This window comes from Schistocerca serialis, chromosome 3 (genome assembly GCF_023864345.2).
Source record: "Schistocerca serialis cubense isolate TAMUIC-IGC-003099 chromosome 3, iqSchSeri2.2, whole genome shotgun sequence".
NCBI classification, from domain to species: Eukaryota; Metazoa; Arthropoda; class Insecta; order Orthoptera; family Acrididae; genus Schistocerca; species Schistocerca serialis.
Window position 1 is genome coordinate 304790090 of NC_064640.1, and position 144179 is coordinate 304934268.

Sequence of the window (144179 nt, forward strand, 5' to 3'; positions counted from 1 at the left end):
TGCTCAGTGTAAATAAAACTCTTGTTACAGTCGCGAAAGACGGAATATTTCTCAATATTACATACGACACCTATGTGGTACTTAAATGAGATATTGTTATACAGTAAATTATATATGAAATTTAGGTATCTTGTCCACATTTCATTCTCAACATTGTGGCAACTAAGATCGACCGTAAGGAAAGTATACTCTATGGACTTTTACCTCTGCAAACTCTTCAAAATTTCGTGCCATGGTTTACTATATTTAATGCTGCGTAATAACTGCGTTGAACATCGAAACAAAATTAAGTCATTTATGGGGGGAAGGTATCAGTCAAGAAGATGTGTAAAAATCTAATTTTTGGGCCAAATAATTTTTGTGGAATCGAATGATAAGCGTGTCAAAGCGGTCGGAACACGATGTGTCTGCACAGGCGAGCAGTGCAGTGACAAAATCGCCCACAGCGCGGAATGCAGGGAGCACGTCTTTGTAGCAGCGAAAGGGTTAATGCGGCCGTGATGACTTTACTTCATGAACTGCGCGCTCCCCCCTAAACGTAAGCTTGCGAACTATGCTATACTATGGCGCTGCTTCTATTGGCGCGTGCGTCGTGTGCAACTGGCAACGCAGCAATCTCCCGCGTCTGGGGGGGGCATGTGCGAGTCGCCAAGATAAAAGAATTCAACTATAACAGGCGACCATAAGCTTAGAATGCATGACGATTACCATTTTTTCTTTTCTTTTTTTTTTATTGTTCATTATTGATCGTTGTGTTTGGTCGTTTCGGACGTCGCAGGACATCCTGTTCAAGTTCGGTGGTTGATCCTTCCACTCAGTTTTTTTATTACAGAGGCCAAGCGGCTCTCTGACCGAACACGCTGAGCTACCGTGCCGGCTAGCACTAGACCACGGGCTCACACAATCCGAGAACATCTCGGAAGTAGACAACACTTCGTCCTAACACTTCCGCATCTTACAGTGTTGCCAGATTGTGCAGATGGCCGGTCTGTTTTATTGGCTACGTTAAGTGAATAGACTCGAACTTAGTCTCTGTGGCGGGCGGGCGGCGGTCAGTTTTTAAGTCTAAAACTGTACGCCAATGTGTTTCAATCACATATCTGTGTGGCGCTAAAGTGTGGTTATGGATAATATGTATGCTCAGATTGCGAATCTAACATCATAAGTAAAGAGAGGGAAATGAATTAGGCGTCCTTCGTATTCCGTAACATCAGATATATTTTCGTTATTCTATCTTAAATGAACTGCGCAGAAAATCATTCACCAGAAGTAAATAACTTGTTAGCAACATCAGATGATATTAAATGATATTAACAGCTTGTCGGCGCGGGTTAGCCGTGCTTTCAATGGCGTCAAATCGCGGATCGCATGGTGCTTGCGCCGGCGGTCAGTTTTTATGTCTAAGACTGTACACTTGAGATATTTTGTTTCCCATGAAATGGTGGCAGACGATGCTGTGGCGTCTTCGAAGCGTGAGCTTCGTCAGTGCAATATATCTCAGCACAGCTGAGCGAACGTTTTCTTCCTGCTGCTAGTCTAATGGACAATGGTAATACTGTAGAATACTTTTGACAACTATGTGATCATCGATTTATGTTCGTGGGTGGTTCATAATTATGTTAGTAAAATCACTCGATACTTAAATGTCCTTTAAATGACATTTGTTTAATGATTCGTATTGAAGACGTAGGAAATGTATGTTATTTGGTCCAGGAAGCACGTGCCAACATAAATTGATGCTTACATTGACATTTATGTTGCGAATTAGTCGTCTTATCCATCACATGGATAACGAGGATGCTCCGTTTTGCTACAGTTGTTTCGTTCCTTGGTTCAAGTCTTCCCTCGAGTGAGTCGTTTCATTTTTTATTTTCAGACAATCATCACCACACGTACTGTTTATCAACAAATGTAGGAAATAATCATACAAATGTTCGACAATCGTTCGATCCCTTAAGGAACTTTCCGATGCCTTACAGTTCGGAAAATATTCATTGACATTGTTATTGAAGTCGCGAGCTCTATTTGCTAGATTCATATTGCCCACGCAATGCATCTCACGTATTTAATGCACTCTCTTCCAAAGTAGCGAACAGTCAACTGCCAGCCAAGGAGCCTCGTTAGCAGGAATACTCTCTCTTCCGTGCGCTGTAGTCGACTGACGTTATGTTCAAAAAATGGCTCTGAGCACTATGGGACTCAACTGCTGTGGTCATAAGTCCCCTAGAACTTAGAACTACTTAAACCTAACTAACCTAAGGACAGCACACAACACCCAGCCATCAAGAGGCAGAGAAAATCCCTGACCCCGCCGGGAATCGAACCTGGGAACCCGGGCGTGGGAAGCTAGAACGCTACCGCACGACCACGAGATGCGGGCTGACGTTATGTGTTTCGATGTTTGTTTCGGTGTAGCGTCATCATACTACGGCGCAGTTACCTCGCATCGGACGGACGGACGGACAGATAATAATTGTCTGAAAAGAAAAAAATTCATATTTTTCACTCGAGGGAAGACTTGAACCAAGGACCTCTCGTTCCGCAGCTGCTCACGCTAACCACGGGATCACGGTGCGCCAGAGCTCCCTCTGTCCTTGTTTTTGCGTATCTTGCGCATGGACTACTCAGTTTGTATATTTTGCTTATTTTTTTCATAGTTACACACAACTTCTTCCTGTTTTCTCGATTGATCTGTGTTCAGTTTTTCAAGGCCTATCCACTGTGCAACTTATAACTAAATCTGAGGGGGGTGCAATGGGGATGTTTCCTTGTTAGTGGTATTGTGTGTTGGTGGCGTTGCCAGTTTACATACTGTGCATGTAACACACAATAAATGTGTTGGATGCCTCCTGTGATCAGTTTACTTGAAAAACGTTTGTTGTCATCGTAATTTATGCAACTGGCTCTCCGACTTCCAACTTGACAATTTGTGGAAAAATTGTTTACCTTGCTAGTCCTAGTGTCAGACATTATCTGACAGATAACGTGGGCATGAAGCAGTAAGTAAAAGCAATTATTCGCTATTATAGCAAACTTTTGAATCCACTGGAGACTTGAATTCTCTATATTGATTCTGAGAGTTTTGTTATTTCTCTTGTTATTTACTGTCTCAATGTCATCCGTGAGAATAAAATTAAAGGCAGTTGGATTAGGTTCCTGATCTATAAACTATGATTTAATATTCTGCGCTGCCAAATAAATTTTGAAGGTTATATTCTTTACGTAAAACAGACTGTCGGTTTCAGTCCTAGGATTGACGATAAACTTCAGAAAAACAATTGCAGGATAGTGGCATATCGATTATGGCTCCTCACCATCAACAATAGTTGTTACCCATAGTTTCGTATTTGCTATTTTACCGTCGTTACCCTTTAGAGACCAACCTGATCTTTCCACAATGCCATTTTTGACTTGCTTCTTAATATGTCCTATAACTACAGATTTGTTGAAAATATTAGCTGTTAAATAAGCTATTCTACAAATCTAAAACTTCCAGTTATTCTTCATATCTTGAAACTTACTACCGTTGACTTTCACTGAAGAAAAGATACATGATAATAAAATGAAATCAAAGATTAGAATGTCAAAGCATAGTGTGATTGGTTAAAATGAAATGAACTAAAAATCATCTTCTTGTCTAAAACACGTTACTCTTCCAGAGAACTTCGGCATCTCTCAAAATTTTTTACACCTCTGATGTTTAGCCACATGTGGACAAATAGTGGGTCTCACGATGCAGCACTGTTTAGCCGTCACAAAATACAGCCTCAAAAATCAGTAAATAAAACTATTCTTCTACTGTTGCTCCGAATCGCATATACCAACCGCCCTCTGCTGCGACAACGACTCAAAGTCTATTGGGTATTTGATTTTTCTCTGCTTTTTCGGGCCTCCTTACCTCTCCTTCTAGCCCAACCTTTGTTCTCCAATTACGCCTTCATCGGCGAGCTTCTCCTCAATATTTTTCATTTGTGCTGAATTGTTTTGTACCCTTCTTGCATATACACGTGTGTCATGTATTTTTTAGAGACTGCATGAATATATAAGGTGTGTATTTCTTCTCTTGTCAAATTAAATATTACATATCTTGCTGTGAATTAATTTGTTTGCCCACATTCCACTTACTGCGTTTCCTTGAAATTATATAAAATATACGTCTGTAAATAAAGAAAAAACTTGAAACAGCTGTTGCAGCTGATTGGTGAAGGGCTGAAAAAAAAACACCTCCGCTGATGCTGCTTAGTATCGCGTATAGCTTCCTTCGGCTTCCACAACAGCTCGAAGTCTGTTGGGCACTGAGCCCACAACTCGAGCCACATAACTAGGAGATTCAAGTAACTCATTCCAAGCGTCATGAATTACATCAGAAATCTGTCGGCGAGTCGACGGTGACTGCACCTTTTCTCGTATTACTCTGACCATTTCTGCCCAAATATTCTCAATGGGATTCATGTCAGCTACTTTAGGTGGCCATTCCATTACAGTAATATTACTATGGTCGTCGAACCACCTCTTAACCACACGTGCCATATGAATAGGCGAGCGATCCTGTTGGAACATGATCTGATCATCGCCAAATCTTGCTGTCACAAAAGGCAACATCACGTTCTCCAGAATTGATATGTAATTGCGCGCATCGAATCTTCCTTCCACTTCTCACAGGAGCCCACACCCTACGGCCGATATCCATGCCCATGCCGCTACCGACTCCCTGCCACTCCTTCGGCAACTGTAATATATTTTCGATTATACCTAGCACCTTTAGGCCGGTAAACAAGTACTTTTCCGGTTGATGCCGTAGAGAAAACTTTTTCGTCCGTGAAAATCACTCGCCTCCAAAACTGGAGAGGTTTGTCGACATTTTCAGCAGCAAAAGCAAGGCGAGCTTCTCTGTGGGAAACAGTCAATGTCTCTTTCACAGCAGCGCTTCTTGCTCTCAGTCCACCTTCCCTTAGACGACGAGTGACGGTCTTACTGCTAACATTGAGACCCAAAGTCTGCTGAATTTGTCGTGCGTTGACAAATGGGTGGTTCTCACTGAAACGGCGTATCTGCTGATCCTGAGCTGCTGTTGTTTTGCGGCGACGGCCATGAGGCCTCCCATTCAGGTTATCACTCTCTTCCTTTCGTCTGATCCACCTGGCTACTGTCGACTTGGGAAGACCCATAGTTCTTGCTATATAGCCATTTGAAGATCCCTCTGTATGGAGTGCTATTATAGCGCCTTTGTCTTCCTCAGCCAGATGGGTCATTTAGCGTTGACTGAATGATTCGTCGCGGTTAATATCTGCTGCGGAAACAGCGCTAGTAGGAAACAGACTGCCTCCTCCACGTCGGCAGCCACAACGCAGTGGCCAAGTATGTGTAACACGGAAATCGATGGCATAAACGAGAGATCGCAAGCCCGTACCCGTGTCATTACATAGTGGAGCAACTTAGAATCTGTAATTTTTCTCAGAAGGGACTGGTCCACTCTTGTCATGTCTTATCCTGATAAATATTACATGAAATGAAATGTTTACGTTTTGCATATGCGGCAGGATCAAAGCAAGAAACATTTCTGAAATATATGAGGCAACCTGAAGAACACTTCGTGAATATTAGCTGTGGAAGGTGGCCTTCTAAGAAGGAAAACGTGTTTATCCTCGCTCGCCGTGTTTCCAAGTGGCGCAGTTTACTCTGAGGCATACATAATTCTCGCCGGGCGTAAGAAGCGACTCGACTAACGAGGGGAAGTCGCCAGGTGTCATAGGCTGATTGTCCGGAAACTTTGCTCAGTGAAGGAGAGGACAAAATAAGCGAACATGTGTTTCGACTTATCTGCAGACACTCGACCGCTTCCGAGAAAACGACGGTCAAGGTTATCAACGCGCTCTTGCTATAGTGTAGATACCTTCTGCAGCCGAGAACGCAATTGAAGCGGTGGCTCAGTGGCTACCGTCGTTCCTTCTTAACTTTGATTCCCGTGTTCGAGACCATATTGGGTTTTTTTATTATTATTTTTTCCTGCCTCTCTATCAGAATTATCCACGAATGTTTTATTCTAAGTTATGTTGAAATAATGTTGTCATTATTCGCCAATTAACTTTATGTGTAATTAATGAATTAAAAAAATAATAAACGAATGAGACAAGCTGATCTAAAATCATCCGGTCTGCCTCATGTATCGTTGTATCCAAATGGTTTGTAAATGTTAATCTACATTCAGATCCGATGATGGCACCCTTAGTGTGTTGAAACCGGTTATCCAGTAAACAGTATTTAAGCGATCTTGGCTTCTGAATTATTTCTACAACAGAGTGATCGCCCCACTACGCACTGTGTGTTCCCTTCTTAACTTATTTCTTTACACAGTAAATTAACTGACGAATAACGACAACAGTGTTTCAACATAAATTGGAATAAACATTCGTAGATAATTCAGAGAGTGAGGGGGGGGGGGAGGGGGGGGGGAAGGAAAAACCGGGTTTCGAACTCGCAGCGCAAAGTTCCGAAGTCGCTATGGTAGCCGCAGAGCCACCGCTGCAGTTGAATCCTTACCCGCTAAGAGGTATCTACACTATAGCAACAGCGCATTGAAAATTTTGACCGTCGTTTTCTCAGAAGCGGTAGAGTGTAAGCAGATAAGCCGAGACACGTGTTCGCTTATTTTGTCCCCTCTTTCACTGAGCGAAGTTTCAGCAAGATCGGGGTATGACACTTGGCGTGTCCCGCGTAAGTGGCGTGCGTTGGGATTCAGTAGACAGAATGCGTCCATTTTCCTCGACTTTCTTTCTTGTAGTGGCACTTTGCATTATGAGGGCTGATTTTCCTGATAACGATCTACTAATGGACTTTGCTCCTAATTTACGTTACTGTGTAGTAGACCTACTGCAACTACATAAACCGGAAATGTTTGTTTATTTGGATACTCCACTTCTTAGTTGCTACATTTCGCTATAATATTTTCCTTTGTTTCAAAACGGCAAGTTAAGATGACCACTGCAACTTGGTAACATCAGTAACAATTTAATACTTTGAAACAGTTATATGTGATGTAGGAAGAGTGTACTCGGTTGAATGAGGAATACATTAAACACGAAAGCTGCGTCCAATAACAATAATTAACTTTCGGTTACATGACAAACACAAGTCGAAGCACTGTCAGTTCATCTCAGTACCCAGTAAAACTCAAACTGGAACGATCGAAAACATACTTTTGTGGGGAAGGCAAACGAATGACTGCGTCCGACCACTGCTATAATATCCTTGACAGACGTGATTGACTGTGCACGCAAAAACGTCCAAGGAACGGTAGCACGATTTGTAATGTCACGAAATAGGGGAGAGAGGGTCCCAGATTTGATAATCGAGTTGGGGTAACATTCATGAAAACAAAAGCGTTTTTCGTTGCTGCGAGATCTTTTCACGAAATTTCAATCACCAACATCTGTTCTGAATGCCAAAACATTATTTCCTCGGGAACTTACACAGGAAGAAACCATAGTAATAATGTAATTCAAGGCTCGCAAGAAAAGATTTAAGTGGTCCTTTTTCCCGCACACTGTTAATGAGTGGGACGGTAGAGAAATAGTCCGAACCTTCTGCCAGGCACGTAAGTCTGGATTGCAAAGAAATCTTGTTGATGTAGTCATGTAGATGTAACAACGAAATTATGTTGTAATTGCGACATGCGACTTTCATTTGATTTGAACATCGAAGTTGTTTGCTGTTTATTTACTTTTTGTTCATTAGTTTCAGCCATATACGAACACCTAGGCGCGTTAAATTGATATTGAAATGAAGTGTGATGCATGGACCAATAACAATAAATTCTTACCTACTTGTTATGGTACTGCAATATCTGCCAGCGTCTTCAGAAGTGGATATCGCATACGACGTTCCTAGGGTGTTTATAAATGGATATTGCAGACGACTTCGAACAAAGTTTGAATGTAGCTTCGTAAAAGTTCCGCGATCAAACGATCTGAGTTGCTGGCGAATACAGTTTATCCTCACTAGACAGTATATATTATCATTATACATGAGGTGAATAGGGTTCCGCCGGGTGCTGTGGCCGAGCGGTTCCAGGCGCTTCAGTCTCGAACCGCACGGCTACTTCAGTCGCAGGCTGGAATCCTACCTCGGGCATAGATGTCTGTGATGTCCTTAGGCTATCTAGGTTTAAGTAGTTCTAGGTCTAGGGGCTGATGACATAAGCAGTTTGGTCGCATAGTTCTTGAAGCCATTTTTTGACCTTTCGCGTAAATTTTCTTTACATAAACGGCCGTATCATTAGATTGCGTTGACATAGAAGCTCACTTTTTTACACCACCAAGGGACCGGTTACCGCAAGAAGTGCGATACATTTCCACTTATTATGTCCACCCGTTCTGGAGGTAAACGGGTTTTCCCGGCCGCGGTGGTCTAGCGGTTCTAGGCGCTCAGTCCGGCACCGCGCGACTGCTCCGGTCGCAGGTTCGAATCCTGCCTCGGGCATGGATGTGTGTGATGCCCTTAGGTTAGTTAGCTTTAAGTAGTTCTAAGTTCTAGGGGACTAATGACCACAGATGTTAAGTCCCATAGTGCTCAGAGCCATTTGAACAATTTTTTGTAAACGGGTTTTAAAGGTTGGGTAGACCGATAGACGGTCCAAGAAAGTGAGACTTGTAGGGTTCCGTTTTTACCGGTTTAGGTGACGAAATCCTAACAACGAAAACAGCTACGACAGCTACTGAAGATGAGGGCCGCATAAATAACACCACCTAGTCTTTATTCGAAATGTTTTAGTTGTAGTCGATACATCAGCATATTAATCGTAGCTACGCTTTCGATCCAAATCATGTTTACAGGAATGCAAACAGAATCCATTTGCCTATACACATGGTAATTCACATCCCAGTATTAATGCCACCGTCTTTTAGAAGTGCGAACATTCCCATTGCTAGCTAGCTTAAGAAACACTTGGGCTAATGAACGTTTTATGGCTGTGGCGAGTCTAGTGGAGAATTCGAAACAGTGTAGAATATGTTTGGCAGCTATGTAGCCGTTTATTTCCTGAGGTGTTGCAGAATTATCCTACTAAATTTACGCTCTAATAACAGTATTTTGTTATTTCGATAAACATCCCGCATGATTGTCACATAAGCGGTGATATAAAGGAAGAAAATTCATGTTTTTGAGCCCAGAAAGCTCTATGCAACAGAATCTGCAGATCATTTTACCATTTTCATTGCGAAATTGCCGGCTTATTCATGTCTGGGGTAATAATAGAGGGCTGTTTGCCTGGGTTGTCTGCTAGCGTAGTGAAAGGAAGGTCTGGTTTGTTTTCGGTTCTAATCTCGATGGAGGCAGGTAGAATATCAGTAAAGCAATTTTAAGAAATTCTCGCGCCCCCAATACGTTTTATCGCTACCTTTATTCTGTACTGGCGCCCTGTGCATGTCAATATGACACTCTTGTAGAATTGCATACATGTTACTGCCTACTTTTTCCGCTTCTGTCAATAATGGAATTGACTTAAGTGTGGCACTGAATGATTTTTAACTGAATTTCGTTATGAATCTTCACGCATTGCTAAATTTGCACACTTTCATGGTATGTCAGCAACGGTAGTCCAGTATGACTGGTCTGAACGTTGACACAGACCATTTCGCGGCCGAATGCGGATAATATTTTGCTTATTCGTAACGATCTGGGGTTCTTTGTCTTACTAAAACAGTTATGTTATCTCGATAAGTTGAAATTAATTTTTATTGGTACAGTTCATACCAATTAGCGTTTCTTCTTTCAGTTCCGTCTTATATTTGCGTGTTGTATTTAACACACTAATCAGCATTAATATAGTCTTACAAATTATTGAAAACAGCCTAAAAAAGTTCAGATAGTTTGTCAATTTCACGCCTACTCATAGTATGTTGGTAGCACTTCGTCGCCTTTCCTGTTATGCTGTGTAGCAGACTTTAAAGCCGTGCTGACCAGCATAACGAAAAGGCGAGGGGTCTCGCTCGTTTTGTCCTCGACTGTACATTACGTTTACCGATTTCTGTCCCATTCGGATAATTCCTTCGTGGTGCTTGGTTTTTTTTTTTTTTGGTCTTAGAATGTATAAAGAACATTATATAAGTTACAGTAAAACTCTGTAATAGAGAATACTTAAATCAGGTAAATGCCCACGACCATATGAGCGACTATATACATTTGATACTATTGCAGAATGCAGTGATTACAGTTTAGTTCTTGCACTGAATGACAGTCAAATATCATTTTCATTTAACTATGAACTTTAGTACGCAGTTCTGACAAGCGACACTAGCTCGCACCTGGTGGATCTTAACTATAATGATGCTGCTGTCAGCGTGGCTATCAAAGTGGGCTATCGAAGAGTGGGGCGAGCGGCACTGCGCTCTCACGTAAGTAGGCTTCCAGCCGCGGCGGCATATCGAACCTCTTGAGGGCGTGTGTTCGTCGACGTCTCTCATTCGTGGCTGCGTCTAGCAGCGACTGAACTTAGCTTGTGGTTCCGTCTTGAGGTACGTCACTCTTCGGACGACACCACAAGAATAATATACAAGGTGTATCAAAAAGAATCGTCCGGTTTTATGTTGAGATATGTGCGTGAACAACATATTGTTGTAAAGCGCAAACTCTCCAGTTTTACATGGTTCCCCTTAGGTAGCAGCAGTGTGCTCCCATTTCAGTTCTAGTAAAAATGGTGTCGGGGCAACGGAAAGCGGTTTGTGTTCTACGTTTTGCGCAGTGCGGGTCAGTAATAACTGTTCAGCGTGAATTTCGTACTAGGTATGGTGGGGATCCTCCTACAGCACAGAGTATTAAACTATGACGCGAACAATTACGAGAAGCAGGTTGTCTGTATAAAGGCAAATCGCAGGGCCGTGCACAAGTGTCTGACACAGACGTCGAGCGCATCCGCCATGGTTTCACAAGGAGTCCGCAGGAATCCGTTCGCTGTGTAGCTCGACAGCTCAACATGCCCCCCCCCCCCCCCCCCCCCCCCGTCTGTGTGGCGTGTGTTGCGTCGACGTTTACACATGAAACCATATAGAATTCAGGTACTGCAAACTCTTCGTGAAGCTGACAAACAACAACGTGCGGAGTTCTCTAATATCGTTCTTGGCAAGACGGAGAATGACAGTTTTCTTCTAAGTTTAGTTTAGTGGCGAGGCAACATTCCATTTAAAAGGAAAGGTGAACCGTCATAATGAGAAAAATTTGAAAATTTGTGATAAGGTCTTATGGGAGCAAACTGCAGACAGTGCCTAAGCCTACACACTACTTAATCTAACTGAAACTAACTTACGCTATGGACAACACACGCACCCATGCCCGAGGGAGGACTCGAACCTCCGACGGGGGGCAGCCGCACGGACCATGACAAGGCGTCTTGAAACGCGCGACCACACGGCGCGTCAATAATGTGAAATTATGGGGTACAGAACAACCACATGAAGTTGTACAACATGAGAAGGACACTCCAAAATTTAACGTGTTTTGTGCAGTTTCACGGGAAAAGGTGTATGGTCCATGTTTCTTTGCCGAGAACACTGTTACAGGAAGCACATATCTCGATATGCTTGAGAACTTTCTTTTCCCACGGTTGGAGACAAATTCGAACGACTTCATTTACCAACAAGATGCGGTACCGCCACACAGGCATCGGGAGCTGCGGAAATTGCTTACATTAACTGGCCTCCAAGGTCACCGGACCTGACTGTATGTGATTATTTCTTGTGGGGGTTTATAAAAGACTGTTTATGTGGCTCCGTTACCAACAACAATGAATGAACAGAGACGTCGCGTAACAGCAGCTGTGGAATCTGTAACTCAAGACATGCTCGCTGCATTGACATATGCTGTGCATCTCAAGGGGGCCATATTGAAAACAAATGAAAAGGTATGGAAAAAAAACTTTTTGAGTTTCTCGTTCATCAAAAAACAAAGTTCATCGTATATGTTTATTAGTTTCAGAAATATAGACGTGCCAAATCGGATGATTCTTTTTGATACACCCTGTAAAATGGTGGCCACCCCTGGTCATATAGCACCTCCTTAAGGAGTTGAGAGTTTTAACTGCACCCATCACAATGCATATATTCGCAAATGAAATTCATCATAAATAATCCACTACAATTTGAGAAGAACAGTGATGTCCATACCTACAACACAAGAGGAAAAAATTTCTTTATTACGCATTATTATTGCAGTCACCGACTCAGGAAGGAGTTCAACATGCAGCAACCAAAAGTTTTGGTCATTTGTCCAATAACGTAGAGTGTTTGACAGGTAGCAAAGTAAGATTTAAATCTGACCTAAAATCATGTCTCCTAGACAGCTCCTTTTATTCTATGGACGATTTTTTTAAAAATCGGTAGCCTTTTAAAAAAGCTAGTCCTCGAGTGTAGTTGCATGAGTAGAACTAAAAAGTAATATGTTCATTAATGTTAATCTACTAAGGCTGATAAGCACTGGCGATACCTCCACTCGAATCAGCTGGTGCTTTAATTTATTGGCTATGTATGTCTTGTCTATTCTGCTAAATGAGTTATCTGTTACAAAGGTATATAATTTCCTGCTATCGTTAAGTACCTTCCATGAGTCCTCTATATCTAGATTGTGTAAGAGATGAGTCAGTTCTTTATTTTAATTGACATTTGAGGTTTCATCTTTAGGTGACAGTAAGCAGTTAAAATCAACGACTACTATACGATTTTCATAGTTTTTCCGTAATACATCGACAAAAACTTTTCTGCAGAAAGTCTTTCGATTGCTCTGTTCTCATTCCCTCGTGGGCCTTAAAGTACAGGGTGGTTATGATGAAACTTTCGCTACTTGATAGGGTCCTCATCGAAAAGGAGTGATCGTAGGGTAATGAAACTTCGTGGAAACATTTTAAGGACATGCAGAAGAGAAATAACGAACAAACTATTGAAAGAAACACATTTTAATTTCTACATAAGATGGTAACGGTTGTTAACTGCGTACCACTTGACGTGTCAGGCTACAAACGTTGCTCAATGTGACGACCATCTGCATCCACGACAGCTTGGAACCGCACTAGAGATACCATTTCACAATTGTTCGTAGCACCATGGAATGTTCAGCTGTCGTGACACAGCTAGTGCACTGGTTGAAGATGTCACATTGCGTCCAGCATTCTCAGCCATGGCAACAGTAATTTCTTTAACCGACCGGTGTGGCCGAGCGGTTCTAGGCGCTTCAGTCCGGAACCGCGCCGCTGCTTACAGTCGCAGGTTCGAATGCTGCCTCGGGCATGGATGTGTTTGATGTCCTTAGGTTAGTTAGGTTTCAGTAGTTCTAAGTCTAGGGGACTGATGACCTCAGATGTTAAGTCCCATAGTGCTTAGAGCCATTTGAACCATTTGAAGAATTTGTGGTGAAATTGGCCGTCGGTCTCTCCTCGGAACAACTCCCAAATCGCTAGTTATTTTGGACTTTCGAATTATGTTCTTCAACCCTGATGCGGGAACAGGACCTCTCCGTTTTCCCTTAATGCGTCGATACTCGGGAAGAGCAGCTGCACAATTGCTGTTGTTTTGATAAAACAGTTGCACAATTGCTGTTATTTTGATAAAACAGCTTCACGAAAAAAGCTATGCCCATCCTGTCCAGATCCATGTTGACTGTCGCAACTGTAATGCGCGATGATGGTTGTGTTTGAACCCTACATCGCCATACCAGCACCGGCGCCTAACGGCACGTACTGACACTAACGCTACTAACACAGAAAATTCTGCAGCGCACAGTCTGCATTGATTCCTATAGCCCTAATGTTGGATACCCACACTGGCTCAAGTAGCGATAGTTTGATTATAACCACCCTGTGTTAATGATCCCAATTTCGTCTATCACATAAGCATTTCCGCGACCATTTCCTAACATTTCTATCTTTGCTTCTTCGATCCCGTCCTTTGTCAAAATTACAATGCCAGTACTGCAATAATTGGAATAGTTTTCTATTATTTCATGTCCGTGTACCTCGTTTGGTTTTCCATGGGAGACCTTCTACAGTAAGGCAATGTCGACCGCGCTGCGGGCACAAATTCCTTCATATATGTTGTTTTGAATTCGCTTTGAATTCTACATGTGTTGAAACTGGCTAAACTGGATGTCTGGGTGTAGGATATGGCTGTGTGTTCCAACATAGAGAATTTTTTTTTTTTTTATGGGTACGTCCATCCTGGGTTTTGTATCGTGTTGATACATTTTCTTTGCTTCCATTAACATATTAAGATGCGTTGTGTTTTGATTTCGTGTTCTATCGTCGGCCCAGACGCTGGCGACTGCGCTCCCCTTCCCTATTCGAGATTTGTCCTTCTTACTTAATAACTTTCCAAAGTTTTCTAGTTTTTCTTTGACTCGTTCAGCAACTTCTCCTTCATATTCTTCGCAAAATCTTCTGCTATCCTTATTCGAGACGTCTTTTTCCAACTTCCACACTGCTGTCTCCGCTTTGATCGCTGTGTCAAAATGCCTCTAGTATGCCTGACAGATTTGTGCTCCTTCTTCTTCTTCTATTTCCATTCTTTGCACAACTAGGATCGCTTTGTTCCTTTCCGGATGCGCCATATTACTACCGTTGTTATCAGTTTTAGTTTTGTGTTCACAAGGGAAACCCTCAGGACGGCGGTCGTTCTGCGCACTGGGCATTGTGGTTTCGATGGCTTTGGCAAGGGCTACGGGAATGCTTCGGAGATGAAGATGGCTGCAGCAACTCTTTATCACTCTAACAAGCTACAGCAGTTAGACGGGCATGCCCTCGTTCTGTGGCGCGGCCCGCCATCGACCCACGTCGTTCACGTTCCACTGGCGTGGTTAGGTGTCGATCTCGCGGCCCGTGGGGGCAACAAGTGGCGTCACAAGGACTGCGGTAGCTGCTACCTCAGGAGTTCTAAGCCCTTGCGTGATCTACATCTACATCCACATCGATACTCCGCACTCCACCTTACGGCACGAGGAGGAGGGTACCCCGTAACACTACAAGCAGTTTCCTTACTTGTTGGCTATGGTTCAAATGGCTCTGAGCACTATGCGACTTAACTTCGGAGGTCATCAGTCGCCTAGAACTTAGAACTAATTAAACCTAACTAACCTAAGGACATCACACACATCCATGCCCGAGGCAGGATTCGAACCTGCGACCGTAGCGGTAGCTCGGCTCCAGACTGCAGCGCCTAGAACCGCACAGCCACTCCGGCCGGCCCTTACTTGTTCCACTCACAAATAGAACGAGGGAAAAACGACTGTCTATATGTCTCCGTATGAGCTCTAATTTCTCGTATCTTACCTTCGTAGTACCTTCGCGCAATGTATGTTGGGGACAACAGAATCGCTCTACAGTCAGCTTCAAATGCCGGTTCTCTAAATTTTCTCAATAGTGTCCCTGAGAAAGAACGTCGCTTTCCTCCCATGGATCCACATTTGAGTTCCAGAAGCGTATCCGTAACACATGCGTATTGTTCGATCCTACCAGTAACAAACGTGGCAGCCCGCCTCTGAATTGCTTTGATATCTTCCTTTAATCCGACCTGGTACGTATCCCAAACGCTCGAGCAATACTCAAGAATAGGTCGTACTAGCGTCCTACATGTGGTCTCCTTTACAGATGAACCACACTTTCCTAGAATTACCACCGAGCGAGGTGGCGCAGTGGTAGCACACTGGACGCGCATTCGGGAGGACGACGGTTCAATCCCGCGTCCGGCCATCCCGATTTAGGTTTTCCGTGATTTCTCTAAATCGCTCCAGGCAAATGCTGGGATGGTTCCTTTGAAAGGGCACGGCCAACTTCCTTTCCCATCCTCCCCTAATCCGATGAAACCGATGAGCTCGCTGTTTGGTCTCTTCCCCCAACCCAATCCAAATCCTAGAATTACCCCAATAAACCGAAGTCGACCATTGGCCTTCCCTACCACACTCCTCACATGCCCGTTCCATTTCATATCAGTTTGGAACGTTGTCCGCAGCTCGTGGTCTAGCGACAGCATTCTCGCTTGCCGCGCACGGTGTTCCGTGTTCGATTCCCGGCGGAGTCAGGGATTTTTCCTGCCTCGAGATGACTTGGTGTTGTGTCGTCTTCATCATCATCATTCATCCCCATTACGGTCGGTGGAAGGCAATGGCAAACCACCTCCGCTAGGACCTTGCCTAGTATAGCGGTGCGGGTCTCCCGCATCTTCCCCTACGCTCCTCGGAGTATGGGACCTCATAATCATCATCATCATTGTAACGTTATAGTCAGATATTTACCATAATCGATTTGACTGTGTCAACCTGGACGTTCTTAATGCTGTATCCAAGCCAAACATTACGGGTTTGTTTTTCCTACATATGTGCATTACCTTACATTTTTCTGCATTTAGAGATAGCTGCCATTCATCACAACAACTAGAAATTTTATCTAAGTAACTTTGCATCCTCCTACATCTTCTCAACTTCGACACCTTACCGCATACCACGGCATCAACAGTAAACAACTGCAGAGTGTTACCCACTATCTCGTTGGAACGTCACGCACGGAGGCCCGGGTTCGATTCCCGGCTGGGGTGGAAGATTTTCCCCTCTCAGGGACTGTGTGCTGTGCTGTCAAAATGGTTCAAATGTCTCCAAGCACTATGGGACTTAACATCTGAGGTCATCAGTCTCCTAGACTTAGAACTACTTCAACCTAACTAACCTAAGGACATCACACACATCCATGCCAGAGGCAGGATTGGAATCTGCGAGCGTAGCAGCAACACGGTTCCGGACTGAAGCGCCTAGAACCGCTCGGTCACAACGTCCGGCTGTTGTGCTGTCCTCATCATCATTTCATCCCCATTGTCGCACTCAATAGGACTTGCACTTGGCGGCCGAACTTTCTGCCTGGGAACTCCCGGCCACTGGCGCCATACGATCCTTTTTTTTTCTGTCCACCAAATCATTTATGTCTTGTTGTTGAGGTCTTCACTCCAGAGACTGGTTTGGTGCAGCTCTCCATGCCACCCTATCCTGTGCAAGCTTCTTCATCTCCAAGTACCTACTACAACCTACATCCTTCTGAATCTGCTTAGCACATTCATCTCTTTGTCTCCCTCTACGATTTTTACCCTCCACCCTGCTCTCCAGTACTAAATTGGTGATCCCTTGATGACTCAGAACAGTTCCTACCAATCAATCCCTTCTTCTAGTCAAGCTGTGCCACAAAATCCTCTTATCCCCATATCTGTTTAGTACCTCCTCACTAGTTAGGTGATCTATCCATCTAATCTTCACCATTCTTCTGTAGCATCACATTTCGAAAGCTTCTATTCTCTTCTTGTCCAAACTATTTATCGTCCATGTTTCACTTCCATACATGGCTGCAATCCATACAAATACTTTTAGAGAAGTTTTCCTGATACTTAAATCTATATTCGATGTTAACAAATTTCTCTTCTTCAGAAACGCTTCCCTTGCCATTGCCAGTCTACATTTTATAGCCCCTCTTCTTCGAACATCATCAGTTATTTTGCTCCCCAAATAGCAACACTCATCTACTACTTTAAGTGTCTCATTTCCTGATCCAATTCCCTCAGCATCACCTGATTTAATTCGACTATATTCAATTACCCTCGTTTTACTTTTATTGATGTTCATCTTATATCCTCAGATTGGCTCAAATGGCTCCAAGCACTATGGGACCTAACATCTGAGGTCATCAGTCTCCTAGACTTAGAACTACTTAAACCTGACAAACCTAAGGACATCACACACATCCATGCCAGAGGCAGGATTGGAACCTGCGACCGTAGCAGCAGCGCGGTTCCGGACTGAAGCGTCTAGAACGGCTCGGTCACAGCGGCCGGCTCTTATAGCCTCCTTTCAAGACACTGTACATTCCGTTCAGCTGCTCCTCCAGGTCCTTTGCCGTCTCGGACAGAAATACAGTGTCATCGGCAAACCTAAAATTTTTATTTCTTCTCCATGAATTTTAATTCCTACTCCAAATTTTTCTTTTTTCTTTATTTCCCAATTTCTCTTTTGTTTCCTTTAATGCTTGCTCAATATACAGATTGAATAACATCGGGGATAGGCTACAACCCTGTCTCAGTCCCTTCTCAACCACTGTTTGCCTTTCACGCCCCTCGACCCTTATAACTGGCATCTGGTTTTTTGTACAGATTGTAAATAGCCTTTCGTTCCCTGAAATTGACCCCTGCCACCTTCAGAATTTGAAAGAGAGTATTCCAGTCAACATTGTCAAAAGCTTTCTCTAAGTCTACAAATGCGAGAAACGTAGGTTTGCCTTTCCTTGATATATCTTCTAAGATAAGTGGTAGGGTCAGTATTGCCTCACGTGTTCCAACATTTCTACGGAATTCAAACTGATCTTCCCCAAGGACGGCTTCTACCAGTTTTTCCATTCGTTTGTAAAGAATTCGTGTTAGTATTTTGCAGCTGCGACTTATTACACTGATAATTCGGTAGTTTCTCACCTGTCAACACCTGATACTTTGCTATTGTAAATATTGTATTGGATTTCGCCTGTTTCATACGTCTTGCTCACCAAATGGTAGAGTTTTGTCACGGCTAGCTCTCCCAAGGCTATCAGTAGTTCTAACGCGTTGTTGTCTACTCCTGGGGCCTTGTTTTGACTTAGGTCTTTCAGTGCTCTGTCAAACTCTTCACGTAGTATCGTATCTCCCATTTCACGTTCGTCTACATCCTCTTCCATTTCTATAATATTGTCCTCAAGTACATTGCCCTTGTACAGACCCCCTATATGCACCTTCCACCTTTCTGCTTTCTCTTCTTTGCTTGGAACTGGGTTTCCATTTGAGCTCTTGATATTCATACAAGTGGTTCTCTTTTCTCCAAAGGTCTCTTTAATTTTCCTGTAGGCAGTATCTACCATACCCCTAGTGAGATATGCCTCTACATCCTTACATTTGTCCTCTAGCCGTCCCTGCTCAGCCATTTTGCACTTCCTGTTGATCTCATTTTTGAGACGTTTGTATTCCTTTTTGCCTGCTTCATTTACTGCATTTTTATATTTTCTCCTTTCTTCAGTTAAATTCAATATATCTTCTGCTACCCAAGGATTTTTACTAGCTCTCGTCTTTTTACCTATTTGATCCTCTGCTGCCTTCACTATTTCACCCCTCAAAGCTATCCACTCTTCTTCTACTGTATTTCTTTCCCCCATTCCTGTCAATCGTTCCCTAATGCTCTCCCTGAAGCTCTCTACAACTTCTGGTCCAGTCAGTTTATCCAGATCCCATCTCCTTAACATTCCCACCTTTTTGCAGGTTCTTCAGTTTCAATCTGCAGTTCATAACCAATAAATTGTGGTCAGAGTCCACATCTGCCCGTGGAAATGTCTTACAATTTAAAGCCTGGTTCCTAAATCTCTGAGTTACCGTTATATAATCTGTCTGAAACATTCCAGTGTCTCCCAGCTTCTTCCACGTATACAACCTTCTTTCATGATTCTTAAACCAAGTGTTAGCTATGATTAAGTTATGCTCTGTGCAAAATTTTACCAGGCGGCTTTCTCTTTCATTCCTTACCCTCATTCTACATTCACCTAATACTATTCCTTGTCTTCCTTTTCCTACTATCGAATTCCAGTCTTCCAAGACTATTAAATTTCGTCTCCCTTGACTATCTGAATGATTTCTTTTATCTCAACATACATTTCTTCAATATCTTCGTCATCTGCGGGGCTAGTTGGCATATAAACTTATACTACTGTGGTAGGCGTGGGCTTCGTGTCTACCTTGGCTACAGTAATGCGTTCACTATGATGTTCGCAGTAGCTTACCCGCGCTCCAATTTTTTTTATTCATTATTAAACCTACTTATGTGTTACCCCTATTGGATTTTGTATTTATAACCCTGTATTCACCTGACCAAAATTCTTGTTCCTCCTGTCACCGAACTTCACTAATTCCCACTATATCTAACTTAAACCTATCCATTTCCCGTTTTAAATTTTCTATCACACCTGCCCGATTAATGGATATGACATTCCACGCTCCGATCCGTAGAACGCCAGTTTTGTTTCTCTGATAACGACGTCATACTGAGTAGTTCCTGCCCGGATATCCGAATGGGGGACTATTTTGCCTCCGGAAAGCTGTATGGCCTCGGGAAAAATTACGGCTGTAGTTTCCCCTTGCTTTCAGCCGTCTGCAGTACCATCACAGCAAGGCCGTTTTTGTTAATGTTACAAGGCCAGTTCAATCAATCATCGAGACCGTTGCCCCTGCAAGTATTGAAAAGGCTGCTGTCCCTCTTCAGGAGCCACACGTTTCTCTGACCTCTCAACAGATACCCCTCCGTTGTGGTTGCACCTACGGTACAGCTTCTGTATCGCTGAGGCACGCAAGCCTCCCCACCAACGGCAAGGTCCAAGTTTCATGGGTGGGCTCATTTATGTACATGGAAAATAATAGCAGTCTTATCGTACATCCCTGTGGCAGACCTGACGATACTCGTTGTCTCTGACGAACACTTGCCTTAGAGGACAATATACTGTGTTCTGTTATTTAAGAAGACTTCGATCCACTCACATACCTGTGAACCAATTCCATATGCCTGTACTTTCCTTAACAGCCTGTAGTGGGGCACCCACTGGCGTGGTTAGGCGTCACGGCTCGTGGTGGCTGAAGCGGTGTCAAGAGGAATTGCGGTAACCGCTGCCCCGGTAGTGCTAAGCCCTTGCGTGTTCGGCATACCTGGGCACTGCTGTGTCATATGTGAAGGCGTTATGTTGTTTTTGCGCTGCAGGCGTACCGGTCGTGTCCTGCCCAGCTGAGGCAGTGACGGGCGCAGGTTGGCGCCCCGCCGCTCGGTGACTAGGAGGGCTTCGTTTCGATCCTTGCCCCATTCGGCGGTGGCCTGCATGCAGCAGGAAGAATGTCGGCGGTCTCGTGGCGTCAGACAACGCACAGCGGAGGCCGATTCGAAGCCCCGCTGTGCCAACGTGCCCAGCCTGTTCGGTTGGCCAGCTTTTAAACTAGACAAGACAGGTTTTGTTGCAGTTGTGGTCACGTACGCGGCCCGCCAAGCGCCGTCGAAATGTCTCGAAATAACTGTTATTGCTTCGGCACGCAGCTCGTTACGAGAAACTTGCTGCACAATGACCTAACCTTGGCACTTCAAATCGGCTGGGTTGTCAGTTGCGAGCCTTGGGAACGGTAATTGGAACACCGTGTCCGGAATATCACTGATGTAGTGGCCTTGACTCAACAATACATTGGAAGTGCGCCTTTAGTAAGAACCTCACAATTAGTTTCCCAAAGCGAAACTGTTGAAAGAGAAATCATCGATGGTGATCTGGAAGTGTGTGAAAGTTCGAGCCTCGAACTATTTGATTGAACTTCTGGAAAAAATGAACATAAACAAAACTCGAGTAATGCTAAAATCCAACCGCTCCAAAATTACGGCTCAAGAAGCGGCCGAAGAAATCATCATCTTGTAAATGACAGACGATTTGTTGAAGCTATGGAACTATTGACTGCAATGGAAACATGCAATGCGGGTACTACAAATGCAGCGCCAAACGTCGAACGTATGAAACAGAAGCAGAGTGTTCCAACATACCAGAAATAAGTGAAGATGATCCTAAAAGACATTCCGTACTGTACAAGTTGAAGGTAGCTTTGGAACAATATATTTACACGTTTAAAACATTAAATTCATCAAATCTTTTCAAAAACATCAAACTTTTGATTTATTTTTATCTTTATATATCGTCCATGCCCCGTATGAGATATACTGGAAGCTTTATTCTGGATTGCAGTCAGAGGCAGTAAGACTCCGCAAACTCCATCCGATGTGGTCATTCACTGACAAAGAAAAGTACGTGCAAGCTCACAAGTGCAAAGCAACTGTCGCGATGGAGGAGCCAATTGATAACAGTAGATCGATTCGAGATAAATGTTAAAAGATCGATTCGTGGATTTGCAATCATTTTACAGAGACTGGAACAGCAAGTTACTACACACGCACTGCAGCAGCCTCGTTGCAGTCGGAAGCTTTTGAATTCAAAGCCTCAAAAAGCTGGTGCCATTCTTTCAAGGAGAAACGCGAGTTGTGAGAGGCATGTCGCCATATAAATCAGCAACAAAGACAAGCATACGTTTGAGGAATTATTGCAAACAGCAAGAGTGTGTCAGATTCAAACCTCCACAATAATTCTGGAATTAAACCCTAAATTTGCTATAATACGGATTAAACGGCTCTAGTATGAGAGCATTGCAGTTTCGAGGTGAGAAAGTTAGATAAATAGCTGTCTTCGAATTGAATCACCAGATGCACTTTTACTCTGTCCAGTACTTTACGAAATACAGTTAGAAAAAGTTTTTGTTTGTCTTTAAAATGACGGTAGCAAATTTGATTCTCGAGTCCAACTAGACGTGAACCAATTAATGGAACGACATAAAAATATAATCGCAGTATGACAGTATAGACCGAGAATCCCTTATGAAGTATTAGCAGAATTTGGACTAGATCAAAAGACAACAAACATCGTAAAAGAAACACTCACGGAGACCAAATCCAAAGTAAAATTTATGGGAGAATTGAGCACAGAATTTGAAATAGACACAGGAGTACGACAAGGGGATGTACTGTCCCCAGTGCTCTTCAATTGTGCTCTTGAAAAAGTTGTTAGAGAATGGAAAAAAGCAGGTGCACCAGCACACAGACTGGGACCAAGACATAAGGGCATAGAATTACACTGTTTAGCATTTGCTGATGACATGGCACTGATCGCACAAGACATTACCGATGCACAGAAACAGCTAGAATTATTACAAGAACAGGCAGCTAAAATAGGATTACAAATTTCATTTGAAAAAACAAAATTTATGACTGACGTCAAAGATGCACCTTCTGATCTCAAAATTGGTAATAACTACATCTCTAGAGTAAAAGAATTTAAATATTTAGGTGAATGGATTGCAGAAAATTGTAATGAAAAGAAATCTGTCAGATCAAGAGTCCAGAAAATGGAGACGGCGCTTCAGTTAACAAAAAACATTTACAACAAAAAGAGTCTCTCGTGGAACTGCAAAATACGACACTACACAACAGTAATTAGACCCGAAGCTCTCTACGCATCTGAGACACTAAACCTTCAACACAGAACACTAAAAGAGGAATTAGAAGTGAAAGAACGTAAGATAATGAGGAAAATCCTGGGGCCAAGAACTAAAGATGGGGTACATTATCCAAAACCCAATGCAGAAACATATAAAAATATCTCCAAAATAACAGACACTATGCGCATGAGAAGAATCCAATTCATGGGGCACTTAGAAAGAATGGACTCAAACAGGTTAACGCACAAAATCCATACATTTTTAAAGAACAAAACTACAAGACCGAACTGGTACAAACAGACGGAAAAAGACCTGAGAGAATTAGGGTCTCCAAATCTACATGATAGAAATGAAATCAGAAAAATCAAAAACACAAGGGGTTTTGAGGAAGAAGAGAGAAAAACTAACCGACATACATGGTCTACGCAACGAAAGCTAGCCCATTCGTTGTTTATGAAGGAATACTGGGCGAAAAGGAAGGCCAACAAATGTTGATGACGCGTGGTCCTAAGTGATCCATCCGCGAAGAAGAAAAATAATCGCAGTAGCCACAAAATCTGGAAAGCACACGAAAGAAACCCTGTCATAAATTTTTGGACAAAGTTTTGCGTCGTTACATAAAGATGAAGGCGCTTCTGTACCTTACTGACTCATGGGATGGACAAACCGATCCCTCCTTATTCGATTGAGTGTTTGTCGATAAAATCGAAATACTGACGTTTTCACTGAAGCCGGCCGCTGTGGTCGAGCGGTTCTAGTTGCTTCAGTCCGAAACCACGCGGCTGCTACGGTCGCAGGTTCGAATCCTGGCTCGGGATTGGATGTGTGTGATGTCCTTAGGTTAGTTAGGTTTAAGTAGTTCTAAGTCTAGGGGACTGATGACCTCAGACATTAAGTCCCATAGTGCTTAGAGCCATTTGAACCATTTTTCACTCAAAGTAACTCTGCCAAAAGTGTACGCAGCTCTGTGAATCCTGCGACGAATACTTTTGCTGACAGGTTACAAATTACATTTACCGATTACAGAAGTGCCCTATTCTTATAGAACAAACAAAGGAAAATTACGAGTGGAAGAGACGCAATTAAAATACACACCATGATCCACCATCAACTGCGGGCTCCAGAAATTGAGAAAATGCTTCAATATGCGTGGTATGCTGTGAAATTATCGCCTGATCGCGAGGTATTTAGCACCGCTAACGAGTTTGTTTTTCCTAATAATATTCACGTTAAAAAATGTGACAGTGGATTATGCGCATTCGCACGTTGCTAGTGGTATTCCGAATTTTTATGATAGATATCACATTGGAGAACGCGCTGGTACTCTTGAAGTATAACAGCAAAAACCAAACTAAACCGAAAATACTAGAATTTATACGTTTTCTTCTTTTTCAGCTGCTGTTTATGATTTAAGATGACGTAAACTTTGTGACGATGAAATCTGTTTTAATAAGATTTGAAATTTTTATTTCTTTTGTCATTAATTTCATTGTATTTCAGTGTTGATGAAATATTCTTCCACAACAGAAAAAAGATAAAGGAAGCACAAACATTCGAAACTGTGCTCTTAGCTACTGCGCTACTTACTCATTTACTTCTTTCAGTCACTGCCGTCCAAAATGGTTCAAATGGCTCTGAGCACTATGGGACTTAACATCGGAGGTCATCAGTCCCCTAGAACGTAGGACTACTTAAACCTAACTAACCTAGGGACATCACACACATCCATGCCCGAGGCAGGATTCGAACCTGCGACTGAAGCGCCTAGAACCGCTCGGCCCCAGCGACCGGCTCTCTGTCGTCCAGATATTTATTAAATTACATCGTTAGTTAATACACGACAGTTACATAAAATTTATTTTGTTGAGAAAGGATTATCGCTACAGCTCACTTGGTTGCACTAAGCACTAGCGGACTGACGAAGTGGCGTCCGGCCGGAGTGGCCGTGTGGTTCTAGGCGCTACAGTCTGGAACCGAGCGACCGCTACGGTCGCAGGTTCGAATCCTGCCTCGGGCATGGATGTGTGTGATGTCCTTAGGTTAGTTAGGTTTAATTAGTTCTAAGTTCTAGGCGACTGATGACCTCAGAAGTTAAGTCGCATAGTGCTAAAAATGGTTCAAATGGCTCTGAGCACTATGGGACTTAATATCTGTGGTCATCAGTCCCCTAGAACTTAGAACTACTTAAACCTAACTAACCTAAGGACATCACACACATCCATGCCAGAGGCAGGATTCGAATCTGCGACCGTAGCAGTCGCGCGGCTCTGGACTGCGCATAGTGTTCAGAGCCATTTTTTTGAAGTGGCGTCGAGTCTTTGACCCTCAGTTTCTCGGAAGCTATTGGGTGTTGGTGTCTAAGCCAAAATAGGTGTCCCTTTATTTTCACCATTTCCACTCTTCTTTCGCCCTGCGAAGTATAGTCTATCAGAGAGAGACTTATGGAGGGTTTCCCGTGTCAGTGTCTGTTACCATGGTAACTTGCTCTTTGCCATTTGTATTGCCCTTCTTTTCGTTTACTGTTGGTTCTGTTGTGCCGCATTTTATTTTACATGCTTACATTTTTTGAAGTACTACCCAGCGAGCTCAGCGCAGAGAAGACTAAATCTGGGTGGGCGTGGCAATCGGAATATCAACAAGACATATCACTGATGTAGCGGACGTCAGGGCACCATGTCACACAACCTCTGAGTGGGAAAGTAGAAACACAAATGCCGCAGTGCTACATATCAAGGTAGTGAGATGTAACACTTTGTAACTTCAGTGCAAAAGTGCCACTGCAAAGTCAAACGTTGCAGAAAGACCCGAGCTCGACGACCCCAGAATATTGAATTATTACAGCGAAGCAAGGAGTGCTGACGAGACCGATAAACGAAGACAAATGCGATCATACACCCAGACCCAAAGCGTCATAGGAACAGGCTCGGCCCTGTAAATAAAGAAGCCTTCGGAGCCCAAAGACACATTTGGTCGTGCTGTCATTCTATTCATGTCGCTAGAATAAGAGAGAATGACGGTTTATCGAGTTTCAGTGAAACCATGACAAGCTGATCGATGATGGTCTGCCTCCTACCTGCTTGATGACTTGACACCGCAAAGCAGCCAAAGTGATGCTTACGATAACCGTGATCTGCCATTGTTGTCTACTGGGACGTCACGGACGAGGAGAAGACTGGTGTGCGGCCAGCCGTCCTCCACTGAGTATCATCTTGGATGATCTGCAAGCTGCCATCTCCACATCGATCAGGCATGCTACGTTCGTGCGGATCCCTGACCGACTCGTGAAAATCTGCTGCATGGTGGACGACCTGGGCTTAGGCTTCATGACAACCTACATCCTGGACCATAGTTCGTTGTCCTCGCCTGAGCGCTAGGTGGGCTGTCTACGAGAGCGCTGAGGTGGGAGTCGCACTGTATCACAGTATGTCTGGGCGGATGACGCCTTCTCGTCCCCCACACTGCTGCCAACACAGAACGCGGCAATGGCTCACAGGTCTGCAGCGGTAATGTCATGATTCACTGATGAAGCGTCAGCACTCCCTCGGGACAGACGCTTATTCTCGGCCACTGAAAGATGCCGCAAGACACTTAATAACCTTCTAAACTCAGCCAGAGAAATAAATGTTGTTGCAGATACCACCATGTCACTGGTCCTCCAGACGTAAACTGGTCCACTCATCCCCACTTTGGGCCTGGTCTCCTACTCACAACACGACCCAGCTCCACAGCTCGCAACAATTCGTTTGATAGTCTTTGTAGTAGGTCTATCACTGCCGCGGGACGTCCAAAATTCTTCGCGAGTATGTTGTCCTTATTCACTTCTCATACTAACATCGTTGTTAATTACATCACCTACTGTCGTATCACTGCCATCTTCATTTTTGATGTTTTATGCTATTATTCAAGACATTTTCCTTGTCTTCCTCTGTGTCTCGAATTATATCAGCTGTTTGTAAGGCGCTGTCTTTATCTTCTATGTTCGTTCGTTATCTTTTTGCGGTAGTTCGGCCATGACATCTTCTGCTCAGTGTCTGCTGATTAGACAGGGGAATCCTCTATCCTGGTAGAATTTGTTTTGGTAATGACGTTATGGTGTACGAATACTCACGTTGAGGAAAAAAAAAGAAAAAACAGAACACCTTGAACATTTAGAGATAGGACGTTAGTACATTAATATGTTCTTCAGAAATGATTAGCTTTTCAGTCACCTCAGTTCAATATCTGTCCTGTTGCTCAGTAGGGACATGGTCTGCCATGGGCCTTGATAACTTGTTCCACGCGTAACGGCATCGTCGAGAATGGCATCCTGTGGTATAGCCATCCATGCTGTATTCACCTGGTTCCAAAGTTCATGTGTGGTGGCTGGCATTGGGGCACAGCACTGCACCCGTCATTACACATACCCCACACATTTTTGATTGCTGACAAGTCTGGTGATCCGACGGGTTAGGACGAAAGGCTTACGTCCTGTGACATCAAGAAAACACTTTTTCTAATTTACAACTCTAGTTCCGTAGGACCAAATTTAGGAGCAAATTTCCAAGGTAATGGAACGTGACAGTACATAAATTACAACATAGACGTAATAACAGACAAAAAAAAAGTTTATGAAACCAAAAAGTCAAGCAATAAATTTAAATAAGTGCAATCAACAATATAACATAGGAATCAGCTTAATTTGTCACAGTACTCCTCAACAGAATAGAAGGATTGACCCACGAGGAAACTGTTCGGTTTCGATTTGAAAGCCCATAGATTACTTCTAAGATTTTTGAGTTCTTGTGGTAGCTTACTGAAAATGGATGCAGCAGTATACTACACACTTTTCTGCACAAGAGTTAAGGACGTGCGATCCAAATGCAGATTGAATTTCTGCCTAGTATTAACTGAGTGAAAGCTGCCAACTCTTGGGAATAAGCTGATATTGTTAACCAGAAACGACAGTAAAGAATATCTATATTGAGAAGCCAATGTCAAAATACCCAGACTAGTGAACAGTGGTCGACAACTGGTTGCCGAACTTACACCACCTATTGCCTGAAGTGCCTGTTTCTCAGCCAAAAATATCGTTCAGAATGGGAAGAGTTACCCCAAAATATAATACTATACGACATAAGCAAATAAAAATAAGCAAAGTAGACAAATTTACGTGTCCAACGATCACTTACTGCAGATACTGTTCGAAGAGTAAAAATGGCAGCATTAAGTCTTTGAACAAGATTCTGAACGTGGGGTTTCCACGAAAGTTTACTGTCTATCTCAACATCTAGAAATTTGAACTGTTCAATTTCACTTATCAAATGCCCTTTCTGTGAAATTAAAACGTCGGATTTTGTTGAATTGTGTGTTAGAAACTGTAACAACAGAGTCTTACTATGACTTAACATTACTTTATTTTCCACAAGCCATGAACTTATGTCATGAACTGTGTAGGGAAGCAGCCTACTCACGCCGTAATAAATGCACATCAGTCTTTCCATTGTGTGCCAGCCAGTCCGCTGTAACTAGCTCTGACGTCATAAATGTTGCGCAATACTTTAAAAATCGTGTAAATAACCTGAAATGTTTCTAGCATGTCAGGAGTAATACTAAATTAATATGTGTTGAATGTCAGTTCGATAACTTTAACCATTTTCGAAATTTGGACATTTTTCTGTAAAAATCATTGGCGCAACAGAAAAGAGCTAGAGATTTAAAAATTTATACTTAGATTCCTTTTCAATAATAATTTAATAGAAACAGTACTTTGGATCTCACAAATTAAGATTTTAGTTGAAATTCATAATTTTCTGGTTTTTGTCTTAAAACTTAAGGAAGCAAGAAAGATTAAGTAGGCTAATAAATAACGCTAGGATGTTTATATTTAAGTAGAATGGAGATCCGCTATAATCATAAAGATGTGAGAAGTTTCATTTAAATAACTATAAAACTATAGCGATAGCGTATCTCAAAAGGGCAAGTTCAGAGCTCGTCTACTGCATGCAGTGTAATTAAATTAATTCTCTCGCCCAAACTATTTAACTTAGCCACGTCAAACTTTTATTATGATTACTTACCTGTGTGCTGAATGCACATTTAAATTGAGAGCTTCATCGGCCATCAGCAAAAGAAGCTATGATTTATTCAATAACTTACAGTGGTGCATTACTAGCCCAGCGGCTAGTCGGGAGAGCCGATTTGATCAGGCGTTCCCTTAGCCGTCCGCACCGCGGCTTTATATATAAGAATGCTGCGCGAGGAAGCAAGGCCCCAGTTCTCTCCAGACGCTGAATAGCACGCCATCTGTGTCGGGAGTCGCGTCGCGTCGGTATCATTGCTACAAACAGCCTCGGATGCCGTATTAAGTTACTCGGGATACCCGTAACCATGAAATCATTTTCGAGTGAAGTGTCAATTCTGGGATGACTTTAATTATCGATCTTCAGTTTGCGTATTGTCGTATTTTCACGTGCCGCCACGGGACAAACATTCTACCATTATTTAGCGTGGCGTTTGATGAACCTAATCATCAAATTTTGACGAGCATTCATTTAAACATTTAATTTGGACATTTATAGTTGCATCAGCGCATTAGACTCTGAACTGCTCTGTTAGTTAGATTGTGTGGATTCTTTTGTTTTATCTGTGACTTTCAGAATACAGAACGTTTTTTCACGACCGTTTTTGATTATAAATCCCAGACAATCTCCTAATTCATCAGAGCTATAAGCTGTAACTATAAGTGTATTCTCAGATGAAGTGGGCACTAGGAATTCTAATTACAGGCTTCACGTTTTGCTAATCACTTTCTGGTTGCCAATATTGTAGTTAGAGAGCAGTGTTGAGAACGGCGAAAGACAGCATAAATAACATTCTAAATAATAGGAATTGGTTTAACATTCTACAAACCTAACATTTATATAAACAACATAAGATTGACATAATTCCACCCACCGCCCCACATATGGTGCATCGGCTGGGAAGTGTTACAACATTCAAACATTTATACAACAGTAAATTTTCCAACCAGCCGCCCCACATATGGTGCATCGGCCGGGAAAAAACTGAGTAAAATGAAAGTGATTTTAAGTATTGGGATTCGCGAGTGAAATGCGACACGCAACTGAGTAATAGAACAGTGAAAGTGTTACGTGTGTATGTGGACGACGCAATTGGATTAACGACGTATCTGGATTGATGGAGCTGGCACTGAGTCTAGCGGCGCTGCCGGCATCGTGAGAAGCCAGTTTCGCCTCACCGCAGTCGTCTGCCGGAGCGGCCGGAGCCGCGCCTACAGTTGCAGGCCGCCCAAACACACAACAGCCATCGGAGTGCCGTCTGCAATTCAGCGAGCTGCGTCGCATCAGTAATCCTGGTACACCACGCCAGCAACGCCATACGTCGTGCAGAAGGAACTAAGTTAAGTGAAAAGCTGTTAAAAATTTTACTAACCGGCACTAAAAGACTGTCGGCGATGGAACCGCCAAAAGAAACTGAGGTTAAACTTAAATCAGAACCTATGTCTGTTGAAGGAACTGTAAATCCAGACAACGGTTCAAGTGTAAATATGCATGAAAATAGTAATGTTACATCTACATCTACATCTATACTCCGCGAGCCACCTTACGGTGTGTGGCGGAGGGTACTTATTGTACCACTATCTGATCCCCCCTTCCCTGTTCCATTCACGAATTGTGCGTGGAAAGAACGACTGCTTGTAAGTCTCCGTATTTGCTCTAATTTCTCGGATCTTTTCGTTGTGATCATTACGCGAGATATATGTGGGCGGTAGTAATATGTTGCCCATCTCTTCCCGGAATGTGCTCTCTCGTAATTTCGATAATAAACCTCTCCGTATTGCGTAACGCCTTTCTTGAAGTGTCCGCCACTGGAGCTTGTTCAGCATCTCCGTAACGCTCTCGCGCTGACTAAATGTCCCCATGACGAATCGCGCTGCTTTTCGCTGGATCATGTCTATCTCTTCTATTAATCCAACCTGGTAAGGGTCCCATACTGATGAGCAATACTCAAGAATCGGACGAACAAGCGTTTTGTAAGCTACTTCTTTCGTCGATGAGTCACATTTTCTTAGAATTCTTCCTATGAATCTCAACCTGGCGCCTGTTTTTCCCACTATTTGTTTTATGTGATCATTCCACTTCAGATCGCTCCGGATAGTAACTCCTAAGTATTTTACGGTCGTTACCGCTTCCAATGATTTACCACCTATGGCATAATCGTACTGGAATGGATTTCTGCCCCTATGTATGCGCATTATATTACATTTATCTACGTTTAGGGAAAGCTGCCAGCTGTCGCACCATGCATTAATCCTCTGCAGGTCCTCCTGGAGTACGTACGAGTCTTCTGATGTTGCTACTTTCTTGTAGACAACCGTGTCATCTGCAAATAGCCTCACGGAGCTACCGATGTTGTCAACTAAGTCATTTATGTATATTATAAACAATAAAGGTCCTATCACGCTTCCCTGCGGTACTCCCGAAATTACCTCTACATCTGCAGATTTTGAACCATTAAGAATGACATGTTGTGTTCTTTCTTCTAGGAAATCCTGAATCCAATCACAAACCTGGTCCGATATTCCGTAAGCTCGTATTTTTTTCACTAAACGTAAGTGCGGAACCGTATCAAATGCCTTCTTGAAGTCCAGGAATACGGCATCAATCTGCTCGCCAGTGTCTACGGCACTGTGAATTTCTTGGGCAAATAGGGCGAGCTGAGTTTCACATGATCTCTGTTTGCGGAATCCATGTTGGTTATGATGAAGGAGATTTGTATTATCTAAGAACGTCATAATACGAGAACACAAAACATGTTCCATTATTCTACAACAGATTGACGTAAGCGAAATAGGCCTATAATTATTCGCATCTGATTTATGACCCTTCTTGAAAATGGGAACGACCTGCGCTTTCTTCCAGTCGCTAGGTACTTTACGTTCTTCCAGCGATCTACGATAAATTGCTGATAGAAAGGGGGCAAGTTCTTTAGCATAATCACTGTAGAATCTTAAGGGTATCTCGTCTGGTCCGGATGCTTTTCCGCTACTAAGTGATAGCAGTTGTTTTTCAATTCCGATATCGTTTATTTCAATATTTTCCATTTTGGCGTCCGTGCGACGGCTGAAGTCAGGGACCGTGTTACGATTTTCCGCAGTGAATCAGTTTCGGAACACTGAATTCAGTATTTCTGCCTTTCTTCGGTCGTCCTCTGTTTCGGTTCCATCGTGGTCAACGAGTGACTGAATAGGGGATTTAGATCCGCTTACCGATTTTACATATGACCAAAACTTTTTAGGGTTCTTGTTTAGATTGTTTGCCAATGTTTTATGTTCGAATTCGTTGAATGCTTCTCTCATTGCTCTCTTTACGCTCTTTTTTGCTTCGTTCAGCTTTTCCTTATCAGCTATGATTCGACTACTCTTAAACCTATGATGAAGCTTTCTTTGTTTCCGTAGTACCTTTCGTACATGATTGTTATACCACGGTGGATCTTTCCCCTCGCTTTGGACCTTAGTCGGTACGAACTTATCTAAGGTGTACTGGACGATGTTTCTGAATTTTTTCCATTTTTGTTCCACATCCTCTTCCTCAGAAATGAACGTTTGATGGTGGTCACTCAGATATTCTGCGATTTGTGCCCTATCACTCTTGTTAAGCAAATATATTTTCCTTCCTTTCTTGGCATTTCTTATTACACTTGTAGTCATTGATGCAACCACTGACTTATGATCACTGATACCCTCTTCTACATTCACGGAGTCGAAAAGTTCCGGTCTATTTGTTGCTATGAGGTCTAAAACGTTAGCTTCACGAGTTGGTTCTCTAACTATCTGCTCGAAGTAATTCTCGGACAAGGCAGTCAGGATAATGTCACAAGAGTCTCTGTCCCTGGCTCCAGTTCTGATTGTGTGACTATCCCATTCTATACCTGGTAGATTGAAGTCTCCCCCTATTACAATAGTATGATCACGAAACTTCTTCACGACGTTCTGCAGGTTCTCTCTGAGGCGCTCAACTACTACGGTTGCTGATGCAGGTGGTCTATAGAAGCATCCGACTATCATATCTGACCCACCTTTGATACTTAACTTAACCCAGATTATTTCACATTCGCATTCGCTAATAACTTCACTGGATATTATTGAATTCTTTACTGCTATAAATACTCCTCCACCATTGGCGTTTATCCTATCCTTGCGGTATATATTCCATTCTGTGTCTAGGATTTCGTTACTGTTCACTTCCGGTTTTAACCAACTTTCCGTTCCTAATACTATATGCGCACTATTTCCTTCAATAAGAGATACTAATTCAGGAACCTTGCCCTGGATACTCCTGCAGTTTACCAATATTATGTTAACTTTTCCTGTTTTTGGTCTCTGAGGACGGACATTCTTTATCAACGATGATAATGTCCTCTCTGGTAAGCCGTCAGGTATTTTATCGTTTCGCCCAAGGGGGGGTCCCTCTAACCTAAAAAACCCCCGTGTGCACGCCACACGTACTCTGCTACCCTAGTAGCTGCTTCCGGTGTGTAGTGCACGCCTGACCTGTCTAGGGGGGCCCTACAGTTCTCCACCCAATAACGGAATGTGAAATATGAAGTATTGTCTTCTGACAGTAGTGTGGGAAGGGGCCATGATTCAATAATAGCGACCCCTGTAGTAAAGCAGAAATTGTTAATTTATTGGATGATAGTTTCTCTGTTGAATTAAAAATGAATCAGTCAACTGAGGTGGTAGAGTTTAAGAAGGAGAAGTTAGATATGACTAATCAATCAGAAGTTTCGTTTAGTTTTGATGATTCTGGTGTTGGAGCTAGTTTTTCGCCACCTGAGTGTGATAAAAAGCCAGCTAGTGAGCAACCCAAAGATGCTGGGGCTATTGATTTAAATGTTATATTACAAGCAATAGCTGCCAGTAATGCAAAAATGTCAGCCAGTAATGCTAGAATGACAGCTGAATTAAAGTCTGAGATTGTGGCCAGCCAAAACAATTTTAATAAACGATTGGAGGTAATGGACGATACCTTCAAGGCTGGTTGCAGTAAGTTGAAGGAGGATCTGGACAGTTTGAATTATAAAATTGATTACAATCATGAGGATATTAAGAAAAAGGTTGCTCAACAATTTTCTGAAATGTATAAAACAGTAAAATCCGAAGTTGCTGAGGTTCGCAGAGACTTCCAAATGGAAGATGCGAAGCTGGAGCACAAGTTAACAGAAAAGATCGAGGCGGAATCCGAACTGTGCTCAGATAGATTTAAAGATGTTAATATAAAAGTAAACATATGTCAAGCAGAAGTAGACGCAATCAAAACTGATACTACTCATATTGTGCAAAGAGTAGATAATGTTGAAATGAGAGTAGAAAACATTAGTACTAACATTGCTAACATTGAGAATAAAGTAGCTTCAGTAACTTCTGGTAATGGTAGTATACAACAAGTTGTAGCTGCAAACGCCGCTTTTATCGGGTGTCGGCAGTTCTTGCGGTTCGATCCAGATAAAAATATCCACCCGCTAGATTTCTGGAACGATTTTGAAGATGTGATTCCACCAACTTGGTCTTAACGAGAGAAAATCTCATTTATTACAAGCCATTTAGCAGGTGACGCCATGCGTTGGTCAGCTGATGTTATGTTGAAGTGTAAAACATTAGCGGAGTCTAAAACAGCTTTCATTAATGAGTACTGGTCTAGCAATAAGCAAAATGAAGTGTTGAGAGAATTTTGGAGTGGAAAACGCTTCAATGCAGGCAAGGAATCTATTAAAGAGTTTGCTAGGTCATGGATTTCACGTTTGTCACATTTGGACGAAAATTTAAAACCTGAAATGATAATACTAGGTCTTGAGGCCAAACTGCCATGGTATTGGCAAACTAGAATTATATCTGCCCCTAGAGACAATCTGGATCGTTTCATTGAATATTTGGAACGTGTAGAACGTGTTGCTGCCAATGAGGAGCAAGCACGTAATAACAGAAATGCTAATAACACTAGTAGTAATTTTAAGAACGAGCAGAATGGCAATGTAAACGTTAGAACAGTAGGTGTTCGCTATTCTAAAAGAGGTAGGAATTAGAGAAATAGTTATCAGAACCAACAATGGCATCCAAATGATAATAATTTTGTTCCAAACAAAATTATGCAGGTAAACAACAGTACGGAAAGCAATGCTGTGCCAGTTAACTATAATGGAAATAAAGGAAACGGTAGTAGGCTGAGGCAGGAAAACTAGTTCCCGTCTATGAGGACACTGGCGCTCACCAGGCGGTTACTTTTCCTAAGGCAGTAGTTACGGTAATTGGTAAGACAGAGCAGAATACTCAAACTGAACATGTGGATGAAGGGTCGGTAGCATCTAAGAATACAGCAGAAATATTAGATCACTCACAGTATTTGATAGATACCGTGTTAGAGACGCTTTCTAAGTGGGAAGAGAAAGAGAAGGCGCAGCAGTGTAATGGTAGGGAAGAGCTACAAAATACTGAATTGTCAGGTGAAGAAGCAGAAGAAATTCATGCTTATATTTACGATGAGGATGATGTGCTCTTATCTAAAGTGCCTGTGCAGGATGTTGATACTGTACTAATAGATTTAGGACAGGAGGTAAGTGAGAATGTAGAGGGTAGCCTCTTGGGGGTCGATGAACCCAGTAGCTGTGACCAGTTGTCACTTGAGAAGGAACCCGACTATAATGGTGAAAGTGGTTTAACTGTAACTAGTGTTATGCCCGGTCTGGAGGCGCAGAATCGCTCACATTACAGTCATTTGGGTCATGTTCAGCAAACTAAATGTAATGAAGTCGTGCGGTGTTTCGATTTGAAATTAATAGACCGACTGGAAAAGGCAGCTGAAAATGTAATTCAGGAAACCCCTACACACTTTGACCTAAATGTTATGAAGACAGATGTCGATCACTTTAGTTGGAGACAAATCCAAAAGGAACTATTGGATGAGTTTGAGGAACCACCTGTACAACCTAGAATAAGCCACCCTATAATAATAGTGAATATGTTGGGTATCAATGTACGTTGTCTCTTAGGCAGTGGAAGTGAGGTGAGTGCGATATCTCAGTCCTTCTTTGATGCATTACCTGGTAAAGACAAGCTTACAGTAATGAGGGTATCAGGACTAAGAATAATTGGTGCTACTGGCAAGGTGTCAAAAACGGTAAAGCAAGAAGCTTTGCTGCCTTTTAACATTAATGGCAATTTAATTGATCATCCATGCTTAATTGTAAACAATCTCAGTATTGAAGTTTTAATTGGCAAAGATTTCTTGTCAAAATATCAGAGTGTTGTTGACTTTGAAAGAAGCCAGTTAAAAATGGTCTTGCCAATAACCAGAGTAATTACAGTGCCTTTTAGTGATAAACGTGTAGTAACTAATGATGAAACTTGAGAGCTGCCTATACGAGTTCTGAAAAATAGGAGATATTGGGACGAAGGTGTTAATCTTAGTACAAGTAAGCTAAACACAGAAGAAGAAGGAGCAATTATTTTGGACAAAATAGAAGCTAAATTGCAGGAAATTGATAAAATTTCAGCTAATCAGAAGGAAGAACTGAGACAGGTTTTAAAAAGGCATCATAAGGTATTTTCAGATCGACGTGGCGTGGTCAAAGGTTATGAATGAATTCTGTAGGGAGGAGGTTGTTCTGTAACCTCTACACAGTGTGGCAGCTGTGCAGTCCCAGCTGTGTGAGATCTTCTTTCCCGTTTCAGGTCTCACTCACTCTTCATCTTTCCTATCTACAAAAATTTTGACCCCTTCTTTCTAATATGAAAATTTTCTGTAATGGCTAACAAGCCATGAGTTCTGTAACCATTCCATCCACCGATTAGTGAAAATAAAATATCTACTGTGACAAACGTAACTGGTAAAAAAAACCAGAAGTATGATGTAATTAAGATACAAATGTATTTGAGTAACAAGTATGTATAGAACCCTGGTAATATTGTGAGTACAAAGTGTTATTTTATTGGAAATGGTCCCACAATAATATTTTAAAAAGCTGTACAAATTCGTGTACAAGCAGGATCTGAAGTGGCAGTGAAACCTATTGTATGCCATAGAGCTAACTAATTAATAGTAAAAGAGATTGCTTAGTGTTATGGAAAATTATGCAGATAAGTTGTAAGAATGAACTCACCTTGTGTAACAAGGAATGGCAGTATAATAGAATTGAGTAGTGTTTGTGGTTGAGACGTGAAGGACACGTCCCTGAAGTATTTATAAGGTTGGAGCTGGCCGTTATTTGGTGTAGTGTGTGACAGGACACACCTACACGTATTGAGGTTATGAGTTGGAGGCGTGAATGCGACCATAGGTACCCTTATGTTAGATGAGACAGAGCAGCTCATGGTGTCCTATAGGTTTAAGGAATTTAGCATTACGCTTGTCCATTATTACTTAATGCACTTTAGTGGTAGGTCGAGAGAGGCTTCCTGTGGTTTCAGCGTCCGATCGAGTGGAAATGGATTGCCATGTGAGCAAACTGATCAGCTGCAATACACTATAGATATGGAATAAATGTGCTGTCCTATGCTTTAAATGTTAATACAGTGAGTGTTAAATAAATACATACACTAGCAACATATTTGAGTAACAAAATGGCAGACGTAAAGCATTATTTATAGCTCAGCATAAATACACTTCAAAGTAAGTAAGTACATAATTGCAGATGTGGAACTGACACAGTAGCAGAGGACCAATAAGTGAAGTTAGTAGTCAACTAAACGTAGTGTGTTTTGAACACTCAGAACTGTACTATTACCACAAGTTACTCACATGTACAAAGAAGCTGAGAATACAACTACTAATCAAATATACTCATACTATCTCTAAGTATAAGGTAATCAAAGATGAGTCAGCTAAGTGAATAAAATACAGATTTGTCAGGAATTTACCGAGCATTGGTTCAGTGTTCCGGCCCAGAAATAATAAATTGAAATTAAATAGGATTCATGATTGTATGCCTTGGGCATAAATTTTCTCTAGTACGTGACTAACGGCGTTTTGAGCCATTTGTTTACCGATTTTATGACAGTCAAGTAACCCTGAGATTAAAATTAAAAGGTTCTGTTAACTTTGTTCCAGTAACATATTGAAGGATAAAATGTATGTATCCCCATTTCATTGTGACCCACCCTTAGATATTAAGTGAACAGAGTCTGAGGCACTCTTTTTGTTTGTTCTACAGGACAAACCAGATAATGGCAGCCTGGTAGCTGCGTGAAAGCGTACAGTGACTTGGACACAACTCACAGTGACCCCTCCCCTTTCCCCATGTAATTTAGAGTGAAATTGAAGGACGCACACCATAGCAACTTCCCCTCCTCTGCCCTTGTGAATGGATGTGTAGGACGCCAGCCAAAGCGGCTACAACCACGTGTGTAAAAATTATTTGTGAAATTTTCTTTCAGGTTTAGAAAAGACTGCTAAGATATAATCATCTGTTGTTGTATCATCAATAACTGTGTTATTTTCTGTGAATTTGTGTATGTAAAAACGTATTAAATGGATTTAAGATTTTCATAATTTTACATATTTTTATGTGTTTGTTTGTCTAAGACAATATGTATGCCAAAGTGTTTCATTGATTTTGCTTAAATTTTGAGGGATAATGTTGCTTAAGAGGCAGTGAACATGCCAACAATTTAAATAATTGAAGTAGGTAATCAGTTTTCTTTTAATATTTCTATGTGTTTACATTTCAATTTTAATTTTTCATAGGGAGTTAAGCTGTACTCTTGCTTCCCTTTTTGTAATTAAATTTTTTTTCTCGTTCATTAACATTCAAAAACAAAAAATTTAAGTAGAGGGAGATGTAGGGAAGCAGCCTACTCACGCCGTAATAAATGCACATCAGTCTTTCGATTGTGTGCCAGCCAGTCCGCTGTAACTAGCTCTGACGTCATAAATGTTGCGCAATACTTTAAAAATCGTGTAAATAACCTAAAATGTTTCTAGCATGTCAGGAGTAATACTAAATTAATATGTGTTGAATGTCAGTTCGATAACTTTAACCATTTTCGAAATTTGGACATTTTCCTGTAAAAATCATTGGCACAACAGAAAAGAGCTAGAGATTTAAAAATTTATACTTAGAATCCTTTTCAATAATAATTTAATAGAAACAGTACTTTGGATCTCACAAATTAAGATTTTAGTTGAAATTCATAATTTTCTGGTTTTTGTCTGAAAACTTAAGGAAGCAAGAAAGATTAAGTAGGCTAATAAATAACGCTAGGATGTTTATATTTAAGTAGAATGGAGATCCGCTATAATCATAAAGATGTGAGAAGTTTCATTTAAATAACTATAAAACTATAGCGATAGCGTATCTCAAAAGGGCAAGTTCAGAGCTCGTCTACTGCGTGCAGTGTAATTAAATTAATTCTCTCGCCCAAAATATTTAACTTAGCCACGTCAAACTTTTATTATCATTACTTACCTGTGTGCTGAATGAACATTTAAATTGAGAGCTTCATCGGCCATCAGCAAAAGAAGCTATGATTTATTCAATAACTTACAGTGGTGCATTACTAGCCCAGCGGCTAGTCGGGAGAGCCGATTTGATCAGGCGTTCCCTTAGCCGTCCGCACCGCGGCTTTATATATAAGAATGCTGTGCGAGGAAGCAAGGCCCCAGTTCTCTCCAGACGCTGAATAGCACGCCATCTGTGTCGGGAGTCGCGTCACGTCAGTACCATTGCTACAAACAGCCTCGGATGCCATATTAAGTTACTCGGGATATGCGTAACCATGAAATCATTTTCGAGTGAAGTGTTAATTCTGGGATGACTTTAATTATCGATCTTCAGTTTGCGTATTGTCGTATTTTCACGTGCCGCCACGGGACAAACATTCTACCATTATTTAGCGTGGCGTTTGATGAACCTAATCATCAAATTTTGACGAGCATTCATTTAAACATTTAATTTGGACATTTATAGTTGCATCAGCGCATTAGACTCTGAACTGCTCTGTTAGTTAGATTGTGTGGATTCTTTTGTTTTCATCTGTGACTTTCAGAATACAGAACGTTTTTTCACGACCGTTTTTGATTATAAATCCCAGACAATCTCCTAATTCATCAGAGCTATAAGCTGTAACTATAAGTGTATTCTCAGATGAAGTGGGCACTAGGAATTCTAATTACAGGCTTCACGTTTTGCTAATCACTTTCTGGTTGCCAATATTGTAGATAGAGAGCCAGTGTTGAGAACGGCGAAAGACAGCATAAATAACATTCTAAATAATAGGAATTGGTTTAACATTCTACAAACCTAACATTTATATAAACAACATAAGATTGACATAATTCCACCCGCCGTCCCACAACTGCACAATTTGAAACGGAGCCAATGTTGCACAAAAATCCTTTAGTACCAAGCTAGTGACGTCAGCAAACAGAAATATTTTAGAGTTACCCATAATACTAGAGGGCATATCATTTATATAAATAAGGAACAGGAGTGGCCCCAACACTGATCCCTGGGGCACCCCGCCCCCTCCACTCAGACCCTACATCACAGCCATTCTCAACACTGTGAATAATAACCTTTTGCTGACTGTTGTTAAAGTAAGAGGTGAACCAACTGCGAGCTACTCCCTGTATTCCATAATGGTCCAAATTCTGGAGCAATATTTTGTGATCAACACAATGAAACGCCCTAGTTAAGTCAAAAAATATGCCTACCGTTCGAAACCTTTTGTTTAATCCATCAGTAGCTCACAGAAAAGAGAGTACAGCATTTTCAGTTGTTAAAACACTTCTAAAGTCGAACTGTACATTTGACAGCGAATTATGTGATATATCATGATCAATTATCCTTGCATACACAGCTTTTCCAGTAACTTTAGCAAATACTTATGGCATAGAAATAGGTTTAACATTGTCTATATTATCCTTTCCTCCCTTTTTATAAAGTGGCTTTACCACTGCGTACTCAAATCGTTCAGGAAATTGACAATCTTAAAGGGAAAATTACAAAACTAGCTAAGTACAGGGCTAACAAATGCAGCACAGCACATTATGACCTGCTAAGCACTCCATCATATCCATGAGAGTCCTTAGTCTTCAGTGATTTAGTTATTGACTCAGTCTCTCCCTTGTTAGTATCACAGAGGAGTATTTCAGACATCAGTCTCGGAAAGGCATTTGCCAAGAGAGCTATATGATTCCGAGTAGAAACTAAGTTTTTATTTAATTCACCAGTAGTGATCACCGTACATAATCTGATACTGTACATGTATCTGACTTATCAATTACAGAAATATTTTTGCTACGAACTGACTGCTGATCAGACACTTCCTTGACAACTGAACAGATGGTTTTAATTTTATCCTGTGAATTAGCAATTCTATTTGCATACCACATACTTTTTGCCCTCCTAATAACGTTTTTAAACACCTTACAATACTGTTTGTAATGGGCTACTGTAGCTTAATTGTGACTACTTCTAACATTTCGATATATTTCCCACTTTGTTCTACATGATATCCTTATCCCACTAGTCAGCTACCCAGGCTGCCTTTTACTGCTAGTACCCCGTTTAGAACGTTCCAATGGAAAACAGCTCCCAAAGAGCATGAGATAAGTGTTCCCCATCCCTATCAAGACTATTCTCAGCTCCACCCACAATCACTACCTAATCCTCTTACGTAAAATTCCTTCATAACTTCTCTACGCTGTCAGTTACCTGAGCCAATCCTGCACTAGGCTTCACAATGCTGGTGACCTGGTACTCACTCCCCAACACTTTCTACAACTGCTGGCCCACACTTCTACCATGTGAACTACCTAGCAGCAGAACCTTCTTCTTTCTATTGGACTTCGCAACTGACCGAGGCCTCCTAAATGCTGAGGACTGCTGCATGTTTCCCACACCTACAGCTACAAGAGGCTCCTCTCCGCTCAACTCAGACACTTGGTCAAATCTATTGCTTATACGCAGAGTGCAACTGTCTGAATACCTCCTCCTCCTAGCTACCGTCTTGCCAACTACCAGTTCCCATTTCCCAGCACCCTTCACGCTCCTCAGCCCGTATTGTAACTGCACCTAAAGGACACAGATCTTATGCTCCTGCTCCCCTATGAACTTATTTCTGTTACAGATTCTGCATTCCCAGGAGAGGATCTCACTAGAATTCCCACTGGCTTTCCCACTGCATTCACCCCAATGAAAATACTTTGAAGATATATATCCCAAACCGCAACCCGCTACTCACAAACCTATGACAAAGCCCACATTACTCATTCATGGTAAAATTTGACAGTTACTGAAAAAACTAAATGTCCACGTCACCTAAATTCAATTACAGTACTAGAACTATTTATGAGGCTAACAATAGTGGTCTCTAAATTCTCTCTCTACTGAGAAAGCAAGAACTTTTATTAATACTACAAAACCACAACTAATACCAATGCCACCAAAACTTCACACAATTTCTTAGCTAAAACCAAAAATTCAAGCGGCCACTGGAACACTCAACTAAGTTAAAAAATGAATGAAAATTTTATTGAAATACACTACTGGCCTTTAAAATTACTTCACCACGAAGATGACGTGCTACAGACGCGAAATTTAACCGACAGGAAGAATATGCTGTGATATGCAAATGATTAGCTTTTCAGAGCATTCACACAAGGTTGGCGCTGGTGGCGACACCTACAACGTGCTGACATGAGGAAAGGTTCCAATCGATTTCTCATCCACAAACAGCAGTTGACCGGCGTTGTTTGGTGAAACGTTGTGATGCCTCGTGTAAGGAGGAGAAATGCGTACCATCACGTTTCCGACTTTGATAAAGGTCGGATTGTAGCCTATCGCGATTGCGGTTTATCGTATCGCGACATCGCTGCTCACGTTGGTCGAGATCCAATGACTGTTAGCAGCATATGGAATCGGTGGGTTCAGGAGGGTAATACGGAACGCCGTGCTGGATCCCAACGGCCTCGTATCACTAGCAGTCGAAATGACAGTCATCTTATCCGCATTACTGTAACGGATCGTGCAGCCACGTCTCGATCCCTGAGTCAACAGATGGGGACGTTTGCAAGACAACAACCATCTGCACGAACAGTTCGACGACGTTTGCAGCAGCATGGAGTATCAGCTCGGAGACAATTGCTGCGGTTACCCTTGACGCTGCATCACAGACAGGACCGCCTGCGATGGTGTACTCAGCGACGAACCTGGGTGCACGAATGGCAAAACTTCATTGTTTTGGATGAATCCAGGTTCTGTTTACAGCATCATGATGGTCGCATCCGTGTTTGGTGACATCACGGTGAACGCACATTGGAAGCGTGTATTCGTCATCGCCATACTAGCGTGTCACCCGGCATGATGGTATAGGGTGCAACTTCAACGCACAGACGACTCTAAAAAATACAGTGAGCGAACGTTTCCAAAATTTTATTAAACCGTTATTCCGCCACGAACAGCACGAGACACCGTTGAAAACTACTAAATTCAATAACTGTATAACAGTGCACAAACAACTTTGCCAGAACTTAAGAATTGCTACACTTGCAACTGCACGCCGCGAAATGTAAACACACGGATAATATTTGGACGAACGACTGAAAACTACTAAATTTAATGTTAGAATAAAGTGAACAAACAACTTTGACAGTATGTAGCTTTTGCCCGCCGCTGTGGTCGAGCGGTTGTAGGCGAATCAGTCCGGAACCACGCGGCTGCTACGGTCGCAAGTCCGAATCCTGCCTCGGGCATGGATGTGTGTGATGTTTTTAGGTTAGTTAGGTTTAAGTAGTTCTAAGTCTAGGGGACTGATGACCTCAGATGTTACGTCCCATAGTGATTAGAGCCATTTTTGAACTTAGATTTTAACCGCTACACCTGCAACCGTACGCCACGAAATGTAAACACACTGGAAATTTGTGGTGAGTTCCTATTGGACCAAACTGCCAAGGACATCGGTCCCTAGGCTTACACACTACCTATTCTAACTTAAAGTAACTTATAATAAGGACAACACAGAAACCCATGCCCGAGGGAGAACTCGAACCTCCGACGGGGGAAGGCGCCCAAGACCACTGGGTTTTCTCTCGCGGCTAAACACACTGCTGAGGCATGAGACTTGGATGAACGACGTAAGTACACTCACGAATAACAGATCACTCGAGTCAGTAACGTAGAAAGAAAGACTGTCTAACATTCTGCGTGGTGTCTGTTTGTTCTAAGTCGTGTTTCCCTACCACTTTCGCGCAACGACGCTCTGAGCGTGTTTTTTTAGGGAATTGACTTATTTGAACCTGGGACCTGTTGCTGGTAAGGAGACGCCAGACCACACGTGACATGTAGAGTTCAGAAGAGTTCAGTGACACTTGCGATGATATAACCAAATACTTAATGATTTCAGTGTCAGCTCCACTGCACTTCCTGTAAAAGAATCTTAATACTAACTAAATTTCGTGGAAGGGGTTCAAGGCTTTCCTATTTTTAGTTAGCTGGTAAAATAACGTCGAAAAAGCAGTTAAGTTAACCATTGGAAATTTTATTCTTTTCACAAAACATTGTTTATAAATTGCACTATTGATAAAAGGTAATGTTTTAATACAGGATGATAGAAACCAACTGCGTTCAAGAAAAATGTGAACAAATATTCCCTGAGTGGGTTTCCAAGTTCTGCAATGGATAGAAGGATGACCTATGCCATATCACATCTATAATCCAGGTTTAAATTAAGTTTCACAAAAGAGAAAACTATCAAAATGGTCTACAGTGACCCTCAGTTATCTTTAATTACTTATCTAACTTGTCGTAAATTACAGTGGCTGATGTGGCTTCTCAATAATTATATAACAGAAAAATCATCGCGTTTCAGATTTTAACTTATGTAGCAAATGTGAATACCACGAGCTTCAATTGACGATCGGCACTAGTATTACGTAAAAAGGGGATGTAACAGATGAGACTTATGCAGCTCTGAGTGAAGCCTTATGTGCTCAAAAATGCGGCATCGCGTGCATTCATTACCTTGTTGGTGTTCGTCAGGGGGCTGCGGGCGGCACAGCTCCACGCACCTCGCTGTCTCGGAAGCAACTCTCTACTAACTTCTCCTTACTACAATTTACCGAGGTTGGTTTAAAAAAAAACTATCTGGCTGTGTTTCCATCTGACCAGTCACGGTCTCAATGTTAACCTTAAGCTCCACCTACAAAAATTCTGTCTATCCAATGAAAAACGTTATACTTTTCGTGGTGGGGCAATGTTTTTAACGTTTGCAACGTAACGGAGACGCGAAAAAGTCTCACGCTAAAACTTGCAGCTGGTGTGGCCCTTTTAGTGTTATCGTAAGATCTATACTGTTCTTCTGGAGGCTCTATCTTTTAACATGGGCTGGGGGGTGGTCCTGGCGGTTACTTTTCGTGGTGGGGCAATGTTTTTAACGTTTGCAACGTAACAGAGACGCGAAAAAGTCTCACGCTAAAACTTGCAGCTGGTGTGGCCCTTTTAGTGTTATCGTAAGATCTATACTGTTCTTCTAGAGGGCTCTATCTTTTATCATGGGCTGGGGGGTGGTCCTGGTGGTTGGCTGGCAACGTGGGGTGTCCGTCCCTTATCGTAGGGCCTTCTAGCTTAACACGGTTCTGCTCTCGGCTTCTGTTCTCGTTTCTTCCCTTGGAACTGTGTCTGTTTCATGGTGTGAAGGTATGACATGCATTTAGGTGTTCTTGTGTTAGTCTGTGGTATTCCATTTGCTCACTCGTTGATCTTATTACTTTGGTTAATTTAATGTCAGGATTTTTTTCGGAGCTATGTGACATACAGCCGGATTTGCTTATCATGTTGGGGTTTTCATGGTAGGTGTTGGATTTGCCTGACACCTTACATATGACCACCCTTCGAACTTAATTTCTGCACTGAAGTTAGGCAATGATTGAATCGTTGTCTAAGTCAGTCAAAAATTATTCCTTTATCTAAATTTTGTTGCCTACTGTTCAGTCACGTTATCCTGGTTCTATGCTAGTTTGTATTACTAATTTATATTCTTATATTCTTCCACATTATTCTCAAAAATATGTTTATATTGACAACAGAAGAATATTTTTATGCTATTATAATTATTATTTTTTAATTATTTTCTTTCTTTATTTAAGTTTGAAGTTTATTTTTTAAGAAGTTTGTTATCGAAAGTGAGGAGTCTTTCACATCGATTTTCTTAGAAATATTGTTTATTTTTTTTATAAATGTAGTAATTAAGTAAAATGTATTCCTAACACATTTTCTAAATGTCATGTACAAGAAAAATGTTTTTGTTTCTGGACACTCATTTCAACATTGTTACACTAACAAATAAGAATAATTTCCAAGAATTGCTTTGACAAAGAAATATACATACACAAGTATTGAGATATTATCCTAAGAGATGGTACAAATATTAAAAAAAAGGGAAAATCCAACAAGATAATTTTTTATTCTTTGTTTTTATAAGGATAAAATAAGTAAAATATAGTTATTCTTTTATTTTTATGAAGAGAAAGTAAGTGGCATATATTTTTAGTGTTTATTATGCCTTACTTTTGTACTTAATATACTGTCCATTTCAGAACTAATGACTTATTTTTATCGATAGTCTATTTTTTTACTTAAGTTCATAGTCAATGACTGTTATTTTGTAGTTTATTAGCTGTCTGGTGTGCTTAACTTATTTAGTTTTTCACACGTTTCTTTTGCACAATTCCTACATCACTTGATTTGATTTCACACATTCACACAATCCTATGAATGTTTAAGCATGAGGTTGGCGAATGTTTTTGCACTAAGGTGATGGACTTGAGCAAGATGGATGTGGGCTAGTATTTGATGTACAGCTTCGTTCGTCGTTCCTTGTTGGCTTTGCAAGTGCGTGTTGCTGTTGTGGAGGTCCCATAATGGAATGGAGCTGTGAGTGCAGAATCTCGTGGTTTACTGGCTTTGTATGCGTGAAAGTCATCGTTATGTGTCGCTGTAAGCGGTCGTTTTTCGTTGTAATACTTCGCAGACGACTAGTTTACAATAGGATAGAGATTTGGGAAGGTATGTCGTCTATTCTTCACCCATCTTCTTTCTTGGTCTCATTCTTGCGAATCTTCAACTTCTGTTCTTCCTGCTTTTTCTCTGCTTCTTACTTGATTCTTGGTTCTTCTCTGGGCAGGATATGGAAATATTTATTGATAACTAGTCGCTTTGAAGTTCTCCTCTTAGTATTAGTTTGATAAATTGTTTGGGCGTCTCATTTTTACTTTGTGGAAGTTTTCTTCAGTTTCGTGCATCAGCGTGCTGTTTAATAGCAGTAGTGTGACTTTTACACATATATATAAATTTTTTTTGCCAGTGGTGGCTTGCCCAAGCGGTCCTCTCGTCGGGCCGTTTTTTGCTCGCTCTGCTGAGTGGGGGTGTCCCGGTATTTACGAGCAGTGAAAGTCCGGTGTTTGCTTGTCTGTCCCTGCACCGGTCGCTGTCCTTTCCCTTCTCTTGACGCTTCTGCCTTGTAGGAATCGTGTCTTGCTAATTATGTATTTTTCTTTCTTGATACTTCTCATGTTGCAACTTGAGGGTCGTTGCATCTGGTCCTTGCTGGAGTTTTTACAATGGTTCTGACAAAAAGTTTTACTTGTATTCATCTAACATATGTCTAATACCTACATTATTTTACGCCTTTTTAAAAAGCTTTACAAATTTCGGCACCCTTTCCATGTTACAATTCTAAGATATTTTGAGTCTTAACTTCTACAAGAATCCTCAAATTCGTTTTTTATTCTTGTGTAGTGTCGTGGTGTATAGCATTTTAGTATTTCATGCTGTTCGACTATCTACCCTTTATCCCTTCACCTTAATCTATGCTACTATTGGTGTTATTTTTGTTTTTGTTTTTATTGAAACTACTTTCTTTTTTCCACCTTCCTCTCTCTTCATTCTTCTTTCTCCTGACGATCTTATCTGCAACATAAACTTGAAATATTGTGCTAATTATTTACCAGTAATAAAATTAATCTTCAAACTTTTTGATATGGCTCACATGGTGAAGTCCTAAGGTTTTGCCTGTTTTTGGGTTCATTAGTTCCACAGCATTATCATGAGCAAATCGGCTAATTATGACAGGTCCTTTGTATGCAGTGTAAAACTTATGTATTTTGTGTTTCTGTTTGCTGGAGAGATGGTGTGTTTTTACAAATACTTTCTGGCCTACTGAGAATGTTCTTTTAATTGCTGTTCTATCGCCTCTTTCTTTTCTTTTAATGGCTGCCTTTCTGATGTTGGAGAGTGCTGTTGCTATGACTTGTTTGTGCTGTCTACGTGGTACAATAGGAAATCTAAAATTTTCTGTGGTTATGTTTGGGGGTTCAATATTTTTAAGTATAGTAACTGGAGGTAGTAGTGTAGTGCTATGTGGCATTTCATTTATTACTTCTTGAAAATCTTTAAGGTATATATCCCAAGTGTTGTGTCTTTTGCCTGCATATAATCGGCATAAAGTGCCTATGCCCTTCATAGATCGTTCTGCTGTATTTACGCTAGGTTTGTACTTAGATATTAAGATGGGTTTTATTTTGTGTTGTTTTAACGTGGTCTGCCATTGCACTGATTTGTATTGTGGGCCATTATCCGAAATTATTCATTCCACTCGACCTACTTGTCTGAGAAAATCTTGTCTAAATGCTTTACTTATAGTAAGACCTGTTGCCCGTTTTAATGGTGTCAAGGTAACATATTTAGAAGTAAGTTCCAAAACGACAAATATGAAAATATATCCATTTTTTGTGCGTGGGAGGGACCCCCATCAAATCTGTTGCAGCTATTTGTTTTAATTTTTTAGGGATTATTGGAAACATAGGTGCTTTGGTTTGGAAAGTGACGTGTTTAGCCCTCATACATTTTTTGCAGTTGACTAATACTGTTCTAATTCGTCTTTCAATATTAAGAAAATGGCTTGTTTGTTTTATTTTTATAAAGCATTTCTTTGGTCCAAAGTGGCCATTACTTAAATGTGTATACCATATGTACTTTTTAATTAGTTCATCTGGGATATAAATTAACCATTCATTAGTTGCAACATTTCGTCTAAAAAATAAAACATTGTTTTTTACGAGATAGTGCTGTCGAATGTCTGGAAAATCCTTACTTCTCCACTTATGTTTGATTCCTAGTATTTCGGGATCCTTGTCCTGTTCTTTGCCTATGTTTTTCAATGCTGTCGTAATGTAATTTTCGAAAGGTACTTGTTTCATTTAGTACATTGTACACTGGTCTTCTGCTGCTTCCAAACCTATGTTATTGGATGCACCCTGTGGACATCGTGATAAGGCATCTGCTAATACATTCGCTGGTCCTGGTATGTGTGTAATAGTGAAGTCAAATTCTTGTAGTATTAACATCCATTTGGTTAACCTCCCATGAGTTAGTTTGGCGGATGCTTTGTGGTCAGTGTATACTTTTGTTTTTCTTCCGAATAGGAAGTATCGAAAACGTTGGAAGCTCCATACAATGGCCAATGCTTCCAGCTCCGTGACGAATAGTTTTTCTCGCTTTTTGTGAGTACCCGACTGGTAAATGCAACTGTTCTATATGATCTTAGCCCTGCCTGTTCGTATTCTTGGAATAAAACAACTCCTAAACCTATTTTCGCGCTATCAGTGGCCATACAAAAATTTTGTGTTAGATCAGGATGTGCTAAAATCGGTGCTGTTGTTAGTGCGTTTTTCACTTTTAAAAATTCTTCATTGGCTTGTTGACCCCATACCCATGGCGTGTTTTTTCCAGTCAATGCACATAGGCGTGGTGTTGCGAGAGAGTCGAGCCAAATAAATTTTTTATAGAATCCGGTGAGACCTAGAAATCCTCTGAGAGTTTTCTTATTATATGGAGTACAGAATTCTTTGAATGCCGTTAGTTTTTCTGGGTCGGGCATTACCCCTTTCTCTAAAATTATGTGTCCTAGAAATTTGACCTCTCGCCTTCCACATTTGGATTTTGTTATATTTACTGTGACCCCATGCTCTTTCATGATCTGTAAAAACTGATTTAATGTGTCGTTGTGATGTTCCCAAGAGGGTTCTGCTATAATCACATCATCAGCATAACAAATAATTTTTTGTAAAATTTCAGGACTGAGTATAGTATTAAATCCCCTAGGAAACGCTGCTGATGATATGTTTAAACCAAATGGCAATCGTTTAAACTGGTAACATCTGCCGAATACGATAAATGCTGTAAATTTTCTACATTCTGGGGCCAATTCTATTTGCCAGAAACTACTCTGTAAATCAATAGATGAAAATATCTTAGCACCGTGGAAGTTTTGTATCAATTCCTCTAATTTTTCTGGGCGATCTGTCTCAGTGATTATGATTGTGTGCACTAACCTGATACTCCCATCTCGTTTTTGTGCAATATGGAGCGGACTGTTATATGTGGAGGTTGCTGGTTCAATAATACCATCATCTAACATTTTAGATATCTCCTGGAATACTTTATTCCTGTAGCTTAATGGGATTGTATAGGGTGGCACTCTAAATGGTTTGTGCTGTTTTACTTCAAACTTGCACTGAAAGTGTTTAATACTGCCAGTCTTAGGTAAAAATACCTCTGCTTTATCTCGTAAAATACCCTCTAATTCTCTTTTACTGTGTTCCGAAATACCTTGAACTTCTTGCAATTTTTCGTCGATTTCTTTATGGACTTCTAACATGAGTTGAGGCGATTCCCCCTTTTGTGCATACCATTCTAATTCTTCATCCCCTTTATCTCGCGTCATTCTTAATTGTTTGTTTATAACTGGTATTTCTTCTAATTTTAGCTTTTGCTCAGAGAGAAGTGTGACATTCCCGAATGTTACGCTACCTTCCCCATATCTATTATCGCTCGTCTCTCATTTAAAAAATCTGCACCTATAATCAAATCTACAGTTACTTTAGGTATAATCACGAAGTTGGCTTCGATCTTTTGACCTTGACACGAAAGAGTTAACCTTGTTTGTCTCATAACTTCCGCAACATTGTTTCTAATAGGACCTCTTACTTTAATCTTACGTGTTTTCAGAACTGGCAATTCCTCATTGGCATTACACTGCATGAATAAATTTTCTGAGATCGCAGTCAGTTCACTTCCGCTATCAATTACAATATTGACTGGGATATGCTTTACCATTTACAATTGGTTGAATTTGAAAGGGTTGGTTCTGTTATTCTACTTCTTGCATCAACGAATCCTCCACTGAATCATACATGAGTCTTTTCAGGAATTTCCCTTATGAATTCGAACTTTCTGTAGGATAAGCTTCGACTGCTACTTCTCTCTCTTTTATTTCCTCTTCTCTATTTCTTCCTTCATTTACGCTTTCTTCGACATCCTCTCCTTTTTCGTCATCCTCGTCTATCTTCTCCTTCTTCGTCGCTACTTCCATATAATCGCATCTAAATGCTCTAATTATCGCTTCATAACTTCCTTCATTATATACGTTGGGTTGTGTGCCCACTAGTAACTTATTTTCAACTTCTGTCGACTGCGCATTATCCTCATTGAATTCGCTTTCCTTGGTTTCCATCTCAAATAGCTCTACAATACTCATTACTTCGTCCTTTCCTCCTACATTCGTTGTGCATGCCTCTGGTAATTCATCTTTCTCGTCAGTATTCTCCCAATTAATTTCGTCCCAACACGATATTGTTATTTTCCTGTCTTCCTTTTCATCTGGTCCCTGCGGATTTGTTTCTTCCTTCTTCTCTTCTCGTGATAAGGTATTTACTTCTCTGTTCAAGGTGCTGCAATTGTCCTGGGTCGTTGCGTCATTCTCTTTGGGATGGGCGCTTAGCTGTCAATTCGAACGTTTTTCGGAGTTTGGTGGTCTTACCTCCACCTCTTCTATCTGTATTCTCTTTTCTTGCTCCGTTTGTTGATATTGGTGTCTTTGTTGATAATTTGTCGGTCTATTGGCGCTCCAATACCCGTTCCGGTTGTCGTTATTCCCTCTGTAATAGTTGTTGCCGTTCCTGGGTGAATTATAGTTATTGCCATATTCTCTTCTAAATCCATAACCGGTTCTTTGTTGAAATCTATTGTCGTTTCTTGGTGCGAAGTTATCACATGGTTCTTAATTATTGTTTCTTCGTACTGTGTCTTGTGGATTCCACTGCTTTTTGCTTTCGTTTTCACGTGCGCTTCGTCTTTTTCTTGCGTCATCTTCCGAAAATATGAACTCTAGTTCCCTTAGAATACCTTTAAATGCTTCGATGTCATTGCCTCCGCGACCTACTAATGATTTCTGGTATTTCAATGGTAACTTCATCGCGCATAATTTAATCAACTCTCCGTCACTGTATGGTACATCTAAGCATTGATTTTTCTTTGCCATTAATTCGAAAAATTTCACGGGACTCTTCTCTCCTGAATTTTCAAAATATGGGTTCTGTAATAATTCGTACTTCACTCTGTTCTGTGCTTCGCTGGACCAATATCGTGAGAGAAACTTCTCTCTGAAATCTTCGTACGATCGGCATGTCGCTGCAACATTCTGCATGGTTTCTGCGACTGTTCCTGACATGTGTGCACATATAAAGTCTAATTTGTGTGCTAGCGTCCAGTGTTCTGGTAATCCTACTCGGAATTGATCAATAAAAGTTCGTGGATGTAATGAGTTTCCTTCTCGAAAGTGTTGAAATTTTCTGACTGTGAGGAAATGATCGTTGTCGTACTTCGTCATAGTTCCATATGAAATTCGCGATTCTTCGCCACTTTTGTTTCTGATCATTTCTACCATCGTTCTTTCCGGTTGTGGTAGATCCATTGGATATTGTCCACTGTAACTTTCGCGTACCCTTGCGTAGTATCGTTGGAGTGGTACGCAATAATTTTCTTCCATTGGTTGTGAACGTGTAGCTGAATGCACTGCACTGTACTCTTCGCGACCTGGCTTTCCATTGTCACGTATTGGTTCAATATCTTGTCTGGCTAACCTTGCCGCTTCATTGTACGATCCAAACTGTCTTGAAACATACATTTGTGGTTCTGCATGTGTTTGTGGTGCCGTTTGTTCATCAAGAATTTCGAAACGTGTTTGTTGCGGTGCAGGCTGTCTGATTTCATGAATACTTTCCACTGTGATTGGAATCGCAAATGCGTAATATCTTAGTTAATTGTTTTTCCGGTGCTGTTACAGATACGGATGTGGTTGCAGATTCAGTGCTTGTTCGATTCTGTTCACTACGCTCTTCAATAGTTTGCAACAACTCTGTTCGCAATTTCTGAAATTGTTGCTTCATTTGCGCTTCTATTTTGACTATGCGGTTATCATATCTTTTCAAGGCTGCTTTTGTGATACGTTTGCGTAACGCACTGTTTTCAACAATTTCACGCGCTGTACCTGCTGCTTGCCTAGTAATTACGTTTATCTGTTTCTCTAGTTTCTTGAATTCTCCCTGGGTGTTGTTACGTAATGTTTTGATCTCGTCCTGAATGTCATTACGCAATGTTTGTACGTCCGCTTGTACCTTGTCAATGTCTGTTCTCAATTGATTGTGACCTGTTACTAAGTTTCCTATTACTTCTCGACATTCTTTTGCCTCGTCTTCAATATGACTTAGGTGTAACTGAATTTTTTTGTTTTGTTCTTTAATCTCACGCAATTGTCTCGTGGTTTCTGCATTCTGAATTTGAATTTGGTTCGCTATTTCTTTATTTTGCCTTGTCATGGTTTCTGTAATTTGTTGTAATAATTCTGCCAGATTGGTGGGTCCTATTGCGTTTTCTTCCGACGTCCTACGCTCTGAGTTTTCGCCCAAGTGTTGGTTCGCAACCGATTGCATTGAACTGTGCGGTGACAGTTTCTGCTCGCATTGCTTGTACTCTGTGGTGAGGGAGCTCTGATTACTTGTACTATGGGTTCTACGTATTCAAGACGCAAGTTAGAATCCTCATCGACTGTCTCTCTACTTTCCTGCTCCTCTGTCGTATGCTGACTTACGTTTTCTATGCCTTGACGAACATTATCCACGTTATGGTGCGTTATCTGTCCTATTTCTCGAGATACTGCATCGTCTGTTGTACTGTCCTCTATTCTCTGTTCATCTTCATGCTGGGTCTCTACCTCAGTTCTGTCAAGATCTCGATCTGCCATTGCTAATCTTTCCGAATCCCTTATTTTCTGTTTTAAAAGCAATTCACGCGCCCTACTTCACGTCAACATGCGCTCATACGATCTCACGCGTTTCATAAACTTTTTGCACACACGACTTGACAATCCATTCACTTACTTGTTGGGTCAGAACCAACTTGTCAACGATGTATCCGCCACCTGTGCGCTTGCATTGGGGAGAAAACTTAATTCTAACAATATTAAAATTCACAACTTAATTATGCTATTGTCTCTGCTAGAATGTCTCACTTTTTATTGAATACTTTCTTACTATCTATCGCTGCAGCTACTCTTTTCGACTATTTATAACTTTAGGAAAAAAATTTGTTACAAAAACTTTTCAACAAGATATTTTTCTGACCTAGTTAGGCATGTGGTCGACTTTCAAACATGGTATTTTACCATCCTGGCAGGGTCGCCATTCTCTAACATTCTGCGTGGTGTCTGCTCGTTCTAAGTCATGTCTCCCTACCACTTTCGCTCAACGACGCTCTGAGCGTGTTTTTTTTAGGGAATTGACTAGTTTGAACCTGGGACCTGTTGCTGGTAAGGAGACGCCAGACCACACATGACATGTAGAGTTCAGAAGAGTTCAGTGAGACTAGCGACGATATAACCAAATACTTAATGATTTCAGCGTCAGCTCCACTGCACTCCCTGTAAAAGAATCTTAATACTAACTAAATTTAGTAGAAGGGGTTCAAGGCTTTCCTATTTTTAGTTAGCTGGTAAAATAACGTCGAAAAAGCAGTTAAGTTAACCATTGCAAATTTTATTCTACTCACAAAACATTGTTTATAAATTGCACTATTGATAAAAGGAAATGTTTTAATACAGGATGATAAAAACCAACTGCGTTCAACAAAAATGTGAACGAATATTCCCTGAATGGCTTTCCAAGTTCTACAATGGATCGAAGGATAACCTATGCCATATCACATCTATAATCTAGGTTTAAATTAAGTTTCACAAAAGAGAAAACTATCAAAATGGTCTACAGTGAGCCTCAATTATCTTTAATTATTTATCTAACTTGTCGTAAATTACAGTGGCTGATGTGGCTTCTCAATAATTATATAACAGAAAAATCATTGCGTTTCAGCTTTTAACTTACATAGCAAATGTGAATACCATGAGCTTCAATTGACGATCGACACTAGTATTATGTAAAAAGGGGATGTAACAGATGAGACTTAATGCAGTTCTGAGTGAAGCCTTATGCGCTCAAAAATGCGGCATCGCGTGCATTCATTACCTTGTCGGTGTTCGTCAGGGGGCGGCGGGCGGCACAACTACATGCACCTCGCCGTCTCAGAAGCAACTCTCTCCTAACTTCTCCTTACTACAATTTACCGAAGTTGGTTTAAAGAAAACTATCTGGCTGTGTTTTCATCTGACCAATCAGGGTCTCAATGTTAACCTTAAGCTCCACCTATAAGAATTCTGTCTATCCAATGAGAAATGTTATACTTTTCGTGGTGGGGCATTGTTTTTAGCGATTGCAACGTAACGGAGACGCGAAAAAGTCTCACGCTAAAAATTGCAGCTGGTGTGACCCTTTTAGTGTTATCGTAAGATCTATACTGCTCTTCTGGAGGGCTCTATCTTTTAACATGGGCTGGGGGGTGGTCCTGGTGGTTGGCTGGCAACGTGAGTGTCCGTCCCTTATCGTAGGGCCTTCTAGCTTAACTCGGTTCTGCTCTCGGCTTGTTCTCGTTTCTTCCCTCGGAAATGCGTCTGTTTCACAGTGGGAAGGTATGACATGCATTTAGGCGTTCTTGTGTTAGTCTGTGGTATTCCACTTGCTCACTCGTTGATCGTATTACTTTGGTGAATTTAATGTCAGGATTTATTCGGAGCTATGTGACATACTGCCGGATTTGCTTATCATGTCAGGTTTTTTATGCAAGGTGTTGGATTTGCCTGACACCTTACAACTGAGATGAATAAGAATCTACTAATAAGGTACTTTAACAGAAAATATTATCACAAATAAACTTTAAAATAAATAACTGAAGGCCAAAACTTTATAAAATATTGATCAGGAATTTCAACTGTGGTCCAGCACACGTGGCGTCACACCAAAGTTCGTGCAGCAACGTGTGATCGTTTGTTGTCTTGCTGAAAAATGGTCTGGAGTGTTGAGCAGAAAGGGTATGGCTACGGGTCACAGGATGCCATTCAAGTAGGTAACACTGGTCACAGTGTCACTGAAACGCACCAACTGTGATTTGTGGTTGTATCCAATGACACCCTATACCATAAGGCGTTGAGTTGACGTTGTACGTCTTGAAAGAATGCGGTCATTGTGATGGTGCACTCCCTATCTGCGGTGAACCAAACTGTGGCCATCATTTTCAAACAAACAGAACCTGGCTGCGTCCGAAAACACAATCTTATGCCACTTCTGTCTCATGTGACGTCGTTCCATACAACATTGCGGTCTAGCATGTTTCTGCACATTCATCAAACGTAGACAAAGAAGTGGACGACGCGCACATAACCCATGCTATGATAAACGGCGACGGACTGTCACTCGTGACAGTGTACAATGTGTTACGCTGTTCCACTGTTGTACCAGCCGAGGAAGACGCAGATCTGTCCTGCAATGCCATTCGGATGAGGTGTCGATCTTTTCGGGGAGTGCTCTGGGTGGTGCGACCTGATCCATCTCGTCGTGTTCTACTGCCTTCCGTGAACCATTCTGCACACACCCGCTGGACTGTGTAAGGTGCCTCTTACGTGAGGAAGATATTTTTACCAGTTTTAATAAATTATTGTCTCTTATTGATGTATTCACGATAGGTAGGAAGTGCTGTAGTCTGTAGCTGGCCATGAGTCGGAGAGCATTTCTCACGCTGGCTGGTTAGGTGACGAAGCGACCGTATGTCGCGCGTAGTGGGGTGGAGCTCGGCGCTGGACCGTAGCAACAAGCGTCAGCCTGGGAAGTATACATGGCGGGAAGTACCGCCATCTTGGCGCAAAAGTCACCGATTTTGTTTGTTTACATTTAATAATTAAAGTCATTTATGACAACATGAATACTAGGAGGAGCCTTTGGATGTTTAAAACTAATTATCATAATTTTGCCTCGTTAAAATTCACACCGGTTCATTAACAAATGCATATCTTAGTAAGTACGAACTTGATCGGAAATCCATGAACTGTGACGAAACTAGTAAGAGATACGGACTGCGCGCCAAAGTCGGCAGTCGGCGTTATGAGCTCTTCCTGGAGATGGTAGCCATACTCTCAGTTACGAGTAGTTTGTGACATGAGTGTCTCATTATTGATCTAATAGGAATAAAAGTGATATTACGGCATTTTGAATGTTAATTTCGAGTATATAGATACCCCAAAGTTGATCGACAGCAATTTCAGATAATTAGCTTCCACCGACAGAGACATCCAATGCGCCAATGAAGAATCTGCACGGGACGACATTTACGAGAGCTGTACCGCGCACAGGTAGGAGGAAATCCGACGACACGACTCACCAAGGCGGATAAAGGAAGGTCCGACTTACACTCGCAAATTCCGGGTGGAAATGCTGACCAGTTATACTGTACGTCGCATATACCACCCTCTACGGACTCGCGGCTAAGCAGAGTAATAACAGTATCAGTTTAGAAGCGAGGGGATCTTGCAGCTGCCAAAACACTTCGTCCCAGCAGTAATTTCCCGGATGGATGCATCACATCCTCTCATGCCAATAACGCTCCCTCTTTCGAACTCACTGATTTGATGGTATGGTTCGCGCATACGTCTGCGAGGCACCCGGCACGTCTTCTCAAGTCACACTAATCCATTACTTTCGGTTTATCGCTACAACGAGAGCTGCAGGCACATTTTAACGGTAGGTGAAGTTGCTCCGCAATATCGATGTTGATCTTGAAACCGCGGGTCGACATGGTTCAAATACTAATCATTTCAGCAGAACATACTAATGTACATGTCCTGTGAATATGAATCTCCTATCTCTAGTCGTTCAAGGTGTTCTGTTTTTCTGAACATGAGAGTACGTTTTTGACACTATGGCAGTTTGCCTACTGGGACTGTCCGTCCCAACAAGATCGACTGCGCCACGTTGTGTATAAGTGCTTGACTGCCCATTATATATTTTAAAGATTTATATCTGGATACAGTTAGGTATGACGGTATGTGCCTAGTGATTTCCATTTTCAAAACATACATTCCATTGTAAATGTTGCTCTTTCTGTTTTTGGTGATATCCACACAAGATATTTCACATTTGATTTCACTGACTGTGTCGTGTCTTAATGATTCTTCAATAACTTCGAAAGGTATATTAAAAATTCAGTTGATTCTACTTCGCATGTCTGGGCTTGTTACGATTAAATCGCTAATAGAACCATCACTGTGTTAGAATTTTGTATTACATTTTCAACTTTCGATTACCACAGGGTGACCGGCCGCTGTGGCAGAGCGGTTGTAGGCGCTTCAGTCCGGAACCACGCGGCTGCTACGGTCGCAGGTTCGAATCCGGCCTCGGGCATGGATGTGTGTGATATCCTTAGGTTAGTTAGGTTTAAGTAGTTCTAAGTCTAGGGGACAGATGACCTCAGATTTTAAGTCTCATAGTGCTTAGAGCCATTTGAACCATTTGAACCACAGGTTGAAAATACCGCTTCAGTTGTAAAGTTCTTTTATTATCACACGAGCGGTTTTGGGCTCTTATAAACCTATCTTCAGGTGTCGTAACTCGGTGCTGTGGCCCCCGAGGGCCGAGGTGGACGCGTACTAGGCGCTGTGTGCTACCTTTCGATTAATTTATCACAGTTCTGTGAGTTGCTCGTTTTCATTTCAATTCTGAAGTCAATCCAGCTGAAGTCCATGTACTTCATCTTCTTTTAACTTAAACTTTTGAAAAGCCATTCATAAATATCAATGGAAATGGCCTTATAAAGGACACATCAAAAGCAATTTTGCCACCTTTTTATTAGGTCGCTTTCTTGTCTGTAAAATTTTTCAATTGATTTTAAATTACCGTCCCATTGAACTAGAAACTTGAAATTTTAAACATTGCTCCGAACTGGATGACAATAGAATATTAAGTTCCTTTCTTGTCGGTCTGTTCCGTGAAGGTGTGGGGGTGGCGGTGGGGGGTGGGTGTGATAGAGATTAGATACACCTGACATCTCGGCTGCCCTACAGGACCAACGTATTGTGCAGGTAGTTTCATAATGCATACCTGGCTGTATTCGGGTGGACGGGCACAACTGAGCAGAGAAAGGGGGAAAGAGGAGATGAATATCGTTCTCTTGTTTATCTGCTCGGTAAAAATTTTACAACTAATTTTAAACTAACTTTCTGGTGAGCTAGAGACATTAATTTTAAACATGGATCAGAACTGTATGGCATTGTAATATTAACTCACTTTTTTGTCTGGTGTGGCGTACGGCACTTTATGCACCACTACCATTCTCATTTTTCTCTTCCAGTCGCGAATGCTTCGCAGGAAGAACGATTGCTGGTAAGCCTTTGTGTGAATTCTAATCTCTAATTTTTACCTTCACAGTCTTTTTGTAACACATAAGTAGGAGGAAACAATATATTGGTTGATTCAGGTGAAGATAAACTGAAATAAATCTGAAATTTACCGCAGGTCTCTGTTAATATCTCATCAAAGTATATGAACTCGATTGATAAGTTTCACGGACACAAGATTAAAGAAACAAAAAATAATTATTTAAATAAGATTGAATTTTTAGTACACAGCCAATTGGGGTAACTCTGTACCTTCTTTTGAAAATTCTGGACACAAAATAAGTTACACATCACAACAGACATTGTAACGTTTTACGTATACAGTTACTGAGCGTTTTGGAAAGTGAAAATGTATACTTACTCTACCCTACGAGAGAAAAATTTCTGTTTTAATATTGGTACAAAGTTACACTGTCATTCAGGGTAACTTAAGACCAGCCTTTAAAAACATTGCATTTTTCTTATGTCTAATGATCTGGCTAAATTTAGATCGTGCCAAAAGGAAATCAAGTGTTAACAAGAAGTAAAAACGAACAGTGTTAACTCAGTATTGCAGGTTTACTTTGGAATATCAAGGTATTTGTGTGGTGTCACCGCCAGACACCACACTTGCTAGGTGGTAGCCTTTAAATCGGCCGCGGTCCGTTAGTATACGTCGGACCTCACGTCAGTACAGTCCTTCCCTCCTCACGCCAGACTGCGCGAGTTAAAACGCGTGCAATTCGGCCTCCTCTAGTAACACGGTGTTGGCTCTTCTGCCAACACAACAATTTGTATAGACAGGGCATCGTACAACTGAAATCACTGTCGCTAGAGGCTCTCTTCACATCCAACGCAATTAAAGCGTTATCACACGCCTGAGAGCTTGTAAGACGGTGGAAAGACAAATGAAATACTAACTAGGAATCACAGAGATAATAAAACTGGTACTTTTGGTACAAAATAATGCGTGTAGATGGAGCAGCAGCCATTTGAAACAAAAGTAGTAAGTGGTACAAAGATACCCTGACTGGTAAAAAGTTACTCTGACTGACTGCAGCACGTTTTGAAACTGAGCTAAAGAGTATAAAATGATTCCTCCTAGCCCTGTACAGATTCCTAACTCCATAGAGATAGTCTAGATAATTTGGGATCGTGAATTTTTAATAGCTATGAAAATACTTTTAAGATTTAAAACAAAAATCCTGGGACACATATAATACATAACTGACGCATGAATAGCGCACTTCTTTGCTATTACAGTGCTTACTAAACGATGCACGAATAGTTCACTTAGTAACTGTTACCCATGACTGTTACCCACTGCGTGCTCCACACGTTTTTCTATTACAGTGGGGCCGAGCGAATGACGCCTCTGCATGATGTCAGGAATAGTCTGGAAGCGCTCATGGCGCTAAGAAACATGATTATCCAGGGAATATTTTATTGTGACAACTTTACAAGGGGTTGTGCACTGTTAGCCGTAGTTGCCTCATGCCCTGCCAGACTGTCGGTGTCGGATGCTGCGCCAGGCCTTGCGCCTGCATCCTAGCGAGACGTCATTCCTCTTGCATCGATACGGACGCTTAGCCCAGACTGGTACAGCATGGATAGCTGTGCCGGATGAGGAAGTGTACTCGATCCCACTCTGTGCCTCTTCTTCGCTGGACAACCCCATCCGCGGTGTGGTGTAGGCGGCAGGTGTTGAACCCGGTACTGCCGGCCTGGTAGGACCTGCACCCGGATGCGCTTGGACGGTGGTACGTCAAGAACCCTGGTCGTCGTCTTCCGTCTCACACTCAGGGAGTACGGCACCTGGTACTGCACTGCTGCTGGCAGTTCACCAGCTCTCCCATCGTAGTGGTTGGTGTGACACAGCATGAAGTTCGTCAGTGGAGTTCAGCTCTGCGCTCCACGGCTGGCTGGTACTGCGCTGGTTGAACTGAGACAGGACATACCAAAACAACATAGTCATGGAACGGAATGTCGTCGACACGGACTCCATCGTCCCCATCGACCTGCACTGTTCTCTCCTACCTGGAGCTGGGGCTCCGGTACTTAAAGAGCTCTCCGTAGTTCTGTGACGTGCCGTTTACTAGCGATGCCCGCATGTGGCCTCGTTATTCTGCTACCCTTGCTTTAATTCTCTCTTAGCAGATAGTTAAATTGGTCTATGAGTGTTTTCCCTAGCCGTGTCTATTGCTTCTTGCGGCGTCCCGCCGCGCGAACGAGCGTGCGTGTTATTTTGCTTAGTCGCCGTCCTTTTCTGTTTCCCCGCTGCATGTTCTCTCTCTCACTCAGCTACTACAGAGTTGCAGACTGCGCTGCCCGTCTGTTTTGCATCACCGTGCTTCCTGATCCGCCGCTAATCGTGGTGTAACCAGCCTATCTTGCGTCAAGGTGGTTGAACTCCGATAAAAATTTTATAACTTGAAACCCGTATTACTCTGTGCTGTAACAGTATTGAAAATTAGCAATCACAAATTTTCAAGACATGTTGTGGTATTGTGCGTGTTTTGTATTGTACAATTTCAGCAAGATTACAATAAAATAAGTAACTTATGGTTAACGTAACATGAGGTTTTATTTAATCACTGCTGTTCCCGGCTAATGAACGTTATTTTGTTAAAGAAATCTCCACCAGGGAACGTGTAGCAATGTTGTCTTTTAAGCAGTGTAAATGACATTAAGCTCATTCACAAAAGTAATGATTTATAACCAACAAACAAGCTAAATGTATGATAAGTAATCCGAACTAAACAAGAGTAATGATTTTTGGTAATTTTAGTGCTGTTTATCAAGATTAACGCTACTGTTATCTCGATGTGGCAACACTATTCTTTAAGCAAAATGAACAGTTTCGTCACACAGTACCACACGTACACAACACTAATGTATTGCCCTGTCGAAATATTTCATAAAAGTTGTTACGAAATTACTAGGCTTCATACATCATCAGATAAGAATTTATTTTACGTAAGATGCTGCTTGCATACATAGAAGTTCGATATGTTCACACTCTCACCGGAATTTATTAGCTCAGAGTGGGTCCTCGGCCACTAGTACACAATCGTTATTGCAATTATAACCAACAATATTTAAGTCTGTATAGAAAATCAATTTAAAACTGCCGCTGCAATATTTCTCTAAGATGGCGAGTAACGTAACCCAATCGCTTATAGATTGTGTTTCAGGCTTTATTCCACTCTTAATAAGTAATATACACTACTGGCCATTAAAATTGCTACACGACAAAGATGACGTGCTACAGATGCGAAACTTAACCTAGAGTAAGAAGACGCTGTGATATGCAAATGATTAGCTTTTCAGAGCATTCACAAAAGGGTGGCGCCGGTGGCGACACCTACAACGTGCTGACATGAGGAAAGTTTCCAACCGATTTCTCATACACAAACAGCAGTTGACCGGCGTTGCCTGGTGAAACGTTGTTGTGATGCCTCGTGTAAGGAAGAGAAATAGCGTACCATCACGTTTCCGGCTTTGATAAAGGTCGGATTGTAGCCTATCGCGATTGCGGTTTATCGTATCGCGGCATTGCTGCTCGCGTTGGTCGAGATCCAATGACTGTTAGCAGAATATGGAATCGGTGGGTTCAGGAGGGTAATACGGAACGCCGTGCTGGATCCCAACGGCCTCGTGTCACTAGCAGTCGAGATGACAGGCATCTTATCTGCATGGCTGTAACGGATTGTGCAGCCACGTCTCAATCCCTGAGTCAACAGATGAGAACGTTTGCAAGACAACAACCATCTGCACGAACAGTTCGACAACGTTTGCAGCAGCATGGACTATCAGCTCGGAGACCATAGCTGCGGTTATCCTTGACGCTGCATCACAGACAGGTGCGCCTGCGATGGTGTACTCAACGATGAACCTGGGTGCACGAATGGCAAAACGTCATTTTTTCGGATGAATCCAGGTTCTGTTTACAGCATCATGATGGTTGCATCCGTGTTTGGCGACATCGCGGTGAACGCACATTGGAAGCGTGTATTCGTCATCGCAATACTGGCGCATTAGCCGGAGTGATGGTATGGGGTGCCATTGGTTACACGTCTCGGTCACCTTTTGTTTGCACTGACGGCACTTTGAACAGTGGACGTTACATTTTAGATGTGTTACCACCCGTGGCTCTACCCTTCATTCGATCCCTGCGAAACCCTCCATTTAAGTAGGATAATGCACGACCGCGTGTTACAGGTCCTGTACGGGCCATTCTGGATACAGAAAATGTTTGACTGCTGCCCTGGCCCGCACATTCTCCAGATCTCTCACCAACTGCAAACGTCTGGTCAATGGTGGCCGAGCAACTGGCTCGTCACAATATGCCAGTCACTATTCTTGATGAACTGTGGTATCGTGTTTAAGCTGCGTGGACAGCTGTACCTGTACACGGCATCCAAGCTCTGTTTGACTCAATGCCCAGGCGTATGAAGGCCGTTATTACGGCCAGAGGTGGTTGTTCTGGTTACTGATTTCTCAGGAGCTATGCACCCAAATTGCGTGAAAATGTAATCCCATGTCAGTTCTAGTATAATATGTTTGTCGAATGAATACCCGTTTATCATCTGCATTTCTTCTTGGTGTAGCAATTTTAATGGCCAGTAGTGTATGTTAAATCTTTTCTCACCTTCACTATATGCACTAACATTCGAAAATATTTCTCAGTGTTTCATGACACATCAATATTCACTATTTACCAATAAACTACACTGTAGATCAATAGCGCTAATCTAAAAAAATCTACAAAAATCATAGATAACAAAAGATTGAGATTTTTATTATCTTTTTACATGGGTATTGTTTGATATATAATTTATTACGAAATATTAAATTATGTGGTAGACAATACTTATTTATTATTTATCACGAGAATACGATCAAAGTTCAGTCACATCCCACATATAATGCTGTCGTAAATATTATTTTGAATAAAATATAGGCGTGGACATTACGCGGTGTAATTATTGCCCTAGCACCTGTCTTGCCTCTACTCAGTCGCAAGCAAGTGTAGCGCTGCGGTCGTCCGCACTAGACGAGCGCCGGGAACGGAATGATTTAGACTTCGTGCCAGACAAGTACCCAGAACTAGGGTCTTTGCTTTTCGAGGGCAAGTGCTCTACCGACTGAGCTCTTGAAGCACGACTCACGACTTCACTTCCACTAGTACCCCTTCCCTTACCTTCCAAAATTTACTCAAGTTCTTCTGCATACTTTGCGGGAATAGCACTCCTGGAGGAATGAGTATTGTGGAAAGTAGCTTAGCCACAGCGTAGGGAATGGTTTCCAGAATGAATTTTCAGTCTGCAGTGGAATGTGCGCTGACGGAAACTTCCCTGCAGTTGAATACTGCGTGCCAGACCAATCATAGATAATTACACCTACGCTTTGACAATCATCCGTATCACGCTATATGCTTAAAAATTCTACGCCAGTTTCCAGGAACATCAAACTGATTGTCCATTTCACACTGTAGGTCAGCTGTCAATACAGCTTGTTCCCTTGTGGAGTAAGGAGTGATATTCAGCGAATGTTCAGATGCCGAATAGCATCGGAGAAGGTGGTTGTGACGGTGTTCCAAGATTTAATCAGCTGCACCACTAGCAGACTATAAGTACGGAAAGCCCTCACCAGGATTCCAAGGAAACACAGTAAACGACTTGCAGCAGGTGTACTGGAGAGGGGGTATCTTCTAATTGGTACTTTGCCTAGACAAAGCCGGAGTGTTGCACTAAAAGTATCCCAACAACCAGCCTGAATCCGGCATCCTGTTGGCATTGTGTGATCGTGGAGAGCGATTTCTTGAGCTTCTGACCGAATAATACTGAATCTTACAATTGCAATTTCTCGGAGTGGGAGCTGGACTGGGTATTGCCTGAGGCTCGTTATGCTGTGTCTGGACGTCACCAGACATTGTCTTGACCATGATCTGCCGAAGCTTTCGTGACAAGAAATGTGTTCCTCGTTACTGGAAAAGAGCGTATGTCAAACCCACATGCAAAAAGTCTGCCTCCGGTAGCTGAGTGGTGCCGGCACGGTAATTCAGCGTGTTCGGTCAGAGGGACTGAGTCGGCTCTCAGCCGTGGCAGCGTGCGGACGGCCCCCGCGCGCCGGCCAGTGCTCCGCTGCAGGCGTTGTTTACTTCCGCGTCGTAGCTTTAAGGCTTGTGTCCGTCCACCATGAACAACATGTCGAGCGCTTACCGCCGTGCGACCCTTAAAGTTTCCTTCCCAGCTGAACATGCGCGACCTCGTGCACATGAAATTGAAACGTTCATACGTGAAGAAGTTCGTTTAGATCCTAACCACGTTATCGGAATCCATTTTTCGATCATGAGTAGTGTCGTTTATATTAAAATGACAAACACCGAGGTGTGTGAAGATGTTATTCGCCGCCATGCCAACGGACTTAAGTTCAAATACTCTGATGGTCACGTCGGAGCTGTAACACTTGAACTCTCAGAGTACGGTCAACGCACGATTAGGGTGTTTGAACTACCTTTTGAAGTGCCGAAGGACGAAGTTGTCTCTGCGTTACAACCATACGGTAACGTCATCGGTTACGTAGAGGAAAAATGGCAAACCTTCACGACCTACCATGTCCTTAATGGTGTGCGTCAGGTCAAAACTGAACTGAAAAAACATATACCATCATACCTGACAATTGGCGGGGTGCGAGCCATTGTCATGTACGACGGCCAACCCCGAACGTGTGCGGGTTGTGGACAAGAAGGCCACGTCAGATCCGCCTGCATGCGACGCCGCCTGATCCAGACGCCGGTCGGGGAGGAAGCGTCCCCAGCGATGATCACTCAGATCCCTGTCACGTATGCCAAGGTTGCCAAGCTCCACACAGGGCCTTCCGGCTCCGTTGACGTCGTCTGATCAGGTAGAAGCAACCGCTACTGAGATTCCTTCTGAGGTGCCATAGACGCATGATCCTGACCTGCCGAATTTTCGCAGCACTGTTACTGAAAATGCTACTGAGATGGACGTTGATTCGGGAGTGGTACCTACTTCTGCTTTCCTTCAGACAGGTCCGGAGTCAGGAGAAAGCCACCCGCCATCAGACTCTGAACGACCTGTTCGAAAACAAGGGTCGACACGAAAGAGAAAGAAACGTAGTCGCACACCCCCTGATGAATCCATTCTACGGATGGATACCAGGGATGCAGACCCGAAGATGGACGACAAACCGCTCTTTGATGACCAAAAGTCTGATGCGAACGACCCACCACAGGCGACCACTGGAAACGAACACCCCTCCTTACTGGCGCCGTCGCCCCCACAGGTCGACGTTGAAGAGAGCCTATCCGCTGAGCCGAAAACTACGTCTCCTCTCCACGTGGATGATGTGCACAGCCGATGCCCTACCGCAGTATCACTCTCCTGGGCAGACGACGTGGAGATCGAAGGGACTGGGGTGGGCCCCCATCGGTTGCGCCCGCGCCCGCAAACTGTCCACAATAGCAACCTCTTCAGCGGACCGGCAAGTTCGACGACCTCTCGCTCCTGAAGAAGGAGCCCCACCTGTGCCTGTGGGACTCCAACACCAGCATTATCGTGTCGCAACGATTAACCTCGCGACCATTCGTGCGCCCCACAAACTAGCGCTGCTCCCCGATATGATTTATGATGCGGACATAGATATTGCGCTTTTTCAGGAAGTGCATGTCGCCGATTTTTCACCACCCCATGGCTTCACGGCGCATCATTCTCCCGCTTCGGACACCGGTAGTGGTGTTGCCATCATCTTACGAGAAGGTCTTCCTTCTGAAGATGTCCTATACCTCCCCAACGGCAGAGGTATGGCCCTTACTCTCTTTGGTGTACGCATCGTCAACATTTATGCGCCGTCGGGCTCCAGCTACCGTCGTGAACGCAATGCCTTCTTCGCGAATGAAGTTACACCCCTTTTTATGGGACCACACGATGACTGGGTCATGGGTGGAGACTTCAACTGCGCCCAGCGACCTCAGGATCAATTGCCGCGTCACTCACCATTCGCATCTCTGGAAACAGTCGTCACGCGGCTACAATTTGTCGACACGTGGAGACATGTTCACGGTGATCTTATGGGCTTTACGTACTACACTGCGCACTCCTCTAGCCGACTGGATCGCATCTACATCGCGCGATCCCTAATTCAACACACTCGACAGGCTGAAATGTGGCCTGTTGCTTTCTTAGATCATGAGGCTTACTTCTGTGATGTTGTTCTCACAAGACAGGCAGTATGGCACGGACGTGTTTTATGGAAACTGAACACGGCACTTCTTAATTCACCTGACTGTCGACTTCTAACAGAAGACACTTGGATCACATGTAATAGACGCCGTCCCACGTATCCGTCTACCATATCCTGGTGGATCCAGTGTGCAAAACCTGCTCTTCGAAAAACTTTGATCCGGTATGGCAAAGATGTTGTAGCCTGGAGGAAGAGCACTATGGACTTTTACTACAGGATCCTACGAGAATGCTCCACGATGCCAGCCTCCCCTGAGAGCCATATTAGGATGAACCATGCTAAGGCACAAATCTCCAATCTCATGCGGAGGCATTTGGAAGGAGCGATAGTACGATCTCGTACTGCTGATCGCATGCCTCATGAACATCCGTCGATGTACCATATCATCCAAGAACGCCAAAATCGACGCCGAAAATTGATTCACGTCCTTACAGACCAAGAAGGGCGTCGCTACGTAACCCAATCTGCAATAGGGAATGTGCTTCACGCCCACTACCAGCAACTCTACGCCGCAATTCCACATTCCCCAGAGCTGATAGAGGAAGTCTCACAGCTCAACTTCGGTGGTATCCCAGGAGATGCGGCGATTGACTTGATGTCAGAGGTGACTGATGATGAAGTCCGCAATGCGATCCGGACAGGAACCATCAATCGCTCCCCAGGACCCGACGGTCTTCCCCTCGAATTTTATCGCACCTTCCGTTATTTGTTAGAGTCCACCTTCACCTCCATCTGTCGGGAACTGATATCTCCGGAAGTACCTGTGCCGGACGCTTTCATGGGAGGAATTATCATTCCTGTACATAAACCGCATGGTGGCAACAATATCAGTGATTATCGGCCCATCACCCTCCTTAACAGTGATATGAAAATCTTCACTCGCCTTTTGGCGGCACGACTTAAAAACGTTGCCCGATATGTTGTGTCGCCAGACCAAGCATCTTTGGGAGGGGATAATAATATCCGCACGGCTTTATGCCGCTACAGGGATATGATAGCCGTTACCCAGGCACAACGCCTGTCTGGGGCACTTGCGTCTTTGGACTTTAGTCAAGCTTTTGATAGGGTTGACCATTCTTTCCTTACGGCCGTTCTCCACCATATGGGTTTCCCAGTCGACGTTATCACGGTAGTGATGCCCCTTCTGCGGGGTGCCTCATCCAGGATTATGTACAATGACAGACTCACTTCTCCGATAAAAATAGGTCGATCCGTACGTCAAGGTTGCCCTCTATCAGCGATTTTGTAGTCCTTTTCCTTGGAATCCTTGCTATGTGGACTAAGACAACGTTTGGTAGGGTTGTCCATAGATCACTACCGATTCTGTTGCACGGCCTATGCTGACGATGTAGTCATCTGTTTACGTAATGCCGACGAGGTTCGAGCTGTTTTGACGTGGGTAGCGACTTATGGTGAGGCATCGGGTAGCTCTTTAAACGTACGTAAGTCACAAGTTATGTTCATTGGCACGGGACTTCCCGTGGAGAGCGTTACACCTCTCACCACCGTTGATACCATTCGCTGTTTGGGAATAGATTTTTCATCTGATCTCCGGCGTTCAGCCACCATCAACTGCCGACGCCTCCTTTTAATGATCAGAGCAGGTCTTATGGACCATCGCCTTCGATCCCTAGATATTCTCCAACGAGCTCGATATGTAAATATATATATCGCATCCCGAGTTCCCCATGTAGCACAAGTTCTACCTTTCCCGATTACTGTGGCACGTCGCATGTTGGCAGCGATGGCATCTTTCGTCAGCTCTGGGCTGTTGTTCAAAGTTAACTGGTTCTGAGCACTATGGGACTTAACAGCGGAGGTCATGAGTCCCCTAGAACTTGGAACTACTTAAACCTAACTAACCTAAGGACATCACACACATCCATGCCCGAGGCAGGATTCGAACCTGCGACCGCGGCGGTCGCGCGGTTCCAGACTGAAGCGCCTAGAACCGCTCGGCTACTCCGGCCAGCTCCAAAGTTAACTATGCAACCCTTACTATTCCCCGTGAACGAGGTGGGATAGGTCTGTTTCACGTGCCAGATAGCGCTCGCGCCCTATTTGTCAGCTCCGAGATGACGGTATGGACACGTTGCCCAACGAGCCTCACTGGTCTCCTCCTGTCGGCATATTCGCCGGTCTCACTGTCAGCCCCAGTGATGATCTCGGATGTTCCAGCCCAGTTCCATTATATACGATACTTCTTTCTTGAACTCAGTTATCTACGCCTCACCTTACCAAGACAACTTTTACTCAAGACAAAGGCAGTATACAATGTCCTACAATTAGGTCGTCCACCTAACCCGATTGAACAAAAGTTCCCCCAGTATGGCGCGCGGTGTTCGCCTGTTACCCTGACACGAATGTTCAATCTGTCTGGTACCTAGCTGTCAGTGGTAAGCAAATCAACCAATTTCACCTTCATCGTATCCACCTCGCCCAATCACCTCTATGTTCCACGTGTGGAGTGCCAGACAATGACGAACATCGGTTTGTTTTGTGGACCGGCGGCGGAGGTTTGGCACTTGGTTCGTCGTATTGTGGCTTTTCTAACGCGGGACATTCCGGATCGGATTACTCCCCTTTCATTATTATTTCCGGAACGTGACTATTTTCCTCGGACAAAGACCAATGCTGTGATTTGGATTCGCGGACATGCCATTCACTACCTATTTGGACACACTGTAGACTCTGTAGTCGATTTTTGGACATACCTCAATGACCGTCATTATGTCGTTGTCCGTCACCCAAAATACAGACAATTTTTCTCAAACTTCCTTGGGAGTGCTTTCCACGACCCGCCTCGCAGCTGGAATGTGTTAAGCCAAGAGAGAAGAAGGTTTCCTTTTTGAACCAATGAACATTTCTGAACAATTTACAGGAACACATCAACTTCGAGAAGGCGTGACTCAACATATTACCAGCGGGGCGCAGAAGGCCTCTTATCAATTACACACACACACACACACACACACACACACACACACATACACACAAAGGGAAAAGAGAAAAAAAAATAAAAAAGTAAAAATAAAAATAAAATTCAGAAAAAGGAAGATTTTGTTTTGTTTGTAAGGATAGCCCTAACCTTGATTTCCCATATTTCCCCTGGTATATAGGTAGCTCTCTGGAGTAGGTTTAGTCAGGAGCCAACGCCTGAAATGGACCAAATTTTTTTTGTTATAGGATGAAAAGTGGCGGTGGCACTTAAGGTTTTTTTTTAGTTAAAAAAAAGTGGTAATCGTCGTGCATTCTAAACTTGTAGGCGCCTGTTCGTGTCCAACTGTACTTTTTTTTACCGCATTTCAGCCCTCGTCGTAAAAAAAAAATAAAAAATAAATTTAAATTTAAAAAAAGAAAGAAAAGAAAAAAAAGAAAAAAGAGGGGTAGATTGCCCTCTGCAATAAAAAAAAAAACTGAGTTAATGGAACAACGACGAACTGAAACGGGTGTCTTGCGACGTCCGCACCAAGCAGATGCAACGAACAATAACGAACAAAATGAGATTAAAAAAAAGTGAGAAGTAAAAAAAAAAAAGTAGTCAGCGCGACAGAATGTCAATCCTAAGGGCCCGGGTTCGATTCCCGGCTGGGTCGGAGATTTTCTCCGCTCAGGGACTGAGTGTTGTGTTTTCCTAATCATCATCATTTCATCCCCATTGACGCGCAAGTCGCCCAAGTGGCGTCAAATCGAAAGACTTGCACCCGGCAAACGGTCTATCCGACGGGAGGCCCTAGTCACAAGACCTTTTTTTTTATATGCAAAAGAAGAGGACGTAGAACTGCGCAACAGAATTACCTCATTAAATCTTTTGCTCAGGGTGGAGGCTGCGATTCTTCTTAGCCCCCTACACATGTAATCCATATAGATCGAGCAGATAAAATTGGGTAAATAAACGCTTATGCAGAGGCGTTCAAGCTATCATTCTTCCATCATCAAATGAAATGAGATGAAATTTTGATATGTGATACACTAAAAAGAACCCTCTGCCTCGCGCTTGACAATAATTCATATAATATAAGTAGGTTTAGAAAATGTTCGTGGTACCTTGGCAACAAACCAAAGGAAATACTTCACGAAGTTTCTAATATAATGGTAACCAGCTGAAAGACAAGTTTGTGCTCGATCTACAAACAAGGTTAAGAACAGAACTTGCATCAGTCCTTATGGAAGTGTCAACTTAGTAAACATTAGAGGAAAGATCTTATAGCGTATCGCCTGGTGTTGATCCTAGAAATAATGATGATGATCCTTAGCTGATAGCTTTGTAGGTTTAGGTGGTACTGATGCACTATAGACAACCTGGTACTGCTGTAGACATCGACCACGTCCGCAGCAGGTTGAAACTTGTCCGCAAACGCGTCTGCAAGGATGCTGGCTTTAGCACCAGGCTCGTAGACGACGTCAGCACCCACCTGGAGGGGTGGAACTCGTTGGTGACGACAGAGGAAGCGTTTGGCAGTCTGCCAGGCACTTTCATCAGACATCTTTAGGGTGGCCACCAGGCCCGCCCATTCCCGATTTCGATGGCGGCCCGAATCTCGCGCCGCGCCCTGTTGAGGTGACGCTTCGTCTCGGGTTGTCGTGTGAGCTGCCACTATCGGAAGAGGCGATGCACTATAGACAACCTGGTACTGCTGGATGTAGACTTTCCTACATAGACATCTAATAGTTATATTTTTAACATACAAAGGTCAATCGATATTACGTGGTGATGTAATATACTTCCATAAACGGTGATTTCTTGGCAGTCTACCTGTATTAATAAGATCCTTCCTGTCCCAACAATTTTGGGTATCGATATAATGAAGTTCTATCTGATAGATACGAGCACAAGAGTGACGTCTGAAGGAGTATTGTCTTCGGTGTCAACTTTATTTCTATCTCCATCAGTAGTCTAACGTTCAGAATAAGGTGTCCAGTGTAATGTCCCTTATTTCGTGGACGCTTTTGCGGTTATCCCTGTGCCCCTAAACCAGCAATGCGCCAGGTTCAGCGTACAATAAGGAAGTTGAAGGAACTGACATTATCGTTGAAGACTTTATAATGAACTGATTACGTGCCAATGTAATCGTACTCATCGCTCTTTTCCTTCATTCATATGTTTTGCAAGTGTGTATACCGCTGATCATTTCAAAGAATCTATGAGATTTATGCGTCTCACATTTCATCAGAATCACTAATGGTAACCATATCTAAGGTATAAGAAGACAAAGTGACTAAAAGCACTGAAAGGCTTAAGTGTCTGCTTCGTTTATGTGGTTGCAGTTATAGAGTATAGGTGCACGGTGTACGATCAGGAAGAGTTATGTTATCTAGACCATGGACCCTATCAACTATTAGGGGATTAGGCTGACGAAAGACACTCATAGGATGAACCCAATGCCTAACCTCTGTGTCGAGGTTGGAGTGTTACCCTTCCGGATATTTTTTCTCTGTACTAGAAGACAAAGAGTTTTAAGAACCTTTCCGCTGCCCGATTTTCTTTCTTAATTTATGGGCAATGGGTATGAATATGTTATAAAAATGTCTAACTAATCGAGATTTTTGTTTGTAAGTTAGCAGACAGTCATTTATTCTTGTGTTAATACTTAAGCCATCTCTTTGCTATTCTTTGCAGATTTTTAGCACGTTTTGGAACTGTGGCCAATTTTACCGTTTCACGTTATGTGCATTTTAGTCTGATTGCGTAGATGGGTGTGAGCGAATGTGACAGGGAATTATGCAGTTTGAACTGAGTATATATTTCATGTCCTTTCTATTTTGTCTTTTCGATCCCATTCGAGCAGGGCGATTTTCGCAGATGTGTTTATAGCCTCACTGTTGAGCACTCCAATTCTGCAGACACGCAGTCAGAATTATGCTAAGGGAAACACACTGCTGGCCATTATAATTGCAATACCAGGGATGATATAGGGCGTCCAGCGAAGGAATCCTCGATTTCAGAAATAACATCTCGAAAACAGAAATCGATAGACGAGTGCAAAAAAAACTGTAAGAATTCTATGGAGAAGTTTGTAAATAGTCAGCAAAACTGCTATCAGATGGCGCTGTACGCTGTGCAGCTCGTACATAATCAGCGTGCGTAATGGTTCTCAGCAGGCAGTCTTTGCAGTCACATCACAATCGTTTCGAGATGTCCACAGCTCGCAGTACAGAGGTGGCACAAACGGAGAACGGAGTTTTCCATGTCATTCTTTGGGAGAATACAGAGGTTTCGCTTCACGAACCCCAAAATCGCCATTATAATTGCAATACCAGGGATGATATAGGGCGTCCAGCGAAGGAATCCCCGATTTCAGAAATAACATCTCGAAAACAGAAATCGATAGACGAGTGCAAAAAAAGCTGTAAGAATTCTATGGAGAAGTTTGTAAATAGTCAGCAAAACTGCTATCAGATGGCGCTGTACGCTGTGCAGCTCGTACATAATCAGCGTGCGTAATGGTTCTCAGCAGGCAGTCTTTGCAGTCACATCACAATCGTTTCGAGATGTCCACAGCTCGCAGTACAGAGGTGGCACAAACGGAGAACGGAGTTTTCCATGTCATCCTTTGGGAGAATACAGAGGTTTCGCTTCACGAACCCCAAAATCGCGACTCCATTCAGGCGAAAGTGTGCCTCACCTGCGAACCAGATGCATCCAACATCAAATCTTTCATTATTAATCACTGTGAGAACCTGGTCCGCCAAGTCAGCCCTTTGTAGCACAGCTCGTACGGGTATAACCTGGGTGCTTTGGATTTTGAATCGAAACATTTGTAAGTTCCGTCCCAATATTTTCTGCGTGCTGGAAGGTTTCGAACCAGTCTCTGCTGCAAGTCTTCGGGCGCATTTTCTTGGATTTTGCTGAATAATTCCAGAAACCGTGGAGGACTATTTTCTAATCTATGGTATGCCAGTACCAGAAAGACGCACTGTTCAATGGTGTACTAGAGTGCAACCTCTTCCTTTCCTACGCTAACCTCTTTTGCACTTTTCAACGGTGGAACTGCGCGCATTCGCTCTCTCGCTCGCTCAAAACGCAGACTTCGTAAGCCAGGTGTATAGGCAGGGTTAGCAGCCTAGCTGCTTGTAGAGACGCTCTTGTTGTTGACATCGGCACTGCGGCAGACACTACTCCCGCTGTAGGTCGGGCCAACGAGTTGTCAGCCTGTGGTGGACCTGGCGGCCCAGCCCACAAACTAAACGGCTGCCAGAGTGTACTGCTTTGTTGCAGAACACCCTGGCGGTCTGTCGGAGGCGATACCGCAGAAGGGGGATGCCTGCTTCCTTGTGCAGAAGCCTCGTTGAGTAACGAGGCGGCTTGTGCAGAGCGAGACGCAGCGCCCTGTTCCGGACGTGCTGGAGCGTCACTATGTGCGTAGCAGCTGCATTACCCCACACCGTGGCCGCACCGGTCGAACGAGGGCCGGGTACACGGTGACGCCATGGCGTGGAGGGAGGCTGGATGAAGGAGTGAGCAGCGGGTAGATCGCACGAAGACTGCTCGCTCCCTGAGGTCATGGACGTGAGGCAGCCAGGTCGGATGCCCGTCCAGCGTCACCCCGAGGTATTTGCCGGTCCACAACCGTGGGACGCCACCCCCCTCCCACCACCTCTCTCCCCCCCCCCCCCCCCACCTTGATCGAGACCGGCGGCAGGTCCAGAGGCAGGTTCTTCCTAGTGAAGCCGACGGCCTGACTCTTTGCAGCATTGAATCTCAAGCGCCATTTGGTGGACCAGGCACCCAGGACGTCACATATGAGCTGGAGGCGGTAGCGCATCTCGGCCGCATTCGTACTACGAGTGAACAACGTTGTGTCGTCAGCATAGAGTACTAACTCCAGGCGCGCCACCCGCGGAGCGCAGCTGTATGGAGGGAGTACAGCTGGGGACCGAGAACCGACCTCTGCTGCACCCCCACACGAATCTGTCGGTCGGTACATGTTCCACCATCTGCTCGAACGTGGAATGAGCGTCCCGAGAAATCCGAGCGCAGCTGGATCACGTGCGACGTAGGTACTCCGTGTACAAAGAGTTTTTTACACGAGGCCGTCGTGCCACAAGCAGTCGCAGACCATGGAGACGTCGAGAAGCACCGCACCTAGGTACTCCCGCATCTCTAGCATTCGCATCGCCTGCTCCACTATTGTCAGAATCTGGGCCAGGGTGGCAGCAGGCTCGAGGAGATAGAGTGGAGGCCGATATGAGCGCCCATTGCCAGGACCTGGGCCAGTGTGGCAACAGGGGCGACGAGGTGGAGCGGTGGCCGATGTGAGTGTTTATTGGCTGGACCTGGGCCAGGGTGGCAGCAGGTGTGGGGAGGTTGCGTGATGGAAGATGTGAGTGACCATTTCCAGGACCTGGGCCAGGGATTCAGCAGGTGTGAGAAGGTGGAGCGGTGTCCAATGTGAGTGTCTATTGACAGGACCTGGGCCAGGTTAGCAGCAGGCGTGACTCAGTGTAGCGGTGGCTGATTTAAGTTCCTATAGCCAGGAAATGGCCGCTCCAGAACCCGAACTGCTCCTCAGGGATGAGCCGTTGGTCCGTGACGTGATGTAGCAGCCGCTCCACGTACAGCCTCTCATATAATTTTGTGAGGGACGAGAGCAGGCTGATCGGGAGGTCGTTTGCTGCCTGGCGGGGGCCCTTTCCGCTCTTGGGGATGGCAACGACTACCGCGTGTTTCCAAGCGGAAAGGAAGATCCCAGAGCGGAGGATGCTGTTGAAGATGTTCGTCAGAGACTGACGTATCTCCGGCGGTAGCGTCTTCAGTAGGCAGTTGGTGACACCATCGGTGCCATCCGCCTTCTTTGCATTGAGTCGGCCGTTATTTGCTCGATCACGTAATCTTCGTCTCTGGCGGCGAGGAAGATCGGCAGGCTTTCTTCGACGAGGCGGACGTGGTCGACATCAGCCACGTCCGTAGCAGGTTGAAACTAGTCCGCAAACGCTTCTGCAAGGATGCTCGCTTTAGCGTCAGGCTCGTAGACGACGTCAGCACCCACCTGGAGGGGAGGAACTCGTTGGTGACGACAGAGGAAGCGTTTGGCAGTCCGCCAAACACTTTCATCCGTCGTCTTTAGGGTGGCCATCAGGCTCACCTATTCCCGATTTCGGTGGCGGCCCGAATCTCGCGCCGCGCCGTGTTGAGGCGACGCTTCGTCTCGGATAGTCGCGTGAGCTGCCACTCTTGGAAGAGGCGATTCTTGTTTTGATCGCCTCTAGGATGTGCGGCGGAAGTTGGCGGCCGCCTGGGAGTGGCCGCCTCTGCCGCACCGATTGTGTGCCGTGTGAAGAAGGCCAATGCCTCGTCGGCCCCTTCCACAGCGAATTGAGCACACTGAATTGCAGCGTACTATTTGTAGGCACTACGTATTGCGATTACGGCGCCATCTGTTAGCAGCTTTTCGAACTGTTTCGAAACTTCTGCATGACTTCTAACCTATATAAATTTCTTACAGCTTTCACAATAAATACACTCCTGGAAATGGAAAAAAGAACACATTGACACCGGTGTGTCAGACCCACCATACTTGCTCCGGACACTGCGAGAGGGCTGTACAAGCAATGATCACACGCACGGCACAGCGGACACACCAGGAACCGCGGTGTTGGCCGTCGAATGGCGCTAGCTGCGCAGCATTTGTGCACCGCCGCCGTCAGTGTCAGCCAGTTTGCCGTGGCATACGGAGCTCCATCGCAGTCTTTAACACTGGTAGCATGCCGTGACAGCGTGGACGTGGACCGTATGTGCAGTTGACGGACTTTGAGCGAGGGCGTATAGTGGGCATGCGGGAGGCCGGGTGGACGTACCGCCGAATTGCTCAACACGTGGGGCCTGAGGTCTCCACAGTACATCGATGTTGTCGCCAGTGGTCGGCGGAAGGTGCACGTGCCCATCGACCTGGGACCGGACCGCAGCGACGCACGGATGCACGCCAAGACCGTAGGATCCTACGCAGTGCCGTAGGGGACCGCACCGCCACTTCCCAGAAAATTAGGGACACTGTTGCTCCTGGGGTATCGGCGAGGACCATTCGCAACCGTCTCCATGAAGCTGGGCTACGGTCCCGCACACCGTTAGGCCGTCTTCCGCTCACGCCCCAACATCGTGCAGCCCGCCTCCAGTGGTGTCGCGACAGGCGTGAATGGAGGGACGAATGGAGACGTGTCGTCTTCAGCGATGAGAGTCGCTTCTGCCTTGGGGCCAATGATGGTCGTATGCGTGTTTGGCGCCGTGCAGGTGAGCGCCACAATCAGGACTGCATACGACCGAGGCACACAGGGCCAACACCCGGCATCATGGTGTGGGGAGCGATCTCCTACACTGGCCGTACACCACTGGTGATCGTCGAGGGGACACTGAATAGTGCACGTTACATCCAAACCGTCATCGAACCCATCGTTCTACCATTCCTAGACCGGCAAGGGAACTTGCTGTTCCAACAGGACAATGCACGTCCGCATGTATCCCGTGCCACCCAACGTGCTCTAGAAGGTGTAAGTCAACTACCCTGGCCAGCAAGATCTCCGGATCTGTCCCCCATTGAGCATGTTTGGGACTGGATGAAGCGTCGTCTCACGCGGTCTGCACGTCCAGCACGAACGCTGGTCCAACTGAGGCGCCAGGTGGAAATGGCATGGCAAGCCGTTCCACAGGACTACATCCAGCATCTCTACGATCGTCTCCATGGGAGAATAGCAGCCTGCATTGCTGCGAAAGGTGGATATACACTGTACTAGTGGCGACATTGTGCATGCTCTGTTGCCTGTGTCTATGTGCCTGTGGTTCTGTCAGTGTGATCATGTGATGTATCTGACCCCAGGAATGTGTCAATAAAGTTTCCCCTTCCTGGGACAATGAATTCACGGTGTTCTTATTTCAATTTCCAGGAGTGTATATCTTATGTTACACTTGTCTATCGATCTTAGTTTTCGAGATATTTAATTTTGAATTCAAGGACTCCAGTGCTGGAGATATAATAGTATTTATAAAATTTTAGTTATTGTGCGAATACAGCACAGTAGGAGGAACACGTGATTAAAGCTTTTAGGTGATTTGTGGGAATACAGATACACCGATGGGAATACTGAAAGCTCTAACGCCCCTCCCGGATGATGAGCTTCGCCCTGACATCTACCCTTCCTACCAACTCTAACCCCATCTTCCGGCCTCCTCCTCAGGGTTCCCTCTCCTCCCCCTCCCTTCTCCTGAGCGGCTTCCCCCTCTTACTCCTCCTCCCTCTCTTGTGCTCCCTTTCAGTGTCGCACTCCCTCCTGCCTTGTCTTCCCTCTTCATCTCCTGCCCCACGTGTCTCCTGCCTCTTCGTGTACCCGCTGATGCCCCTACTCTCTTCATCCCGCCGTCTCCCCTGCTGCCCCTTGCTCTCCACTCCTTTTCTATCCTCTCAGACCTTTCCTTCGGCAGGTCTCACCTGGCAGTTTTGTTCTTCATCGTGTGTGCTCCAAGTGGGTTTTAAGTGTGTTGTTCTGGAGTGAGCTTGGATAGCAGATAACAGCAAGTCATTGCATGATGCTTCAGTCCTATGACAGAGTCCATCAATCGTAATGAGTGGAGCGTAGTGGCGGGCCAGACTCCCTCCAAGGCATGGCCAGATGTTTGCAGTGGGTGAAAGATCAGGAGAACATGCTGGCCAGGGCAGCATCCCATCGCTTTCTGTATTGAGGTAGGGTAGGACAGAGGTAGCCTCCTGCCCAGGATAATATGGGAACCAAAGGTGATCATATTTTGTACTCCATACCATTATTCCAGATAATGGGCCCGTGTGATGACTAAAGCAATCTGGCAACGATCGTTTTCCTCGGAGCCTGCAAACACAGATATATCCATCCTGTTACTGTATGCAGAACCGGGACACGTCTGAAAAGACGACCTGGTACTACTACCACAGTGTAATAAATACAGTCACGACACCTCTCGTGCGGGAGTTGCTACCGTTTGACAGCTGGAGCTACACTACCGCTCCAAGCGGTGAGAAAGCAGCCACTTGCGTCGTAAGGTTAATCTTAATTTTTAAGTTGAATGGTTGGGTTTGGGGAGGGGATCGAACAGCGAGGTCATCGGTCCCATTGGATTAGGGAAGGATGAAGGAAGTCGGCCGTGCCCTTTCAAAGGAACCATCACAGCATTTGCCCGAAGCGATTTAGGGAAATCACGGAAAACCTAAATAAGGACGGCCGGACGCGCGTTTGAACCGTCGTCCTGCGGAATGCGAGTCCAGTGTGCCAACCACTGTGCCACCTCGCTTGGTATATTTTCAAGTATTTTTTACTTAATTAACGAAATAGTTGTTATATTTTTGCGTTCCATGCGTAAAAAAGTTACCAAGAGACAAGCATTATCGTGAAATACATGCAAAAGCAGCCGACTTATACAGATTCAAAGACATAAGCTACAACTCATTCCTGGAGAAATACTCACATTAAAAAAAGTTTTGCATCACCCCAGTTCCCAGAACTCATGAAGATAGACATTGACTGTGGATATTGTATCACAGACTCAGTCCCTTTGACTATTCAGAGATGTCACTAAACCCGCCCAAAGATGTAAACAGCCATGAATGAGCAGCGCCTATTAGACGGAGGGGGTCCGATAGCCGATCAGTTCCAGTCATTCCACCAGGAAGGAGGCACACGTCTCGTGTTGTCTGTCGTTCAATCACGCCTAGACGGTCAATACCGTGGTTCTATCGCGTCCGCATTGTTACTTTGTGCCAGGGAGGGTTCTCAACAAGGGAAGTGTCCAGGCGTCTCGCATGAACCAAAGCGATGTTATTCGGACATGTAGGAGATGCAGAGAGACAGGAACCGACGATGACATGCCTCCCTCAGGCTGCCCAAGGGCTACTACTGCAGTGGATGACCGCTACCTACGGATTATGGCTCGGAGGAACCCTGACAGCAAAGCCACTATGTTGAGTAATGCTTTTCGTGCCGCCACAGGGCGTCGTGTTACGACTTAAACTGTGCACAACTTCACTCCAGACGTCTATGACGAGGTCCATCGTTGTAAGCATGACACCATGCAGCGCCGTACAGATGAGCCCAACAACATGCCGAAAGGACCGCTTAGGACTGGCATCACGTTCTCTTGACCGATGAGTGTCGCTTATGCCTGCAACCAGAGAATCGTCGGAGACGTGTTTGGAGGCAACCCCGTCAGACTGAACGCCTTAGACACACTGTCCAGCGAGTGCAGCAAGATGGAGGTTTCCTGCTGTTTTGGGGCGGCATTATGAGGGGCCGACGTACGCCGCTGGTGGTCATGGAAGGCACCTTAACGGCTGTACGATACGTGAATGCCATCCTTCGACCGATAATGCAACCATATTGGCAGCATATTGGCGAGGCATTCTTCTTCATGGACGACAATTCGCGCCCCCATCGTGCACATCATGATAACGACATCGTTCGACTAAAGTGGCCAGCATGTTCTCCGGACATGAACCCTACCAAACATGTCTGGGATAGATTGAAAATGGCTGTTTATGGACGTCGTGACCTACCAACTACTCTGAAGGATCTACGCCGAATCGTCATTGAGGAGTGGAACAATCTGGGCCAACAGTGGCTTGATGGACCTGTGGATAGTATGCCACGACGAATACAGGCATGCATCAACGCAAGAGGACGTGCTACTGGGTATTAGAGGTACTGGTGTGTACAGAAATCTGGACCACCACCTCTGAAGGTCTCGCTGTATCGTGGCACAACATACAATATTGGTTTTCATGACCAATAAAAAGGGTGCAAATGATGTTTATGTTGATCTCTATTCCAGTTTTCTGTACAGGTTCCGGAACTCTCGGAACCGACGTGATGCAAAACTTTGTTTGATGTGTGTACTTTGGAATATCTCCAGCTTATTCCGCTGAAAGCAAGAGAATACAAACACATTTCATGCATGAGGAGCATATATTTCCGTTGTTATTGTAATAGGCACTTCCCGTGACACTTAAAAAAATTTTAATGGTGTCCAGTGATTCGCCATTTCTTACATTTCGTTCGACTTTCTAATACACGAATATTTCTTTAAATGTAATTATTTTGCTTCAAAAGCGAATGTGTTGAAGATTCTTCCCGTTTGTAGCTCAGATTTAACAACAGTGGAATTCTTTTCTGCTGTGTTGGGAGACAGTTTTATTGCTTTTGACGATTTATTATGTCTCTGTGGTTTTTCCTTAAGCTACAGTTGTAGTGGCTTATTTGATATGTTACATAATGTAGATATGCGTTCAATATACACTCCTGGAAATGGAAAAAAGAACACATTGACACCGGTGTGTCAGACCCACCATACTTGCTCCGGACACTGCGAGAGGGCTGTACAAGCAATGATCATACGCACGGCACAGCGGACACACCAGGAACCGCGGTGTTGGCCGTCGAATGGCGCTAGCTGCGCAGCATTTGTGCACCGCCGCCGTCAGTGTCAGCCAGTTTGCCGTGGCATACGGAGCTCCATCGCAGTCTTTAACACTGGTAGCATGCCGCAACAGCGTGGACGTGAACCGTATGTGCAGTTGACGGACTTTGAGCGAGGGCATATAGTGGGCATGCGGGAGGCCGGGTGGACGTACCGCCGAATTGCTCAACACGTGGGGCCTGAGGTCTCCACAGTACATCGATGTTGTCACCAGTGGTCGGCGGAAGGTGCACGTGCCCGTCGACCTGGGACCGGACCGCAGCGACGCACGGATGCACGCCAAGACCGTAGGATCCTACGCAGTGCCGTAGGGGACCACACCGCCACTTCCCAGCAAATTAGGGACACTGTTGCTCCTGGGGTATCGGCGAGGACCATTCGCAACCGTCTCCATGAAGCTGGGCTACGGTCCCGCACACCGTTAGGCCGTCTTCCGCTCACGCCCCAACATCGTGCAGCCCGCCTCCAGTGGTGTCGCGACAGGCGTGAATGGAGGGACGAATGGAGACGTGTCGTCTTCAGCGATGAGAGTCGCTTCTGCCTTGGTGCCAATGATGGTCGTATGCGTGTTGGCGCCATGCAGGTCAGCGCCACAATCAGGACTGCATACGACCGAGGCACACAGGGCCAACACCCGGCATCATGGTGTGGGGAGCGATCTCCTACACTGGCCGTACACCACTGGTGATCGTCGAGGGGACACTGAATAGTGCACGGTACATCCAAACCGTCATCGAACCCATCGTTCTACCATTCCTAGACCGGCAAGGGAGCTTGCTGTTCCAACAGGACAATGCACGTCCGCATGTATCCCGTGCCACCCAACGTGCTCTAGAAGGTGTAAGTCAACTACCCTGGCCAGCAAGATCTCCGGATCTGTCCCCCATTGAGCATGTTTGGGACTGGATGAAGCGTCGTCTCACGCGGTCTGCACGTCCAGCACGAACGCTGGTCCAACTGTGGCGCCAGGTGGAAATGGCATGGCAAGCCGTTCCACAGGACTACATCCAGCATCTCTACGATCGTCTCCATGGGAGAATAGCAGCCTGCATTGCTGCGAAAGGTGGATATACACTGTACTTGTGCCGACATTGTGCATGCTCTGTTGCCTGTGTCTATGTGCCTGTGGTTCTGTCAGTGTGATCATGTGATGTATCTGACCCCAGGAATGTGTCAATAAAGTTTCCCCTTCCTGGAACAATGAATTCACGGTGTTCTTATTTCAATTTCCAGGAGTGTATGTTTCTAACGTTCCGCGTTGCCTGAAAGTGTAGCGAACAAAATTCTACTTTATTGTATAGATACCGGTATACGACACCTTTCTGTAAAAGGTCAGATCTTCTGGTGCTTACTAGCAATTTTTTGTAATTGTAGGAAAACTACATTATTCAGCAAATGTGCTTACGTTACAAGAGAATCGTAAATAATGTCTCGTAATGCACCGTTTCTTGTCCCCCAGGGTCCTTAGGAAACTACTAACAAATGTGGTGTATTTTTTTGGTTATTGTCGGTTTTTGTGGTACTACATACATTCCCTATTGTGAAAAATATGTTACAAATCGATATAAACTTAGTATTCGCACTCATCCCATATCATAGTCCGACGTGTCGCTTGCTGGCCGCTTGGGGCGCTGCTATCGCTGGAGGTAACAAAAACGAGACGAGAGTGTCACGACTGTTATGTTAGTCTGTGCCACTGGAGCGCACCTCTGTCAGCAAGTCTCTCTCTGCTGTCACATCATTGAAAGTCTTAACAATGGTCGCAGGGGAAACAGTCCGTGGCACTTCACGCGTTGTCGCATTGTCTGTGTTCGCACTACATGTGTCGATGGTTTGTCGTTGATTCTCGGGATATGTCCGATGGATATCGTGGTACGTTACAGGGCAGCGTTGTATTGGTTGAGGCGTGAACTATATGATAGTGTGTACCAGATCGCAGGGACCCATATTGCTGATAAAAGACATTTACGATTCTGGAAGTTAGATGAATGACATTCTGACTGGGACACTAGAAGCACTGCAAGGCGGGTTTACAGCATATTACAAAGCATTATGAACAGGCTCAAACTGTGCGACATTGCCCCTGATCGAGGTATGGTGAACCTATCCACAGGTCACGGCCAATCTACCAAACATCTGCATCGGGTGGAATGGAGTGACGCACCAATCTGTGAATGTGGAGAGGAAGGTTTCGCTGATCATGTCGTTTACAGCTGCCACTTTTTTCAGGTAGAGAAGACTGCAGACAATTAGACTGCGACTTGCAAACAATTGTAAGTAACCAAGACTTGTGTGCTATAATTAATATGTTTGCACATCGAATACCTAAAAAGCAGATGTAGAATAGTATAATAAATTAGGTTTAGGAGTAGATATAATTATAGTTGGTCGGAAAACCTAGAGTTATTCCGAGGCGGTAGTAACAGACCTGATTATACAAGCTGAAAGTTATGGACCTTGAAGTTGAGTTAATTCCTCTTATTTTATGTTATTGTTTAACTGATTCTTATTTTAAATATTCTGTTTTATTTAACATAATTTATTACCATATACATAATGTAAAACATTGTACTGGATGTATGGTCCTGCATGCTAAGGGAATAGTATTTCCGTCTTCTTTGGAGCTATAGACGTGAGGCCGTTGATATCCTGAACGGCTTTGAGTACGGCCTATTCCGTATTCGCATGACAGTCGTGGGATCCCGTTCAAAGCGAGCATCAATATCGTGGAACAATAAATCACAGTCTCGATAGGTCACGATCTTTCCGATATCGAATTGCTGCACTTATTGGTACACGTTTCTACTTATTACACCAGTCAAAACACGATCTTCACACAAACAACCAAAATTCAAACCCGAATTTTGAATTAGGAGCACAATGTGCAATCTTTGGCTGTGTATCGAATTGCTGCACTTATTGGTACACGTTTCCACTTATTACACCAGTCACAACACGATCTTCACACAAACAACCAAAATTCAAACGCGAATTTTGAATTAGGAGCACACTGCGCAATCTTTGGATGTGTACGGAAAGTAGATGGCGTTACTCGTACGTACAGTGTGTGACTGGGCTGAATTGCTAATAATTTACACATCGAAGCTTCTACGAGTATACATTTAATGAAAATCTGACGTTTAGTGGATGTTTGCCTTAAAGCGTTACAAATCAAATGGCTCTGAGCACTATGGGACTTAACGTCTGTGGTCATCAGTCCCCTAGAACTTAGAACTACTTAAACCTAACGAACCTAAGGACATCACACACATCCATGCCCGAGGCAGGATTCGAACCTGCGACCGTAGCAGTCACGCGGTTCCGGACTGAGCGCCTAGAACCGCTAGACCACCAAGGCCGGCTATAGCGTTACAGCTAAAATGGCCAGCAATGTAAGTGGTTACAAGTAAAAAGCTATAAATCGTTACAGTAATAAGTATTACGCGGTCCAGTCGCATTAATGTGAACACCACCTATGTTCGGTGGCAACGTGCAATAACCACTCACAGACGGCAGGTGCCGGCCTGTGTGGCCGAGCGGTTCTAGGCGCTTCAGTCTGGAACCGCGCGACCGCTACGGTCGCAGGTTCGAATCCTGCCTCGGGCATGGATGTGTGTGATGTCCTTAGGTTAGTTAGGTTTAAGTAGTTCTAAGTTCTAGGGGACTGATGACCTCAGATTTTAATTACCATAGTGCTCAGAGCCATTGGAACCATTTAGACGGCAGTTGGCAGCTCTAGCAGTGAAGCGTATATAAAGTGTCTCGGGAGGACATGGTAAACCACCATCTGAACTTAACACTCCCATCACTACACAGGACATCAGCCTCACACTCCGCACTGAACGCAACACTGCTCCCGGCCACGACTGCATTACCTACCGCCACCTCAAACACTGCCCTCCCTCCTTCCTTTCAGTCCTTGCCACCCTCTACAATGTCATCCTTGCCACTGGCTTCTATCCCGACCTGTGGAAAACCTCCTGTATCCTGATGTTCTCCAAACCCAACAAGCCTCCATCTGATGCCTCTTCCTATCGTCCTATCTGTCTCACATCGGTGTTCAGCAAGCTCTTGGAATCCATCCTTTCCCGGCGCATCCATCACCACCTCCACCAAAACCACCTCCTGCCTGACACCCAATGTGGCTTTCGACCTTCCTTCTCTGGCGATGACCAACTCCTCCGCCTCACTCATCTCCTCTCCCTCCACCTTAACTCCCGTCGATCCGCCATTTTTGTCTCCCTCGACCTCAAAAAGGCCTACGACCGTGTCTGGCATCCCAGTCTCCTGTTTAAACTCCAAATCTACGCCCTTCCTGTCAACTACATCCGTCTGATGGCCTCCTTCCTCTCCCGCCGCCCCTCCTATGTTGCCATCCATAATGCCAATTCCCACACCTTCTACCCCTCTGCAGGTGTGCCCCAGGGCTCTGTCCTCTCCCCTTCCTCTACCTCCTGTACACGAAAGATATGCCCCAACCCCCCTCCCCCCCTTCAGTACACTTCTTGCAATATGCCGATGACACTGCATTCCTCGCCCACGCTCCTACCCCCCAACGGTCCCAGAGCCCAGGGCTCTGTCCTCTCCCCTCTCCTCTACCTCCTGTACACGAAAGATATGCCCCAACCACCCTCCCCCCCTTCAGTACACTTCTTGCAATATGCCGATGACACTGCATTCCTCGCCCACACTCCTACCCTCCAACGGTCCCAACGCCTTCTTCAGAATCACCTTGACCTTTTTGCCGCATGGTGTAACCAGTGGCTCCTGAAAATTAATCCTTCCAAGACCCGGGCAATCATCATAGGTCATACCACTCGCTTCTTCCGGCTCCTGGATTTCTCCCTTACTGTCTGCGCCCGTCCTGTCTGCCTCACCTCCCCCCCTCCGCTACCTTGGCCTCACCATTGACCATCACCTCACCTGGATCCCTCATCTCCGCTCCATCCAATCCAAAGCCCACAACCGCTTCCGACTCCTCAAACTCCTCTCTGGCTGGACATGGGGGTTGCACCCCTCTACCATCCTCCACACCTATAAATCCTTAATCTGTCCCATCCTCTGTTGTGGCAGTCCCGCCTGGATATCTGCCCCCCCCCCCCCAAATTCTATAAGTCCCTCCAGATCCTTGAGCGTCATGCACTTTGCCTCGCCTTCCGTATACGCCTCCCGTCCCCCACGCGGATCCTCTATGACCTCATTTCTTTCCCCCATCTGCTCCTATTCCTCGAACATATCTGCATACTCTACACCTCCCGCCACCTTGATCCCCCTCACCCCTGGTTGCTCCTCTCCTCTCCCATCCCCGCCCCCTGCTACATCTTCACTGTTGTGTCCCCCCTACCCTCCATCTCTACACCCTTGATCTCCTTTCCCAAGGTGGCTTCCATCAACTCCCCCTCCTGGATGACGCCCTCTCTCCCTCTATTTATCCCTCCTATCAACTCTGATCCTCACCCCCCCTCCTTTCCCCCATCCTTTTCTTGGGCTCCCTTCCCCCCCCACCCCCCACTTCCAACCTCTTTTTTCCCCACCTTCCCTCTCTCTGGCCCCCTTCTCTCCCCTGAGTCCTTTTGCATTTCCCTCCTCTGGCTTTTCCCATTCCCTCTCGCATCTGCCCTGTCGCTCTCCCCCTTATGAGTCCTCTCCCTCCTTTGTTCCCCCCCTTTCGTTTTCCTTTCCTCCCTCCTTGTTTTCCCCCTCATCTGTGCAGGTCCACCCCCTCCATCTGCCCTGGGCTATGGTGTGTCCTCTTTGTGCCGACATTTTAGTGCAGTGTTTACAGTGAGTGTTCAGTGTTGTGTCTTTTCCGAAGTGTTGCGAACGGCCATCATACTGTCGCTGGGTGTGATTTTATATCTCTTGCGAACAGACACCAGACTGTCGCCATGTTTTTTAATTGTCTGTCTACTATGTTACCTGTCTGCATCCTGTGTATTTTAATCGCTTTGCCAACCCTTTGCTTTATGTTTTAACTTTCCACAATTTTCCGCCGTTTTACAATTTAAGTCCCCGTTTTATCGCCTGCTTTTATTGTTTCTTAACTTCTCCTTACGTTTTAAAAAAGTCTGTAGGCTGCAGAGCAGCGTAATAAGCTTCGGGGGGAATCGAAATACAATAAAGGAAAAAAAAAGACACGCTGAATAGTGAGGTAATTCTCATAATGCGGAAACGGAGCAATTTATCTGACGTCCAAATGGGCATGACCATTGGCTTTCGGGCTGAGGGTGGAAGCATTTCCGAGGCGGCTAAGTCTGTAAACAGTTCGCATGCCGCCGTGGTTAAAGTACAGAGTTATTACAAATGATTGAAGCGATTTCACAGCTCTACAATAACTTTATTATTTGAGATATTTTCACAGTGCTTTGCACACACATACAAAAACTCAAAAAGTTTTTTTAGGCATTCACAAATGTTCGATATGTGCCCCTTTAGTGATTCGGCAGACATCAAGCCGATAATCAAGTTCCTCCCACACTCGGCGCAGCATGTCCCCATCAATGAGTTCGAAAGCATCGTTGATGCGAGCTCGCAGTTCTGGCACGTTTCTTGGTAGAGGAGGTTTAAACACTGAATCTTTCACATAACCCCACATAAAGAAATCGCATGGGGTTAAGTCGGGAGAGCGTGGAGGCCATGACATGAACTGCTGATCATGATCTCCACCACCACCTATCCATCGGTTTTCCAATCTCCTGTTTAAGAAATGCCGAACATCATGATGGAGGTGCGGTGGAGCACCATCCTGTTGAAAGATGAAGTCGGCGCTGTCGGTCTCCAGTTGTGGCATGAGCCAATTTTCCGCGGGCCGGCGAAGTACATCCGTAGTGCACTACAGGTGTGAACGACGACTGTGGAGATGCACACGAGCGAATAGACATTGAGCAGCTGACCAGCAAGATGAGCCAAGGGGCTACCAACAGTGTTTTCTCAACGACTGTGCAGCGAACGTTGCTACCTATGGGTCTCCAGAACAGGCTCCTGCTTCAGGCATCCATGCTGACTACAGTTCATTGGTGACGAAGGCTGGAATTCGACGCGCGCTACCATAACTGCACGTCCACTGGGTGGCGACAGGTGGTCTTTTCAAAGGAATCACGTTTTATCCTCCAGCGAACGAATGACCATTGGCGCGTAGTTCGTGAAACGTCATAAAGCAAACACCTTGCAACCAGGAGTGAGCGTTATCTACATCTACATAGATACAACGCAAACTACCGTGCAGTGCGTGGCGGAGGGTACCCTTTCTGTTCTCGTCGAAAATAGAACGAGGAAAAAACGACTATCTATAAGCCTCCGTAGGAGCTCTCGTTTCTCACATCTTATCTTCGTGGTCCTTAAGCCCAATGTACACTATGTGATCAAAAGTATCCGGACACCCCAAAAACATACGTTTTTCATATTAGGTGCATTGTCCTGCCACCTACTGCCAGGTACTCCATATCAGCGACCTCAGTAGTCATTAGACATCGTGAGAGAGCAGAATGGGGCGCTCCGCAGAACTCACGGACTTCGAACGTGGTCAGGTCACAGGGAGTCACTTGTGTCACACATCTGTATGAGAGATTTCCACACTGCTAAACATCCCTAGGTTCACTATTTCCGATGTGATAGTGAAGTGGAAACGTGAAGGGACACGTACAGCACAAAAGCGTACAGGTCGACCTCGTCTGTTGACTGACAGAGACCACCGGCAGTTGAAGAAGGTCGTAACGTGTAATAGGCAGACATCTATCCAGACCATTACAGAGGAATTCCAAACTGCGTCAGGATCCACTACAAGTACTATGACAGTTAGGCGGAAGGTGAGAAAACTAGGATTTCATGCTCGCGTGGTTGCTCATTAGCCACACATCACGCCGGTAAACAGCCAAACGACGTCTCGCGTGGTGTAAGGAGCGTGAACAGTGGACGATTGAACAGTGGAAAAACGTTGTGTGGAGTGACGACTCACGGTACACAATGTGGCGATCCGATGGTAGGATGTGGGTATGGCGAATGCCCTGTGAACGTCATGTGGCAGTGTGTGCAGTGCCAACAATAAAATTCGGAGGCGGTGGTGTTATGATGTGGTCGTGTTTTTCATGTAGGGAGCTTGCACCCCTTGTTGTTTCGCGTGGCACTATCACAGCACAACCCTACATTGATATTTTAAGCACCTTGTTGCTTCCCACTATTGAAGAGCAATTCAGGTATAGCGATTGCATCTTTCAACACGATCGAGCACCCGTTCAAATCAAATGGTTCAAATGGCTCTGAGCACTATGGGACTTAACTGCTGTGGTCATCAGTCCCCTAGAACTTAGAACTATTTAAACCTAACTAACCTAAGGACATCACACACATCCATGCCCGAGGCAGGATTCGAACCTGCGACCGTAGCAGTCGCGCGGTTCCAGACTGTAGCGCCTAGAACCGCTCGGCCACAGCGGCCGGCAGCACCCGTTCATAATGCACAGCCTGTGGCGGTGTGGTTACATCCCTGTAATTAAAGGGCCTGCACAGAGTCCTGACCTGAATCCTATAGAACACCTTTGGGATGTTTTGGAACGTCGACTTCGTGCCAGGCCTCACCTACCAAAATCGATACCTCTCCTCAGTGCAGTACTCCATGGAGAACGGGCTGCCATTCCCTACGAAACTTTCCAGCACCTGATTGAACGTATGCCTGCGAGAGTGGACGCTGTCATCAAGGCTAAGGGTGGGCCAACAACATATTCAATTCCAGCATTACCGATGGAGGACACCACGAGCTTGTAAGTCTTTTCAGCCAGGTGTCCTGATACTTTTGATCACACAGTGTATATTGGTGACAGTAGAATCATTTGGGAGTCAGCTTCAAATGCATGTTCTCTGAATTTTCTCAGCAGTGATCCCCGAAAAGAACGTCACTTTCCTTCCAGGGATTCCCATTTGAGTTGACGAAGCGTCTCCATAACACCTACGTGTTGTTCGAACCTACCGGTGACAAATCTAGCACCCTGTCTCTGAACTGCTCCGATCCCAAACACTCGAACGATATTCAAGAATAGGTACACTACCGTCCTATATGCGGCCCTCTTTGCAAATGAACTACACTTTCCTAAAATTCTCCCAACAAATCGAAGTCGACCATTCGCCTTCCCTACCACAGTTCTCACATGATCGTTCCATTTCATATCGATTTGCAACATCACTCCCAGATATTCAAACGTGACTGCGTTAACAGGGTACTGCTAATGCTGTATCCAAACATTACAGGTTTGTTTTTCCTACTCATCCACATTATCTTATATTTTCCCGCATTTAGAGCTAGCTGTCATTTATCACACCAACTAGAAATTTTGTCTGTCATCTTGTACCTTCCTACGATCACTCATGTTCACCACCTTACCGTATCCTACAACATCATCGACAAACAACCGCAGATTGATGCCTACCCCCTCCGCCAAATCATTTATGTATATAGAGAACATCAGCGGTCCTATCACACTTCTCTGCGCCACTCCTGACGATACTCTTTTATCTGATGAATACTCGCCGTAGAGGACAGCATACTAGGTTCTATTACTTAAGAAGTCTTCGAGCCACCCACATATCTGTGAACTTATTCCATATGCTCGTACCTTCGTTAGCAGCCTGCAGCGGGCCACTGTGTCAAATGTTTACCAGAAATCTAGAAGTACTGACTCTGCTTGTTGCTCTTCATTCGTAGTTCTCAGTATATCGCGTGAGAAAAGGGCAAACTGAGTTTCACACGGGCGATGATTTCGAAAACTATGCTCATTCGTGGACATAACCTTCTCAATCTCAAGAAAATTTATTATATTCGAACTGAGAATATGTTCAAAGATTCTGCAACAGTCCAGAGTTACGAATATCGGTGTGTACTTTAACAGGTCCGTACTCTTACCTTTCTTATATACAGGAGTCACCTGCGCTTTTTTTCAGTCGCTTAGGACTTTGTGCTGGGGCAGAGATTCGCGATAAATGCAAGCTAGATAAGAGGCCAATGCCTTATAGCACTTTTTGTAAAACCGAATTGGGATTCCATCCGGACCTGGTGACTTATTTGCTTTGAAATCTTTCAGTTCTCTACGCCAGGTATGCTTATTACTATGTCGTCCATATAGGAGTCTGTCCGATAGGCAAATGATGGTATGTTTGTACGATTCTCCTGCTTGAACGATTTCTTGAACGCAAAATTTTAACTACGACTTTTGTTTAACTATCATCAACTGCCACACCAGACTGGTCAACAAGATGCTGAATGGAAGCCTTAGATCCATTTAGCGATTTTACATAGGACCAGAATTTTCTCGGGTTCACTGCCAGATCTTTCGCTAAGGTGCGACGGTGTTAGTAGTTATATTCTTTGCGCATAGATCTTTGAACAGACGCACGAATCTCTACTAAGCTTTGGTTGTCGTCATTTGTGCGTTATCTTTTGAACCGAATGTGCAACAATATCTACTTCCTCAGTATCTTCCGATTTTGTTATTAAACGATGCAGAGTCTTTTCTAGTTAATAGGCATCTGACTTTGCACACAAGGATTTAAAATCTGATGGAACTTTGCCCATAATCCCTTTATGTCCATCTTACTAGAACTAGGTGACGTCAGTTCGCTATCTAAGTGAGATTCTAACAGATACTTACCTGTTCTATCGAGCAGATACACTCTGCTGGGCCTTCTTGACTGATTTATTAACTTTCGTAACCATGGTTGCTATAATGACGTCATGATCGCTAATCCCCGTTTCTATACTGACATTGTCAATAAGACCCGGCCTGTTTGTAGCTACAAGTTCTAAGATAGTTCCATTGCACGTGGAATGCCGAGTTAGCTGCTCAAGACAGTGTTCAGAAAACGCATTCAAAAGTATTTCGCACGACTGCCTGTCTGTAGCGCCCACAGTGAATATATAGACATCCCAGTCTATACTTGGTAGTCTACAGTCTCCTCCAGCTAACACTGCATGATCTGGGTATTTACCCGCTGCTGGCCGTAGACTTTCTTTGAATGACTCTAGAACTGTCACAGCGGAATCGGGTGCCCGGTAAAAACATCCAACAATTAACTTGGTTTCACCTACACATGTTATACGCCACCAGTTAACTTCGCTGTCGTACTCCACTTCGATCTGGTGTGGAAAATGTTTTAGTTTCATTATTTGTTTGATGTCATAATTCTGAAGGGCACAATGGATCAATAGCAGTATACATATATCCTTGGGGACTACGTCCACCGGTGCACGCAGTTTGTTTTTCCTCGGCACTCTTGGATCTGCCAGCAAGACAAAGCAACGTGTCACACAGCCGGCAGTGTACGAGCGTAGTTCGAAGAGCACTAAAATTAGTTTAATTGTCAAAAGCCTTATTAACCACCTTTTGCAGCGCGGACCATTGTGAGACGTGCAAGTAGAGAACCAGTGAGGTTCTTGAAGGTATTGACAGAGACGTGGAGCCATGCTAACTTCAGTGCCGTGGCCAACTAGGCTAGGTTTCTCGACTGAAGATCAATGGCACGAACAGTCTGATCAAGGAGGTCCCACAGATTCTCGATTGGGTTTAAATCAAGTGAGTCTGGTGCCCGGGCCGCACGGACTGTGCGGCTGGTCCCGGTGGAGGTTTGAGTCCTCCCTCGGGCATGGGTGTGTGTGTTTGTCCTTAGGATAATTTAGGTTAAGTAGTGTGTAAGCTTAGGGACTGATGATGGTTCAAATGGCTCTGAGCACTATGGGATTTAACATCTGAGGTCATCAGTCCCCTAGAACATAGAACCACTTAAACCTAACTAACCTAAGGACATCACACACATCCATGCCCGAGGCAGGATTCGAACCTGCGACCGTAGGGGTCGCGCAGTTACAGACTGAAGCGTCTAGAACCGCTCGGCCACTCCGGCCGGCAGGGACTGATGACCTTAGCAGTTAAGTCCCATAAGATTTCACACACATTTGAAGATTTCCTGGTGGCCGGAGGAGTATGGAAAACTCATGCTGGCGCTCTTCGAATCACGCACGTACACCGCTAGCTGTGTGACATGTTGCATTGTACTGCTGGTAGATGCTATCATGCCGGGGAAAAACAATTTGCATGTAGGGATGGACATCGTCCCCAAGGGTAGATGCATACCAGTGTTGATCGATTGTGCATTCATCCAGGGATTGTCAAGAAAAAAAAATTCCCCACGCCATAACACTTCCTCTTCCACCCTGGACCAAATGGTTCAAATGGCTCTAAGCACTATGGGACTTAACATCTGAGATCATCAGTCCCCTAGAACTTAGAACTACTTAAACCTAACTAACCTAAGGACATCACACACATCCATGCCCAAGGTATGATTCGAACCTGCGACCGTAGCAGCCGCGTGGTTCCAGACTGAAGTGCCTAGAACCACTCGGCCACTGCGACCGGCCACCCTGGACCCTTCCGACAGTTGTTGCAACCTGTTTGCTTTCAAACGCCAACAGTCATCTATCCGATGGAGCAAAAAACGTGATTCACCTGCAAAAGGCACCCGTCCCACTCAGTGGATGTCCAGTTGTGATATGTGCTACATAGGCCCATGTGTAGCAACGTTGACTGTATAGGGGTGGTGGAGACACCGTTGATAGGCCCTTGGTTAATCTGGGCTGTCAGCTGCTCAACAGTTGCACGTCTATTCGCCCGTACTCATCCCCGCAGCCGTCGTTTACCCCTGTCACCTACGGCCCACGGTGCACCACCGTTGCCTTGGCGTCAGTTTCGAATAGCGAAATTTTGCCATGCCCGCTATACTTGAATCACAGCAGCACGCGAACAAGTTATAAACTGAGCCGTTTCCGAAATCTTACTCCCTTGGCCTCAAAGGCAATGATCATGTCCTTTTGACGTCAGATAAATCCCTCCGTATCCACATTACGACAACGACTTTACTGTTTCCCGCGCCCCCCCTCCCCCCTCCCCTCCTCCTCCCTCCCTTAATCGCTTTACACAGAGTGTTCGGAAATTCCCATTACAAACTTCTAGGACTTTAGAGAGGAGTGAGTACATAAAATTTTGAATAGGAACCCATGTACGGAAACGTACCATTTCCGTTTTACGACGGTTTCAATTCAGATGTTCAACTCATCCATTTATGCTTGAGGAATTGAAATAAGCGTGACGCACTACAGTTATTTGGTAACAATTAAAAATGGTTCAAATGGCTCTGAGCATTATGGGACTTAACATCTGGGGTCATCAGTCCCCTAGAACTTAGAAGTAATTAAACCTAACTAACCTAAGGACATCACACACATCCATGCTTGAGGCAGGATTCGAACCTGCGGTCGCACGGTTCCAGATCGAAGCGCCTAGAACCGCTCGGCCACAGCGGACGGCCGGTAATAATTAGAGAGGGAACATAATGAAACATCCATTTATCACTTAACCATATTTACCAGTATTATCAATTAAACATTACGTGTTTACATCATTCCGAAACAAGAAAGACCCAGTAAACCGTACTAACAGAAGAGTACTGATGCAGTGCAACAGCTGCTCGTTGTGGTGACCACCAATGTTGTTACAGACAGTGTACCTACGAGACATGTTCTGGTACACACTCTTCATCCCACCTGGTGTCTCTTCAGTTTCTAGTGCAGCGGCCAGAAATCGCGCCAGCAGATCTTCCTCTGTCCCTACAGGAGTCTCGTAAATTAAACTTTGCATACGACCCTACAAGTAGTAGTACACATTACACTGTCTACACTATTGCATACCAGGAGTGTAGCTGTGTGAGGATCACTCTCACATTTGCTAAGGATTCGTATTTAAATATACCATTTCCATAATACATCTGTTGGATTTGCACACCATCTGTCTGGTCTTTCATCAATCGTAATCCCTTATGTTTAATAAGCAAACTCATAAAGAATTATATGAAATGTGTTCGCAGCTGCTACTACGAACAACCAGCAGCTGTGCAAGGGAATGACGACAGTGAACATGTGAGCCGGACCGGGACTCTATGTCGGATTTCCCGCTTTACGTGAGCGGTCCCCTTAATTGATATGGCTATCCGTGCACGACTCACTGCCATACCCAAACTTCCATTCATGTCCGAAGGAACATTCCATTATTCTTCTTAAAAATACAGGCACTGCAAATCGTATTTATCAGCCGATACGAGGCAGCGATTTTGAATTGAAATGTCCTCCCCTATACAGGAATTACATACTGTGTGTACGAGTACACGCTGTGATACAGGAGGATCAAGATATAGAGACTTGGGTCGAGCTTGGGTTGTGCATGGATAACCGAAGCAATTGACCGGCACGGTAGCTCAGCGTGTTCGGTCGGAAGGTTAGCTACCCTCTGTAATAAAAAACTGAGTGAACGGATCAACGAAGAACCCGATGGGGTGTCATCGGATGTCCGCCCCGAACGAATTCAACGAACAATATAGAACACAATGAGACAAAAAAAACCGATTAAGGCAACGGCTAGCGTAAAGCGGGAAATCGGGATTGGAGTCTGGGTCTGGCGGAGATTTTCATTCTCGTCATTTTTTTTACACAGCTGATGGTTGTTCGTATTCGCAACTGCGAAAACGTTTCATGTATTTCATAACGGTTGTAATCACCGCAGTACCCGTTCCTTCGGGCATGTATGGAATTACGAATTAACGTTGCATAGTTCTTCTTAACAAAAAAATGGTTCAAATGGCTCTGAGCACTATGGGACTTAACATCTCAGGTCATCAGTCCCCTAGAACTTAGAACTACTTAAACCTAACTAACTAACCTAAGGACATCACACACATCCATGCCCGAGGCAGGATTCGAACCTGCGACCGTAGTGGTCGGGCGGTTCCAGACTGAAGCGCCTACAACCGCTCGGCCACCAGCGGCCGGCTTCTTCTTAACAACAGAGCCACTGCAATATCGTACATGAAGAATTGATTCAGCGGTATGCTCCAGTTGCTGCGTGGAATCTGGTGAGCAAGACGCTGTTGCTTGTCTTGTCAACGGAAATCTTTATGTTATACGTTTTCCTCGTGTTTGTTTGACTTTAAATACAATTGCGTAATCGTTGTTCAGTGTTTAGTTTTGAGTAGGTTCGCTCTATAGACGAAGTTGTGACGTAAGTGTTGTTGTCACGCCAATTTCCAAGACTGATGTCGCTTACAAAGTGGTTCGTGAAGATTATTTGGAGGGCAGTTGCTTGTAGCTCCCTTGTGAAATTACGAGTACCAGGAAATGCATTTTTCCAAAATTAATTTTTGCTCTGCAGACGAGTGTGCGCTGATTTGAAAGTTCCGGGCTGGTTAAAACTGTGGGCGGAACCGGGAATGGAGCCTGGTAGCCATGATAGGACAGTTGCCCAGGTTCGAGCCACCGTCTGGCACACAGTTTTAATCCGCCAGGAAGTCTCACCGCATTTTTGCTAACTCTCGTTGCCAGAAATGCGTAGATACCGAAATGAATAATTCACAGTATCTGTAATTGTGTCCAATCAGGCACAGTTTTCATCTGTCAGAGGCTTCACTGCATGTGGACCTGCATTACAAGTGGCATGTATTCGATTGTGAGTGATGACAAGGACCGTTCTTTACCACGCTAGGGTTCCCTCTTGACAAATTTACGCTCCTGCCAGAGCAATTGTACCATTTTTTTAAAGACCTATCTATTAACGACTTTTGTGGATACGTTTTGAGGTTATACTTACTACTGAATAACTTAATGTCCATGAGCTTCTAAAAGTTACCAGAAAGCAGTTGAGTGAACTGTTAGAAAAGCAGTTCTCAGGAGCAAATCCATTTCGAATAAATCCAGAAAGACCTTGATAACAGTAGAACATGAGAAATCCTAAAATATTGGCTCTTAATAGCTTTTGTCCTATAAAGCATCTCCTTCTTCAATGTTAAATCAGTGTTTTCTGCTGCTCTGTTAAACGTCTCTCTCTCTCTCTGTTTTTCTTTCTCTCACTGCACCTTTTCCTTAGACAGGATATCTGAGCCATACCTATGTCAGAAAGATATTACACAGAACGGACGTTATCAGTATCCTCTACAGCATATTTCTTAGATGCCCGTAGGAAATGTAAAAGCTTGTGCAAAGGAAATAGTCACGATTTCGCATGAAATTCTGTCTGATTTGTGCTTCCCTTCAATTCTATGAAATTAACGCCAATGAAACGTTCAGCTCGAATTTTCCATCTTTCTCCGCTCAGTTTGTGCTAGCTTTACCTGCAGTAACCGTATGTGTATAATTTTGCAGCCATGTGAGTTCCACTGACATCCAGCTTGCAGTATGTATCATACCCCAAATCCAGTTCCTTTGCAAGAAAGATGACATATCCAAGATGGCGATTATTGTTGGGAATATTGACAGTTCATACGTGACATGATTGTTAATACTATCATTCTGCACATCCAGCAACAAGGCTGATGTTTGTGAAGCACAATGTGTACTGGAAATAGCTTCTTCTTCTTCTTCTTCTTCTTCTTCTTGCGTTACGGCCTCTGTAGGACCGCGGGTAGCCCCTTCGTGGACTGCATTTTCCTCTTCTTCTGCCAGAACATCTTCATTCTTTCTCTTCTTCTCTCAAGTTCTTCTTCCGAGATCTTCAGTGTCCTTTTCTTCTGTCGGCTTCACTGGTGACACTCTAATCTTTTCCTGTATTCTTCTCTGTCGTTGATTTCCGGCATATTGGTCGGTGTATATTTGTTCCTCCAATTTTCCTTTCCTTCGACCTTAATCCCCAATTCCAACCAGTCCTTCCGAAGTTCAACAACCCACTTGATTCCTGTCTTTCCCCTTGTCCTCCCTGTTGTTTCCCACACTTTCTTCGTAATTTTGTCCATACTCATCCTAAATACATGTCCAGCAAACCTTGCTCTTATGAGTCAGATTTTCCCGGATACTGTTCTCATGTTCCAGTACAGTTCTTTCCACGGTCTTCGCATCCATCTCTCTCCACCTGTTTTGGACCTAGTATTTTTCTCAGTATTTTTCTCTCTTCTTTCTCTAGTTGTTCAGCCCCATTTCTTCCTAGTTTCATCCTCTGAGCAGCATATAATATTGCATTCCTCGCCATTGACTTGTAGTGGCTTACTTTTGCCTCTGTGGATATATTCTTTTATTGTATATCTCTCTCGTCATACAGAAGACTGACCTCATCGTCTTTATCCTCTCTGTTATTCCCTCCTTGCTCCTGTTCCTTCCTGTTATAAATTCTTCCAGGTATTTAAATTTGTCCATCATTTCCACAGTGCCTTCCGGTGTTTCCAAGTCTGCAGTGATATTTAATGTCTTTGTCTTGTTATTTTTGCATCCGCACAGAAGAAGGTGGACCCATTGCCTTGCTACGCATATCAGTTGTATGAATGCGTGTAGCCTGTTCTCTTTGGCAATAGATACACCTTCTTCATTGCGGATGCACAAATACGTCCGGTCTCCTGTGGGAATCTCAAAGTAGCGAACATGGAGTCAATGGACAGGGACTACCAATAGATGGCGGTAGATGGGAATGTGGATCGGCCGTGTTGCGTGCCGAGACAGTCTGCGCAATGGCGATAACGCTGTGTCCTAACCTAACCTAACCTAACCTAACCCAGATGGCATAGTGGGTAACACACATCCTTAATAGGAAAGAGATCCTGCTTTTGAATTCCGATCGAGCACACATTTTCCTCGTCCGCTCTGATTCCGCGTAATGTCTCGCTGCAGCTGACAGCAGTGATCCCATTTAATTTACTTGGCTAGGCATGCCTTTAACGAGGATGCCCTCGTCCCTTCCATCTACCCCTCCTACCAGCTTCGATCCTACCCTTCCTCCTCCTGTGTTTTTTCTCCAGAGCACCCTCTTCCCCTTCTCACCCTCCTCACTTCCTCCCCCTCCCTCGCCGGTCGGAGTAGCCGAGCGGTTCTGGGCGCTACAGTCTGGAACCGCGCCACCGCTACGGTCGCAGGTTCGAATCATGCCTCGGGCATGGATGTGTGTGATGTCCTTAGGTTACTTAGGTTTAAGTAGTTCTGAGTTCTAGGGGACTGATGACCTCAGAAGTTAAGTCCCGTAGTGCTCAGAGCCATTTGAACGATTTGAACCCCCTCCCTCCTCCCTCCCTCCCCTCCCCCCACCCAGGGCTTCCACACACCCCTACCCTCTCCCCTCCCCCTCCCTTCTTCTCTCACACTGGCACCTTCCCCCCCCCCCCCCCCTCCCTCCTACCATCACCTCTTCCCTCTGGCAGGCCTCCGCCTTTTTCGTGTGCACAGTATGTTTTTAGTGCGCCGGAGATCGTCGCCAGTGTGCTAGTGTTTGTCTTCCCGTCAGTTACTCAGTGTCTCTCCTTCAGCGCTCTTCCGCTCACGTGTGGAACTCTGTGTCTCCCTTGGGTACAGTGCTGAACGTTTTTATACAAACAGTGCGTCCGTGAACGCCTTCGTTTATTTTAATATCTATGTCTCCAGTTTTTATCCTCAATGTATGTTTGTTTATATGTCTTCCTGTTTTATGTACGTTTTTTCTGTGGCCGAAGGGCGGCATAGAAAGGTTTTAAAATTACAATAAAGAAAAAAAAAACATGCCTTTAACAGCGATTCTGTGTGCACTAGAAGGATTCGTGATGCATAAAAGTTAGGAATTAAATAGGAAATAGTTCTGAGACAATTTGAAACCACTCTTACCTTAGTTGAAACTCTGAGAAAAATTTCTTAACACAAATTCACCCCCTCAACCACAAATACATCTAAAAATATGCCGAACAATATTTCAGAGGTTCTGCAAAGAACTGCTCATTTTTTAAGTACTTTAAACAACAAAAATTCGTTTTCGGAGCGTACGTGATGCTACACATTCCTCATACCAGTCTTCTAAACTTTAATCTCATTATTTTCAATTTTATGTTTCATTTACTCATTTGTTACAAAATTCTTATAGTCAGTCTTTTGACTGTAGTTATGAAGAAACAAGCAGTATGGTTCGTAGTCTTAAAATTTTATGTTATCATTTCCCATTACGAAATGAATGGAATTTTTTTTAAAGTTCGTTGATTCTTATTATGCACCCTGTAACATATAGCTGTCAGTGGCGCTCTTATGCTGATGTAACTCTACGTTTTATAACAAGGAGATTCATTATTGTCTGGATGTGGGATTTTTAATGTTGATTCTTGGCAATCAGCTTATTTACTGAGGGATCTATGTGTTTTATATATGGTGCCATATAATTAAGACTGGCAGTTCTTAGCGTTGATGTGACTATATACTAAATTACATGTTTGTATGTAATTGTTGCTCTTATGAGCACCCCATTGAAGTGTATTTTACGACTTAGATGCGGCAACTGCTTGGCACCCGAACACAGCATTGACACTATTAGTCAGAAGTGACAGGTAGCTGGCATGGCACGATCTTGTGCATCATGGGGAGTGTGGCGCGGCGTAGATTCTGGCTTTAGGGAGATTCGGGTATTCACAATGTATTAGCTGTAATACTACTTGGAACACTCAAAATTGGTATTAAGAACTCTCTTATGCACGTACTTAACCTATGCTTTCCCATTATAGCAAAGTATTTTTTATAAACTTTAGTTTTAAATTTTTATTCACTTTGATTATTCTAGACATTGATGTAAGCATTTTATCAGCAATTTTTAGAACACGAGTCATCTGCCACGGTTTGTTGTTACGACAAGATTTAGCAGTTGAACACTATCGTAGCTCAAGGTCTATATAGGGAAGGTCTGGACGCCAATGTTCCTTATGGAGTCGCCATAATGGGGCTAGAGCAGACGACACATTGTTACGTCACTAGGGAAGAGAGCGGTTGCTTTCGGAATTATTATCTTTCCGAAAACACTTTGCCTTTCTTTTTTGTCAGAAATTATATATGTAAGTTTAAAAATAAAATGCTATATATATGTAAGACCAATATTGCTCGCTTCGTTTGAGTAAAACGTTCCTTCATAAATGTTTGTACCTGTTCAATGTAAATACTTGACAAGGAAATCTGATGCAGCATTATCACAATCAACCTGTGACTATCACGTCTGCTACAGAAGTCGCTGGACGAATAGTTACATACGTTAAACTTCCTGGCAGATTAAAACTGTGTGCCGGGCCGAGACTCTAACTCGGGACCTTTGCCTTCCGCGGGCAAGTGCTCTACCAACTGAGCTACCCAAGCACGACTCACGCCCCATTCTCACAGCTTTACTTCTGCCAGTATCTCGTCTCCTATCTTCAAAACTTTACAGAAGCTCTCTTACGAAAAGAAGAGTTCGAGTCTCGGCCCGGCACACAGTTTCAATCTGCCAGGAAGTTTCATATCAGTGCACACTCCGCTGCAGAGTGAAAATCTCATTCTAATTACATATGTTGTGCATTATTACTGGTGCTATCTTTATACAGAGAAAGTTGTGTAGGCATGTGAATATGATAACAGCACCATTTGCAAACGATTAGTTTTGAGGATATTAAAAATAAAGAGTTTAGTTTGGCGTTTATGACATTTATATCTGTACTGTATTCTGATTGAACAAACGAGTCAGAGAAACTGTGTAATGTATTACAAGAAAGTCACTAGTAACTCATTACCTGCAAAGTTGACCCGTTTCATGTGCCTAAAAACAAGAAACTGATTAAAAACAATGCTAGCAGGCGAAACAAATCTGGCCAGAAAAGTTCACTAGGCATTCCATTCCACCGACAACACCTCTCAGACATTTTTATTAATAATACTGTGCTTCAGTGATTGGAAGACAGGGAACAATTACAGACTATTTAAAGCATGACACACAGCCTATGTTCCCCGGATACCTTTGAGGAAAGCAGAATTTTATTAATGAAAAGGCCTTTTACCTTCCAATATTACAAGTATGATGTACTTGCTAATATTGGAAGATTTTTTTGTTACCTCAGATTTACACAGAAGCTTTATTTAGACACAATTCCAAATAACACCGTGGTATCAGATTTACATTTCCAATGTATAATGTAACTGCTGCTTTGTGACACTTTTAGTTTTAACAGTTGATCAGATAAAATTTCATTAATTATGGCAAACTAATATGTTGTCTAACAGTGCACATCATTCAAAGTTCACAATAACCCAAAACTTTGGATTAACAGTTACCTGAGCAATTAAAAAATATGCCACAACCTGCTTCCAGTGCACTGCTATACCTCCCACCACAAAAACTAAGACATAACTGACAAAACTGCAGCTCTGATGAACTGCTTAACTCTAACAAACCCTTTATATCTTTTTAAACCTTTGTCATATTCAATAAATGGCTTTATGGATATTTCATCCAATGAAAGTACGCACAGTTTTCCTCGCACATCTTCAGACTGCAGCTTCACACCTAACCATTGAATAATATCATGCTAAATGCCACGTGCAAATTTGCAGGCTTCAATCCTCCTCCTCAGGGTAATTGCTGATGGCAGTGGGTAGTTGGTGCTCCTCAGATATCCATAACCCTTTGTACCAACAGTACATTTCACTTTTAGAGCAAATCTCATAGCTGTGTTTGACCATTTGTAAGGGTTTGACTCAGAAACTCCTTCCAAGTACTTTACTTGGCCTAGGTGTAAAAATTCTCCATGCAGCCATTTCATTTTCTTCATCTGTGAAGAGAGATTATTTTATATGTGTCTACCATCAAAACATAGGTAAATGATATTATTTAACACATTTCTCACTAGTGGATTTTATTAATGATAAAAGTGACATCACTATAGAAACTCACATCTGCTTTCAGTCCCTTGTTTTGCAGCTGGAAGCTTGTAACAGTATCTTCATCTGTACTGCATGCTTCCTGTTTCTGTTCGTGTGTTTTTTCCTCAAATACTTCAGTGGCTGGAAATACAATTACGAAACTCCAATATTTCAAAGGTAAAAATGTTCAAATAAAGACAGAAGTTGAAACATCCTTTTCAGTAACCATCTTACCAGCACTGCACCTTTAAACGGACACTGGCATGCACTCTGCTATGAAACCAAGTTAACTAATCCCAACATTGCATTTGCAAGCTGCAGCACTGGCTTAACACAATTAGTGTGTTAGGTGCGACAACTGCTATCTTCCGATTTACGATTTATTCTTAATATGAAAGATTTCACGGGCCACATTACACAGTAACAAACTGTACAAACACATGTTGTCGACAGTATGCATGTCAGTACAGTACTGACAATCAACAGAAACTGATGTAGGCCCAAAGCAGAGTTGCTTAATATAAATTTATGTACGTCTACAATTTAATTCTGGGAACAATTTGCTAGCCACTAGTTTGGTCCCCTGATAAACTAGCATCATTTCAGGTTACAAAAGTTATGGTAACTGGTCATAAATTGGAACCTAACGTTTATAAATCTAAAATAAACAACTGCGTTATGTCGGAAACATGGTGACACACGAAAACTGAAAAACGTTGATGAATATCTCACCTTCATTGACATCTGATTTAGTTATTGTCCATGGTTTTGGATGTTTCCATTTAGAAGAAACTACACTACTGGCAATTAAAATTGCTACACCAAGAAGAAATGCAGATGATAAACGGGTATTCATTGGACAAATATATTATACTAGAACTGACATCTACATCTACATTTACATCAACATTCATACTCTGCAAGCCACCTGACGGTGTGTGGCAGAGGGTACCTTGAGTACCTCTATCGATTCTCCCTTCTATTCCAGTCTCGTATTGTTCGTGGAAAGAAGGATTGTCGATATGCTTCTGTGTGGGCTCTAATCTCTCTGATTTTATCCTCATGGTCTCTTTGCGAGATATACGTAGGAGGGAGCAATATACCGATTGCCTCTTCGGTGAAGGTATGTTCTCGAAACTTTAGCAAAAGCCCGTACCAAGCTACTGATCGTCTCTCCTGCAGAGTCTTCCACTGGAGTTTATCTACATGTGATTACATTTTCACGCAATTTCGGTGCACAGATCCTGAGAAATCAGTACCCAGAACAACCACCTCTGGCCGTAGTAAACGGCATTGATACGCCTGGGCATTGAGTCAAACGGAGCTTGGATGGCGAGTACAGGTACTGCTGCCCATGCAGCTTCAACACGATACCACAGTTCATCAAGAATAGTGACTGGCGTATTGTGACGAGGCATTTGCTAGGCCACCATTGACCAGATGTTTTCAATTGGTGAGAGATCTGGAGAATGTGCTGGCCAGGGCAGCAGTCGAACATTTTCTGTATCCAGAAAGGCCCGTACAGGACCTGCAACATGTGGTCGTGCATTATCCTGGTGAAATGTAAGGTTTCGCAGGGATCGAATGAAGGGTAGAGCCACGGGTCGTAACACATCTGAAATGTAACGTCTACTGTACAAAGTGCCGTCAATGCGATCGAGAGGTGACCGAGACGTGTAACCAATGGCACCCCATACCATCACTCCGGGTGATACGCCAGTATGGCGATGACGAATGCACGCCTCCAATGTGCGTTCACCGTGATGTCGGCAAACACGGATGCGACCATCATGATGCTGTAAACAGAACCTGGATTCATCCGAAAATATGACGTTTTGCCATTCGTGCACCCAGGTTCGTCGTTGAGTACACCATCGCAGGCGCTCCTGCCTGTGATTCAGTGTCAAGGGTAACCGCAACTATGGTCTCCGAGCTGATAGTACATGCTGCTGTAAACGTCGTCGAACTGTTCGTGCAGATGGTTGTTGTCTTGCAAACGTGCCCATCTGTTTCCTCAGGGATCGAGACGTGGCTTCACGATCCGTTACAGCCATGCGGATAAGATGCCTGTCATCTCGACTGCTAGTGATACGAGGCCGTTGGCATACAGCATGGCGTTCCGTATTACCCTCCTGAACCCATCAATTCCATATTCTGCTAACAGTCATTGGATCTCGACCAACGCGAGCAGCAGTGTTGCGATACTGAAGTGTTGGCAGAAGAGCCAAAATCGTGTTGCTATAGGAGGCCGAAATGCACGCTTTTAAGCTCACGCAGATTGGCGTGAGGTCTGGAGCAAGGTAAAGTAATTATCCTATAAAGAAAACAACGTAGTTCTTGGAATACTTAACTTTAATCCACAATTGGAGCATCGCTCTTGTTTAGACATTATTACACTGAATATAAACTGGTAATGGCGCCTTGCTAGGTCGTAGCAAATGACGTAACTGAAGGCTATGCTAACTATCGTCTCGGCAAATGAGAGCGTATTTGTCAGTGAACCATTGCTATTAACGTCGGCTGTACAACTGGGGCGAGTGCTAGTAAGTCTCTCTAGACCTGCCGTGTGGTGGCGCTCGGTCTGCAATCACTGACAGTGGCGACACGCGGGTCCGACGTATACTAACGGACCGCGGCCGATTTAAAGGCTACCACCTAGCAAGTGTGGCTTCTGGCGGTGACACCACAGATACGATAAACTGCAATCGCGATAGGCTACAATCCGACCTTTATCAAAGTCGGAAACATGATGGTACGCATTTCTCCCCCTTGCACGAGGCATCACAACAACGTTTCACCAGGGAACGTCGGTCAACTGCTGCTTATGTATGAGTAATCGGTTGGAAAATTTCCTCATGTCAGCACGTTGTAGGTGTCGCCACCGGCGCCACCCTTGTGTGAATGCTCTGAAAAGCTAATCGTTTGCATATCACAGCATCTTCTTCCTGTCGGTTAAATTTCACGTCTGTAGCACGTCATCTTCGTGGTGTAGCAATTTTAATGGCCATTAGTGTAGTTTGGGTGGATTTGGGACGTCAAATTTCGTTGGAATGGCATTCCATTTTAGCGGTGTTTTTCCATCAGCTCTCCTTAACTCGAACTGTGAATGCTCAAAGTGAATCTTAAAAAAATCATAAACATATAAATTATATAGAAAACATACGATATTTCAGCTGTAATTCTTTTATCTGGTAATTTACTTACCTCACACAACTAGGAATATGTTGCTGACTTCCATTTGTGTCTATGAGTTCTGTAACCATTTACCTCTCAGATCTTTGTCTGTAGGAAATCTGCATAATCTGATCCGTTTAGACGAATTGCTGCTACAATTCGGTACAGCACAGCAACCCATTTCTAAATACACGCACTTTCTAGCGACAAACAATATACAGAGTACAAAAGCAATCTGCTACAGTCACGTAATAGGCTAGATCCAAAATGGCCGCGATCGCAGACGACCACGCTAGCGTGACCAGACCTGTCCTATATAGACCTTGCCGTAGCCCACAGCCTGCAGGTGCCAGCTGCCGAAAGCTGCGTGTACTAGTCTTAGGGGCCCTGTGTACTACACTTCCGGCATGTTTTTGATGTAAAAATTTACTGTAGGCCTGATCCCGTTTTGTTTGCACTGGACTGCTCCATATGTCATAATAAGGTAATCTGCTGCTCGCTTCTCATTTCTAGTGTGGAATGTCAATTTAGGGCCAAGCAGTTTACATACTTTTTAAAAATATATTTCGGTCCCCATCTGTTTCATTCTATTTTGTAGGACACCGTGCAGCGTTTTTAAAGCTTTGACAAGGGGTATTTACCTGCTGGGATATTTTATGCGCTGTATCTCATGCACCCATCGCTACCAAATACCGGTAAGTTCTTTAATATTTTTTTGGTAATCCAGTCTCACTAAATGGGGTCACGCCACTATGAGAAATTGTGTATTTCCTACGTAGGCCTATCCGAAAATGCTTAAAAATAGGGAACGCGTCGTTGGGAAATAATAAATAATTTTAACGCTGCAGTCAAGACAGCTTGTTATATCATACATAATGGTTGCTGTATCAACCCCGGAATGAACTGTAAAAAATTTTAGTCTATAGTACTTGATCTCAAATACACTCCTGGAAATGGAAAAAAGAACACATTGACACCGGTGTGTCAGACCCACCATACTTGCTCCGGACACTGCGAGAGGGCTGTACAAGCAATGATCACACGCACGGCACAGCGGACACACCAGGAACCGCGGTGTTGGCGGTCGAATGGCGCTAGCTGCGCAGCATTTGTGCACCGCCGCCGTCAGTGTCAGCCAGTTTGCCGTGGCATACGGAGCTCCATCGCAGTCTTTAACACTGGTAGCATGCCGCGACAGCGTGGACGTGAACCGTATGTGCAATTGACGGACTTTGAGCGAGGGCGTATAGTGGGCATGCGGGAGGCCGGGTGGACGTACCGCCGAATGGCTCAACACGTGGGGCGTAAGGTCTCCACAGTACATCGATGTTGTCGCCAGTGGTCGGCGGAAGGTGCACGTGCCCGTCGACCTGGGACCGGACCGCAGCGACGCACGGATGCACGCCAAGACCGTAGGATCCTGCGCAGTGCCGTAGGGGACCGCACCGCCACTTCCCAGCAAATTAGGGACACTGTTGCTCCTGGGGTATCGGCGAGGACCATTCGCAACCGTCTCCATGAAGCTGGGCTACGGTCCCGCACACCGTTAGGCCGTCTTCCGCTCACGCCCCAACATCGTGCAGCCCGCCTCCAGTGGTGTCGCGACAGGCGTGAATGGAGGGACGAATGGAGACGTGTCGTCTTCAGCGATGAGAGTCGCTTCTGCCTTGGGGCCAATGATGATCGTATGCGTGTTTGGCGCCGTGCAGGTGAGCGCCACAATCAGGACTGCATACGACCGAGGCACACAGGGCCAACACCCGGCATCATGGTGTGGGGAGCGATCTCCTACACTGGCCGTACACCACTGGTGATCGTCGAGGGGACACTGAATAGTGCACGGTACATCCAAACCGTCATCGAACCCATCGTTCTACCATTCCTAGACCGGCAAGGGAACTTGCTGTTGCCGGCCGAAGTGGCCGTGCGGTTAAAGGCGCTACAGTCTGGAACCGCAAGACCGCTACGGTCGCAGGTTCGAATCCTGCCTCGGGCATGGATGTTTGTGATGTCCTTAGGTTAGTTAGGTTTAACTAGTTCTAAGTTCTAGGGGACTAATGACCTCAGCAGTTGAGTCCCATAGTGCTCAGAGCCATTTGAACCATTTGAACTTGCTGTTCCAACAGGACAATGCACGTCCGCATGTATCCCGTGCCACCCAACGTGCTCTAGAAGGTGTAAGTCAACTACCCTGGCCAGCAAGATCTCCGGATCTGTCCCCCATTGAGCATGTTTGGGACTGGATGAAGCGTCGTCTCACGCGGTCTGCACGTCCAGCACGAACGCTGGTCCAACTGAGGCGCCAGGTGGAAACGGCATGGCAAGCCGTTCCACAGGACTACATCCAGCATCTCTACGATCGTCTCCATGGGAGAATAGCAGCCTGCATTGCTGCGAAAGGTGGATATACACTGTACTAGTGCCGACATTGTGCATGCTCTGTTGCCTGTGTCTATGTGCCTGTGGTTCTGTCAGTGTGATCATGTGATGTATCTGACCCCAGGAATGTGTCAATAAAGTTTCCCCTTCCTGCGACAATGAATTCACGGTGTTCTTATTTCAATTTCCAGGAGTGTATAATGGCGTTCTGCGTGTTAGTACAAATATGCAGTAGTCATTCTAAAACACTGGAAGTATTATAAAGGTCGTCGTCCAGGCCTCGAAGGCCCAAGGGATGTCGGCGGCCGCCGTTTCATCCTTTGCCTTGCGGCGTGATGCGGGTGCGGTACGCCATGTAGTCGGCACACCGTTCTTTCGGCCGTTTTGCCGACTTTCCGGACTGTGGTGCTGTTACTTCTCATTCAAGTAGTGCATCAGTTGGCATGACGAAGTTAAGTGCACCCTGTACCAATCTTCCCATCAAGAAACAATCTTTGGAGACCGGCGAGTCGTGCTAGTCCTCCGCATGGCAACCATCTAAGCAGCTACGGTGGCGGACACAGACTGCTACAGACCTGAATAAAAATAGTTTTATTGTAGTTTTTTGTCAGTACTGCTGTATGTTGCGATATTATGGAGTACAAGGACTGAAGAAACAAATAAGTGAGTAGTTCTTCCATTGTGTGGAATCTCTTAATTGCCTGAGGGCACAACACAAGTAAACAATACTTGGTAAAAGAACGCAACAGAACGCATATTTCTGCTATTTAATCACATATCAAGAAGCAGAACTGAAAACTGCTACAATCCAAGCAAATGGATTCCCATCAGATGACCACAGTACCGGTATATAATTTGCAGAGGGCTAATGAAAAATGTTGTTTATTTAGCAGAGGACAAGTGCACTACTGGCCATTAAAATTGCTACACCACGAAGATGACGTGCTGCAGACGCGAAATTTAACCGACAGGAAGAAGATGCTGTGATATGCAAATGATTAGCTTTTCAGAGCATTCACACAAGGTTGGCGCCGGTGGCGACACCTACAACGTGCTGACATGAGGAAAGTTTCCAACCGATTTCTCATACACAAACAGCAGTTGACCGGCGTTGCCTGGTGAAACATTGTTGTGATGACTCGTGTAAGGAGGAGAAATGCGTACCGTCACGTTTCCGACTTTGATAAAGGTCGGATTGTAGCCTATCGCGATTGCGGTTTATCGTATCGCGACATTGCTGCTCGCGTTGGTCGAGATCCAATGACTGTTAGCAGAATATGGAATCGGTGGGTTCAGGAGGGTAATACGGAACGCCGTGCTGGATCCCAACGGCCTCGTATCACTAGCAGTCGAGATGACAGGCATCTTACCTGCATGGCTGTAGCGGATCGTGCATCCACGTCTCGATCCCTCAGTCAACAGATGGGGACGTTTGCAAGACAACAACCATGTGCACGAACAGTTCGACGACGTTTGCAGCAGCATGGACTATCACCTCGGAGACCATGGCTGCCGTTACCCTTGACGGTGCATCACAGACCGGACCGCCTGCGATGGTGTACTCAACGAACGACGGACCTGGGAGCACGAATGGCAAAACGTCATTTTTTCTGATGAATCCAGGTTCTGTTTACAGCATCATGATGGTCGCATCCGTGTTTGGTGACATCGCGGTGAACGTACATTGGAAGCGGGTATTCGTCATCGCCATACTAGCGTATCACCCGGAGTGATGGTATGGGGTGCCATTGGTTACACGTCTCGGTCACCTCTCGATCGCATTGACGGCACTTTGAACAGTAGACGTTACATTTCAGATGTGTTACGACCCGTGGCTCTACCATTCATTCGATCCCTGCGAAACACTACTTTTCAGCAGGATAATGCACGACCACATGTTGCAGGTCCTGTACGGGCCTTTCTGGATACAGAAAATGTTTGACTGCTGCCCTGGCCAGCACATTATCCAGATATCTCACCAATTGAAAACATCTGGTCAATGGTGGCCGAGCAACTGGCTCGTCATAATACGCCAGTCGCTACTCTTGATGAACTGTGGTATCGTGTTGAAGCTGCATGGGCAGCTGTACCTGTACACGCCATCCAAGCTCTGTTTGGCTCAATGCCCAGGCGTATCAAGGCCATTATTACGGCCAGAGGTGGTTGTTCTGGGTGCTGATTTCTCAGGTTCTATGTACCGAAATTGCGTGAAAATCTAATCACATGTCAGTTCTAGTATAATATATTTGTCCAATGAATACCCGTTTATGATCTGCATTTCTTCTTGGTGTAGCAGTTTTAATGGCCAGTAAGTGTAGTATCTGCTCCGTGAATGAGCGATGCGTGTAAGGCAGATGCTTGGAAATGGCTGATGTTTCACAACGAATAGCTATTTATCTACGTGATATTAGTGGTGCTACCTTGAAAAACAATACACAGTCATCCACTATGAAGTTCACCACTGTTTAGTTTTCATCAGTGGCTGTCGAAACTGGAGACTTGCTAGCTACAGGGACATGCAATTTAATGTGTGATGCAGCAGGGAAGCCAAACGAATTTACACTGAAAATTTCGCAACAGGCGTCATCCTAACTTGGAGAAATTTATTGCCGTGGGTAGAAGCTAAGGAGAAACTGGGCCATAAAAGTCACAGAGTGTGAAACAAAGTTTTTTACAAAGAATTTGTGGAATTACGAGAGGCCGGATAGCGGGATGAGCGGCGGTCGTGAATGTTTGACGACTCGTGGCGGTGAGCTGGCCGTACGGGCGAGGCAACCAAGACACACCAGGAATTAAGGTAGAATTTATGACAGCGAGCGGACGCGGTTTTCCCGGGGGCGTAGCGTGCACCGCTGGCTGAAGTGGGTAGAGACGACACAGCAGCAGCTTAGATGGCCGAAATGAAAGATGAATAATATATAATTTCAACGAAATTACGTTACAGACCATACAAATATGATACAGAAAGAGCAAACACACAAGAAGAACGAACAGTGGCATGAGACGAGCTCATTGCAACTTCAGGCATGACTCTAAGTTTGTTATTATCAATGATTATTATTATAAAAATTATTATTATTTTAACTATGGTAAATTATAAAAATAATAACAAATAAACCGCTGGAACAATCTGATCATATGGTGCATCATACGAGAACCTATGATGTCAGTAAACAACACAATACACTACTTTTCAAATCAGGCATGTTTATTGAGATTTACAGATGAGTATGTTAAAAGTTGGTACGCAAAAATGCCAATGCTATTAACCCTCCACAGTTATACGTAATATGAAGACATCTTGAGTTTCGCAGATTCTTACCTAATATTCCTAGTGGATGAGTAACCACAGTTTATTATTTTATGTGTAACTGTAAATTTATGCAAAGATTTTCACATTAGAAAGCTGGATACAGGTATACTGCAATGAAAGGTAGCAACATGACTGTAATAATTTTCTTTGGATCGGAGCACATTATTCGTAACTAGCTTTAAATTTGAGTAGTGGTATTATTTAATAGTCTAACTTGGATTCGATAGTGTGTGATGTCACAGAAAGTATTTAAGGGCAAGTGGTCGGAGCCACGAGATATTTTGTCTTCGATCTCTGAGTAGTGTCTTTTGTAAGTGGTCTGTGTTTGTGTGTTTGTTGTGGAAACTGTTGGGCCAAGCAATTGCGGGTTAATCACTTTTAACATTTGAAAGGGCTGGAAATATTTTCGTGAGCGCCTGTCCGCTACAGTCAATACTTATATTTGTGTGAGACAGACTTCCTGCATGTTTTTTTTATAGTGATTATTGAGAATAATAAACTTCAGTTGACATCGTGATTGATAGTGGGGAAATGCACTTTCGGACTTTGAGTGTTCGCCTTCGATTTTTCTTGAATTAATTTGCAGTTAAATGAACTTTGCTCGTGCGTATTACTGGATTCAACGCTCTGTTCATGCTACACGACAACGTGGTTGATTATTATTTAATTGCAATCCACGTGAGGCCACCATTCTCACGTGTATGGTAATAAACATTTATTTGGTTTAAACTATGATTACCCTTTTTCGTCAACCTAATTAATGCTATGGGATTTATAATAATTTCCTTATTTATTTATAATTTTATTACGCTAATTTGCTTCTGTATTAAAATGGTTTAAGTATTAGTACTGTATAAAATATTTGGGCTTTAGAGTGACGGTGCACAACAGACCTCTCAGATTTTCACAACGAGTGACGCCAACAAATTGCATTGCCTATAACGACAGCAGAAAATAAAACCGCAATTGTAGTCGTAAATTATTATTCACGAAGTAGAATTAATGAAACTGAGTTGGATAGTGAGGAAGAAAATTTATCCGTCAACTTACTCCTACACTTAGAAGAATATAGCGTTGAGGGTACGGGTGGAGCTGCAGTTACATATTTTTCTTTTTTTGGTCCATAATGTTGAACATGATGGTTTGACCTGCCTGGGTAGTTGAGTGCGTAATCGCCTAGAGTGATTTTTAGGCGGTTTCGCACATCCAACTGGGTAAGTATTGGGCTGGTACCCAAGTCCTGCCTTAGATGCGCACTACTAAAATATTTAGAAAAGGATCTTACACTGGAACATGATATTTACTCCAAACGCAGACAGACAGGGTACACAAATTCCATTTCAGTGTAAATGGTGGTAACAGGAGCGGCATCCGGCCATCGACTGTTAGTAACATTGCCAGAATCCATATGACAATGCCGGCTCCGTAGAGGAACTGGAAAAAGGCAAAAAGAAAGAAGAGAGAATGTAGGTAAATATGATGGTTCAAGGTATCCGCAATTGTAGTAATTAAACAGAGACGATTTACAGCAGCAGTTGCAATTTTATTTTTTAACACCACGACCTGATTCAGCCACTAGGGCATTTTGAAGTGGTTATCTGAAAAAGACTTACAACAACGTCAGATATAAGGCGAACATGGAGTAAGTTACATAAAAAGAGACTGGACCAATAAACGTCAATTAGACAATATAGCAAGGACTTAGACTAGTTGTTACGCAACATTAGATTTTTTACATTATGTAATGAACAGTTCATACCATGAGTCTTGTCTAAATGATGTCTGTTGTTACATTTTCGTTTCATGGAATTTATTCGATTTGTATCTTTTTTAACATTATTTTGTACAGGGAATGGACTACTGGCCATTAAAATTGCTACACCAAGAAGAAATGCAGATGATAAATGGGTATTCATTGGACAAATATATTATACTAGAACTGACATGTGATTACATTTTCACGCAATTTGGGTGCATAGATCCTGAGAAATCAGTACCCAGAACAACCACCTCTGGCCGTAATAACGGCCTTGATACGCCTGGGCATTGAGTCAAACAGAGACTGGATGGCGTGTACAGGTACAGCTGTCCACGCAGCTTAAACACGATACCACAGTTCATCAAGAGTAGTGACTGGCGTATTGTGACGAGCCAGTTGCTCGGCCACCATTGACCAGATGTTTTCAATTGGTGAGAGATCTGGAGAATGTGCTGGCCAGGGCAGCAGTCGAACATTTTCTGTATCCAGAAAGGCCCGTACAGGACCTGCAACATGCGGTCGTGCATTATCCTGCTGAAATGTAGGGTTTCGCAGGGATCGAATGAAGGGTAGGGCCACGGGTCGTAACACATCTGAAATGTAACGTCCACTGTTCAAAGTGCCGTCAATGCGAACAAGAGGTGGCCGAGACCTGTAACCTATGGCACCCCATACCATCACGCCAGGTGATACGTCAGTATGGCGATGAATACACGCTTCCAATGTGCGTTCACCGTGATGTCGGCAAACACGGATGCGACCATCATGATGCTGTAAACAGAACCTGGATTCATCCGAAAAAATGACGTTTTGCCATTCGTGCACCCAGGTTCGTCGTTGAGTACACCATCGCGGCGCTCCTGTCTGTGATGCTGCGTCAAGGGTAACCGCAGCCGTGGTCTCCGAGCTGATAGTAAATGCTGCTGCAAACGTCGTCGAACTGTTCGTGCAGATGGTTGTTGTCTTGCAAACGTCCCCATCTGTTGACTGAGGGATAGAGACGTGGCTGGACGATCCGTTACAGCCATGCGGACAAGATGCCTGTCATCTGGACTGCTAGTGATACGAGGCCGTTGGGATCCAGCACGGCGTTCCGTATTACCATCCTGAACCCATCAATTCCGTATTCTGCTAAGAGTCATTGGATCTCGACCAACGCGAGCAGCAATGTCGTGATACGATGAACCGCAATCGCGATAGGCTACAATCCGGCCTTTATCAAAGTCGGAAACATGATGGTACGCATTTCTCCTCCTTACACGAGGCATCACAACAACGTTTCACCAGGCAACGCCGGTCAACTGCTGTTTGTATATGAAACTTTCCTCATGTCAGCATGTTGTAGGTGTCGCCACCGGCGCCAACCTTGTGTGAATGCTCTGAAAAGCTAATCATTTGCATATCACACCATCTCTTTCCTACGGTTAAATTTCACGTCTGTAGCATGTCATCTTCGTGGTGTAGCAATTTTAATGGCCAGTAGTGTAAATTGGAAAGACCACAAACACAACATATTACCATCTCTAATACGGTGTAGGAAAACAGTAGGCATTCGAAACAGCCTCCAGTCGTCTCTGAGTCGATGGTTACAGGTAATCTATGGTTTATAAGAGTATCTTATACCATTCTTGTCCTCTTCCGTAGCCGAATGGTCAGCATAGATGACTGCCATGAGGAGGATCCGGCTTCGTTTCCCGGTGCTGCCATGGTGGGTGGACTGGTACGGGGTGCACTGGTAGTAGCGACTCCACGGCCTGGAATGTCGGCCAAATGGCCAGGAGAGCGATGTGCTGACTACATGTCCTTCCATACAGCATGACGCTGCAAGGCAGACGATGACACGGCGGCCGTTAGATATCCCTTGGGCCTTCACGACCGGGTGACGATCTCGTTATACCATTCTTCTCGCAAAACAATATCGTGTTCTGCTAACAGTGGTGGAGGTGGATAGTGGTCACGCTCCCCAAATTGCAGCGCAAAGGCTTAATAATATTGAGATCTCGTGACTGTGGTGGCCAGAGGAAATGCGACAATTCATGCTCCTCCTTGTAAAACCGATCGTGGATTATGCGAGCTGTGTGAAAAGGAGTCCTGTCGTCTTGGAACACAACGTCATCGTTGGGAATCAAACATTGTGCCACCGGATGGACATGATCAGTCAAAATGGTCACATTATCCTTGGCAGTAATGCGATGTGGCAGAGTAACCATTGGGCCCCGTGGAATACACCGATATGGCTGCCCAAATAATCACCGAACCCCCACCATATTTCACTCTTGGGTCGTAAGTTCGCCCAGAAGTTGGAAACAGTGTGAAACAAGACTCGTCAGACTGAATGACATTCTTCACTGCTCCTTAGTCCAGGTTTTATGGTTTAGGCACCACGTTTTCCTTTTATGGGAATTTGCATAATTGATGAGTTGTTTTGGGATTGCACTTCCCTGATGGAGCCTCCTTCGTGTTGTTTTGCTTTAGGCGTCAGGGTTCTCGAGTGCGACATTCAGTTCTACAGTGACTTTTGCCGTTGTCTTCTTATTTTTCTTCAGAATCCTCTTCAATGACCATCGATTATGATCACTCAATACACACTTTCGTCCGCGTTGTGACTTAGCGGATCATGTTTTCCCTCTATACAGGTGTTCGATACCGTGCCTCTTGAAACGCCAAACACTTCGGCTACCTCGTTTATGGAAGCACCCACCACACGAGCATCAACAATTTGCCCACTTTCGAACGAAGTAAGCTGTGACATAATGCACTCACAACTACACAGAACATCATTGGTTGGTTGGTTGATCTGGGGGAAGGGGACCAAACAGCGAGGTCAACGGTTCCATCGGATAGGGGAAGAATGGGGAAGGAAATCGGCCGTGCCCTTTCAAAGCAACCGTCCCGGCATTTGCCTGAAGTGATTAAGGGAAATCACGAGAAATCTAAATCACGACGGCTAGACGCGGGATTGAACTGTCGTCCTCCCGAATGCGAGTGCGGTGTGCTAGCCACTGCGCCATCTCGCTCGGCAGACACTGTTCTGGCCACGAATGACATTTGCAACGTATTAAGACGTTGCACATCCTCTGTTTGTGGTCAAATACAAGAGCACAGCCTCCATGCTTGGCTAACACCTGCATTTGCCTGGAACTAAGGAGCAATGGAGGAACGTCATTCGGTCAGATGAGTTTTGTTTCACAGTATTTCAAACTTCTGTGCAAGTTCACGTCTCACGACTGGAACTTGGCGGTGTTTCTATATTTTTGTCCATCCCCTGTGTCTTTAGTCGGGTAACCACTTGACAATGAGCCTAGTAGCTAAAACGGGTCGCGGTGTTAAAAAATACAATATAGATGACACAGTAGTTGTTTTCAGTTGCATCCATATTACGTGGTAAATAACATGTGTAAGCAATGAGGCCAAGTTATTTTTACCCAGAGCTCAGTTTTGTTTATGGATTATCCAGTTCAGCACTGCCGTGGCGATCTTCCTACAGTTTATTCTCTCTGCCATGAATGTAGATATGGATATACACTACGTGATCAAAAGTATCGAGATACCTGGGTGAAAACGACTTACAAGTTCGTGGCGCCCTCCGTCGATAATGCTGGAATTCAATATGGTGTTGGCCCACCCTTTGCCTTGATGACAGCTTCCACTCTCGCAAGTATACGTTCAATCAGGTGCTGTAAGATTTCCTGGGGAATGGCAGGCCATTCTTCACGGAGTGCTGCATTGAGGAGAGGTATCGATGTCGGTCGGTGAGGCCTGGCACGAAGTTTGCGTTTCAGAACATCCCAAAGATCAGGATTTTGTGCAGCCCTGTCCATTACAGGGATGTTATTGTTGTGTAACCACTCTGCCACAGGCCGTGCGTTATGAACAGGTGCTCGATCGTGTTGAAAGATGCAATTGCCATTCTCTAATTGCTCTTCAACAGTAGGAAGCAAGAAGGTGCTTAAAACATCAATGCAGGCCTGTGCTGTGATAGTGCCACGCAAAACAACAAGGGGTGCAAGCCCACTCCATGAAAAACACGGCCACACCATAACCCCACCGCCTCCGAATTTTACTATTGGCACTACACACGCTGGCAAATGACGTTCTCCGGAAATGCGCCATACCCATTACCCACACCCTGGCATCGGATCGCCACATTGTGTACCGTGATTCGTCACTCCACATAACGTTTTTCCACTGTTCAATCGTCCAATGTTTATGCTCCATACACCAAGGGAGGCGTCGTATGGCATTTACCGGTGTGACGTGTGGCTTATGAGCAGCCGCTCGACTACAAAATCCATGTTTTCTCACCTTCCGCCTAACTGTCATAGTACTTGCAGTAGATCTTGATGCAGTTTGGAATTCCTGTGTGATGGTCTGGATAGATGTCTGCCTATTACACATTACGACCCTCTTCAACTGCCGGCGGTCTCTGTCAGCCAACAGACGAGGTCGGCCTTTGCGCTATTGTGCTGTACGCGTCCCTTCACGTTTCCAATTCACTATCACATCGGAAACAGTGGACCTAGTGATGTTCAGAAGTGTGGAAATCTCGCGTGCAGACGTAAGTCACAAGTGACACCTAATCACCTGACCACGTTCGAGTTTCGCGGAGCGCCCCATTCTGCCCTCTCACAATGACTAATGGCTACTGAGATCGCTGATATGGAGCACCTGGTAGTAGGTGGCAGCACAATGTACCTAATATGAAAAACGTATGTTTTGGGGGGTGTCGCGATGCTTTTGATCTCAGAGTTTAGATGTAGACATTATCTGGTAAGTCCTCTCTTGGAACAGCGACGTGTTCACACAGGAGTTTACTGCTGCGTACGTTTCACGACTGGTTATCGAAGATGGAGCATTATTCATTACAGGAAGTTGCAGGCTTGAATTTTATGAATTATGCAGCAGCATGTTGTACTCGGAAAACCGAACATAAATACGGAGAAAAGTTTCGTTAATTAAGAGTTATTTGTCGCCGTTGACAGAAACTTACGATAACTTACAGTGTAATTTGAGGAAAGAATGTTGGATCACGTGGAAGAAGACCGGAAAATAATCTGTCAAATTGCCCTTACGAAGCATCAATTACACTCCTCCCATAAACCACATGTACAAGCAATGGGGATAAGCAATTTTGTTCAAATGGCTCTGAGCACTATGGGACTTAACTTCTGAGGTCATCAGTCCCCTAGAACTTAGAACTACTTAAACCTAACTAACCTAAGGACATCACACACATCCATGCCCGAGGCAATTTTCGAACCTGCGACCGTAGTGGTCGTGCGGTTCCAGACTGTAACGCCTAGAACCGCTCGGCCAACCCGGCCGGCAACAACTTTGTACCCAAACTTCTGTTATGGCCATGGATCATGCGGTGCATTCGTAGTGTAGGCCCTATACATTGAGGCAGGCGTTCGGCACTTTCAACAGCTTCTATGAGCATAATTTGTCACTGATGGTTACAGGTTATTTTTGTTAATCAAAAACTGAATTTTCTTTTCCACAAGTTAGTTCATTATCTCAAAGTACACATTTTATGTCTCGCCGAGAACGTTCAAAAGGCAAATTGGTCTATAGGATTTGGGTATCACTGGATGGTTATCTTCCCGTTTAGTAATTATTACCACTTCAGTGTTCTTCCTTGCAAGAGACACTCGTACAGTTTGCGCAAGCAGCTTTCTTACTGGTCACATACGGCTTGTATGACTTCGGCAGGGATCCAGTCCGGTCCTGGAGACCTTTTATTTTTACAGTCTTAAAATTATTTTCCTGGTTTCTTCTTGTGCGAAGGGGTACACAATTTTATTGTTTGTGTAGTCTTCCCATAACATTTTTCATAACCTATGTCGATCATCTGTCTCGCCTTCTTCTCCATTGTCAGGAAGTAGTTTTTCCATTAGCAGGGCAGCTGATCGTTCCCAACTTTCTGTTACCGTCCCATCATTCCTTTTGAGCTAGGGTAAGACTGTTGGTTACCGTGTTTTCTCGCAGATTACTTTATACGGTACATCCCAGGGATCGCCTTTTAAGTTAGCCTCCACGAATTGCTTCCATTGTTTCATTTTTGTTTTACATTGTCTTCTTTAAAAAGTTGTTTACCATACCTGTATCTATGCAACTTTCGGACTCTTTCTTCTTGGGTTATGCTACTCTAGTATAGATGCAAGTGCTCCTTTAGAATGAGCTCTGCTGACAGGTATCGATGCCTCCATTGCTCTATGTAAAGCCACGGTCATTTCTTGCGCTGTAACATCTAGATTATCACCCAGCGAGGGACACCCTACGTAGTTTTCCCCAGTTAGCCTCCTTGCCATTCCACTCTCAACCTTCCAGCCTTTCAAACGGCACACAGCTGTCGTATTTTCTAAAGTGACGTCAATATTTGACGTTGATCCGACCCTTACTTCGTCGGTTGGCGGATTGCGAAGTGCATTCAATAGCAGTAAGTTGAGTTCCAGAGTGGCTTCTTCTGGTTGTCTTCCACGGTCATCACTCAGTGGGCTATGCCTCGATACCGATCTCGCATTTGCATCACTGGAGTACACAAGAGGCCCTATCTCCACGTACGCGTACACCATCCTTCCTCTACCACGCAAACATTTGGGGTTACACTCGTTTGGTATGAGACGTTCTCGGGGGGTGGGGGGTCCACTGGTGGCCGAACCGCACTATAAGCCTGGGTTCGGAGTGGGGCGGCGGTGGGTTGACTGGATCGCTGTGGCCTGTTGTGGCGTTGTGAACCACTGAGGGCTACGGCGGGACGAAACCTCTCCGTCGTTTCTAGGTCCCCGGTTCAGTACACAACACGCACACACACACACACACACACACACACACACACACACACACACAAGAGGCCTAGTTCGTCCCAGGTGACTAATATCCTTTAGTTTTGGCAGATATTCGTCCATCTCATCACTAAATTGAAAATACGTGGAGACCGGGATGCAAATCTCCGTTCTGGTTGATTTACAAACAGATTACGTGTTCTGAACAGAGCTGTGATATTTTTGTCGCTGTTATGGCCTTGTTAAATAATATTATTACCACCACTGGACATTACCCTTGTGTGACTATTTAGGCAGTTATTAACATACTGGGATCTTTCCTGTTTTCGTATACGGTTGTTGGAGGCACACTACTTCTAACTACAACTCTTCTGTCACTCTTCTAGCCTCATGTAATACGCTGACACTTCTCATGGCATTAAGCTGACCTGTCTTTATCTCCATTAGGAATAATGGGTATATATTAGACAGCAACGAAATCAGGTACAGGAAAAGTAATATACTGCCCTTCTGGAGGCATATTCCTTACAAACGTCTTAACCCTGTAGTAAGCGTCATTGGCTCTTCCAGTCTAGTGAGGTGCATAACGTTCTCCACGCTTTCATGAATCTAGTGCGGATCTGTGTTTTATTGTTTACTTTTCTGTAGTAGGTGTTTGTTTCCTGTGCGAACTGGCTCTGAGTCTCGTACTGTTTTTGTTGCAGATTCACGTCCTGCATTGGCGAATCTTCTTTTACTTCAGTAGCCAGCGCAGTGATCTTCATCAAGATGTGTGCTGTCGCATTCTACGTACAATAAAACTGCCCAGTTTGTGTCACCAAATCCTGATCCCTGTATCATATGTTACTCCTACATCCGCCTGTGATCTTGCTCCTCTGTTATATCACATAATTGTGAATTTTCGCCATAAGCCTCTTTCATGCTTTTTCGGAGGTGCGTGATACTCTGCTTCGGTCTGCATCGCATTCTCCTTTCTATGGTGCATACTGCTCACCTTTTACCAGAAATTTCTCGCTCTTTCGGTGTCCCTCCTCCTTCTAGATGGTGATTTATATTACTTATATAGACAGGACTTCATGGCGTCATTAGAGTCCACATTGCTTTCTAATGTTATAAGACGCAACCCATAATTCGTTCTTCAAATCTGCCTTGTTAAGATGGTTTGGTACCTGCGACATTCATCTCTGTTCCCTGTGCACCTTTTACCCCTATATTTACATGGCACTCACACTGCCTCTTGTTTGATTTGTTGTAGTCTTTTCTAATATGGCCTTCTTCCCCACACAGTCCACAGATTACTACTTTTTTCTCACAATATTTTGCCAAATGACCAAGGTCTTGGCATTGAACGTGCCGGCTCACTACTAGAAAATCTTTCACTGAAAGCAAACGAAACCCAAGATATACTTTGTGTTACTTCATGAAAGCTGTTCTAACCTCAGGTCTCACTTCAGTAACTTGACGGATCACTTTTCTTCCAATTGGCCCTGACCTGAATCGTAATGTAAAGCCGCTTTCGAATCTTTACTTAGTCAGTTCATCTTCAAACTGCTGCATGTGTATTGCGTCATTGCATCAGTGACCTCTGGGATGTCGTACAGTATCATTAAAGGTCTGTTTTTGTTAGGCTGCTCACAAATCAGTGTCTCTTGCACCTTTTTGTTGTTCGTTATCTTTTGCGTGTCACTTTGCGTAGCAGTTTTCAGAATTATTAAACTACTGATTTGCTTAATCTTCCTGATACAAATTTTATATTTGCTGGAGTTTATTACTGTCGTTAGTTTTTGTTGCACTTCCTTTGCCTCTTCCTCTGTTCTTTACTTTATTAGCGAAGTATTTTGTTACATTGTTTGCACTGCTGCAATTTTAGCCGCAGGCGCTGTTTTGGTTACATCTCTACTTGGTGGCATCGTCAGCAACGCACTTGCATATGTTTTCGCTGGTTTTTATGAATTTTCTCTATAAATTTCGTTTTCTTTTTGTGGTTGTTCCAACCTATCAATTAATAACGCCTGCTCTATCGCCCATTGTGATACTTTCTTCTTTAATGACACTTCCATTTCGTTTGTTCTTGACTGTGTCATCTTTTGCCCAGACAGTTCATTTTCAGTAAATGTCATCAAGTCTTCATACTGACACTGTATACTGACTGCTTCTCTAATTGTAGCATTTTCCCCTTCGTCATTGTCGTTTGAATTAGCTACGTCAGTCGCACCGTTCCTTTCCGGGTAGCCATTCTGACTACATCTGTTTGACCATTTCATGATCTCTGTATGCAGCAGGAGATAACAGCAGCGTGGACACAGCGAAAATTAACAAAAAAATGAAGAGTAGACACACGGAAGTATTAGCATTGATGTGACCAACAGAGACTAATGACGTAAACTGAGTGAAGCATGTTAGTCTCCGCATGTGGTTTTCTACGTATTGTATGAAGGAGAATTTGGTCAACGAGAAATTCTCATTGTTAACTGCTGCTTTGCCTCCCCCCCCCCCTCCCCCTACAAAAGTGTGTGGGAATTGGAAATTATAAATTAAGTATGGATTTCTCACTGATGATCTGTCATTCACTCTCTGCAGTAGATATACTTGGAAATTCCCAGGACCAAGGCAACAAAAAAAAAAAAAAAAAAAAAAAAAAAAAAAAAAAAAAAAAAAAAAAAGGAAAAAAGAAATGACACTGCGCTGCCTGTGTTATTCCGGATTACCATGCAATGTTTCTTCTGACGTGCATGCATCTCTGAAGGAACAAGAACTGCGGCGACTACAGATGTTATGAAATACTTGAAGCATATTAACAGTTGGAATATGGACAACCATCAGCTGTATAATAAAATGACGACAATGAAAACTTGTGCCAGACCGGTCTCGAACCCGGATTTCCCGCTTATCACGATAGGTAGACACACAGAAGCTGATGGTTGTTCATATTCACAACTGCGAACACGTTTAAGATAAAAAAATACATAGTTCCGGATGAATAAAGTTATTTACGATCATGTGACATAGACATAGGGGTTCAGTGGAATAAAAATAAATAATTTAAGAAAATCTCATACACACTAAAATATTTCGATGTGTTCGTTTTCTTTTTATTCTGAAATTTTCCGTTCAGTGAACCCAAGTGATCACTATTGTTGTTTTTCTTCTTTGAGTACCATGAAATCACAAACTGTAAGGAAAAAAACCAGATTTGTTTCTCTTATTGTTAGTAAAGCGTCTTACAAAAAAAAAAAAAAATGTTCAAATGGCTCTGAGCACTATGGGACTTAACTTCTGAGGTAATCAGTCCCTTAGAACTTAGAACTACTTAAACCTAACTAACCTAAGGACATCACACACATCCATGCCCGAGGCAGGATTCGAACCTCCGACCGTAGTGGTCGCGCGGTTCCAGACTGAAGCGCCTAGAACCGCGTAGCCCTTCCGGCCGGAAACGTCTTACAATAATGGTTCACTGTCTTATACAAGATTTACGCGAAATTTTTCAGGGCTATGCAAGAAGTAGAGATGGACGTGTGTTTTGTTCTCGATAGCGTCAAACGTGTCGCAAACTATCTTTTCAGTGTTTTCAGTGCCAAGTATACAGTTGGTCATGAAGCTCAACTTCTCCACGCGACATGTGGAACACTCTCAAAAGTGTCAAATGACTTCATTGCTTGAGAAACTGTAGAGAGATTGCCACTTTACTCAGACCGAGCGAAGTGGTGCTGTGGTTAGCACAGTGGACTCACATTTGGGAGGACGACGGTTCAAATCTTCGTCCGGTCACTCAGACTTAGGTTTTCCGTGATTTCCCTAAATCGGTCTACATAGATGCTAGTATAGTTTCTTTGAAAAGTGCACAAGTGCACGGTCAATTTCCTTTCCCAATAATAATATGCGCTTCCCCTAATGATCGTGCTGACGATGAGACGTTAAACTCTAATCTTCCTTCCTTCCTATAATTCACTTAGCCTTTTGACTGTGTATCTCTTCAATCTGTTTTATTTTTAGTATGGTACGTATCATGTTTTTGAATTTCCTTGCATGTTTAAATGTTCGATGGTTACCGCTTGTCGTTTCTTTATTAGTGCCAGTGTCGAAGCAAGAATGGTAGTGTTATTTGTTTGGAAAATAATTTACAACCTGATGCTATGAATTCTTTAGTATTTTCATTATCATGTACACATTGTGTTTTCGTATTCATTTTTTATGTGATAAACAAGTTTTGTGATTATAGAAACAGTTATCTGTTTCTTGTTTACACACAAAAAAGGTTTGTTTTTATGTACATTATTTGTTATTGTGTTTGCTCTTTTTGTTCTTCATGGGTTTTTCACTGTTGTAAATTTCTTTGACGGCCCCAAAACATTACTGACTCGCTGGTCTATAAGATTAATTTGGAACATGTTTTCTATTAACTCATGCATTCATATTACATATGAGTTGCACATAAGAATGGCACCTGTGCATTCTGTCTGATTGTGCAATGATTTGATTACTTTTGTTTGTTTATTCATGATACATCAAAGCAAGGTTTGTTGGTATTTTTACATAACTTTTGTGTTAAAAATACCTTCAACCAATTTGTGTCTTGGCCTGATGGAAAAAATTACCCCCTTCCATTCTTTTTATTGTTGTCGCTTCCATCTGTGAAATTTTGCACAAATGCATGTGCAAATAAAAAGTGCTTCCAAACTTATCAGAAGTTAAGATTGTATGGCAAATTAAATTAAAATGTGTTGTGGTACATTTGGAATAAGTAAATCAATGTACAACGAGAGTTACGGGTCATAATGTCATGACTCTTGCCATCTCTTCGACAATAAATTGATAAGTAACGACAGGGCGCAGTATGACGTGTTTCGGTACGAGGCCTGATTTCAGCAGGGCAGTCATAAACGTCTCTCATAAATCCTTCGACAAGGCAGTCATAAAATCATCGTCCGCCAATATTCCTTTCTCGATACCTCCTGAATCCCTCGACCATATGAAGCCAAGGACAGTCGGGATTTCTTCTGCGTTCTTCGTCCCCTTTACAACTGCTATTATTGTGGGAGATATCAGGAATCGAGACGCTGCGGGGTGCAATAAAAGTCTAGCTCTGGATGCAGCCCATGTTTTCTGTATGAAAAGCTATATCACGCCTGGAAGTCGATGGAAACCGCTTAGAGTGGGTTTTTAAACGTCCAGGTGTAATCTAATCAGAGGCCAGAAAGTAAGAAGTTTGGATGGGCAGTAACAACTCCCGTCATTCACGGAATAACATTACCTCTGACCATTGCCACAAAAAGGACAGAAACCGCTGGCTGAGAAGGTACAAAACGTGGGAGACTAAACAGTCAAAAAGGGCTGCACACACAGGAAGCTATTTGTCTGACGCCACTCATTCGTGGTATGCGAATTCTCTCGTCTCCAATTGGCTTGAGATATCTACATTCACCTTCGCCACTTGACTGTTCTCGCCAGTGCGTTCAGACGCCGAGATACCACTGACTGACTCACTGCCCAATACGTTTACAATTCGGTAAGATGGACAATATTACCTGTCACCAAAGTGTGGGGAAAGCTCTCCATTTCCACCAGGGCCGACGACTCAAAGCCTGAAACCGAGCGAGGTGATGCGTTATAACCTCGAGGACGATGGTTCAGATCCATGATTAGTCATCTGGATTTAGGATGTCCATGGTTTCCATAAAATGGCAAAGGCAAATGCGAATATGGTACATTTTACGTGAACATGTTTTTCTTTTCTTTTCCCGTCCTTTCCGTTCTAAAACTGGGCCCCGTCTCTAATGACCTCGTCTTCGATGGAACATTCTTTTCTTTCATAAGTTTGAGGAATAATTTCAACGTATATGTCACTGTAGAAAAGTGCGTTCAGGGGTTCACTCACTATAAGTAACATGTAACAAATGTTCCACCGATGCCAAGCGATACTCAGCTGTATTAAGCAACTGATTAATTTCTTTAGATGTTCATGGAAAATACTAATGAACAATACATTCATTTGTTTTAATGTAAGCTCATTGGACAAAATGTTAGTCACCCCTTAAAAACCACACTGGTGGCTCTGGGGCGTTGTAAATGGTGTAGAATAGGTGTCAGGTCTTCATGTGACCTCCATGACTGACGTAACTCATGGCAATGAAGTGGTGCGTATGTGCCAGTCGGGTGGAGGTAATCAGTGGAGTAAGATGGGTAGATATAGAAATGTGACAAAATGGCAGAAAGGAACTGTGGTTTTTGGACGTGTCCATGACCACACTGTGAAAAAAGTTGCCCAATTTGTTGGTGTCACAAGCGGCACTGTCGAACGTGTCCATAACGAATGATGTACCACTCGTAGCCATGTAATATGGAGTAAGAAGTGTGATCATGTAAAGGTCATGACTGACAGGGAGCGGAACGAGTGTCACGACTTTTCAGTGGCCATCGGTTTCAAACCCGAGAGGAATTTCTGATGTCAAAGAATGCAAGTACATTTCAACATGCGAACGTGCGAAGGGAACTGCATGCAATGGACATTTGGAATCAGGAACCTTGAAAAAGGCCATTGCTCACAGCAGCACGCAAAGTTGCATGCCTGGTGCGGGTCAAACAATACAAAAGCTGGGCAGTAACCGACAGGAGGTGTGTAGTGTCGTCCGACAAGTGACGATTTTATCTGCTTTAAATGATGCAAAGCGCCTACTGCTTTGATGGCTCAATAAGGTGTTTAGCCTGTAATGTGTGAAGGGTGTTATATGATATTTTGAGGGTATTTCTTGTGCCATGGCCTGGGCGCTCTCAGTAAGATTACCTTGAATATGAACCAGAGTGTTTATTTCAACATTTTCCGGAGACAAAATCTTTGTCGCCCTTTCTTCTACATGATCATCGTGAGTGCGCCGTGGACACTCCAGTCTTCCAAGATGACAGTAGCCGCAAACACAGGACTACACGCACACGTCCTTGATTTGAGGAACACTTACAAGGGAATGGTCAGACTTGTCATGCCGAAACATGTATTGCTTTTTTTTAGCACTGTTATTTAACTGTGCAAAAGGTCCGTATGCAAAATTGTAGCTGCTGACATGAACTGGAAGTCACCTAAAAAAAATCACGAACATGGCTGTGTTTTCTGCTTGGCGCTTGCATTGATGGCTGGCCATACCTGGAAACGGCGAGTCGCGAGCGTTGTGCGCATGGTCGGGAAGTGTGGCCGTCTTATCGCGGCGTTCACTAAAGAGGAATATCGCTGCACGGTTTTGGTGGAAAGGGGAAACGAATATTCGTTTCTGTGGCATGCACGTCCTTTTAATTTCTGGTACGTATTTCGAAACATACCGTCCCGAAACTGGTTAGAGATGTGAAAGACGTTCTGTACATGTTCATCTATACTCCGCAAGCCACTTTACGGTGAGCATTCAATCTCCCCTCACAGGTGATGGTGAATCCGGTAAATGTTTTGCTGCTTGCCATGGAGATATACCACAGATGCCAAATGAAGCAATCAACAGAAAACACGCGTGAATACTATGTGTTGTGCGACATGGTTGTTAAACTTCTAGACGAGCATGTAAATGGCGCAGATATGTGGCTAGAAACAACTGAAACATTCGATATTGCAGACTGTGAATCTACAGACGGCGAAGACACCTACAAAAGTTGCACTCATGAAGACTCTTCGAGTGATAGGGTCACGTACCATCATCAATTACCTCCGAAAGTAACACCAGCAACTACAATTATCTTACCAGACAAAGAAAAAGCGGTGACGTATTGATTGAACGAAAGTGGTAAGAAACGCCTACGTGTCAGTACTGTTCAAAATAAGTATCGCTTTGTGCGTTCTGAACGTGAATTGTATAGATGGAAAAAGGAAGTCGCTGGACGACGTAAGAGTCGACTGGAAATTGCGACGGAGATAAATGCGCGACTTTTTGAGCTATTTACCGATGCCAGACAACAGTCATTTAGTGTCAGCGATACAACTTTGCGTGATTGGGCGTTAGAGATTGTCAACGCGATAGGCGCTAAAGAATTTACAGCTTCTCAAAGTTGGATTAGTCGCTTCAAAAGATCACATAAAATTGTGGCAAGAAAAATTACAAAATTTGTATCCAGAAACAGGTCGGAAAATGAAGTGACACAAATCGAAATGATAGAAGCTTTTCTTACGAATGCAAAAAATAAGCTCGCTAGTTTTAGTGAATCGTACGTGTACAATGCAGATCAGTCAGGTTTTCAAAAAGAAATGCGTGCGAAAAGAACACTGTCATTCAAAGGGGAAAAACATATTGAGGTGATTGCTCAGTCCATGACTGCACTCACCCATTTATACACTATAATGCCCATAATTAGTCTGGATGGTTCATTGCTGCCTAAACTATACGTGTGTCTTCAAGAGCCAACTGGACGTTTTGGATCACGTGTTAAAAGAACAATGTTCCACGCAAACAATCTTGTGGTAGACACATCGAAGTCTGGAGAAATGGGAAATGTAAACGTTACACTTTTCATGCGTCATGCTTTTCTTCTGTTCTGCGGGAACAAATCTCTTCTCCTTCTAGAATCGTGGTCAGGTCATAATAGGTCTGATTCATTAAAAGCTGTATTTCGAGCCCACCATGACAAAGAAGTAGAGATACTTCAGATTCCACCCGGCACAACGAACGTAATCCAACCTTTAGACAGAATTTTTCCGTCAGTGGAAGGCATTTTACAGAAAACTAACAGAGAAAATTATTGTGTGCAGATCACTGCAATTTCCTGTCTATCACCGTGACAATATTCTCAAGCTGCAATCAGTAGTACATTATCAATTTGCCCCCCCCCCCCCCCACGGTTTCAGAATTTGATTAAATATGCGTGGCACTCCTCGAAATATACTGATACTAGGCGGCCTGATTCATTCCTAACACCAGCCCAATTTTGTCTACGGACATCTAACAACGTCTGTGATTCGCAGGGCTGTCATGTGTCGTCTTTGCTTGTATGTTCTTGGTGCACAAAAAAACCTATGTTTTGAACATTGTATCAATACTTCGCGTTTTTGCGGTAATTACAAGAAATAAAATTTGGACGTATTCTAAGCCGTATATTTATTTGTGTCTATTTCGTAGCTATTTGGAAAGATTGTTGCAGATAACATATCAGCCATATTTGTCAACGAATGTTTAATTATCATACGATTGCTTTCACTGGGGGAATCAGCTCTCTCACTGCTGTGGCAAGAGAGCGGCGCGTAGCTAACGCCGCCTTGTCCCTAGATGGTGTTGGTATAACGTAGCGAGAGCGGTCAGGGATGTACAAGGGCAGTTATTAGCGCGGAAACCATGCGACAATAATGTCTTACTTCATAAAATTGTTTACAGACTTCCAGGTCATGTCAGCAGCTAAAATTCTGCATACAGACTTCTTGCAATGTTAACTCACAGTGGTAAAAAAAAGCAACACAGGTTTCGACATGACAAGTCTGACCATTCCCTTGTTAGAAAGTGTTTATGCTGTAACCTCGCTGCCGGCATGGCACGGCGCTGATGAACCAAACCCACTGTATCTTACAGGTCCATTTAACCTGCACCATCGCTACTCGCGCCACTGCTCCCTCGCTAGGCGATGATATTTGGCTGGTTCATATTTCTCAATGCAGCCATCGCCGTATGAGTCCTGAAACTTGAGCCGTGATTGTCCGCGTCAGGGTGGCTCCAGCAGTGCCGCATTTGACGCTGCTAAGGCCGGTATTCATCATCATCTTGGACAGTTTACAGCCACTGGCTGGGTCTGTCGGGAACACAAGCCTCTCCATCGTGTTCGGTCTTTCCACCATTCCCCCTCTTCCACCTTCGTCCAGTTCTCTCCTCTTCTCGTCACACATTCCTTCACTCCCTTCACCCATCTATCTCTTGGTCTTCCTCTGGGCCTCTTCCCCTCCAGTTGCAGATCAAACATCCTCTTTGGAATTCTTCCCTCATCCATTCTCTTCATGTGTCCATACCACTGCAGTCTTGATTTTTCTATCCTGTCCTGTACTGGTTCCTCCTTTAGTCTTTCCCTCATATACACATTTCGCAATCTGTCTCGTCTTGTTACACTCAACCTGCTCCTCTGGAACTTCATTTCACTAGCCTGTATTCTACTTTTGTCGCTTTTGTGCATTACCCATGTCTCACTTCCGTATGCCAATATGGGGACAAAGTAGGTTCGGTATATAATTCCCTTGGATTTCTGTGGCACCTCCTTGCTCCAAATAAGCCCCCTAATGCATTTGTAGAACTGCCCTGCTTTTCTGCACCTTTCATTTATTTCCATTGCGTTTCCCCCCTTACTTTCAATCATGCTTCCCAGGTACTTGAAGTTCTCTACCACTTGTAGTTTTTCCCCTCCACAAGTTATATCCACATTTGGCCTATTCTTCTTCCTTGTTGTGACAATTATTTCACTTTTCTTTGCAGAGAAATGCATTCCATATTGTGCTGCCGTTGCCTCCCATACATCTAACTGCTCTTGCACCTCCTTCTCGCAATTTCCCCATAACATCAGGTCATCGGCAAAAAGCACTGCTTTCATTTTATGATCTCCAATCGCATCTGATACTTGCTGTAGGATTTCATCCGTAACAATAATAAACAATAAAGGCGAAAGTGCACTTCCCTGTCGCAGCCCATTTTCCAGCTTGAACCATGCAGTACGTTCCCTCCCCACTTTCACACAACTCTCACTTCCCTCATACATTTTTCTGACTTTTCGTGTTATCTCTTCATCTATCCCTTTTGCGTTCAGCACATCCCAGAGCTTGTCCCTACAGATACTGTCATAAGCCTTCTCAATATCTAAAAAGGCCATGATTAAGTCCTTCCCGTACTCATAGTGCCTTTCCTGCAGTTGCCTTACCGCAAATATAAGGCCGGTATTACACTATCAAATTTCTTTGTCAAAGATTTGATCAAAGATGTGATCCAATATTCCGTCCAATATATTTGACAAAGATCTTTGACGTAGCGCTAGAAGGGGTATTACACTGTCATCAAATTTTTCGTCAAAGTTCAAGATGGCTGACAACAACTTGTTATTAACCGCAGCAGTTCTACGTACTCCAATTGCATTGTGTGCACATGCGGAAAAGAAGTGGGGGGAAAAAATGGAACCATACATACGAGGTTGACAGTCTTAAAAGTCCTGGGATTACAACTTGATAATAAGTTGAGTTGGGAGGAGCACACCACAGAACTGCAGAAAGGCCTTAACAAATCTGTATTTGCAATTCGAGTGTTAGCAGACATAGGCAACATAAAAATGAAAAAGCTTACATACTTTCATTCCATAATGTCATATGGGATAATATTTTGGGGTAAATCTTGAAGTCAGACAAAAGTTTTCAAGGTCCAAAAGCGTGTAATACGTATAATTTGTGGAGTAAATTCACGGACCTCCTGCAGAAACCTCTTCAAAGAACTGGGTATACTAACTACTGCCTCTCAGTATATTTACTTCGTAATGAAATTTGTAGTAAGTAATATATCTCTTTTTCCAACAAACAACTCAGTTCATACATACAATACAAGGAAGAAAAATGATCTGCACAAGGACTTACAAGCACTTACTTTAGTTCAAAAAGGGGTCCACTACTCAGGAACACTTATCTTAAATAATCTGCCAGGAAACATAAAAAATTTAGTTAGAAATAAAGATCAGTTTAAAAGAAGCCTGAAAGACTTACTACTGGCCAACTCCTTCTACTCCATTGGCGAAATTTTTAATAGAAACAAATGATGTATTGTATTTATTCATACTATTAGTATTGTTATTTCAGCTTTAAAAAAATCGACATGTTCCACGTTCACGAGGATCTCCTCAGCACGGATCTATGGAACGAAAAACTAATCTAATCTGGGTGAAGCCGTGGGTTTTACGACGACACAATAAAAGCATTCAACAAAACTTGTTACGTGAGCCTACAGTGGAAAACGTCAAGTCATACATTAATTACTTAAGAATGGATGAGCATACATTTCTGTATGTGCTCAATGAAGTGTATCCTCATATCACAAAGCACAATATTCACTTAAGAACTGCTACATCTTCAGAAGACAGGCTCACTATAACACTCCGATTCCTTGCTACAGGAGAGGGTTATGTTAGGTTAGGTTCGGTTAGGTCAGGTTAGGTCTCCAATCTTCTTAATCTATTTTTGTATTCAGGGTGCCTCACGTTGTAAAGCGCCTCATCAGCTTCAGACATCTCTATTAATTTTGTAGTTGTCGGCACACACCAATTGTATATACCGGCAATGGTTATAAAAACACTACAGACGACAGAACGCTGCAGCGATGCTAGCGCTCCATGTGGTAACATGTCACATTGCAGTGAACAAAAGACAAGCGGTTTCTTTGATCAAATATACAGCGAGGCCCTAGATTTGATCAAATATTGGACGACATTTGACAAAGTCCCTATTACACTATCAAATATCTTTGACACAGATATTGGACAAAGAAATTTGATAGTGTAATACCGGCCTAACTCTCTGTTCGATATGTGAGCAGCTACAGGGTAATTACCCCAGCGGGCAGCGAGCAGTGAGGCTGCAGCGTAAATGCAACGATGCTACCTACTAGCACCGAGGTGCAAAGGGCCAGCAGTGAGCTGCGATGTGCCAGCAGTGGGCATGCAGTACAAACGTACGCTTGGGCACCCTGTCGCAACTCTCCTTGCACGCGGAATCACTTTAGTCCCATAGAAAACGTCTGTAAGTGTTTGGAACAGCGAGTGAAACGTGACAGTCAAGATCCTTGCAATTTGCTGGCTTTAACATCAGTGAGTGGCTTGTACTGTCAATGACACACCTTAAGAAACTTCCGTGCCCATTTCTGGCCACTATCATGGCTAGAGGAAATACTGTACAGTATCAGCATGACTAGCGTTTTGATCGGTGTGCTTATGCGGTTCCCTATTAGTCACTTTTGCTTCAAGTAATATTTTCTTAACTCTAATAAAGCTGATAGTTGTGGTTTAGCTTCAGTGTTCAGGAGCACAGAAATTCTTCCAACGGACAGGAAAGCAGGAGGGATAGACACAATTTGACATTCAACATGCCAAATCAACCCCACAAACTTTCAGTATCGCTTCCTTTGTGCACGTAATGGTATAACTATAGTTCCTCACCCATGAGATACATTGAAAATTGTGGCTGTTGAAGAAAGAGGAAAAAAACATTAAGTACGTGGGAAGAAACCGGACAAGTGCCAGTAGGAGTCACGTTCTGAATGTTCCGTACAAACTTAATTAGTATAAAGTTAATAATAATCCTATGAGACGCAATGGTCTGGTGCAAGTCATTCTATTGGACGCCACTTCGGTGACTTGCTTGTCCCTTCAAATGGTTCAAATGTCTCTAAGCACTATGGGACTTCACAAAAAAAATGGCTCTGAGCACTATGGGACTTAACTTCTGAGGTCACCAGTCCCCTAGAACTTAAAACTACTTAAACCTAACTAACCTAAGGACATAACACACATCCATGCCCGCGGCAGGGTTCGAACCCGCGACCGTAGCAGCAGCGCAGATTCGAACTGAAGCGCCTAGAACCGCTCGGCCACAGCGGCTGGCGTAGATGGTTCATCTATAGGTTTTTGATGAGTGACTTCGCGAGTGTCAAAGTATATGATTTACACTGACCAACCAAATCATTATGGTCACTGCCCACTGCAAGGATGAATACCAGACCCAAGGTGTGTGTAGATGGTTCATATATAGGTTTTTGATGAGTGACTTTGCGGGTGTCAAAGTATATGATTTACACTGACTAACCAGATCCTTATTATTTGGTTGAATACTTCCTGGTGATGTTGCGGGCATGTGACACGTTAAGTAAAGAATTTAATCGGAAGGCAAATGCGGAAATCCACTGATATAAGCGGTTTTGGTAGAGGAAACGTTGTTGTGGCTCTGCATGTGGGAATGAGTATCTTTGAAGCGGCGAGCTGGTCATGTAGGCATGTAGGAAATAGACATAAGCCATATAGTCAATAATCCCAATTAAGGGCCACCAAAGCAATTGCGAAAGCAGTTAAGAGGTATACATGTTTCACGTAAAATAATCAGGCTTAGCTACTATACGTGTTATGTCTATTTACTGTTGTGAGAACTTCAAGATCCACCCAGTTTCCATCTTACATAGCTGTAAAATGTCCGCTTTTTAATAGAAGTTTGCATATTTTTAATTTTTATCCTATGACTATGGTACGTTTGTGCGTCAGTACCTGTGTCCTTACTAAATTAAAATTTGCTTGTCATTCATGATGGAAAATTTAGTCACGTCCTATGTTACGTAAGCCTTGTGGAGTCGCCGGCTTCTAGTTAGCAGTTTTTGAATTGCATCTACTTTTAATCTGCCCTTGTAGTCCGATAGCTGCTAGTATTAATTGGTATAGGAGTTTTTGGCAGTGTCGACTTTAAGGTTTAGCTACCTTCCATTTTGTTTAATAGCGAGATGTTTTGTAACAGGAGTAGCACAGGTGCATGTTCTTTTAATTCATGACTGTGGCACGTTATTCCATGTCGCCATCTACGTCGCCACTAAATCAAAACTTTTCATGCCATTCATGGAAAGGGGAAAAAATCTCACTTGCTTTACGGTTCATACATAAGTTGCCGGCACCCAATTAGGAGTTTCACTATAGCTCTGTATTGCCTCTGTTCCACATGTTCCTTTACCACTCATAATGTGCTCTTAACGCTTATTCAAATTGTGAACGGCCGGGCTAGTTGATCCCTCATTGTTCTTCCCGTCAACAGGTGGCAGTACTTTTGGCAATCTGGTTTACCAGATTGCTTATTTGCTTCGTGTACGCTAATACATGTCCAGCGTTCGCTGGTCGTACACCACGTCCTATACTCGATCATCGCGGCGCTCGGGGTCACAGCACAAAGTGTAAGTGACCTGCTGTTCATTACACATTTCTTAACTCGGCAGTCGTTCTAAATATTGTCTAGCGTCGCTGTGGCATTTGCTTAGGTTTTACCGTACCTAGCTCGACTGCTGTCTTTTAAAACGTTATATGGTGCTTCTGAAAAAATTATTATTAGCTTCGGTCTCTTGTTTATTTTCAGTATCACACCTGATAATGGGTATGTAACAACCCGAAACCGGTCGTTGTTTAAGCATTGATAAATAAAAAATAAAAATAAAAGAATTACATTTTGGAAATAAATAACCAAACAATAAGAAAAAACCCAAACCATCTAAACCCAATAAAACTGTAATCAAATTTGAAGTAATAATTAAAAAAGCTATTGAAGGAATAAATATCAAAACAATAATAAAAACGATTCATATTCGTTCACGGATATACACTCATGCTCATAAATTAAGGATAATGCTGATACATGGTGAAACAACGCTCTCGTAGGAGGTTTGCGGGTTTAAATCACCTCTGGGTATGACCATGCGGTGCATTTGACTTGCGCTCGGCGCACAGTGGCGCTGGCAGCAGTCCACATACGCAGAGGCGTGTTGGTGCATGTCAGAGTACGGTGCAGCGAGTAAGTGTGCAGACGTTTTCAGACGTGCTAATGGTGACTGTGTGTTGAAAATGGCTCAAAGAAAGCATACTGATGACGTTATGAGGGGTGGAATACTAGGGCGACTGGAGGCTGGTCAAACACAGCAGGTCGTAGCACGGGCCCTCCGTGTGCCACAAAGAGTGATCGCAAGATTATGGCAACGATTCCAGCAGACAGGAAACATGTCCAGGCGCTACAGAGCAGGACGTCCACAGTGTGCAACACCACAAGAAGACCGATATCTCACCATCAGTGCCCGCAGACGGCCACGGGATACTGCAGGTAGCCTTGCTCGGGACCTTACCGCAGCCACTGGAACAGTTATCTCCACACACACAATCTACAGACGACTGAACAGACATGGTTTATTCACCCGGAGACCTGCAAGGTGCATTCCACTGACCCTTGGTCACAGGAGAGCCCGTAAAGCCTGGTGTCAAGAACACAGTACATGGTCATTGGAACAGTGGTCCCAGGTTATGTTCACGGACGGGTACAGGTATAGTCTGAACAGTGATTCTCGCCGGGTTTTCATCTGGCGTGAACCAGGACCTGATACCAACCCCTTAATGTCCTTGAAAGGGACCTGTATGGAGGTCGTGGTTTGATGGTGTGGGGTGGGATTATGATTGGTACACGTACACCCCTGCATGTCTTTGACAGAGAATCTGTAACAGCTCAGGTGTATCGGGACGTCATTTTGCACCAGTATGTCCGCCTTTTCAGGGGTGCAGTGCGTCCCGCCTTCATCCAGATGGATGATAACGCACGGCCCCACCGAGCTGCCATCGTGGAGGAGTACCTTGAAACAGAAGATATCAGGCGAATGGAGTGGCCTGCCTGTTCTCCAGACCTAAACCCCATCGAGCACGTCTGGAATGCTCTCGGTCGACGTATCGCTGCACGTCTTCAAATCCATAGGACACTTCAGGAGCTCCGACAGCTGGTGCAAGAATGGGAGGCTATACCACAGCAATTGCCACACCACCTGATACAGAGGATGCGAAACCGTTGTGCGGCCTGTATACGTGTGCATGGTGATCATATCGCGTATTGATGTCGGGGTACATGAGCAGGGCCGGCCGGTGTGGCCGAGCGGTTCTGGGCGCTTCAGTCTGGAACCGTGCGACCGCTGCGGTCGCAGGTTCGAATCCTGCCTCGGGCATGGATGTGTGTGATCTCCTTAGGTTAGTTAGGCTTAAGTAGCTGTAAGTTCTAGGGGACTGATGACCTCAGCTGTTAAGTCCCATAGTGCTCACAGCCATTTGAACCATTTTACATGAGCAGGAAACAGTGGCGTTTTGTAGGACATGTGTTTCGGGACGGTTTTCTCAACTTGTCACCAATACCGTGGAGTTACAGATCTGTGTCATGTGTGTTCCCTATGTGCCTATGCTATTAGCGCCAGTTTTGTGCAGTGCCACGTTGTGTGGCACCACATTCTGCAATTATCCTTAATTTATGAGCGTGAGTGCATAATCCTCTCTATAATAACATTACAAGTGAAGCGGTACTTTCAACCTCTACTATAATGCTCTGTCGGAGATGTTCCTCCAGCAGGATTGTATGATATGTATAGATTTAAGACGCAATGAGATGTGCAGACACATTAAATGGAATCGTTCGCACAGTCTCGCAACACAGCAAGCGAAACTTGGCTTAATATTATGACGCGTTGTGTTTGTGGCAGGGGTTCTCCAGTGCAATGGCATGTGTGTAGCCACGAATGCATGGGAAAGAAAGGAAGGAAAGAAGATCAATATTTAACGCCCCGTCGACATGGAGTTCATTAGAGAGGGATACAAAAACAGATTGGTTAAGTTTGTGCACTAATTCTGGATAGTTGGATGCAGATTTGAACCATCGTCCTCACGTGTTCGAGTCCACTGTGCTAACCACTGCACCAACTCGCTCGGTCAATTCATGAGGAATTTTTAATTTGTTTATTGACCAATGCCATCCATACAACTATGCCGTGGTAGCTGCCATGGTGTGGCTCATGACTCACTGGCAGTATGTGACGTTCTTGCGTTGGAGTACTGACTGTTTGCTGGCACCACAACAGCGCTTCTTGTATTGTGTCTTTGCTGACCAAGCTGCGTGTCAGCTCATATGGCACCAGTCCAGGCGGCTGGCGTATACCGCAAGTGACTGAGTGACGTGAGGAAAAAACCGTGCAGGTATTCCAAGTTGTGCCCAGGACCCCCAAAGACTGCTGATGTGTCAGGCAATGGTGGGTACTGAGCGGGCTCTTCACAGCGGAATCTACTTGTACTCTGTAAATATCAGGGCTGGCTGTCTGCTTACAAACCTGTAGCTTCGAATAGTACCTGCAGGTCCTCGATGAAGGTCGATAAGTTCTAGCCATGTATTCCACTGATGACTGGCCAGGACACAGCGCCAATCGACTGTTGGATGCAGAATGACTTTGTCGACTGATCCAGCAGTTTTTATTCTCCCTCTGGCTTGGTATGATTATGGCAGTAGTCAGGCTTCTGTCACGTACTCGGCTGTGGGAACGCTGCATTGAGCTGCTTATGCTGAGTAAGTGTTTTACAAAGACCAAACGGCTGAGGTCATCAGTCTTATATTCATCTCTCAGTACAGAAACGATGTACCCAATCTGTTTGTTTGTAGTGTACATTCTGTGTGCAAGAGTGAGAAAGTGTTCTAAATGTTTGCTTAGCGTGTATCTGTGGCAGAACATGGGAACCAGCGCGATATTCACCTAGTGGAATGTAGAAAAGTGACAAAAATCACATCCAGTCTGGCCGGAACTGACCCTCGCCTTAAATCCACCAGATGGATTCAATCTAGGTCTGGCATACCTCTCTGTTCTGGAAGCGATCGCGTCACCACACCTCGCTACCTGGACAGGTCCGCACTGTGATACACCATGTAGCAATAAGGTGTGGTGCTGACAACAGAGTAGAGAGTTGCTGGCTTCTGGCTACGTGACGACAGCTCGCGCCAGCACAATTGCAGAAATGTAGCTGCAGCTGGCCTGCATATTGCTTGGCTGGTTGGGGAGACCCACTTAAAGCTGGAACCACTTTAGAAGGATCAGCACCACTAACACTGACCAGTCATTATTCACGCACAACAAAAGAGTCAGTTACACTGTTAGGCATCTTACAGACCTTTGGAATCACTGTTTCCGTGAACTTAACATGAATGTAGTGTGATACACAAGTGGCACAAGACAACATTTATGATGAAAAACAGCACTGACAGACCAGCCAGCGTACACAGTGCCAGGAAATGAGTGCATGTTGAAAAAATACAAATGAAAAATCTGCAGCTTTATGCAGTACTGCTGCTGCATGTAAGTATTCATTCGTAATTTTCATTATCTTGATACCTGAATTAATTTTCTGTGGAGATGAGGAGAAGGGGATAGGGTCTAACAAGTTATAGATACGCAGATAGATATGGTGTTGGAGATGGAGATACGTTGTCAGGGCTCAATAACATCAGGTGGGAAGAAGTGAGTAATATGCGCAGCACTTTCAAAGTTTGAAAATGGCAAAAGTCAGAGAAATTATAGTCTGAGTCTCGAACATATGAGGTATGAGTAAAGTGAAATGGAAATATGACATGAGTAGTATTAGTGCCGATACAGAACGAGATCACAATCTTATTTCAACGTCACTGATAAGGACTTCCTGTCAGGCTATGCTTGATGTTCAGAGAGGGTATCATGTTACAGCTGAGGAAATTGGGCGAGTTATATTCAAGGTCACCCAGTGGAATGCCTATCCTACCCACACACCTGAAGCAATTGTGCAAGTTATATTCAATGTCATCCTCCTCCTCCTTCAGGTCTGTCCAAGCACTTGTATGTGGTACATTCAAGTTACATCCCCCTTCCTCCCCCCCCCCTTCCCGCCACCCAAACCTACCAATGCACTGCCAGTAAGAGAGAGCCTTGACCTTGACTATTACGTTACAAATCTTGCCCGTGCATCCTTCTCCCACCCCCTCTCCGCTAGAGCAATAAGATTTAAGTTCCCTCCCCACCTCATCCTTTATAACTACAGTAGCTACATGGGCAACATCAGTTTTGTTCTGTGTACCATTGGGAGAGGACCTAGTCTGTTTGGGACCAGTGAGTGGGTATTTGTTATAAATAATAACAAAATAGCTTTATTATTATTCCAATTATGCGAGTTTCATCCCAGTGCTCTCGACGTCATGTCAACAGCGCGTTACATCATCATGTCACATCAACATCATGTCTTGTGGACACTGTATCACCCAAGTGTCATGTCACCTCAGTGTCACATTATGTCGATATCATATGATACTCTCAGTTAATCACAATGCAACATGTTCTCAGAAGTACCTGAACAATCTGAATCAATCATCAGCCATGCATTATAGCTCATCAATAAAACTATGTGCTTTGGAGTGAAAGGACCACGATGGGGGTATTTGTTATGTAAGTAGGCTGTTTAGGTTTTTTTATTTTTAACGCCACGTAGCGCTCTGTATAAAAATCACTGGCTGTGCTGTGTGCAGTCTGTGGCTGGTTTGCATTGTTATTCGCTATTGTAGTGTTGGGCAGATGGATGTTAACAGCGCGTAGCGTTGCGCAGTTGGAGGTGAGCCGCCAGCAGTGGTGGATGTGGGGAACTGAGATGGCAGATTTTTGAGAGCGGATGATCTGGACGTGTGTCCATCAGAGACAGTACATTTGTAAGACTGGATGTCATGAACTGATATATATAATATGACTTTTGAACAATATTAAGGTAAATACATTGTTTGTTCTCTATCAAAATCTTTCTTTTGCTTACTGTGCCTATCAGTAGTTAGTGCCTTCAGCCGGCCCCGGTGGTCTCGCGGTTCTAGGCGCTCAGTCCGGAACCGCGTGACTGCTACGGTCGCAGGTTCGAATCCTGCCTCGGGCATGGATGTGTGTGATGTCCTTAGGTTAGTTAGGTTTAAGTAGTTCTAAGTTCTAGGGGACTGATGACCACAGATGTTAAGTCCCATAGTGCTCAGAGCCATTTGAACCGTTTTTAGTGCCTTCAGTAGTTTGAATCTTTTATTTAGCTGGCAGTAGTGGCGCTCGCTGTATTGCAGTAGTTCGAGTAACGAAGATTTTTGTTAGGTAAGTGACTTGTGAAACGTATAGGTTAATGTTAGTCAGGGCCATTCTTTTGTAAGGATTTTTGAAAGTCAGATTGCGTTGCGCTAAAAATATTGTGTGTCAGTTTAAGCACAGTCATGTATAATTGTTCAAAGGGGACGTTTCATATGATTGGATATGAAACGTCCCCTTTGAACAATTATACATGACTGTATATTTTTAGCGCATGACTGTATATTTTTAGCGCAACGCAATCTGACTTTCAAAAACCCCTACAAAAGAATGGCCCTGACTAACATTAACCTATACGTTTCACAAATCACTTACCTCACAAAAATCTTCGTTACTCGAACTACTGCAATACAGCGAGCGCCACTACTGCCAGCTAAATAAAAGATTCAAACTACTGAAGGCACTAACTGCTGATAGGCACAGTTAGCAAAAGAAAGATTTTGATAGAGAACAATCAATGTATTTACCTTAATATTGTTCAAAAGTCATATTATATATATACAGGGTGTTTCAAAAATGACCGGTATATTTGAAACGGCAATAAAAACTAAACGAGCAGCGATAGAAATACACCGTTTGTTGCAATATGCTTGGGACAACAGTACATTTTCTGGCGGACAAACTTTCGAAATTATAGTAGTTACAATTTTCAACAACAGATGGCGCTGCAAGTGATGTGAAAGATATAGAAGACAACGCAGTCTGTGGGTGCGCCATTCTGTACGTCGTCTTTCTGCTGTAAGCGTGTGCTGTTCACAACGTGCAAGTGTGCTGTAGACAACATGGTTTATTCCTTAGAACAGAGGATTTTTCTGGTGTTGGAATTCCGCCGCCTAGAACACAGTGTTGTTGCAACAAGACGAAGTTTTCAACAGAGGTTTAATGTAACCAAAGGACCGAAAAGCGATACAATAAAGGATCTGTTTGAAAAATTTCAACGGACTGGGAACGTGACGGATGAACTTGCTGGAAAGGTAGGGCGACCGCGTACGGCAACCACAGAGGGCAACGCGCAGCTAGTGCAGCAGGTGATCCAACAGCGGCCTCGGGTTTCCGTTCGCCGTGTTGCAGCTGCGGTCCAAATGACGCCAACGTCCACGTATCGTCTCATGCGCCAGAGTTTACACCTCTATCCATATAAAATTCAAACGCGGCAACCCCTCAGCGCCGCTACCATTGCTGTACGAGAGACATTCGCTAACGATATAGTGCACAGGATTGATGACGGCGATATCCATGTGGGCAGCATTTGGTTTATTGACGAAGCTTATTTTTACCTGGACGGCTTCGTCAGTAAACAGAACTGGCGCATATGGGGAACCGAAAAGCCCCATATTGCAGTCCCATCGTCCCTGCATCCTCAAAAAGTACTGGTCTGGGCCGCCATTTCTTCCAAAGGAATCATTGGCCCATTTTTCAGATCCGAAACGATTACTGCATCACGCTATCTGGACATTCTTCGTGAATTTGTGGCGGTACAAACTGCCTTAGACGACACTGCGAACTCCTCGTGGTTTATGCAAGATGGTGCCCGGCCACATCGCACGGCCGACGTCTTTATTTTCCTGAATGAATATTTCGATGATCGTGTGATTGCTTTGGGCTATCCGAAACATACAGGAGGCGGCGTGGATTGGCCTCCCTATTCGCCAGACATGAACCCCTGTGACTTCTTTCTGTGGGGACACTTGAAAGACCAGGTGTACGGCCAGAATCCAGAAACAATTGGACAGCTGAAGCAGTACATCTCATCTGCATGTGAAGCCATTCCGCCAGACACGTTGTCAAAGGTTTCGGGTAATTTCATTCAGAGACTACGCCATATTATTGCTACGCATGGTGGATATGTAGAAAATATCGTACTATAGAGTTTCCCAGACCGCAGCGCCATCTGTTGTTGAAAATTGTAACTACTGTAATTTCGAAAGTTTGTCTGCCTGAAAATGTACTGTTGTCCCAAGCATATTGCAACAAACGGTGTATTTCTATCGCTGCTCGTTTAGTTTTTATTGCCATTTCAAATATACC